The 105,925-nt window shown below is 38.0% G+C and overlaps 2 protein-coding genes across 8 annotated transcripts; both read right to left on the bottom strand.

Moving 5' to 3' along the window:
- Positions 1-11,507: 11,507 nt before the first annotated feature.
- skor1a (SKI family transcriptional corepressor 1a) lies at positions 11,508-18,966 on the bottom strand. 4 transcript variants are annotated; one of them, XM_042414245.1, is made up of 9 exons: positions 18,820-18,966; positions 15,887-17,648; positions 15,142-15,232; positions 14,971-15,033; positions 14,745-14,807; positions 13,622-13,696; positions 13,326-13,400; positions 12,626-12,691; positions 11,508-12,388 (listed from the first exon to the last, which is right to left on the bottom strand). In XM_042414245.1, exons 2-9 carry the CDS (start codon positions 17,636-17,638, stop codon positions 12,291-12,293), a joined length of 2,283 nt encoding a protein of 760 aa, XP_042270179.1. In that variant the 5' UTR covers positions 17,639-17,648; positions 18,820-18,966; the 3' UTR covers positions 11,508-12,290. The 4 variants fall into 4 exon arrangements, with proteins under 4 accessions (XP_042270179.1, XP_042270151.1, XP_042270161.1 ...); XM_042414217.1 differs by having other exon boundaries at positions 11,508-12,385; positions 18,820-18,888; XM_042414227.1 differs by lacking the exon at positions 12,626-12,691 and having other exon boundaries at positions 18,820-18,888.
- A 14,541-nt stretch (positions 18,967-33,507) lies between these two features.
- On the bottom strand, positions 33,508-97,778 carry map2k5 (mitogen-activated protein kinase kinase 5). 4 transcript variants are annotated; one of them, XM_042407744.1, is made up of 22 exons: positions 97,298-97,776; positions 96,931-96,979; positions 95,105-95,172; positions 89,940-90,009; positions 89,130-89,170; positions 86,967-87,034; positions 86,789-86,837; positions 83,292-83,356; positions 73,926-73,965; positions 73,113-73,181; positions 71,493-71,574; positions 69,966-70,027; positions 67,057-67,105; positions 66,868-66,941; positions 65,638-65,688; positions 65,454-65,525; positions 63,930-63,959; positions 59,009-59,035; positions 58,638-58,670; positions 51,591-51,652; positions 50,287-50,332; positions 33,508-35,701 (listed from the first exon to the last, which is right to left on the bottom strand). In XM_042407744.1, exons 1-22 carry the CDS (start codon positions 97,427-97,429, stop codon positions 35,591-35,593), a joined length of 1,350 nt encoding a protein of 449 aa, XP_042263678.1. In that variant the 5' UTR covers positions 97,430-97,776; the 3' UTR covers positions 33,508-35,590. The 4 variants fall into 4 exon arrangements, with proteins under 4 accessions (XP_042263678.1, XP_042263681.1, XP_042263679.1 ...); XM_042407745.1 differs by lacking the exon at positions 33,508-35,701 and adding an exon at positions 36,830-40,058; XM_042407747.1 differs by lacking the exons at positions 89,130-89,170; positions 96,931-96,979; positions 97,298-97,776.
- Positions 97,779-105,925: the final 8,147 nt, after the last annotated feature.

Genomic DNA, 105,925 nt, shown 5'->3' with positions numbered 1-105,925 from the left:
AAGCTTTGCTAATACCAAATGGTGTTTGCTCTATTTATTTAGAAGTTTAAAAAGGTGTATCACCAGAGAAAGGAGGTAATTTTTATTTAAAGATATATATAAAACAATATTTGCTTGGAACAATAATGTGTGTCTAATATGGTTTTTCCAGAAAAATAGTATAATTACCATGTTAAAATCCTTAAAATTGTATCTACTTCCTCTCCCTTTTTAAAAGGCCAGAATCTATAAATATGTAAATATATTTCATTTCAGACGTGTAACTGCTGCTCTCCTTCTCCACTGTGAAGTCCATTCTCAGTGTATGTGCACTGGAGGGTTCAAGTTTCCACATCACACTTGTATAAGGTGAATTTTGGACCAGATTTGGCTTCCAATGGCTTTTCAATGAGCACAGAGAAACTTTCCACTTTCAGCAGGTGAATGTGAAAACAGCCTTCTGGTGTCAAACTGCACGTACATCATTCAGCACAGTGAAGCTCAAACATTCAACTGTAGGAAAAAGAAGAAAAACATATTTAAGTATTAAGTATTAAACAAAAGTACCAATACAGCAGTGTAAAAATACTCCATTACAAGTAAAAGTACAGCATGAAGAATCCTACTTAATTAAAAGTACATTAGTATTATCAGCTTGATGTAGTTAAAGTATTGCAGTAAAAGTAGTGGTTCAGTCCCTCTGACTGATATATTATTATATATGACATCATTAGATTATTAATACTGAAGCATCAGTGTGTAAGCAGCATGTTACTGTTGTAGCTGCTGGAGGTGAAGCTAGTTTGAACTAGTTTATATAGCTGGTTAGCTGGTTTAATCCAGTGGTTCCCAACCTAGGGGTCAGGCCACTCCAAAGGGTCACCAGATAAATCTGAGGGGTCATGAGATGATTAATGGGAGAGGAAAGAAGAAAAAACAAAGTTCTGATACACAAATCTGTTTTCAGTTTTTGGACTTTTTCTCTAATTTTTGATTTTTGGTGAAATATTGGATCATTTGAACACTTATTGAAATGAAACTGTGTGAGAAGTTTAGAGGGAAAAATCACTGTTAACAACTCATAGACATCTGAAATGTGACCCCAACTACACACTGCTTTTTATAAGACGTCAAAAGACAAAAAGCTTGGAAACCACTGGTTTAATCTTTGACGATTGTATTTTAAAAGCTTGTTATATTGTCCATTGTGTCAAATATTTATCTGAAAAATAACTAAAGTAGTCAAATAAATGTAGTGGAGTGGAAGTGTGAAGTAGCATCAAATGGAAATACTCAACTTAAGTACAAATACTTCAAAATTGTACTGAAGTACACTACTTGAGTAAATGTATTTACTATTACTTTTATGTTCTACTACTTCTTATTACTTTCACCACTATCTAAGGTTACAATACAATCAAAAAGACAAGTTCAATGCCACAAGGTGAGCAGCAGAACAGAAAAGATACATATGGATATCCAACAAAGGATGATAAAAAAAAGAGAAAGAAAACTGAGGTTATCACATTGATGTGAAAAAAGGTCCTATAATGTACAATCATACTCTGTATTTTGTTACCATAAAATTAAGACATTTACAATATCATAAAACTTCATTAGAATAAGCTGCACAAGAAGGTGAACTTTTGAAAAATCTACACTTGTATATATAATATTTTGACAAAATCAACAGTAGAGCTGCAACAATTAGTCGATTTATTGATTAGTCAATCTACAGAAAATGAATTGCCAACTATTTTGATTATTGTTTTGTCGTTTTGAGTCGTTTTTTCAGAAAAAATACCAAAAAATGATTGGCTGTTTTCTGGTTTCTTTAGTCCTCTATGATTGTAAGCTGAATATGTTTGGGTTGTGGGTTGTTGGTCCAGTGGGAGATACCCAATGGGAGGAATGATGAGAATTTATTTGCTTGTTTCTTATGAACGAATATAATTTGTGTTGTTTTTTTTGTTTTTTTATATTAACCCACATCATGAGACTCTGTTCCTGAAATGGTTGTGGCTCCCCCTGTTGGGGTGTACTTGTTGTGCTGGTTTGGGTCGCCTATAATTAACCTGACTTGTTTCTATTAATTGTAAAATTGCCAGAATACACACTGAAGAAGGACATCTTGCCTGAAACATCCACATGGCAATATTAAAAACTCAAACTGGAGTGTCGTCCTTGTCTCTCTTTTTTATGATCAACTACATTGAGGATCCAGCACCAGGTCTGCAAGGTCTAATCGTGAGCTGAGCGAGTTTTATCTTATTTTCTATATTCCAAAAAAGGGAAACAGTGATTGAATTATAACAACCATTTTCACAATTTTCTGACCTTTTATAGACCAAACAACTGATTGATTAAACGAGAAAATAATCAACAGATTAATCAATACTGAAAATAATCCTTAGTTGCAAGTTGTTATATAGGAATTCTGCATTCATGTCTTAGAATAGAATAGAATAGAATAGAATAGAATAGAATAGAATAGAATAACAAAAATCTAAACTTGATCTTAACGTAAGGTCGTCTCACTGGCTTATTTATAGACCTTTCAATCAGATCTCACGGTCTTCATGATGGGTCGTGTTTGTGCTGCTTCCACTGATGAAGACCACAAGATGCAGTTTGAAGAAAGTGATTTAAGATTTTTAGTATTACTTCTCCAAGGTGACGGATGAACCTCAACTAGAAAAGAATAGAAGAGCTTCACATTTGGGTTCTTCTTTGTTATCAATGTTATTTCCAGACACCAAAATCATAACCATTGCATCTTGTATATCTTCAAGTCTTTAAACTTCCTGAAAAATAGTCTATGTAATAATTGTTGACCATATGTATATGGACTCATGTTGATACATTGTTCTCTCTACACAACTTTGTGTCTTAAAACACTCCCCCATCCTATTTTCCTTTGACCTATTTTTCCGTTTGCATTCATTACAAAAGTCGCTGCTATATTTGCTTGTGAAAGTACAAGAAATTCAACATTATTACTCACAAATGTAGGTCATCTCTGATTATGACAATGTGACCCAAATTCTCTACTGTCATGTCTTTCTCAAATATCAACAAACGTATTTTCATCCACCTTGGAAACGGTACTATCAGTGACACACCTTGGCTCATATACCAGTGCTGATTGAATGCCAGCAGGGCCACCTTTAAGTCAGATCTGAGCCAGATCAGTCTGCTGTGTGGGTGAACTCATTCCCCGTTGCTTCATGACCGACAGTATCCTTCCATCCACACTGACGTCTAACTAATCTAACATCATGACTCTGTGCAAGAATAAAATAAGTCTGACACATTGTGATGGTACTGACCCCATACAGTACCTGTAGTAATTCAACAGCAATGTATCGTTTCAGAAACAACGTCCTGGTTACTCTGGAAAACCCAAAGACCTCCCTGTGGACAACTTTAAGAGAAATAGTCCCGGTGAAAACATTTGAGATTGTGTTGTGTGGGTTATCAAGGGGCAACAGGGACATTGTTTCTGGAAGGATATGTTACATTTCAATGTGAGGAGCATTCACCTTACTGCAGAGGTATGTGAGAAAATATATTTATCTGTAATTTGGGTGAACTGACCCTTTATCTTTTGTATTAAGGATGCAAACAGCCCCGTTTCCAGAGTACAGTTACATTGTATGACCCTCCCAGCTCTTAATAACTGGTTCCCATTTTAAACTATGGAGATGTAATAAATAAATATTAAGTAATTCATCTACATGTGTGTAACAACAAGTTAGATGTTGTGTGATTTATCTCTTAATACATAAACCGAAACCATATTTTGCTAATTAGCTGTTTTCAGTGAAAATGTACAAATATACTAAATCCACAATCAGACAAATATTAAATAGTGAAATAGTGTCTATATACTGTTACTGTTATATATGTATATATATATATATATATATATATATATATATATATATGTGTGTGTGTGTGTGTGTGTGTGTGTGTGTGTGTGTGTATGTGTATATATATATGTGTGTGTGTGTATATATATATATATATATATATATATATATATATATATATACACATAAAAAAAATCTCCCTCTCACCGCCATCCCATGGGGGGTGGTGGTGGTGGTGTGTCTTCCCCAATCTCGGGTCCTCTACCAGAGGCCTGGGAGTTTGAGGGTTCTGCGCAGTATCTTAGCTGTTCCTAGGACTGTGCTCTTCTGGACAGAGACCTCAGATGTCGTACCCGGAATCTGCTGGAGCCACTCTCCCAGTTTGTGGGTCACAGCCACCAGTGCTCCAATTACCACTGGCACCACTGTTGCCTTTACTCCCCACATCTTTTCTAGCTCCTCTTTCAGCCCTTGGTATTTTTCGATCTTGTCGTGTATGTATATTTATATATATATATATATATATAGATGATATGTTTTCATACCATCTATTGAGTTGGATCACTGGTTAAATCCATCCTATTCAGTACACTGTCTGTTTAGAGCTGCAACGATTAGTCGAGCGATTAACTAAAAGTTAATGAGTAACTATTTTAATAATTGATTAATCATTTAGGTCCAACATACCAGCTCTACAGATGGTTATATCGGTTAAATCTATAAATTATTAATAGAAAAGGTGAGTTTAGGTGAGTTGAAGCTCTGTCATATCCTGTTCAAGACTGGGGAGTAAATCCTTTCATATCTAAACTCGTTTCATACTTGATGACTTCAGATTTCACAGTCGATCACACCTTACTAATCCAACCTCACCATCTTTTTCTTCTTACATTATTTTCATAAATAAGAAAAGAAAAGAGTTTGCACAGTTGTCTTCTGTGGCTCTGGAGGATGTGCTCCAAAGCCTGAAAACCTGAAGCCTGGGAGGATGGATTGACAAGATGCTTGTGAGTTGCATTATGGGAAGTGTAGGACTAGGATTCAGCATTTTTGGAGCTTGACCCACATGAGGAACTAGAAGTCAGGATGTCTTGGCCTCTGCTGCTATGATTTTGATCATTCTTTTATAAATTTGTCTCTTTCGAGTCCCAAAACTTTATGGAAGTGCAATACTAATACAATAATATAACTGGAGTACAAATTTAACTAAAAAATATACATTTCCCAGAATACTTGCTGTATATGCCTCATATTAAAGCACAGGTTCACAATTTTTCAAGTCTGTCTTAAAACAACAGTCAGGAGCCAAAATGAACATTGAAATAGGTTTTTCTTGCCGTCATCATTCCTCCTGGTCATACTGACCATTAGAAGATCCCTTCATTATGCACTTACAGTGCAAGTGATGGGGAATAATCCACAAGCCTCCTTCTGTGCAAAAATGTGCAAAATACGAAACTTCAGCCGTCCAAATGAATCAAATCAAGTAGACATCTTTCAACGTTACAGTCTTTTTAGTGCCAAAGTCCTTCTTTTTGTTACAGATAAACACTGTCAGAGGAAACACAAAGAGGGAATATGATGCTAAAAAGACTATAAATGTGGCAGATATCCACTTGATATGACTAACTCAGCCTCATATAAGTGTCGGATAAACTTTTAAATGCATTAAACGCATCCACTGTGTGGACACACTGTGGATTTTGGCCTCCATCACTTACATTGAAAGCACATATGAAGGGGATCTTTTAATAGCCAGCATGAACAGGAGGAATGATTACGGCGAAGAAAACCTCTTTCAGTGTTCATAAGGACACCTGAATGTTAGTTTAAGGACAAACTTGAAAAATTGTGAACCTTTCTCTATGAAGAACACTTTATGGTTTTAAAAATAAGTACTATTCATGTTTTCTGATTATAAGCCTTTTTGTCCTGTACATTTATACTTTTTCACTAAATTATTTGTTGCTTGTTTGCTTCTAGAAAAAATGTCTTTTGCATAGTAAACCTTCAAATCTGCAGAATGCAGAACAAAATCAGGGCCATACTGTAACTACCAATGAGGATGTTGTGGTCATTTCCTGTTTTCCTGGGAATTTGCAAGTACGGACTGAGGAAATTGACGTTCTACAATTAAAAAACAACACTCAAAAATTTAAATTTAACCACTTTTTGGTGAGCAAATAAAATAAAATAAAATAATGGATTCAGTATTTATCCCCAGCTCCAAAATTTTACAGTCACAGAAGTGCAGAGAGTTCTTTGAAGCAGCATTTAAACAAACATAAAGTATAATTGAACTGAATAATTCAAATAAAAAAAACCCAAATCATTAAAGACTTTCTTTTTGGTGTCAGAGGATGAGACAGTAGTGGTTATGGCTCTGAATGAAAGACATTTGTCACTTAGGGATTTAAATCAAGCAGTTTTTTAAAGTTATTTAATGACACTGTCGCCTGTATTCAAGTATTCTTAAGTACAGTAAGAAGAAAGGTCTAAATCATACCAAAAGACTGATAAAAGTTAAAGGATTGTGCACTGGTGAGCCAGAGGGTGGCGCCCTATCATTTCAAATGAAGAGGAGTCCAAAATAACATTAAGTGAATTCTCAGTTAATGCAGATCACACAGCATCTCTGCTCCTCTGTGTTTTGTCTGGAGTGGACGCCTGTAAAATCTATTTGTTCTCCAGCAATGACATCTCTGCCTATAATGGTTTAATACTTCCACACTGAACACAAATCCATTAGGCTTTATGCCCAAACCTATTATCAGAAAATGCTCGTTCCCTCCAGGTCCATACAAAGAATCTATTGACAAACTAGTTGTGCTGCTTGTTTCATTCAGAGAGAGAATCGCTGAGGTTTTATTATATCATTATGTATCGCTGCCATCTGTTGTATTGTTGATGGGACAGGTGTCCACTGACCACACGTGTTTATACAAGCAAATAATTAATCAGTCGCACAGTCACTACTGCAAATACTGTGCGACAATATGTCCAACAGGTGGATAAAACATCATTCTGCTTTTAAAATGTTTGATATTCCAGAGTGTGGTTTCAATGTTAGCTGTGTAAATGCATTCAATGTAGACGATGTGGCTTTTAAAACTAACAGTTGAAACAGATGAGAACATGAATACAATCCTCTGTGTAGTTTTATATCACAATATTGATATATGTCTACTATATTATATATTGTATACATACCATTTATGTCATGATATAATAAATCTTGAGAATTGACTGAGAGTTAATTCATGGATAAAATAATCAGACAGAAATGTATGTTTGTGGCTAATTCAGCAAATTAAATGCCAAATGACAAATCAAGATACTTCACTAGAATGATGCAAAAACCCATGTGAGACTTTGACATGTGAACCATTTCTCCAATGGTTTACTACAACCAGAGATAAGAAAGTGATTGCTATTATGGTGAAATCTCTAACAGTAGACAAATATATGTTGTCTCATGGTTTATATGTTTTTATTGTCCAAACCTGAACAATAAAAGACATACATGATGTGTAGACATACATAAAAGCTGCTTATATTGAGTTGTTGTGTGCATGTGATATCAGGTCATAAGAAATGACCTGAATGACTAGAAATTATATATAATATATGAATTAATTAATGTTTTCATGTCATAGAAGTTAAAATGGTCCATCACAGACTTCAGGAAGTTCATGTTCCAAAGAAATGACAAACTATGTACTGTGAAAGAAGAAAGTAAAACATGATTTACGCAGAAACACAATAAAAAAGCCATACAAAACATTTGTCTTAATTACCAGGCGGTCCAGACACTGGAGTTTTTATAATTTCAGGAGCTTTTCTATTTCTACTAAATAACCTCTTAGATTATGATATAAAGAACATTTGGAAAGTCATTCCCAGAGTGGACAATCAACTGCTACAATTCTCATGTGAAATAGTGAAAATGTTACAGAAAGGTTTGGCTTTTAGTGGAATATCTCTACCATTAAGCCCATTATGGAACAACTCTTTGTTCACTGCGGGTGCATGGCAGCAGCACAACATAAGTCAGGTGGGGCAAGTGATCAGAAATGGAAATATGGTCCCTTTCAATGAGTTGAAAACACATTTTGGGCTGAAAGATTCAGAGTTTTTATATTATCTGCAAATATGATCTATATGAAGTCATAACTTTCTAAGGGATTAGACACAGGAAACAAGAAAGAGCTAGGTAGCAGGAGAAGTACAGTCTCAGTAATGTAGAGGTTACTGTGCTCTGCTACCTCTGACAGCAACTTCCCAACTAAATTATAATGGGAATGTGACATGAGTTTACCCTTGACTACAACACGATGGGATGCAGCCCTTAAAAACAGTACTAAAATATCAAATTGTGTCAGATACAAGATTTTGCACTTAAAGATGATACACAGGGCTTACATTACACCCCACACATTGAAGAAAATCAGTCATACATTATCATACATTATCTAAATTGTGTTGGCATGGTTGTGAAGTAGAGGGTTCACTGATGCGCTGTCCTCGTGTCAAGCAGTTTTGGTTGGATGTTACTGAAAACCTGTTGTGCTTTCTTAATATAGATATCAAACCTTGTCTGTCAGTGATAACACTGGCCCTCCTGTCAGCCAAGCGGATCATTTTAATGAATTGGAAACAACGAACTGGTTCAGTATGGAGAGCCGGTGTAATGACTTCACGGACTTGCTATCAATAGACCAGCCTGCTCTAACTCTCCAAGACGATGCTAGTCCTGATGGACTCGATGGTCCCTGGAACTTTATTAGATTTTATCTTGAGAAAGCTTAAATAGATTCTGTATTATTAATATCGGTTGTTATATTCTGTACCCCCGCTCACCCCTCCCTTTCATTTTTTTGGTCTTTTTGTCCTTTTTTTGTATTAATGTGATCACTGTCTTTTTTCCTATTAAAAATAATAATAAAAAAATATATATAAAGGGCAATTTAAAACAAAATGTATTTCATTTTCTGTGTCATTTAACTCACATCAATACCAACATAATCAACCATTACCAGATGTAATGGGAAGATACCAACACCTCAGCTGGACACACAGAGATTTTTTCCTCCTCCACAGGTTAAATTTCACGTAATTTTCAGTGCTAAAGTCTGTTTTGATCCAACCATATGTTCTAAGGTTGGATGTATTTAAATGTCAAGAACTATAAGAACAAAATCTTTAATGAAACCAATATTTACCTTTTCTTTCAAAACGTATGCTTCCTCACACCTTATTTTTACAAAAAGTGTCTGAATGTCCTACATGAGGATTTGTCTTACAGTCTACTATTTCACCATTACTGTACCTCTGTTCACTTTTACTCATTTATTTTGTCAATACATTTTTCCCCCTTGCATATGAAATAAACTTTCGTGTTCACACAGTAAAAAAAATGAATATATATCAATGTAAAGCTGTGGTAATGTGTAATTTGTGTGTATTCATTTGTTGTTAAATGTATATCTTTATCACCACTTTTCTCATATACATGCACCAGAGAGCATTGTGGGAACATAGGGCACATTTTCAAATGATCCCCTTAAGTCCTACTTTTAAATTTTAAAGTTGCATAATGATGAAAATTATCATGAAATAATTTATCAAACCAGTAGTCAGCAGCTCTCAGGCTCTAAAGATTCACTTTGTTTCAGAAAAGTCTGAAATCACCTTGTTAAGGAGACATTTCAGTAACACTTTCTACGACGCCCATGATGCATTATAAACATAATGTGTTATAATCTGCTTTTAGCACTGTATAGTTATAGTTATAAGCACTCATATAGATATATTCGTAATGCTTTATAACAATAATCATAACACATTATAAAGCATTTTATAATGACTTACAAGGTCAAGTATCATAAATACTTCATAATTGCTGGTCACTCACTGACATTTTTTGCAAGGATCATAGTGTATTATAATTCTCATAGTTGCAATATATTATAATCATTCTCATAATGCATTATAATCACTGTTATAATTCATTATAATGTGATTATAAGTTACTCTAACTGGTCATTGGATGCTTTACGTGTAGTTATGGTATTCTTGAGGTATAAGCAGATATGATACAAGCTGGTTATAAGTTACTATAAGTGCTCATTGTTTGCTTTAAGTAAAGTGAAGAAAATGTTAAATCTATGCAAGAACAACACAAAACATTGTAAAATTAACTTATTTGTTTAACAGGTCATAACAGACAACGAGTTGAATTGAATGTGACACAGGTTTTGATGATGGACAACTGAATTATGGACATTTACATTTCACTAATGTAATATTTCCCCAAATAACTCACTTTGAAGACTCAACTGACTCAAATTATAGATAAAAACTGAAACAATGTCCACTTTATCTGTAGCTGTATATTTAACCTTTATGTAAACATTTGATCAACAAAAGTGACTCCTTATAAAAAAACTTGGTAAGTGATAAGTGATTATAATGCATTATAAAATGATTATAATGTGATTTATAATACACCATGATCCTTGCAAAACATGTCAGTGAGTGAGCAGCAATTATGACGTGTTTGACCTTATAAATTATTATAAAATGCTTTATAATGTGTTATAATTATTGTTATAAAGCATTATTAATATTTATGAGAGCTCATAACTATAATTATACAGTGCTGTAAGCAGATTATAACACATTATAAGCATGTTTATGATGTATTATAGACATGGTCGTCATAGAAAAGTGTTCCTGACGTTTCTCTCTACTTGTCACCACATATCAGCATTAATCAGTTCTTTCCTGATGCTTAACAGCTAAATAAAAATACAGCAGTTGATCATTCATTCCCACACTGGCTCACTTCTGTTCAGCTCTGCGGGCCTTGTTAGTATTCAAAGAGAGCAGGCTTTTGCCAAGGAGGGCAATTACGTTCACAGAAAATTAACATTCATTGTGTGTCAGTGACATTATGCGAGTATCTGTCTCAGTATGAAGCATCCAGGGACCGAGAGCCGTGTAATCAATATCTATTAGTCCTCCCATCAGAAGAATTAGATTTCACTATTGGATCAGCCTGCTCCCCTGACTCCACGTCAAACATTATAAGTTGACTGAACATGTCATGCGCTGATGTGGCTGCCTAATGAAAGAGATCATGTTGAACTCAAATACAATAAGAGGAAATATGATCCATCTCCTGAGGAGGTTTTTCTGAGCGGAGACCAGTAGGTGTCAGGCTCGCACCAGGAACAGAGAGGAGAAAGTGGTTTTCACATTTTTATTAATATTGACATGGGTACATACATAAATTGAAAAATGATGGGTAGATTGTGTCATAAACCAGGATTAGCTACTTTTTGGATCAGCTCTGTGTGTGTGTGTGTTTTTCTTTTTAATTACAAACCAAATTTAACTTTAAATAACAGAAAATGAAATGTGTGAATGGCAGTTTACACATATTTTATACCAAAAAAAAAAGAGCTTCAGATGACAAGAAAAAGTTTTGGTTTTTGTTTGTCGGTGACTTGATTTACAGAAGCATGTGATGATAGACAGAAAACCCAGAGACAGAGAAGATTATGGGATCAGATTTGTGTTAAAAGTTGAACACAAAGAGCTTCAGTCTAAACTGTACATGAAATCTATAAATGGCTCTTTTTTTTTTTTTTAAATTACCTCAAAGTTTTTATGACACATGACTTGGTGAAAGAAAGTCTTTTTTTTCCTTTTGTTTTTTTTTGAATGATTTCAAGGGCTGTTGAAGTAAGTGCTCATAATAATGTGCTCTATTTTAAAACATAATGATCCCTCTAAGAATTTGGTATCGGGAGGAATGGTCAAATTCAGAAATGTTGCCCATTTAAAGTGCTTAACAACATATACAGTGTTACAAAGAATCTAAACAATAAATTAAACTAAAGACAGATAAATAACAAATATATGTAAAAACTCAAGATATTCAAACAAGCAACAAAAGCTGAATAATGAGATACATTTGAACTTAATGTCACAATTATACAAGCCATTGCACATCGTCACGTGATATATATATATATGTATATATATATATATATATATGTATGTATATGGTGTTTTTTTTTCCTTTTCAGGATAGCTAAAGAGCAGACGGCTTTGATTCAGAGAGACTCCTCTGGTTGAGCTTTGCAGCTTCAGATCAACATCCTTTGATTCACAATGTCACGTTTTAAGTAAATCTTGATCTCTTTAACACAAGAGTTCAGTTTGTTGGGGGGGAGACGTCGCTGCCAAACATCTCCTCCGAGTCTCCACGTATTCACTCAAGTGCTGAAATCAATATCTATACAGTAGGGTGGTAATCCTTGGGTTACAGGTGTGAAGTGAACACACGGGAGCTCTTGTGTGTGTTTGTGTGTGTGTGTGTGTTTGAGTGTGTGTGTGTGTGTGTGTGTGTGTTTTTGGCTGTGCTGGGCACTAGGGAGGCAGCAGCGGGGGCTTGAAGGTGCAGGCTCCGGTACACTGGCGAGGGGTCAACATCTTGCAGGAGAAATGATGAAGGGCGTCATGAGCTTCTGGGGAGGAACAGGTCCAACAGTGAGAACATGCAGACCAACACTCGCACCAATTTATTGCTGAATTTAGGTGTAAGTTGCTTATTTTCCCCCAAATATTGACTATTGATCGGTATCTTAGTCACTTTGTCTACATATCGATCACACTGATGTTGAATTTTAAAAAGTAGCACTTGCATATTTATGTTTGTAGGCAACAAAATGACATTTATTCCTATTTGGACCAGATAAAATTACCTTTTAGCTTCTGCTGTATTGCATAACGAGCCTTTCTCTCTTGGTCCAACTCGCTGCACAAAGTGTCTATCAAAAATAAAGTGAATAAAAAATAAAAAATAGTCAAAAAAAGGAAAAGAAAATGTAAGCATCTGAAGTGGAGGACTGTACTGTATGCCATTCGCCCCTATGGTATTTAGAGTGACCCCTCTGTGTACTTGAACCCTGTATTTAAACTACTGTAACATTAAACCAATCCTTTAACGGGTGGCATTAGTTGCTGTCTACTGCATGTAACCGATACAGCGCGACATAATGGGCTGTCTATTCAGTTTTCCAGAGCATGATTTAGGAGAAAATAACCTTTGCAAACAAAACAATGTGGTCTCAGTTTCACCTTTTGATATCTAATAATTTACTCAACTGCAGATGAAAAAAAAATATGGCTGGAGTTTACAGGAACAAGGCTGGACACAAATTACCAATATTTCAATATGCAAGTGTCACTTTTCCTTTTTGTTTAGTTTATAGAGAGACTGGTTGGTTCGGATTGATTGATACGGCCTATAAATGTTGTTTTTTTGGCTAAATTTTTTCCCATAAACTTAAAGAGCATTGATCTACATCCGCTTTACAGTCATAATCTATGTAGGCACAAAGTAGAGAGAGAGAGAGAGAGAGAGAGAGAGAGAGAGAGAGAGAGAGAGAGAGAGAGACCAACCTCTAACAATCTGCAGCTGCTGGACCATTTCCTCTCTGTAGGACAGCTCACGCTTCATTTGATCCTGAAAATTATCTGAAGAGTACCGAAGGCCACATCAGATGGAAACTCTCTGACATTGTGGAGAATAAACTTAAAGACACATTCCTGGATTTAAAGGACAAATCCCCCCCCATCCCTCCCATCCTACCCAAAAAACAAGCTCTCCTAAAACAGCCGGGCTACAAACGCAGGGTTTTAACATCCAAACATTACAACAACCAGATCAAAATACCTTCTTTTTTTTAAAATTCTACCTTTTAAATGCTGAAATTCTCTCTCCAACTTTTTCCTCAGCTCCACTTGCTCCACAAGCTGCTTCTGCAACTCCTCTGCAAAGCCAAAAAGCCAAAAAAAAAAAGTTCAATTATTTTTAATCTGCTGCAAGCAAATGTCATTATTCACCCTAAAACATGCCCCATCTGATGCCTACAGTTCCTCTGAATAACAAACAGATAGAAAAAAAAATTAGAAATAACTTGAAATTAATCAAATTTATTCTTCAAAAATAGTAAAAAGGCATGTTTTCCTTCCTTAAAAACCCACTTTCATCTAACTCACATCAGTTAAACTCCACTTACTATGATATATTTTGAATATCTGCACATAAAGATTTATGTCAGCCCAGTAAACCGACTTCAGGTGCGTTTACATCCTTGATAACAACCATTTCACTGCTTTCCTTTCGCTCGCTGCCAGAGTAATTGCCATGCATTGCCTGGAGCTTGAGACGATAATAATGGAGTCCCAGGGTTTTTCCAAGCGTTGTAAAATAATTAGCTGCCGTGCCTCGAGGTTATGGCTCTGTTCGTTAAAATATTAATAGCCTCTAAACGATTTCCTCTTACAATAATAAGTCAAAACTCCCACATCTTGTGATTAAGTGGTTAACAACGATGGAAACACTTTAGGCCCACAAAATGTAAATTCACATTTGAATTCTGGCATGTCATCTTTAGCAGGCCGTAGGCGTGTAGCTGCATTTAAATTGCAGCAGAAATTAACGTTTAATATTAATATTATACACACATTTTTTTCTCATTTTTTAATAATTGAACAACCTGCACAAAGCATCGAGTTAAATTTAGGTTTATATGTTCAGAAATTCAACCTAATTAGCAATTAATAATATGTGTTTTTCGATTAAATTTAATTCAATGTTTACATTTTTAAATAATACATAAATATCCCTCTTAATTAATATTGGTGACCAGGCCCTGTCAGCCGTTTAGCTGCTGTATAAATACATTCTCTTGGCTGGCAGTAAATGCACCTAAATGATGATTAAAACAGACATAATTGCAAATGATAATTAATATCGCCGGCTACATTTTCGCCTCTCCTTTTGTCTCCTTTTGAACCCTGAAGATTGCCTCTTACCTTTAGCCATGTTCTCCAGATCTCTTTCATGCACGCTGATGTCGATGCGTAAAGCTCCATCGGCTGCGCAAAAAACATGAAAACACAAGACTTATCCCACAAATACAGCAGGTTATACATATTATATTGTGAAAGGAGTCGGAGGGAACACAGGAAAAGCACCTTACACTAATGGAATTAGCGGATTTGGAATTTTTAGACAATAAAATATAAAACAGAATAAAACCTTGTCTGTCCTTTTGCTCCTGATAGTTGCGTTGGATCTGTTGTTCAGACACGTGATGCAAACCTAAACATAAACAAACAACAACAATAAAAATCAGTAGAAAAGGAGAGGAGAGAAAAAAATAACCCCAATTTGCATAAAAACTATACCATAAATGGCACAAATAATTACCGTTTGATCTGCGGGGGCTGCTCGATTGTTTCGACCCAAACGACGAGGGCTCGTTGAGGAGCACGTGGCCGTCCTTTTCATGAGCGTACACCTGTAAGATGAAGCAGACAATCGCGTTTAATAACACACAGCAATTATATATCATTTCCTACAGTTCTTCACCTAATTGAGGCCTTAATTCTTTAAAGACGAGACGCCCTGCAATTTGTAATCGACCCCCTCACCCCCAAAAAGAAGTACGAAACCATGGAGAAGGATTTTTAGGTGTTTAGGGTTTAACAAACAAACAAAACACTGATGTGGAAAAAATATCTTCAAGGGCATTTGACAGGAATAAATCAAATCAAAGATAAATTGGGGTTATTAAACTCTAATTAGCCTGGTTGAAAACTGCAGAAGACGTGATACTTTATGATACATTATACGAATTAAGGTGACTTCTTTTTTTGGGGGGGTGGGAGGGGGGGTTGATGCCTTGCTAAACGGCACTTCGGCAGGGCAGTTGAAGGACAGTTTCTCCAAACACTAGGCTGCCATATTAATCCCACTTTCTTATTCATATTAAGAAGATAAGTCGATTCAAAATCTGCAGTTTTTTAAAAAAACCAGGCCAGTTGATGTTGATTATATTTTTATCGGCCTCCTCTCGTCGTTTTTAAACTCTTTTAATAGGTTTTTCTCTACTACTGCGACAATTCAACTCCCCCCACGGGGATCATTAAAGTTTCATTTAATCCAATCTTACTTCATGAAGAGGAGAGCCATTACGCATCTGTCTGTCCTCATCTGATGACCCAGTGTGCACGGAGTCCTCCGCTGATGCTGATGCTGCTCCGGGGCTGGAGGCTGGCTGCTCCTGGCTCTCCTCAGCACCCGAGGAGACCCGGTCCGGCATGGGGGAGTCATGCTGGTCCCCTCCTGGAGAGATCCGGATCAGCTCCTCGTCCTCCTGTCCCCGGTTGGACTCCACGTCCACGTCCGGATCGTCGTCGTCCACCACACTGTCTCTGTCTGGTGATACCGATCTGTAACTGGAGCTCTCGCTGACAAAATCCGGGGACAGGTAGCCGGGGCGCACTCCGTAGCTGTCCCGGTTGCCGTAGAGTTTGGCGATGGTCTCTGCGTCTTTGACGACGGGTCTGAAGGCCGAGATGTAGCTGATTTTCCTCTGGGGGGTCTCGTCGCCGGACTTGTCCTCGTCGTTCCTGTTGGTGGAGGACTGGGAGCTGGGGCAGCGCTCTCCTGCGTCCTGCTGGTGGTGTTGGTGATGGTTGTTGTCTTTGGGTGTGTTTGCGCCCCGGTCGCTTTGGTCCGATAAGTCGAGCTCGCCCTGCCGGACGCCTGGCAGCTCTGGGGGTTTGGGCGGAGAGCCCGGATAGGGCGGCAAGGGGAGGCCGCCAGCTGTAGGCCAAAACACAGGGAAAGCAGGGTAGAGGGTGTCTTTTGCACCAGGCCAAAACACACCAGGGACGTTGGTTTTGTTCGCATCAGGCACACCGTCATTCTTTTTCTGACACAGCCCATAGCCGGGGAAGCCATAGGGGTGGTGGGGGAACAGGGGCGGAGGGATTTTCTGAAGCATGCCAAAGCTCTTGCTGGGCACCGGGATGACCGGGTAGCTCCGTGCGCTGCTCGCCAAACTCAGGTTATTATTCCCCTGATCCTCGTCGCGCCGTAAAGTTTTGTGGGGGATCTCAGGGGAACTGGTTTGGACAAGGCTGGAGGAGGCCTGCGATTTCATAGACGAGGACATTCCCGACCCACTCATAGGAAGTGTCCTCTTTCTACTCCCACCGTTGAACATGGCCTTAACATCCTCCCACGCGTGGTTTATGTCCTCAGATGGTTTTTTTTCCGTCAGTTTCAGGTGGCGCCTCCACGAATTGAAGTTGGCCGCGTCCGGCTGCAAATACTTGGACTCTGGGGTGCGATGAGAGTGGAAAATGAATTTATTTGGGGAGAAATACATGTTGCAAAAGGTGCATTTGATGCACTTTGCTCTGGAGCTGTTGTATCTGGCGGGTATGAAGCTGCCCCTGCTGCCCCAGGCGCAATCATGAGACACGTCAAATGCGAAATTTTCTGGTAGCTTTGGGGGGCTATGCGCTCCCAGAAAGGACTTGCAGAGCCGCTCGGCCTCCCGTTTGGTGATCATGCCGCAGCGCCTGGAGGAGATTGGCATGGCACCGGCGCGCCGCAGGAGTTCCAGCTGGACAGGGGTACACTGCACACAGGTGATGCCCAAAGCGACCCGGCGGTTGTGTATCTCGTTGTAGCTGTAGCTTTTCAGCAGGGTGTTGGAAATCTGCGCCAGGCAGAGTCTCTCCTTACCGTCTATGACCAGACAAACGATGGGCACCCCGTACAAGGAGGTCTCACTCACTTGGTTTGGTTTGAGGGAGCTGGGGCTGGTGAAGCTCTGTGCGTCCTGCTTTAAACTGGGGGAAGAGCTGGCGTCTCGTCCCGCGTCTCGAAGCTGTCCGGGCATCGACTCCATCCCTGGAAGCCTGTCAATCAAAGAGAAAACTGGAGTGAACCGGAGGCCTGTTTGACAGCAGGCAAAAGCACAATGTTGGCAATGCAACATATTCAATCATTTAGCTTGAGAGCAGAAAAAATGCTACTAAAATACATCATGTTTAAGTAACAGAAAATAAAAATATAATATGTCACATAAACATTAAATGGAAGTGTTTGTATCCACATGAATATATGGTTATTAATAATTATTATCAATAATAATTAACAACATGTAATAATAATAATAATAATAATAATAATAATAATAATAATAATAATAATAATAATAATACATTGTTGTAGTAGTTATATTATTATTGCTGGTAGCAGCAGCAGCAGTATTTTAAAGTGTATATTAATGCAATATTGTTTTGAAAATTATTATGATTATTATGATTATAATTATTGATATTACGCTACTACTAATAGTAAGTATTTGAAAAAGGTGACTAAATATTAGGCTACTAACGTCAGTCTTTTGCAGAGGGTTTTAAATTAAAAAGTGAAATCAATGAAAAGTCTGATTAATTATTTCTCGTATCGCTCCATTCCTCCTTTTATTCGGCCTCCTCTCTCAGGTTATCCGGGTTCCTGTGTGCGCGGAGGTGGATCCGCTGCTCCTCTTATCTTCAAATCGGCTCAGCACTTATGGGGCAACTACTTAGGAGTCACATAAGATCTTTATACGCGGATAAGGACAGAAGGAAAATACAGCCTGAGCTGCGCCAATGCGCTTAGCAGAGAGGAAAAGAACAACTATAAGCTGCTTTCCTGGTAATTACACAGATCCAAGCGTGCGTCTTCGCATTGTTAATAAAAGACTAGCCCTATATATAATTAAAGCTTCTGCGTAGATTAGCCGCTGCCAGTTGCTCGAAATTAGGTTGAAGGAGGCCTATCTCACGTTCACCTGCGCATACTTACTTTTTACATCCCGTCATTGCATCACGCAGGCCTCTACCCGCAGCTGCTTTAATGATTTTAATAAAACAACCGATATGGATTATAACTATTTTAAAGCGTCTGGTGAATAAACATTTCGCAGGTATATGATAACATTTTGCATGCAAAATAAAAATTAAAAATTAAAAAAAGAAAAGAGCAACTGCAAATTCCTAATAATTTCTGGCTGAATTATGAATAATAGAAACTACATACCTTTCTCTTCTAAAAAAAAAAAAAGACGACACACTCCAGTAGGGTTCAGGGTGGAAATATAATAAATAATATGAATATAAACAGATGGAGATGCAGGGCCGGTGAGTCCAGAGAAGCTTCGATGCCAAAAGACAAGACGAGTCAGAGTAGAAACTATGAGCCTGAGTCTTTATTTCGGTTTATTTCAGCGCAGGCAGCAGCAGACAGGACACCTCCATCCTGTTGGATCCCGGGGAGGTGAATGGCGTGAAGGCGTGTAGACAGGAAGCACATGGCACCTCTCTCTCTCTCTCTCTCTCTCTCTCTCTCTCTCTCTCTCTCTTCACCCCCACCCCTCCCTCTCTCTCCCTCTCTCTCTCTCTCATGTCAGACTGGTGTGTAAAAGCTCTCTCTCTCTCTCTCTCTCTCTCTTTTAGACGTTTTGATAATTCACAATTTTGCAGCACTGACGCACAGACATGATCGGAAACAGAGAAACATCACGTCCAATTAGGCCCCTGCTGACCTCAAATGGACACCCGTTTTGGCCCTATAGGTCCCCCCCTTGTACGAATAAGTCTGTTTTTAGTCATAATTAAGAGCAGAGTGACATGGCATAGCTGTGGAAATATTTGGGAGATGGCATCAAAATAGAGCGACATTACAACTGTGATATCAACGACCCCGTCAGACCCCTTAAGGACCCTCTAGGGGGCCCTCGGACCCCACATTGGGAACCACTACTGGCCTAACTGATCGTGTGTGTTTGTGTGTGTGTGTGTATTAAGCATCAGTTATAATAATCACTCACATCCTGTATTTCCGCAGCAGGAGCGGACTGACGAATAGAAGCAGAGCGAGTGGCACTTTGGAGGGCAGCAAGAATGACAAAAGGCCCGGGCTCATTTATCAAGTTACACGGCCATCTGTTAGGCTTCCACACCGGCCACGCAAATCAATTTGAGGCCTCAGCGATAAAAGAAAAGTAAGAAAGGAAGGGAGAGGAAAAAAAGAAAAGACAAAATATGGAGAGAAAAAAAAATGACATGAATTTGGAGGCGTTTTAAAATGTTTCACGCTGTTTGCGATGAAAATGGAGTGAATCTGGGATGTGTTCCAGTCAAGCAGATTAGCTGCCGTAGAGACTTTAATTTATTATTAATAACCGGATCGATGGCTCATTGCTTAACCAAGCTAATGCCCCGTCTGTCTGGTGCAGATACAGGTGTCGATACCTGCAGTAGGTGGACAGACAGACAGACAGACAGACAGAGGAATGAGGATGTGGAGGAATGAATGGAGGCTGGCAGCAGCAAAGTCTCTTCTCTGACATTTTACATAAATACATAAATGGAAAAAAAGATGAAGAACAGTCAGGCCTCCCTGTGCTGGGGGTCCCTACACTCAAGCTCACTTGACTCCATCTTGGTTGTATTTTGGCTGAATTGATGTTACAAGTTACAGAGACCTAAATAAAAGTTATTTATCAGCCATGATTCTCATCTTCTCTGGCTTCACCACCATCTGACTGAGTGCTGTCTACATCAGTGGTTCCCAAAGTGGGGTCTGGTGACCCCCAGGGATTCTTGAGGGGTTCCAGGGGGTCCCCAGCAAAAAGGGGAATAATTTATTTTCACTATCATTTCAGCCGAAAGTAACACAATGACAGAATGACTGTATGACTATTTTGGTCATGGGTTTCATACACTCTCCGTATTAAAACATCTAGAAGCAAAAACCTTTTCAGATGAAGGGTTCTTGGTTTAATTTGTGTCAGTTCAGGGGTCCTTGACGTGAAAAAGTTTGAGAACCACTGGTCTAGACCGTGGCCAACATTAGCTTCTTGCAGATATCAGTATCAGTTGTCGTTATCTGACACTTTTAGATAAGATTCAACTTTATTGTCATTGAACAACTACAAGCATTTAACAACTGAATGCAGTTGGCATCTTACCACAAATGCAAATTAGACATGAAGTTCAGTATGACAGTAAAGGAGAAGTGTGCAGATTGAGGTAGAAATGAACCATGTGAGTGTTAGTGTACAAATATAAATATATATACAGGTTATAAATTAACCGTATGAATAGCTAATGTGTAATATATATAAATATACAGTCCTAATCAAAAGTTTGGACACACTCTCATTCAAATAAATGGGAAGGTGTGTCCAAATTTTACTGTACTGTATAAAGGTTTTATTAGATTTTTATCCAGTATCTGTTGAGTGTCGTCCATCCTTCGGCTTTCACACCACAATCTGTCAACATGATCCACATTTTTGCATGTTTGTCGCCCTTTGTGACACCACTAACCTGCAGTGGTGGACTCAGGTTGTCTGAGGGGCCGGGGCGAAAAAATATAAAGGGCACCAAAAACATTCAATGGGCCCCATCAGCAGAGAACAGTGATGTATGTTTGGTAAAAAGGCTAAATCCTGAATTAAAATTAACATTTTATAGAGTGATTTACTTTTAAACAAACATTTATTTAGCAAACATCTCTGTAATGAAATACAGGGAATATGTAACAATTTAAATGTTTTCTCAAACATATCTGTGATAAAAACATGGAACTATTCACATTTTGAGAATTAGCTGTTTTGAGCAGTCTTGTCAGCGAAGCGAGAAGCAAGATTGGTGAAATCAAGAATTCTTTTGGCCATGAGTTTGTAAATGTTAATGACCTCATTATGGTCAACTGGGACGTCCCTCTCAATGGACAACAGCAGAAGATCTGAAAGTCTCTGTTTCTGAGCTGGGTCTTGAGCAGCTTCAGTTTGGGGTAACTCAACGCTAATGTCCCTCTCTACAAGTACAAATTAATCCAAGATAAAAGGTTGTAAACACATTTTGAGTAAAGAATACTCTAATGATTTAGTTTAAACTTTTACTATACATGGTTAATTTCCAGTTTGTACCAATTATTTAGTATAGAGATAACTACGTAGGCTACATATCTGGCTAGCTAGCTGCTATCCACCTAGCATGTGTTTAGCATGCTATACAGCTTTAGACAGGCCTTAACATAAAACCAACTTAGGAAATGCAGTCTACATACATTAGTAATGCATCCTTAATAAAATTTAATCAATACACTTGTTTTAATTGCAAAAATCCTTGCCATGCGATCAACTTCACAAATTGTCGTAGTATCAAGGTTACAGCTTAGATTGCACTGACTGAGCAAACTAGTGAGTATTTCTGTACCAAAACCAACTGAATGGAATAATATCAGCTACAACAACTACATGTTTTTAAGGCTGCTTTATTTTCATAATGATCATCCCACATCAAGGATGCATTAATTTATACCATAACAGCCAGTTTACTCCATCGTTTGCTCTTTAGGAAACTTACTTTACTTTAGTATCTCATATTCTTCAAAGGAAGGGCACCTCACCATGTTTTTCTCCCATACAGTGCACCCTATAGACCCTCTAGGGCACCCATACAGAACCTACAGCTCACCCCATTACTATTGCCTCATAGGACACTGCATTACATCCTCTTCATTTAAAGGGCACATTATGTTTTCTTGTTTTTGGGGGGTACTTTACAGGGCACTATCACATTTTCTTCCACTGAGAGGGCACCATGAGGACACTTCGCTCCAGATTGTCACATATAGAGGCCCTCTATAGGGCACTTCATCCTGATTTATCCATAACTAAGACCGTCATTTCAGGACTTTGGTATGTTTTCTCCTTTGTGGGGGCACCTTAGAGGGCACTTTTGCTGTATTTCTTTGTCCTTGCGGCCCCCCTGAGTCAGTGATATCCTGTACGAAAGGTGCTATACAAATAAAGTTTGATTGATTGATTGATGAGCAGTTTACTGTATAAAACCAACATTTTTTTGACAGGAGTGGATGGTTATTGTTTAAAACGTGGCTGTCAAAGTTTCATCAGCCATCAAAGTCACAAAATCAAACATCTTCACTCAAATACTCATCAGCAAAGGAGTCAAATCACAAACTTGAGACAAATACACATCCAATAATGCCTGATAAAGGTCTGTTGTTTTTTCAGTGAACACACAGCATGCAGGAGTTACACTACACTACTTCGTTTTATATGACCCCATCCTCCTAAACACCTGCCCACCAGATGCATTAGACAGTACTGACGCCACATCCATTGTCCACTTTAAGGATAAATTTGGTGATATTCTACATTTTTCTTGTCAACAAATTGATCTAAAGCCTAATAAAGCTTATTCCTCTGTGTAGAGCTCCATTGTTTCCAAAAGCGATTTAAAACACACCAACTGTTACACTGGGTGATATTTTCCTTCATTACAAAGAACAAAGGCACCGTAGTTTATGTAACTGAATCCCACATACAGTCTTGGTACCATAAAGCACCAAATGTGTATTAATCCGCCACTGAAAATAGTCCCAAATAAATGCATTATTCTATCCTGTTTGAATGACATTTGCTAAAAATGACAGTGCCCAGTTGTTTGATGAAATCACTGAGCCCTTTTTAAAAATGAAACAATATATATGTGACTTGTTTTTTTTTTTTTTTTTAAAGATTTACATCTACTGTAGGAACTATTTGATTTGGGGCTGAGAGCGACTGGAAGGGCAGGAAAGTCAGAAAGTAACGAAAGATGGACTGATGTGCTGCTGGTGTTTTCATGTGATTTGTTGAAAATTGTTTGAAGAATATAGAATAACACAAGCATCATCCTTTAAAGAGGAAATAATTGGGTGGTAACATTAAAGGATAGCTTCACAAATTTTCAAGTCTGTCTTAAAACAATAATTAGGTTTGCAAATGAACACTGACACACGTTTTTCTTGCTGTGTTCCTCCTGTTCGTACTGGCCTTTCAATGTAAGTGATGGTGGACAAAACCCACAGTCCTCCTTCTGTGCAAAAATGCATTTAGAAAGTTTATTTGAAGCTAAAGTGAAACTGCAGCCGTCCCAATTAGTCAAATCAATATCTTTCAAAATACTTTCAATAGTCTTTTTGGTGCTAAAGTCCCTCTTTTTATTACCTTCTCCTGCACCTAAACAGGAAAACGCTGTCTGTAGAGACATGAAGAGAGAACTTTTTACTAAAAGAAACAACTGATTTGACTAACTCAGACTGCTGAAGCTTCATATTATCTGCAGATAAACTTTTAAATACATTTTTGCACAAAACGAGGACTCCATCACTTACATTGTGAGCACATTTGGACACTTTCTAATGGTCAGTATGAACAACAGGAATGATTACAACAAAGAAAACCCATTTCAATGTACATTTGGGCACCTGACTGTTGTTTTAAGACAGACTTGAACACATCCTTTAAATGTATTTGTGTGGTTGTAGGGGGGGGGGGGGGGGGGGGGGTTTGGGCAGGAGTGAGCAAAATTTCACCACGGACCCCAAAAAGTCTCACACCGGCCCTGCCTTCAAACTGATAGACAGCTGCATATTTTACATGAATCTGTAGAAAGACATATGGGGTTGTGATGTTCATGGCACCATAATTAAATAAAAATATATTTTGAGAAGAGTCAAAGAGGAGAGCCAAGAGAAACTAATGGTTAAGTGTTTATTTTGGACAGTTTGTCACCAATAAAGTGACTCAGCTGCAGATAAACTAACCAGGAAACACTTGTTTACACTCTGATGTATGAAGTGTGTATAGAGTGTGTGTATGAAGCATCATCAGCCTGTGTGCAGCCTGAGCTCGCCAGTTTTACCTCCCTGCAATATTGATGCTGAACCTGATCCTAAGCGCATCCTCTCCTCTTTCACCATCAAGAGGCTTCCCCTGCAGCCCCCGCCAATAATTACAATTTTATACTGTAATTATTCCTCTCTTTTTAATTATTTAGACCGCCGACCTGAATGCAGCCATTGTCGCTGCTTATTCCGTGAGAAACGTGAGCTGACGTGGCGGGATCAGCAGCGAGGAGTTTTTAATTAGACATTTCAGCGGTAATTTTAGGCGAGCTCTTTATTATTACTGTTGGATACAAATTACCCGGGCCTCATTGATATGCGCTCAATTGTTGAAACAAACCTTTAGCCTGAAATATTAATGCGCTTCAGGTTTAAGTCATTAGGAGTCCCAAGTCAGCAGGTGAACTGATGGATTATTTAACGCGGCGGTTGTTTGTGAGAATAACTTTTAATACGATATTTATATGATTTCCAATTTACAAAGTGAAGATTTGCTCTTTCTGACGCAGAGAATGAAGACTGACAGTACATCCATATACATGTGAAGAGACAGGATTCTTTATTTTTCTTAAAAGATGCTTTTTGGCACTTACATAACTAAATAAATTGAATTTATAAACCATATTGGGAAGGATTTATGTCCCCAATTATACCTTCCATCTTTGCTGTGGTCTACTTCTTTTATCTTTCCCTTTTTTCTGTTTATTTCCTTTAATTTATCTTTTTTTATCCTTTCTTAATCTCATCTGAAAGCATGACAATCCCCCTTAATCTCCAGTTTATCACAGTGAAACTAAACTTTACTCTTTTCACCATCTGAGTACTTTTATTGGGATACATGAGCACATTTCATTTGTTTAAACATTTGACCGAATGACTTGTAATGGGTTGTTTTTCTATATCTCAGTGCATTTACTGCACTGAAACACTGTTTCCCTTTTTATTGTTTTTGTGATTCATTCTAGTTTATTTGCCTTATGAACCACCTCTGCATGTGTCTGACAGGTTCAACACAAACAAACTTGACTATTTCACAAATAATTTAGCTGTATTATAATTAAATGAGTCAACAAACGTGACAGTTTAGAGCCTACATGGTGCTTTAAGTCTGTTTTTATCTAATATTAATATTCTTTTATTAATTGATTGCCTTATCTGAAAATTGACATCATATTCCACCCTCTTATCAAACCTGGATGCAGCCTATAATGATGGGAAACATGCAGCTGTGGGCTTTTTCATGGTTAACATGTATATAAACTGTAGGCTATGTATCCATGTAAAATTGTGCTTTAAAACACAGAGACACTTTTCTCCCTGTAACAGCACTGATGCCACCAACAATCACTGCTTTGACTCTGAAGCTGCAGCTACATCATATTTTCTTGCTTTATTTCACAAACATTTGCATTTTGTCACATAATGTAAAATCAAACCCGGCTCGATCAGGACAAGTTTAATAACAGCAGCAATTGAGGCCAAATGTTTTATAATTAACAGTTGTATCAGCACCCTATAAAACCATGACCCCTATAAATCCCATTTTAGAGACCAATCAATCCTCCTCTTGGACTAAAGGGCCTATTGATCCCTCGCTGCTCGGCTCACTTAAACGGTTTCTCCGTATCCTTTTTTGTTTCCAGTGAAAAGAGCATTTCGATTGCACTTTTTATTGGAGGAAAGATTCAGCCGAGAGGAAAGCGATGGCTCGAAAATTAAACGGTGACATTTTAATTACAGGACATTGATAAAGGGATCTGGGTAATGGCTGTGTACAGGGCGGCCACTCATTGTCCCGCCTGATGTGCTAATCAAGTCGGACTGCTCTGGAAAAAGGTCATCGGCCGACACAAAGCAGAGAGGCAGCTCGGTGGGAATTTGGGAATATGAGGGTCCCGGACTGCGCGAAATAAAGACGCATCTCCAAACAATGCGCGGTCAATATCCCGAGGAGAGACCCGCCAGATGAGATCACCGAGCATCCAAATTTTCATTCCAGACATATTATCACTATAGGTCACATGAAGCACAGCCATAGATCATCTGCTGCGACAATTTACATGGTGCAGAAAACATTTGTGGCGCGGAGCTGTCACAGCCTTGACTAATCATCATCAGCGCTGCTCCCTGCAGGCTGCGGTTTAGTTTAATCAACCGACGTGATTGGCAGGTGTGTTGCAGTCGTGTTATCATGTCAGCGTCGTAACGTAACGACTCGTTATTTACATTATGAGCTGAATCAGAATATTATGGCCTCGACGAGGATTTTGCAAACGCTGGTGTCACCAGTCAACCCCCATCCCCCCTAAAATATGCTTCAATGTACTCATTTTTCCTTGGCTCCAAAAAAGCTCCTGAGTGACAACATAGATGTTATTACCTTTAATTTAAAAAAACCCCCACTAATAATCTGTAATATTCAGTTGTAAAATATAAACTGCATCTCAAACATGGCTGGACTAACCTTGTTGGGGGCCCAGGGGCAAAAATTTGATGTGGGCCCCTATTAAAGGTTCATATTAAAAAAAAAAAAAAAAAAATCTGTTTTAAAACATTACACACATGCCCGTATGTACATTGATGGAGTTACTGTTTCCTACTGACCATTAACAGATTGTTTCCTAATATGTTTTTAATGTACGGCACCAGTCAAAAGTTTGGACACACCTTCCCATTCCCTTGAATGACACAGTGTGTCCAAACTCTCTGGTGCTGTAAGTGATCAGGATTAAAGTCCACAGTTCTTGCTCTGTGTAAAAATGGATTCTTAAGTTTATCCAAAGCTAATATGACGCTTCAGGAGACTGAGCTCAAGTGAGCTTCTTACAAAGTTACAATTGGTTTAGTGCAAAGTCACGTCTTTGTGCCAGACAGACGTCCTGCTGGTGGTGCCTGAGGAAAAAGTGCAAGGAGTCAGAGGGATTCATCCTTTCGGGAGCATGAATGTCTGTACACAATGTTATGGCAATCTATCCCATTAATAAATAGATATTTAAGTCTGGACTGACTGGCAGACTGATATAAAGAGTCGCACTGTGATGCAGTGATGAAGACCACTCCTCATTTGCAATGATTCTAAATCTAAGTTTTGCTGAGCACCAAATAAGTTGTTTTAAAAGACTGTTTCCTGCTGCAGGCTTCACAGAAACGTCTACATGCTTCACTCCCTTTGTTGGATTTTGCAGCATTTTGCTCCCATTGGATCAATGTTATTCATTCATTGGTGAAACAATGAAGCAACTGAAGAGGTTTCTAGTTAAAGAACTGATCTCGCTCCTTTTTTTGTTAAGTATTTCTTCTTCTGCAAAGGGAATCTTTGATTGTTTGATTGATAGTCTGAAAAGAAACAGGAAAAGAGATGAATGGTAACAGTAATAAAACCAAAAAATGAAAACCTCACCAGCTGCTGTGCAGACTTTAGGGTCGTCAGTTACAGATACAAAAATGTTCAGATCAGAAAGGCGCTTTACAGTACAATATAAACCGCTGAGGGAGCTTTGGGCCGATATTTCAGGTCACCTCTCTTACTGATCTGGCAGCAGGTGTCCAAGGCTGTTTTTTTTTTTTTTAAACGATATTACAGTAAATGTGACAAAGACAAAATGATTTCCTGCCTCGCTGGAGCCTCAGTGAAGAGACGCGATAGATGCTGCACTGTGTACTATAGAGTTGACGATGCACTCATCAACCTCTAATCAACTTTCTCAAAACATGAAACACTTTTCTGGAACATTGGTGGTATAATGTTCATACAGTATAGAGGCAGCTTTCTCCCACACCAGAAATTCTTGTCATGAAAAAAAAAAAAAGAAAAAGAAGCACACAAATACAAGGACGAGCAGCATTCTGGCTTATATTAGGTATTTGTTGTATTACTGCCTTTGGTGTCCCTCAGAAGAATAATTGGTGCTTACATTGCAGTGTAAAAGGGGTCAAATAGCAGGTAAAGCATCTGTGACACAGTGAAGGTAACCTCAATCACAAAATAATTTTTCTTAAGCCTGCTTTCATTTAATGATCAATAAAGCGGGGAGTGAATTTCTGCATAATCATAATATGAAAGACCAGCTCTGAAAGCGCACTGTTTGTCCTACTTTCTAAAGCTCCTGATAATACATACAACATAGCACTGACTGACTACACGCTGCTTAGGTGTGTGTCAGGGTCCTGAAACGCCTTCATGTTATGCACAATTATGCTTAATTTTTAAATCACGCCTGCTGGTTAATAGATGTGGTGCCTGCATTCAGACAGAAACATACATAAATAACACTGCACAAGGTCTCTGGTCAAAGAACAAAGTATGACTAACAGTAAGTAATACAATAAAGGTATGAAGGCTGAAAGTATGTATGGAAACCCAAAGCTGACATGGATAAAAATGAGATTTGTTAATTTAATTATCTCTGCCAGGTGTCGTGTGTGTATCTGTCCGCAGTTAATCTTGTATACTATACTGGACCCATCAGCCTAATATATTTTGTGCACATTTATAACTGTATGTTCAAGGACCTCTCATGGTTGCGGTGATTCACAATCTTTGAAAAACCCATTTTATAATGTCCTTCCTTATGAGCCTATCATAAAGCTTTCATCTTTTCAGAAGTCGTCGCCATTTTAGGATGTGCGTTACAACAGCGCAAAAGGCGTTTCCGGCAAACAAGGTTTACCTAATCTGTTGCAGGCCATGTTTTGGCCTTTGTCGTGGCTCGAAAACTGACATTAACAGAAAAGTCTGGCCTCATCTTGAACCAGAGCATCTGCAGATTAATGCCACACCTGATAAGTTATGATCCACTAAAGTTAGACATGATAAGAGATGAATAAATCCCTCTTTTTGTTATCTTCACCACTATCTTGACTGTACACACCTGGCGGATATCTGAGTGCACTCTTCTAGTTTTTTTGTGACAGCAAAAGAAAATTTTTGTGAAAATTGACATTAGTTTGTTTTGAGATCAAGACTATTTTTTGCTCAAGATAAAAGAGACTTGAGGGAAACACAGCAGTTAAATAAAAGAGCTCACTGGCCTTCTGTAAATGAATCATAGGTTGTGTTTCACACTGAGGGGATAAATTAATTAGCTTGTAAAAGGTGACGGTGCCAAAGCAGAAAATTAATCATGTATTGTGCTACACCTGAATATAGGAGTTGTCCTCAGTCAGAATATCTGTTTGAAGAACGCATAAAAGCCTTTCTTTATAAATCTGCCATTAGCAGCATGACAGCATTATTAGTTTAAATTCAATGATTTTTGGGGAATGCGGCTTTCTTTTCAGCCTGGACACTAGTGTCACGTTTTGTTCTTCATTCGTAGATTTGTGAACAACAACATTTTACTTTTCTTTACACTGCACTACGCTAAACAAACGTTATATATATAAAAAGATGGCAAGTGTCTTCAAAGTCCAACTTTCAAGAGACTTCTACTCAGTGTTGGAAAGAAATAACATTTAAATTCATTAACATTCACAGCTTTATGTAAAACAACTCTCCATGTTGTAGGCTGAAACTTCATTATATCTAAATAAATTGGAAATACCAAAGATATAAAACACACATTATACTGCAACAAGATGTGGAAGAAGCCTTATTTCATATTTAAGTTCTGAATTTTATTATTGAGGTTTTGAGTCAAGGATATAAATAAAAAAGTTCAGACTTCATTTCTAGACATCCTGAACATTATAAGAATTTCATTAATGTACTTAACATTGCCAGGCTCATCTTGGTTGTCTAAATTGTAACAATAATTAATTCATTACTACAACCTCTTTGTATTAAATTAAGAAGTTCCTCTGGAAATGACCAGATGAGTTTTGCAGCATCTCATCCTGCATGTGAAGCTGCTGAGGGGACGAAATGCATTTAGTGAAACAAGTTTACTACGTTTGCTTTTTCTCTTCTAATGAAGGAAAATAGACTGGTAAAAGGTGTGCGCAGGGTCTTTTGGAGGCAATTATGTTCACCTTCAGGAGCTAAAGGTTTGGAAGTGATTCATGTCTCAACATGTACGAGTTATAACAGACGGTTGATTAAAAATGCATCTTTCCTATTCAAGCGAATTAACCTGTAAGGAAAGAAAACTGGACGTCCTTGATGCTTTAAAAGAAAATCTATGTAAACAAAGTCTTCTTATTTGACTATATTGTGTACTCTAACCACCTTTTTACAGGTTAATGAACAAATTAATAACCAGGAATGAAGCTGATGTTAATTAAAGGTTGACCAAGATAATTATGAAATGCAAATTACAAGTGAACTTTGGATAGCAAGGTGCTTCCAGGTTTGGGTCTCCTCATGTCAAGACATCTAAATGTCAACCTATTAATGAAGAGACTGTTTGCTTTAAGCCATGAAAAGACTCGGGGTTGTGTCCTAAAGGTGTCCAGAGTCCTGTTACTGTGATTTTAAGCTGACTGTATCTACTTTAACTTCATGGTCACATTATGTGCGACCATGGATTTAATGATCTGGAAGGAGCTGCTCCTCTTTCACAAGGAAAAACAAACCAGTTTAACAATCCTAAAATGTAAGAATCTGTATGAAATCTTCTCAGGATGCTGGAGAGGAGTAGTTGTAAGATTATCAAAGAATAAGGCAGGTGTTACTGCATGAAAAGATCAAATTCAACTACGTGTTTTTCTCTCAATATTTTCAGACTTCCCCACCCCGTCTGTGACTCTCAGCCACAGGAGACGCTCGGCACTGTAGCTCAAAAAGGAAGAAATATTGCAGATGTTGGAAACTATTTTCAGGTGCGGATTTATATATATGTTTGAGGGCTGTTGAGTATTTATGGCAGCAGGATGGTGTGTGTGTGTGTGTGTGTGTGAATGACAGAGTGGCTCATTAGCGTGTTTTTAATAGTTTTTGGACAACAATAAAGGTCTATGGTACAGAAGAAACTTTGTCAGGCTTTGGATGCACAGCATACAATATTTGTTAGTATGATCAATTTCATGGAATTTGTTGACAATAAGAAAATAATGTCACCAGCCCTCATCTTTAAAGGTGACATCATATGCTTTTTGTGATTTTCTGTTATTTTTATACTGTTATGATGTTGGATGTCCATGCAAAAATGCTCCCTCCAAGTCAAAAGCCAGGGCTTAAGTCTGCTCTGAATGCTCTGTTTGCAAAGGTACCTCTATGTCCTCCTTACGATGACATCAGATTAGTTGTGCATGCCCACAAATGGCCGCCCGTTCTGTAACCTTTGTTGCCAAGATTGATTCGGTGCTCGAACGTGTACGGATGTATTTGAGAATTTCCCCTCTTGAGTAAAGAACAGGGAAAAGAAGTGAAATCCTGCTACTACCGTTTGTTTACGAAGCCTCTGGAACCACCAGAAGTTGGGCGAGACTAACCGGGAGCTAACCAATCAGAACAGAGTGGGCTCATCAGGAGAGGAGCCTTAAAGAGACGGGAGCTAAAACAGCCTGTTTCAGACAGAGGCTGAACCGAGGGGCTGCATAAAGGGCCAGTATAAGATAAATAATTAGTTTTTGAACTGTAAATCATGAAAAGATATCCCAGTAGAGCCCCAGAATATAAAAAAAAGACCTGGAAATGTGCAGAGAAATCAGTTTTCCCTTCAAAATAATCTAGAAACACACTTCAATATACTGAATAATGTTTGTGACAGAATATGTTGCACTCAGAGGTCAAGGTAAAATGTAAAGCAAACAAAAAAAGTCTCAGACTTGCCCTAAATTATAATGTTTAAATACTTTTTATTTCATTTGTGCATTATGGTTGGAATATGTGCGAACAAATAATTACAGAAAAGGCCATTATCAGCCAGTAACATCACAGCACACAGCAACAGGTGATCTCTGTTGTAAGCAGGCTGAAAGTAAAAAAACAAAACAAAAAAAAAAACAATAAATATTTCCATGAATATTGATGCTGCAGATTCATATTTAAAAATCACAGTCAATGAGTACAGAGCTCAACCATCAAAGAAACAATAAAAATTGCATGAAGAGCCTCACAGCACACCTGTTCAGAAATATGACATGTATTTTTCTTTTTGGTTTTATTTGAGTTGCTAGAATACATTAATGTTCGTATTCACTGATACATCTAAGGCCAACTTACTGTAAGCTCATGTCTTACAGATGTTTTAACAGTATGGTAGAATCTGAATTAAAGTGACACATGAATATAATGAACAATATGTGGAATAATAGAGAGTAGATATTCATCTTGAACAACTGTTGGTACTGGATCGTATTAAAATCTTTCTGCTTATCATGTCATCTTATGGTGGCACTTTGCACTAACACCCTTCCCAAAGTGAAGGTAAAAGCGTATTTATGTACATTAAATTCAAAAGGCTGTGCCTCATTTTCAGTTTTCAGAGGCAAATAATGGCACCCGTGAACTTTGTGAATATGGGAGGGATCATGACACATCGCGCCTCTGCTGATTGTGTACACTCATTAAAAAAAAACAAAAAAAACAAAAAAAAAAACAGTTCACTTCACTTTCATTAACAAACAAACAATTTGGAATGATTCAACTCACAAACTGTACCATAGCTGCTGTAACAGAGTGAAGGATAATTAAATAAAACAAACTTAGTTGAGGTTCCTGCAGCAATAATAGAGGACTAGATATGGAGAGGGATTCCATTTGAAGGTCAATTTAATGTAGTTTATGATTATATATGTCATATATTGATCATGAATAAAATTTACTGAGAAATCATCTCTCGACTTCTGAACACAACAAGCAGAGGACATTGAAAAGTTTCCCTTCCACATCGTACCCTGTTTGGTTCAATTATGCAATAAGAAGTGATAACCACCAGACTGTGGTGCTGTGTCCTAAATCCATCTGACATACTGATACATTATTACACTGCATGTTTTCATGGTTTATAGTATTCAAGAAATTATTGCACTTTATAATTTTGCACTAACGTGTGCACAGCTGGACAAGAGAAAACTAAATGTTTGTCCGAAGATTTAATATTTTTGAGTGTGAAACTTTGTTTTTGGTTTGAATTGAATTGAAAACTGATGATTTTTTTGTTTTTAAGATGTTTCTGGAGCTGCTGAACCATCGTGTTCACCAACACCACAAAAAAAAAAAAAAAAGCAAATACTTGCATCTTTGAGTATAACAAATTTTGTAAATTCAGAGATGATAATAATTAAAATAATACATTTTGAATGTATTTAGATTCAGTATGGAGTATGGACTTGGGACACAGCTTGGGTTTTCCTCACGCATGCAGTGTTTCCTCCATTTTCTGTCAGGACGAGGGTCAGTTACACACGACAGTAAATGTTTAATGTTTAAGTGGCAGAAATTCTACATACGATGCTAGAAAACCATACTGAAAAAAAAGGGTCTCACATTAGGCTTGGTTATGCAAATATATGACACATTTTGATGCAGAGTTCCGAAACTGTGAAAGACACGCTGGCGCAATGTGTAATTGTGCTACAAACAACAACAACAACAACTGTGTTCTCAGATTTAAATTACAGTCAAAAACCAGTGATTGAATTCTACCATCTGTGTGTTTCCTCATCGTTAAAAGAGGACAAAAGCACATCTAACAGGGAACTGAAGAAACTACAAATCACATGTTAAAGAAAAATCGGTGCTCTTTTACTGTTTGCCGTTACATTCTTTTTCCAGCGATGATCACACTGTACACATCGCGTTACTGTAGGCTGCTTTTACTTGGCCTTTGTGGAAGAAACGGCATTTAATTGCACTTGAGTGCTACACATTCCATCAGCTGCACATAAAGACCTTGTCAAAGCATTCGTCGTCACTTAATCCATTACGTTTGCCTCAGTCATGGGATATAATTCACCATTTGGCTCGTCAATGGTCTTTGGTGTTTAGTGCACTGCATTAATGTACTCCCTTTATAGTTTATCAACTGATCTCATTAGGCAATGCAATATAATATCGTTATTTCTGTACAGTTCATGATATAGCTTACTAAAGTAAGGATAAAACAAGTATTTAAAATGAAAAAAAAGTGTTGGTTTATAAGGGGAAGAAGAGTTATGATCTCTGTTACGTTACTAACCGTCCATACTTTCTCTTACTCTCAATGGTTTGTAAGAAAAAACAAAAAGCTAAAGAGTGTGTGTGGAGATCTGCCTGTAATAGTTGATTCAGTAGGCGTTCACCATCAGGCATGTCTGCGCAAATGGAAAGAAAAGCAACTGAGTAGAAACTGGTTTAAATGAAAAGAAAACCTCTGGTTCCTTCCGGTGAAGGTGAATGTTAGTAACATTATCAATCAAGGAAAGACTGTGGTCAATATTTCATTCCAGTCTAACACTGCAGTGCTGCTTTCAGACTCACTGGTACTTGTTGGGCTTGTTGTTCACTAACACAAACACCCCTTTAGACAAAGAGACAAGAGCTTTGAATCCATTTATTCTCCAACCTCAAGGTTTGGGAATAACTGGGAGACTAATACTCTAGTCCAGGCATTGATAATAGGTACATTTTTGGGGGAAGCCTTGCTATTACAATAACAACCTACGTTTGCTGAGGTAATAAATTATACCACTGGTAAAACAGGCACACACATGGGCAGTTACTCACAGGCAAAAACCTTAACATTCACTAGAGGGCTGTCAACAGTAAAGCACAAGACGGTTGTTTGAGATACCATCCCAGAAACAGAGCACAACTCTGTCAGCGTATTGTAGTCTTAAACTGTGAAGTTATTTATAGTCACTAATCCTTTAATTCGGGACCGTTTACCTCCGTTCATCACATCAGGATGCTCACTGCATTTCTGTTTATTCCCGGAAAAAAGCGTGGGGACGAAGCCGCGGATGGAGACCCACGCTGGGAAGAATTTGCTCTCTGCACTTTTTTGGATGCAGAGATTAATATTCAGTTCAAAGGGTGTGAGCTCTTCATCGTCACGGCGCAAAAGTGCTGTTAAATGAAGAGTTACTCACATGAAGTCTTAAACATCTAGTGATTTTTGTCCATGTACATAAAGTCCTTTGTACAGTGCATATTGACGTACTTGACCCCGAAGCGTTTGATAAGTGTTCAAGGTTCGTGGTCAAACATCACCGTCCATCTTGGGCGGACGTCAGGAGGACGTCAGATGCGTCCCTGAGCCTGCTGCGCTCGTCTCTCCTCCAAACAGCGACAAACCCACATCGACACGACCTCTGCGTTTCCATCATTAAACTGTATGATGAAGGAATGATCCTAAAAATAAGAGAGAAGAAGAAGTTTTAATGAAGAAAACATTTGACAAGTTTGAATTTTTAGGGCTGCAACTAATTGTTTTCATAATCGATTAATCTGCTAATTATTTTCTTGAGTCATCGATGAATTGTTTGGTCTATAAAATGGTAGAGAATGGTGAAAAATGTCCGTCACAATTTTCTTACGTCTTCCCGTTGAAAAAATTCTCACATTTTAGAAACTTGCATGAATGAATAAATGAAAGCTACACGTATTCTTTGAGGCACTGATGTCTAATGTATTTAGTATTGTGGAGGGTTTTAAGTAAATGTATTATTGGTGTTTTCTAAATGTTATGTTGGGTTCATCTACAAATGTAACCTGCAATATTTGGTAATGCATCTTTTTGAAAATGAAGTTTAGCCTTTGGGGCTTTAAGCATTTATTTTATGGTAATCTACTCATTTAATGTAAACATTAGATGCATTATTGGGTACATTTATGGCTGTTACTATATAGAGTGTTTTACATCTCTAGCTCCATGTATGATATTGGAGACTGTCATATAATAAATTGATGTTTGGTATCCATGCTTTCCTATTGCACTTGGAGAATGTAATTGGTTGCAGGCTTACAGTCGCTCCTTATTTAAGACGGCTTCTTGTTGTCATAAACTATTCGCCTGATGAAGATCTCACACCGAAACGTTGCAAATAAATGTATCAGCACAGATTAGACAGTCTGCAGGAGTTTGGTTGCAACTTTAGAAGCTTGACCTAGGAAATGTTATGTAACTGTGAGTCAATGACATAAACGATTAATAGATTATCGTTGACTACAGCTCCAGTAAGTTTTGGATTTAGATTTTGAAGAAATGGCGCAATAAGTGTCTCCAAAGATTTTAGTTGAATCACAAAATTCTGAATTTGCAACATGAAAAATAAACCTCTAAATAAAAATGGATTGAAAATCTTGAGACTTCTATGCAAAGACCAGGTGTTTTTTTCTTTAACACGGCCCAGCATAGCCTGAAACAATAAAGTTAGACAACAGAATTTGTATTTCCAAAAACAAGTTCAAAATTGTACTTAAATGGCAAATTTTTAAATTTATTTATTCAATCAGATGTTTCTGAGTTAGGCGCTTTAATATCTCTGTTGGCACTAATCTTTTTCCATCCACCTGACTTCAGAATAACTACGACAAACTGAAGCGGCGATAAAAATAGTCAACACAAATAATGAGCTTTCTCATAAAAGTGAGAAATTATATTCTAACAGCTATTAAAAATTGTTTATAACCGTAGTGCAATATTTTTTATTATCAGTTTTATTATTAACAGATTGAAGCTGCAAACATTTCAGCAGCTTTATGTGAAGTGTGCGGTTCAGTTTTACTTGTATAATTATTCTAAATCATTAGTCAAGAAATAATAATAAAATACAAATAAATTAAACAGGAACGTCGTTAAACACTCTTAAATATTAAAGTCAAACAGATTTGGCTTTAAGTGCAAAATGTTTCTGTGATGGCTTGTCAGGCCGTTTTAAAGAAATGTGTTTGGAGTTTATTGATCTACGTGAGTCATTACAGGTTGTAAAATGAGCTTTGTCATAAAATGTATCAGCAAAAACACAACAAAAAACTTCTGGTCAACCACCTAAAAAGATGTAATAACAAATGCTTTTGTATCTGATGTTAATTTGTCTTCTTGAGGTAGATATATCACAATATCTGTTTGATTTTCATCAGTGGTGCCGGTAATCGAGCTCAGACACGATGCTCTCTGCTGATTGGTGGCTCATCACGTTTATTAAATGCTGGTAGAGTTCACTTGTTACTGCTGCAGGACTGAAACAGAGATGTCACATGTGATATCTCAATGACAACAGTCCCAATCACCCGCCTCATCTGGGAGACTTTCCAGACCTGAGCAAGAGGTCACAGAGGTCACAGAAGGGGTCAAAGGCGAGAGGGGACGAGGTTGTAAATGAGACAAGTCAACTGAAGCTGACCATGAATTTTATTTGTGGCGTCTAGCTGGCCAATTAGTTAAACAACATTGTGTCCGGCCGGTTGAAATTAACTTGTCAACACTGATTTTAACAATATCTGCTCTTAACAGCAACCAGAGACCGTCACCGTTGTACATGGCTAATAGGAGGCTGTCTCGAACTAAAGGCCGGAGTACGCTTGAAGCGAACTATATTGTACAATGTGTCGTCAACCTCATCTACAGGTAAAAGCCCTTACAGCTGTTCGAAATGGTTGCAGGGTAAAAAATGTGAGGCGTGAGACATGATAAAATCATTCAAATGGGGATCACAACGCACACCTCATGGTGTTGCACTTGGTTATACATACGGAAACTAACAAAAGTAGCTGTGTGAAAAACGAGAGCATGAAAGTGCAAACTCTGCACAATTTTTCCACCTCTGCACACCTGGCCAGTGTAGGAAAGACTGTTCTATTGTCGGTTTTGGAGAGTTATAGAAACTGACAGTTGAAAGGTGTGAGAGGAAGGCCTTTCAGACACGGTTCGACTATCTGACAGGAAATATATGAAGCATACTGACGCCTTAAGATGCTGACTCACAAAAGAGGGATTTGAGTTTTACTGAGATGCTGCTGTAAATTCAGAATACAACGATGTCTGAAAAACAAATGAAGACTTACAGAGGAGTTTGAACAAGTGAATTAATAAGAACATTTTGTTTCACATGCTCATAAAACCACAAAAACATTCCCAAACATCTTTTACAATCATTCAAATGAGCTTTTCAGCACTGCAAGTAATGTTGTCAATATGCAAAGCTTTCAGAATACTATTAACGCCCCTCTGTAACAGTGACATAATGTAAATAGTTTGTCTCAGATGTTTGACGTGTAAAAGTGATTTCAAGGTGAGTATTGTTGTTCTCAGCTGTTTCTTCTGTGGTGGCGCAGTGTTCAACCCCCCCCCAGCAACACCCAAACTGGTGCAGACGATGTAAGATTAGAAACAAAGTGGGACAGGCTCCTGCTTGTATCGTCCTCGTCCTTTTGCAGAAACTAAATCACATGACAGGTAAATACAACATAATAAGTTAAAAGGACAACTTTGTAAGTTTGTAGCACCACAGTTGAAATCTACCAAAATCAAATTGACTTACGTGTGACGTCAATTCTTTCTTTGACTACTACAATCACCACGTGTTTAGTCTGGTGTCGTTTTATATTTTCCACACATTCCACTGTGCTCCAATCCTGCACAAACTGTGGAGAGTTGTGAAGGACTGGGGGGAGCCCCATCAATCCTGTTGTCCTTCTAATGGGCAGCTGGGGTTAACACAGTCTGAGGTTAATTACTCTCATATCAGTGTGTGCGAGTGTGTGTGTGTGTGTGTGTGTCAGTATGAGACGGGTGGAGTGGACGCTCCTGGGTGTCCCGATGTGCTGAATACTCATCTCATCAATCATTCTTCCTTGCCTCAGTAGAGAGGGAGTGATACAGAAATAAAGGAGGAAGTCCTGGGTGATGTTTTTAAAATCCAGCGCTCCACCTCTGCTCTAGAAATTAACCCTGACAGGCCGTCGACGTCTGCTGGAATTTGACCTGGATGAAGGTGCGTCGCTTTGGCTTGGCATACCACACTCACACCACACAATCACACATCCCAAGACGCCGAAGAAACAACATTAACTAACACTTTCTATATTTTTCACCTGAAGCTGTCATTCAGATTCAGCTGATCTTTCTTTTCTCTCTCTATTTATCCTTCAACTCAGTAAGTATTTCCACCTGGTTGAAAGTAGTTTTGTGAATAATGTAAAACAATGACTGAGATAAAGAAGGTGAGAAAAGAGAGAAGTACAGAAAGCCTACAGGAGAGATACCAGTTAAACCAGAAAGTGAAACAAGACAAAGTTATAGTAAACTTATCTTTTGATGAGGTTGTTTGTCAACTGCCGTTTCCAAGATGAAGAATGAACTTTCACTCTCAACTTTTAAGCCATGAACAAAAAACAAGCACACACAAAAATGGAAATTTGAACATTTGTAATTCTATGACAAATGGTCAAACTCCATCTGCCTTCAACTGTGTGATTTGATTGAAAGCTATGGAACAGTTACTAAAAGTACAAACAATTTTTTTTCCCTTGGTCCCAATTTCATTGTGCTTACATACTGAATTAAAAACAGCCACTCACATTTCAACATACACTACTGACATTTTCCAGAGCTGCACAATCACCAATACATTGCAGATATCAAGCATGTTTGATATAGACGGGACTTGATCCAGCTGCACTTCATGGCTCTGTGACCCTTCTTACTGGTTACTCTTTGTCACAGACTGGATACGTCTATGAGCTGTGAGCAGTGGAAGTTTTGGTCCTGAAGAGGAAAAAACTATTAACTATTTCACAAGAATAAAGTTAAAATTTGGAATTTTGTATAGCAGAAAAATTTGTTTATCTGCTCGTGACCCCTCTGGGTTATCCTGTGACTCCTGGGGGGCTCCTGACCTTTCGGTTTGATGGACACACAAACACACACAAAGTCGTGTTTCATCTCTTTAGAGGACATTACATTGACTTTTTTCCTGGAGACTAACCCTAAAACTAACCTTAGCCCTAAACCAAGTCTTAACCCTAAAAATTTAATCACTGACATTATGGGGACTTGCTTTTTTGTCCACAAAAGGGAGGCGATCGAGTCCTCGCAGCTTGACTGTGTAAACAGATCTACGTCCCCACAACATGGGTAATTAAAGTGCGCACACACGCATAATCGAATAATTAAATTACCTGCAACTTAAATTAAATATGGAGACTGTAAGGTAAGAGTTATAAATACAAAGTGAATAACTACTCCTTAGTTAGGTCATTGAAGGTGTTCTGACTTCCTGCTGTAGCGGTGTGTGGACAGAGGTGAGATGGGGGAAGGACTCATTTAAAAGTTACATTAATCACCGTCTGGCCACATCAAAATGGGATAATCACCTGCAACTGTGCTGCTGAAACAGAAATGGCTTAAACCCAGGGGAAATTCTACCTAACTCTTTAATTGTTTGAAGCCTTTGAAGGGTCTGTTTAATCTAAGATTAATTTATGCAGTTTTAAATAACTCTATGTATGATTAATACGCTCAGAAGAAATTAAAACGAGTTTGAGGCAATTATAACAAGAGACTGGTCATCACCTCATTAGAATAGTGTTGGAAGAAACATGGTGTGTGTGTGTGTCAGTGTGAGCGTGTGTGTGTAAGAGAGAAGGGTGAGGAGGTAGATAGAATAACTAGGTCTTTACAGATTTACATGCTAATCACTAGCTCCCTCTGGAAACTGCCTGGCACTGGCAGGTGTGTGTATGAATGGTGAAAAGTGTGTGAGCACTTTGGCCAATCTCAGTTCACAGAGAATGCAATGAAACTTCTCTTAGGAGGGTTACAATGCTGTTTCCCCTCTAAACTTAATGATCCAAGCATCTAATGCTACTTTCAAAACTATCTGCTGCTTTCAAAAATGTCTGCATAGTAAGGCAGGGCTTTTTCCAGATATTCACCAATAAATGAGCCAAAACACTAAATGTTAGCCACCGAAATGGAAAAAGGTATAAAAAAGGACGGTAAAATGTGCAAGAGCATCACTGATTTCATGGGCTAGTTTAGTCCCCAACCAAGTATATAAAAGTGAGCGCAACAATGCTCGTCCACCACAGCAGCAGCCCTGGTTTACTGTCTAGCTGGAGAGTTTCTGGCTTTGCTGTGCTTGGAGATCATACCATGTTTCTGAACTAAAAAATCCTACTGGCCGGTCACAATCATGGAGAGGTGGACAGTGGGCAGGAGAGGGTAAACATCCACAAGTGTTTTGATCTTGTTGAAGCTCACTGCCAACAGCTGAAACAAAGTGGTTGGCAATTAGCAGAAAGATGTGAGAGTCTACAACCCCCCCAAGACCAACAGCAGTTAGCTGTGACCAGGACTTTAGTTTTTCTGTATTTGGTTACTGTATACTTGGAGAAAACAGGGTCAGACTAGGACAAAAAAAACTAAACTTTTTTACACAGACCGGCCCAGGCTAATAATGCAACCGGCCCACCAGAATTTCTCCCGGGGCTCCTGATGGCCAGTCCGACTCTGGGAGAAAAAAAAGGTAAAAAGTCATATGAAATGAATAAATATCTTAAAGAGCTATTTACTGATATTCTTAGTTCTAAAAATCCATTGGAGAAACCAATACATTCCTGTATTACTGTCTAATCATCAATTCACGGGTAAACTGACCAATTAACCTTCCTAAACAATGGGACTAGCTTGCTTTAGCCACAATATTCATTGCTGTCTATTTTCATGTCATACCTGGAAAAAAAGGATGATTCACAAAGAAAGAGACTTTCTTTATGCATATGCCAATATGGATTTTTATGTGAAGAAAAAAAAGGTACAAGGTCTAAACATCAATTTGATTGTCATTTCAACTTCAGCTATTATTCAAAATGACGTGACAGTTGTGCAGCGGTGCCATACTGTAGTGTACCACTATGTGTGAATGGGGTTCATGTCAATGAAGACCCAAGGGTGAAATGTGAAAACATGTGGAAGCGGAGGTGCTGACAGGAAAGTTTAAGGACATCAGTGATTTTGACAAGAAGAACCCTGAGGAAGTGTGATGATATGTAAGCATGCATGTGAAAATCCTTTTTGCACATATAGCAATGTAAACGTAAAGGCAGCTAATCCTCAGAAATTAAAGCTTACAAAGTTAAGTTTGACATACATAATAACTAAACTTTGTACAAGACATCACACACATGAATCATTACCAAAAACTACCCATACTGTATGGATGATTAAATGTGTAATATAGTCAATATCACTCTCTTATGCCTGACAGTATTGCTGTAAAATACTGCAATAGCAATGAAAATAAAATATCATACATCACCTCTTTTTAAATAGATAAAAACCAAGTCAATAAAGACAAACACAGTATTTGTTCCAGGGTTTAGGAGGTTCATAACCTTGTAAGTAAGCTAAGTAAGTGGCTTGATCAGCTACTTTTATTTATCCAAAATGAATACAATAAATTAGATAATCTGCCTTATCTCATGCATGTGTGTCTCAACATTAGTGAGTCACTAAGTCAGTCAGTCAGTGATATTAAAGGACGGGTTCACAATTATTCAAGTCTGTCTTAAAACAACAGTCAGGAGCCCAAATGAACATTGAAACAGGTTTTTCTTGCTGTAATCATTCCTCCTGTTCATACTGACCAGTAGAAGATCCCTTCATAATGCACTTACAATGTAAGTGATGGGGGCCAAAATACGCAGTCCTCCTTCTGTGCAAAAATGTATTTAAAAGTTTATTTGAAGCTAATATGAAGCTTCAGCCGTCCAAATTAGTCAACTCAAGTAGATATCTTTCAACGTAACGGTGATTTTAGTGCCAAAGTCCCTGTGTTTGTTACTATTAAATCCTTTAAGTCCTTTTTAATTGGCTTATTCAGTAGTTTGTCCCAAAAAAACTGACAAACAAAAAAAAAGAGGACCACAGAAAGACAGACAAGCACATAAAAAAAATTTCTGTAGTTTCAAAAAACTGCATTTAAAATCAAATAGTTTACTGGCTCATCAGAGACATTCAGGCTCTTATGGCTGTGGACAAATGCATATCGTCTTATATCATTAAATTGGAATGAATGGAATATTCAATTAAGAAGCAACCCAAGAAACTGTGGGTGGCATTGGATCGAATTACTGCACGTTGACATGTTCTTATGGGAGATGTAGCATAGATAACTAGTAACCAGTCAGAGTTTATTTGCTGGTAATAAGAACCAGAGTTTACAACAGTGTTTGATACTATTGTCGTAGTAGTGAAAACTTGATGCTACCAAGCTTCTGCCTGTATGTATGTGTGTGTGTGTGTGTGTGTGTGTGTGTGTGTGTGTGTGTGTGTGTGTGTGTGTGTATCTGTATTTGTGTGTGTGTTAGTCTGTAACTAGATTCGGGGACAGTCAGAGGCAGGAGGGGTTCCTTTGTGAAGAACCGAGGGGCTCATCTGGTGTGTCTGGGGTTGAAAAGGGGCTAGGAAATTTGTCTCAGTGTGTATGTCTGCCTATGAATAGTAAAGCAGAATAGGGGGGCTGCATTGACAAGGGTGCTAAAAGGCTGCGTGAAGGCTGCCGGCTAGGGAATGAGGGACGATGAGGGAGAGAGGGGGGGAGGGAGAAATGAAATGTCCATCAAATCACAATCAAAGAATATAAGGGTGTGGGATGATCAGTCTTGTTTTTCTTCCCCTCATAGACACAAATGAACAAAAGCAAAAATAAGCAAACTGATTCTCAAAATAATGCTGCACCATTTATATTTTGTGATGCATATCGAATAATATAAAGCTAAATGTAATGTGCCCTTTTTTGTCCTAAAGCCTAATAAATGAGCCAATAGGTGCAGCACACATACTAGGTGGAGGTGGCCTTGTATTGACGGAGCAGGAAGAGGAGAAAGCAGCCTGTTTAGAACCAAAACCAAGAAACATCAGCTGCGGGTATTTAGTGATGACCCGTTTTGTCTAACGTCCTGGGAACGGGCCAATGGAAAGTCTCCTCAACTGACCAACGTCATTAGCTTATGATGACCGGATAGAGTGTCCACAATGAAAAATGCATTAGTAGTATAAGTAGAGAAAAAGACACTCACTTTCCTCTCTGATGGCTCATCATGTGATTCTTTACATAAGAGGGGACTCTTAGTGGCTAACTTAATGACAAATAGATTATGAGTCATGGTGTAAAACATCTGGGCTCAGATAACCTCAACACTTCCATCTCCATCTCCATTTCCAGTGTTGGTTTCATGGTTTCAATGTACAGTACGAGCTACTAATTTACAGTGGAAACAGCTCATTAAATTGACATACTGTATATCACTAACTTCACAGTGGGAACATAGTAATAGGTAATTTCTTAAGCTAAAAACTAAACATCATAAAAACCAGTAACTTGATAGCTCACTTAAATGAGACAGTAATGACTAAATATGTGTCAATCAATCAAATCAATTCAACTATGGGATTTAGTAAACAGGAAAACTACTTTTCATTTGTTGTATCGTCTGTGCAGCTGACTTTGGCGAAAAGGACACGGAGAATTTTTAGTTTGTTTAATTTAATTTTGCCTCAGTTTAACACTTAATAGACAATGGTACAAAACTGTTTGAAAACCAGTTTGATTCTGGGAGTATTAGAGGAGCAGTGTTTTGTGAGATGTTCAGAGCAACAATGAAGCAATCATTTTAGAATTCATGAATTAACACCTCGCCAAAATTATCAAATTTGAAATGTTTTATCAAGCCCCTAAGAAAGTGATTATTCCTAAGGTCTCTAATGTTAACGTTGGCTTCAATAAACATGTTTAGACCATCATACTGCAACCACCTGACAGGCCACTGGGGCTGTTTTAACATAGGTACATGGTGACATGATAGTGCTATTACACTGACACTGAAAATCCCCTGCCATAGTGCACCACTGTGAAGCCTTATTTGGGTAAAATTACAATAAATTCAATTGGATAAAATCTTAATAATACAACTAATAATAATGAACAAAGCATCTAATACAAGTAGTTGTAACGCAATGTGAAAAGCTTCGGGAACAAAGCCCATCAAGAGCAGGCACGCAAACAAACAGCAGCCCTTTAAAGAACGTCTAATAGGATAAAATCCGAGTGACAATAATGACATCAATAAAAGCTATACCAGTGATTAGAGAAGCTACATGCTGAAACCTGATGAGCAAACTAGAGCTGCTAGATGAGATTGTATGGTCATAAAATAACATTATTTGCTCAGCGTCTGCACCTATTGTGTGATTTCCTGCATTTACCTTCCAGGAGAAATGAGTTGCAAAGATAAAAACTGAGAGCAAATGGTGGCACTTTCTGTACAGCAGAGAGAGAGGAGAGAAAGGGGGAGATGTGGCTGGGTGCATTAACATACAGATAGAATAGGTAAAGAGTTTTAATGTACTCAGGAGGCTGGGGGAATGGAGAAGTAGAGTGAGAGGTGGGGAGGAAAGAGGGAATAAGGAGGAGGAGGAGGAGGAGGAGAGAAAGACAATCAGCAGACTGGTACCACAAAGGCAGGGATCCATGACCTTATATCTCAGTTCATCATAGGCAGAGGAGAAAATGAAAGGCCTACAGGAGGACTAAAATATAGGTAAAGGAAAGACGAAAGGGATGGAGGGATAGTGGGAGTCAAAAAAAGACAAAGAGAGATGTGTGAAAATGTTAAAGAAGAGCACCGGTGTGACAATGAATATGAAGGAAGTGGGGCAAAGTAGGAATGTGAAAGAGGGAGAGAAAAAAAACACTGACAGGAGCAGTGCTGTGAACTACGATGATCCGTAGCATTTAAAAAACCAGAGAAGGAAAAAACAAGCGTATAATTGAAAGGGAAGCAACATATAGTGATGTAGGAATAGTAAAGTCATTATAACACTGATGCTTGGCAACAAAGACGGAAATGAAAACACAGCCTGAAACCCAAACAAACTTCTAAAGAGAGGATCTTTTTTTTGTTAAATTAAGCAACAGAAATGCTTTCTTGTTGTTTAAGACGGTTTGTGTGCTTGATGCTGCAACACATGCATCACAGAGCCGTTCATTTCTCCAGCTGTTTCAACCTGCTATGTCCTGTTCAAGAGTCTAGAAAACAACACTGCTCACATGTTAAGTATCGTTTTTGTACTGAATCTTGGGCCTTTAATTCATTCTTGAGGTTCAAGTCCCAATCAAATCCACCTTCAGCTGGCACAACAAATTGTCATTCTTTCTTTTTTTTATTTGTACCATAAAAACACAACAGTCAAGTCCAGTCAAGTCAATTTTATTCATAGCCCAATATCACAAATCACAAATTTGCCTCAAGGAACTTTTAAGAGAAAACAAAATAAGGACTCTACTCATTACCTTTATATAAAATCCCTTTTAGGGTGCTACTATTCATGAGCAAAGATCCATTGAATACTAATAAATAGAGTAGCAACAGTTTGCTTGCACACACAAACGTTTTGTGTTCTGTCTACTTTGATGGGTGTTTAAACGACTTCTTTGCGAGTTACTCAACTTATAAGACTTTATTTTAACTGAAAGTTTAACTATTGTCTGTTTTAGGGGATATCAGAAAGTTCTACATGTTTTCACTTATTCTGCTTTGCCTCAGCTTGTAGGCTACTCACAATGAAATTTGCAGACAGACACAATTGGTATTGAACCTTATCAGAACAATCTTCTTGATAGTTGACATTAAGCCATGGAGATATTCTGAATTGTTAAATTGCTGTTACAGAACATTATATACTGTACAATTATGTATATTGTAGTGTAGTGAAGCACTGGATAATTGGGTTTACAGAGTTTACTGGATCATTGTGTTCATATATCTGGGGGAATAAATTGCCTATTCATTGGTGAAGGTCTGATAAATATTGGTAACTGATATTCAGTGTAACCCTTGTCCTTGCATTTTTATGTTGGAATGAAGATCTGGTGGTGAAAACATGTCATGGAGGACACAAGAAACTGCACTGTGAAAAAGCTCATAATTAATTGTCAACTATTCATATTCTTCCTCACAGAATGAATACAAAAGCAGTCCACAAGAAGTGTGGATTCAGAAATCAGCCAAACTAAGAGGAAATAGGTAGATTCTTGTATCAAACTAAATACAATATCCACTCCTGGAATGATTATATAGATAGACTTTGACAACATATCGTTTGGAGTAGGTGTCAATCATCACAAACAATAGAAGTTGTGTCCAAATAAAGGTGAAGATGGCATAAAGACAAGCTGAACTTCCCCAAAATAAGGAGTGCATGTTCTCAAGAGAACCATTTATGTCTTGAGGCACTAATTCCCAATGAGTGTCTAGCCAACATTTCCCTTTAGTCCTCCTTATTGGTGGGAGACTGACAACATGCAATCTGTTAGCAGCTCTGCATTTACACCCTCCAACCCTCCGTCCCCACAACACAAACCTTCACCCCTCGTCTCTCTGTGGACCTAACTGTCGCTGTCCTTGGTCCTAACACAGACACCAGAGTGTGTTGCAACTCTTAAAAGGCAGTTTGTGCAAACTGCTGTAGCCTTGTGTGCTAATGTCAGAGCAGAGAGGCATATGGTGATGTTCATAAACCAGTCAGACATGATGACAGGGAGAGATGGAACTTAATGTCTATAAAGGAGTACAAGGTAGACACTACTAGGAAGTCTGCTACCTTATTTATAAAACTCAATTTTATTGTAATAGAATCACAGTGTCTTACAACATACAAGTCTAACTCATTAACTTAGCGGGACTGTTATTAATTAGACAGAATAAAATCACAGTTACCTTATTCATGTTGAGCCTGAGCCCAAGTGACAGGCAGTGAAAATTAACATTAAGAAACTATTTAACAGACACCTCAAAGCACACACAATGGTACAAACTACTTTATATTAAGCCAGGTAGAAATTATACCATGATTATTAGACGTTTAGATGATTTTTTTAAGTTTAATCTTTACATTAGTAATAGTGTACATGTTTTACTGGCACCTCAGTAAAACCTGTAACAATGGTATTTTTTGCAATTCAGACACTATTAACCCTAACTGTATGCGTAAAGATACTTGGGCCTCTTTTCCCGACAATGATCAATCTTAGAGGTTAAGAGCGCTTTCTAAGAGTGTTTCTATGAACGCTCTTAAATTTCTACACTCATTACCCAAAGCAGTACTTTAGCATGTGTGCAAGCACAAGCTGTTAAGAGCTTGTCAGCTGTCCGTGGTGCTGAAGATGATGCTGAACACATTTTAAATAACTTGGTGTATTTAGCTGTCTGTAAGCCGTGCTATATATCAAAAATACGTAAATCACAAAGCATAAGGGTAAATGACACAAAGAAATGTTTTATATAAATGTGATCTTTGATTGATTTACCGGCTGCTCAAAGCAGATGTTACTTCAAAGCTCATATTTAACCTAGAACAAAGTAGTGGCGGTTCCTGAGTTTCATCAATATGTACATCATCTATTGTGATTGTCATCATTTCTGTATTGGGCCTACAGGAAAATAAGCACAAGGCAAACAACATATGCACCTAAAGTAAAAAAGAAAAGAGAAGATATGGAAGCTGAAAATATGCCATCAGGAAAGTTGCATTTCAGTTCGAGATAAATATATTAGACAAGAAGATTGAGAGAAGGACACTGACAACAGAAACTGGTAGCTCAATTGTTGAATTGATATGTGTGTGTTAGTTTAGATTTATTTCTTATTTCCTGATTTAAACATTATCACTCATTTAGTACAGTACAGCTATTTGATCCCTGTATGTTTGGTAAATGTGCAAAAGCTTGAAGATGAGATTCTCTCAATAAAATACAATATAACGTTAACATGAGAATCCCTAAATGCACTCTTCTTCTTTACTTTTGTTCTTTCATGTACAAAGAAATAATCAGGATTAAGCTATACAATTTAAAATTTTAAACTGATTTATCTACATACAGTTTTTAGAATCTCTGAATGTTACTTCATTTGTGCATGGTATGAGCAATTATATGAACTTTTGACCTGAAAATGTTTAAAAAACACAGGCTGGGATTGGCTCCACCAGCCGTTGATCCTGAAGAGTACATATTGCACAGGAAATGGATGGATGGATTGTCAGACTATGTGAGTTAAATATTTCCCATCCAATTATTTGAGTGAGGACATACAGTACCAGTCAAAGGTTTAAACACACCTTCCCATTCCCTTGAATTAGACAGTGTCCAGACTTTCGACTGGTACTGTACATACACCATGTCAAAAGCTATTCAACATAGCCTGAAAGAGTAGTAATAATGCAGAAAAAAAAATCATGGAAAAATGACAAAAAGGGAAAAGTAATTTATATTAAATTGTAAAACTGACCTAGTGCTTTACATTTTTTAATGAAATAAAAAAAAACTGAGACTGAACTGTCTCTTTCTGTGTCTCCAATTTGCAGGTGAGGCATGATGTTAAAATGAATGATGAAGTCTACATGTTGTTTGGCATACTTTCTTACCAGTACATGCACAAAGACAGGCAGGCAGACACACACACACACTTAAAATAATTTCCTTTTGTCCGTTGCTCAAATTTTCATTAGGCTATAAAATTTAATTTTTGTAAACTAGAATTATTTGACTCTTTTGCAGCTGCTAGACCTGATTCATTCAGGTTGGGTCCAATGCGGTGAATTGAACAAATTATTGAAAAAAATTATTGAAGTAGGTCTCAATCCTACCTCAAGGTTTCACACTGACCTCTCTCTGACATCTTTCATTACTATCAAAAAGTTCATTACTGTTGTTTCTACAGAGCAATGCCAACTTTAAGGGTCCTTGACCCAAAACACCTCAATCATTGCGAAAAATACAATTATATTCCAAAGGCTACAGAGATTATAAAATTATGTTTAATAGAATTTTTTTATTGGAATACATGAATATGATCACCCTCTGTGCAGAGTTATTCAAAAGTTATATTTTGTGGGGTTAAATCTGCGTAATTCAAGGCTTTGTTTAACTTACCATGAGGTTATTAGGGGCAGGTCTCTCTTTGGGTTGCCGTCTCATACTGAAAGAAAGAGATACAAGCAGTCTATATCCAGGCACTATTCAAGCTGTTTGTAAGATGTTTTTGTTTCATTTCTATGGCATAATTTCCATTCATAAATGAACATTACTTTTTAATATTACTTTATAAATGCATGAGATTTTACTACATGTACTGCGTTGTCCTTATGTGTACTGTGTTGTCCTTTTATGTGCACTTGATGTTCTGCATGCACCAGCGAAAGACAAATTTCCATTATTGTCTGCATTAACGGACAATAAAGTTTTCTTGAATCTTGTATTCAAGATGATGCTTGAAACAAAACCTTTCATATCACAGAAACTGAAAGAGAAGGGTTGATACACAGTAAACACTATAGTTTAACAATACAGTACATTAATTTTAAACAGAATAATTGAATCAATATTTCTAATATTTCTTAATTATAAGACCACTGAACTGCAGCACTTACCACATCAGTGTGTGTATTTCTGTGAGTGTCCTTCATTTTATGTATACGTACACTATCTGACAAAACGACCTACATAGTGGACTTTGAGGGATGAGTGCAGCAACTGGTTTATGTATCACAATGAATGGGCCATAACCCTCTAAGAATAGCCAGGGAGAGGCCAGTGCCAGCTCTGCACCAAGGCAGGGCTCAGCACCCGTAAATCAGTGTGTCCTGAGACAGGTGCCCTGCTTGAGTAAATAAGGAAGGCATGGGGGGTAAACAACAGCTGGCATAGCCTGCTAGTGAGTACACACACACACACACACACACACACACACACACACTTTTGCATGTGGTTTGGGTGTGTATATGTACATGTTTGTGCAACTGTAAAGGTTACAGTGGGCTAATGAATCAGGGGCAAACACAGGGTAAACATTGTCTTTGTCCTGTTGCATTAGATAAATAAGTGATTGACATTTTATTCAATATCAGCAGCACTGAACCTCATAGCTAAAACCATTACAACCACAAAGCATTAACTCAAAAGTAAATGCACTTAAATGTAATTGTATACTATAATACCTTTTATTCATCTACAATAATTTGGTTCATCTACGTCAAATGCAGCTTGTGTGTTTTTTTTTTTTTCAGTCTTGTTCTGTGGGGCTCAGATGGTTCACTGTGCCAACATAATAAACTAGTACAAAGTAGAATCACAAACAAATGCACTACACAGTTGACATAATTGAAGACAGACAAAATTCCATTTAAAATATGATGGATAAATCCAAAGTGCATTAACATTGACAGCAACTGCCTTACCACTGAGTGATGAAGTGAACAAACTTCTCACTGAACTGGCTGACAGGAAGAACTGGAGGATCCTGAGAAAGGAAAGAAAATCATTAAGACAAAAAGAAACATTTTATTCTTGGGTGACGATAACTTGGTGCACGAACTTAGCAATCTTGAAACTTAACTGTACATGCTTCAAATGTCAAAATTTTAAGTCTTTTTCTTATTTTTCTCTTGGAAACCTACCAAGAGGACAGGTCAAATCTAGGTATTGAGAGGACTACAAACAGATGAAGGAAGGGTTATAATGAAACTAGTTAAGCTTAAAACTAGGTTTAGAGTTTTGGTGCAACAGAATTGTCAAATAAAACATGATGTAATATAGGTTTAGAGTTTAATCCAGGCTAATTGATTATTTTTTATCCACAAGGGGCGGAATAACATAAAACAAGTTGACCAATACAAAGCCACCACCAAGTCGTTATGGTAAATGTGTTAGCCACCGACTGCCAGCAGAAAACAGAGCAACAGCAACGTGATAATAATATGTATAAATAATATAGAAATAAGAGTGGCAAAGTGGGAGAAGTTGCTGGTTCTGACAAAATGTTAATGCAAAATGCTTCTACAAGGTTTAGTGCTTTAGAAAAGACAAGGTCACAAAGATGTAGTGGTTGAAGAAGATCAAGTGCAACATATATTTATATCTCATGGAATAATTACTCAACATTCAACAATATGTTCAAAGAGTAAATTACGATGAAGAGTCTGGATTCAGTGAGGTTCAGAGTTCAGTACCTTTCCTGTATGCACACTTTAGTATCTGACCTCAAGGATACATGCTGCACTCTTCATCCTTTGTATTGACAGTCAAGTTAATGTACAAAATCTGCTGGGTGACACAACATTTGTCTCCTTGGGTCAACAAATTCAGCAACTTAAAAGATGAAAGTGCAAATATAAGAGAAACTGTAGTATATTAGAGCTGTCATTGTTTAGATTTTCTATCATCACGTTGGTACCCTGCCTGATGCTGAACATGACAAACATGAAAATAGCAATTTGTAACCGCCATAAATGTCACAAATATTCTGTAATTGTTATTATTGTAGGTACCAACTTTTGGACATTAAAAATAACTGTCAAAAAAGTTGTTCATGGAAAGGATCCTCTATATGACTGAGCCAAGTTACAAGTTTCACTGAAAAGAGCAAATCAAGGTCTTCTGGCCAAGGTGAAAAACTCTTCAAGCTAAAACTAGACTAAAATGTCGTCTTTGGCTAACAAGAGACTAAAATTGACTTAAAAAGTAAAAGGAGGATGAAGTGGACAAAAACTCATATGGACATTTGATTTTAGGGCTAAGACTGCATTTGAAAATAGCTGCCGAAGTTAATCAAGAAGTAAACAATACTACAGTATATGTGTGTGTCAGAGTTGCTACGTCTTGTCAATGCAGGTTCTATGACCTGTGTCATGTAGAGCGACTGTGCAACACTGACCCTCCATCACGGCCCCTCACCTCATTACTCCATCCATTTCCTTACTCTTGCTCCTACTCTGGAGCAAGAGTAACCCAGACTACTCTGGGTTCTTTACCTACCTTTGACTGCCGGTATGAAAAGCTCTTAACATTCAAACTGAGATTCAACAACGGCGAGCACTAAATAACAATAACTCACTAAATAATTCTGTATTAAAACAACATTTGTGTTTCTCTCGTGTTTTCTTTGTCCTAATAAGCTATAGCAGAGAACAAAATACAAATGTGTACAAAAAGCAAAAGTCAAAAGAAATTTCCTCTTTCTAGTTTTGAAAAAATCTTTCCAGTTTTTAAATCAGTAAAAAAAAAAAAGACATGCTTTGATGACAGGGAATAAAGTATATATTACAAATTTTAAAAAGAATAACTGTACTTAAAATGAATGATATAATTATTAGTGAATGAGTAGTAAAAAGTATTATGTTATAAAGTAGTACGTACTTATAAAAGCTTTTTGTTTATAATATACAGTGTTCAAATATCTTCTTATATATCTCTGTTAAAATATGCAAGCTAATGAAATGAGACAACTGTCATTAAGTCATCATCATCAACATCTCCAGATTACTAAAGTATACAGTATATCTCCTCAAATTTGACATTGATTGCTGCATTTTAATGTACTATATGCCAACAAACTAGCATGTGCATAATATGATACAGGATTTGTTTTTAGTACTGGTAGTACTATCCGAAAACATCAAAAGTAAATCGACCAATAGGTAAAAAGTGGGTGTAAATGCTAAGTTTATATACACAGTAGTGATGTCCAGAGATATGGAAGAAGATCTAAAAAAAAAAAATTCACAAACTACTCAGATATGCAAAAAAATGACAAAACCTGGGTCCAGAACCAGGGGTTTATTCAAATGCAGGGGAATTACACCTCTTTATATTTGAAACCCTGCTGTGCCATTAAAAACACCTCTGGGCAGTGTTCGCCATTCCTTAATGCTCTGATCGGCAGGCTCCCGCAAAGCATGATGCATGAACCCATTTAAATTAACAAAGAAATAGGTTCCTTCTAATCTCACTGCACTTCAGAGTGCTGCCGCTGCTTGGATGAGCAATATATCATAGTGCATGCGTGTGCACACACACACACACACACACACACACACACACGCACAAACAAATGCCCTTGAGCACTGCACACCACAAGCCTGAGTGTACACTCTGTTTAGAGTGAGAGTACCAAATAATTTTCAACCACTGTACTATAGTATACACATACACATACACACACACACACACACACACACACACACTCTCTCTCTCACTCACTCACTCTCACACACATACACACACACACACACACACACACACACACACACACACACACACGCACAGAAAAACAGGATCAATTGGACCTCCAGTTTGTGCAAAGTGTTGACTACACAACTAATTTAAGTGTTGTGTAGGCTAAATCTGATAGGAAATCTCTCTCTGCACTTTCCCCACATATTTGCATGCACATGCACCTTTTGCAGACACAAACAGAAATACACACATTTATGCATGTATTCATGTCTCCAGCTGAGAGGAACACCGCTGCAGCTTTGATGTGGCAGCAGGCAATGGCACAAAAGACAAGCAGGCTGATGAAAGTGGCTAGTCTGTGTGAATTATTCCTCCAGTTGTCAATGTGCCGCACTATGAGACAGAACACAAACTACAAGGGTACAAGGGTACGAGTAAATATACATGTCATTGCAATGAAGCAATTATTAGGCAAAATTAGATCAGTAATTACAGGCTTGAAAATAAAGTGGGAGTTCTTTATTAGTGGAGCCACTTGCTATTCAACAAACAGAGGAGAGAGGCACATTAATGAGGGTGGACAGCGGTCAGATGGAGAACAACTACAGAGAACTTCTCATTCAAGAATTAGACTGAAAAAGGTGCACGTTTCTCTTCATTTACACTAATACAAACTAACATTTAAAAAGATGCGCAGGATAATTCCTTACACAGTAGTGTAGTTGGACCTAAATGCAATTAAATGGATGATAGTCAAAATAACTGAAATTAAATATACATCAATGAACATGAGGTACCTAATAAGCAGTGGAGCCACTTTTTGGCCTCAATATACAGTACCAGTCAAAAGTGTGTGTGTCCAAACATACTGTACATAGAAGTCCTGAATACTGGACCATTCTTTAAAAAGTAAAGAGTGAAAATGGAGCAATGCAGAGTGTATCAGGTCTTGTAATATGGCCTAATATTTCATGGCCATAATATATCTATGGGGTTATGGCATCCTTTGGTTTTCTCACAAGTATCCATGCAAATGAACAAAATCCAAATTTACTCCTCATCATTAAGGGCTCCAGGTTTTGTTCTCCTTACACACAAGATTCTCTGTTTGTGGTCTGGTTGTTTATAAAACCCGTTTTTTTAAATAGGCATCCAGTAAATATAGTGTTTATTAGGTCCACAATGTAGCTTTTCTTAATTTTTAGAGGTATTTATTCAATTGTTTTAAATAATTTTACCAATGAAAGGATCTCTATGTAAACTGCTCTGTGTTTTTCTGGGTTGATGATGTTGCTGTTGAATTTTGCTAGAAGAAATCTTATTCGTGAATCTTTGTCAGACTCCTGTTTACCTTTGTAGCCACTTCTGTATTTGAGATTTACTCAGGGCAAATAATAATTATTTGTGTATCTGTTTATTTGTCCAACCCCTTATGTTCATCTCCGTATTTATTTGGTCTTAACTATTTGCCTTCCATGGTAATGCCTTTCTGTTTGTTTGTGTGGGACAGAAAAAATGAAAATGAGAGGAGATGGCACGTGAGCGAGAGGCGGACTGCCACACTCCACCCCCTAACACACAAATACCTCTAGCTACAATAATATTAATGATCCACTCACAGGAGCACATTTCTCATTCAGCCGTTGAAGCAACTTTCAAATCCCCAGTGAATAAGTCATACACAATATCAATGCATCACAACCAAAGGAAATAAAATGTATTTGGATCACTTCTACAGTGTTTACTAATGGGCAATATCTAAAAATGTCAGTGAGTAAGTTATAATTTATCACACCTGCCATGATGTTGAAGTCAGCTGTGTCGAGCCCAATTAAAAATACCTAAGCATTAAATTAACTACTCTATGGAATTGATGTTAGCACACTCAAATGTTGCAATCGGGTATTCTTAAAGGACCAGTGTGTAGGATTTAGTGGCATCTAGTGGTGAGGTTGCATACTGCAACCAACTAAATACCCTTCCCCTCCACTCCCCCTCCCCCTTCAAGCCCCTTACTTTTTTCCCACCTGCATTCCTCCAAGACCCGCCCTACTCTGCCTCTGATTGGCTAGTACTTGTTGCCTTCGTGGGTTAGATTGGTTAGGTTTAGTGATGAGGAGTTGAGATGGTTAGGGTAAAAATATCAGGGTCAGAGCCAGTCAGAGGCAGAGTAGGGGCAGGTCTTCACAGAAAACTGGTGGGAAAAAAATAAACGCCTTCCAAGCATGTAGGAGAACCTATGGTGGCTGCGAAACTTGCGAAAAAGGCGAAAGGCCCTCTCTAGAGCCAGTGTTTGGTTTGTCCGTTCTGGGCTACTGTAGAAACATGGCAGTGCAACATGGTGGACTCCATGGAAGGGGATCCACTCCCTCTGTAGATATAAAGGGCTCATTCTAAGGTAACAGCGATTCTTATTTTCATGGGATTATACACTAATTAAAACATTCTTATGAATATCATATTCCATTTCTGCCAAGTCTGTTCAACCAGATGCCACTAAATTCTACACACTGCACCTTTAAAAAGGAAAAATAAAAAGGCAGCTGCTGGGGGGATATCACATGTAAATGGTAGCGGAGGTAGTGAATGAACCACAATCTTTGTTTCACTTCAGTAACAAAAATAAAATAAAATTCCGGCTCTATGGTGTCGTTAAATCCTACAAGTTGTTGTAAGTTCTCAACCAGAAACAAACTGGGAACACTTTAAGATACTGCACTTCTCTCGGTATTCTACTGCTCATTGACGCATACACTCTTCCTCACTGTAGTGCAGTCCTCAGCCTTTACACTCTATCAGAGCAACTTCATCTTTCCAAAGAGTGCTTATCCTCTTGCCTCTTCCTCTGAAGCACTGCATAAGCTGGGACAGTAAGGCGGCGCTGGCTCGCCATGGATAACAGAGTGTTCTCTCGCCTCAAGGGGAGACGGCAAAGGGCACAGGAAAAATAGTTTGAGTGATGCCTCCGTCTAGCTGACTAATGAACAGTTCAGCTGGGGTCAATCCATTACAACCAAAAGCATTTAATTATTAATTACGGCCAATCTATAGGCAGTTAAGGACAAGTGACACTGTATGTTTAATGTGCGATATGGCTTGTGAGGGTTTGGGGGGCTGGTTTAGGCTAGAGGGGTGTTGTGACATTTTTACTATTAGTGTACGTCAGCAAAGAACTGAGGCAAAAAAGAAAGGAGGGGAAGGTCTCCAGTTATGATTAGTGCTTCTGATGAAAATACAGGCACACATTCATGCACACAGACATAATAAAACAGTGAGAGCATTAGGAAGGAAAGAGAAACCTCTTCAGATTAGGCTCAGATTGAGCAGCAATGCGTGGTAGCCTGTTTTGAAGTATTTCAACTGATGAACTGTGTTTGTGTTTTAAGAGATGGCTGGCACACAAGAGCAATTCAGAATCAGATGTTACCGATGGTAGGTTATGAATAGTGTGATGAATACACCAGATTTTACTTAAACCTATTTCCATCATACACTGCTGTAATGTGCCATTGCTCTGAGACAATCCAGTTTTTTTTTTTAAATAAGAAGATTCATCCAAGACTGGGTTGTTTACAGTGTTAAAATCTCAGCCAATTACAAGCGTGGAATTGTGAAATGAAGGAAAGATAGATGAAGGGGCGATAACTAAAAAAGACCTTGGTCAAACATAATCATTTTGTAAACAAAGTTAAAGGGCATCTGCTTTCACAGAGTGGATAGACATGTTACTTAAAATAAATCTTTGTGTGTGTGCTGTTTTGTCTGTTCATTTTTGTTTATATTTTGTTTTTATGTGCGTTTTTTTTGTTTTGGTATTGTCTGACTGTTGCTTTTGTACACATGTCGGTTTACATGTGTGTGTATTGTGAGGTAAACAAACAAACAATAAAACAGATGTTACCTATTAGATGGGTAAACGCTTGCTGTGGTCTTCAGTGCTCATGTATCATTATCAGTCTCTTTGGTTTTGTGCATTTTATATTGAAACATGCGGTACAGTCAGTAGTTTTGGTTACACATTTTTGTCTGCTTCGTAGTATACAGAACTGTGGCTGTGCTGTGTGTGTGTGTGTAACTCATGACAGGTCCAACCTCTACAGTAATGTGCGTGTGCATATGTGTATTGCCTGAGGCAGTTGCATAGGGTGAAGGGTTGAGTGAGTGGGGAGCAAAGCCGCCTGAGTGGTTTGCTTCATTAGGAAACAAAATATAAGCTTTCCGGGCCATTAGGACTGACTTTAGATGCAAAAGCACATAAGACGACGACTCACCTCATCAACGATGCATTGCAGTAACTGGAGAGGCTGGAAGAAGAGAGACACAGTGCGATGAAAAAAAACATGTTAGTGCACATGGAATTTCTTGGCAATAAGGAAAATCAATAGTGTGATAAAAAAAAAGTATCTACTTAGATTAATCAAACGCAGCGAGCTCAGACAAAGCCATCCTTCAGCTCCTGAATGTTTTTATTATTCCATAATGGCACCTAATGTAATACCAGCAGTTTAAGCATGATCTAATATTTCATTGCAAAAATGCAATTTGAGTGAATTTTCGAGTGAGAGAGCCAGCCAACAGTAACAGAATATAGTGTGAGGGACCTCTATTTTCTTTTCTCCTATTCTAATGCAATAAAACCTACCATTAGAGATCCTTGGTTTTTCTGAATCTGTAAGGCAAGACATAGAAGAAGAGAAGAGGCAATATGTAATTAGCATGTCATAATCAAGACGATGCACTTGGACACATTATGATCACTAGGAGAAAATTATTGCTTTCCTGGTGGCAATTTGCGTTAACACCATTTACATAATGAAAACACACAAATGTTAATGGCTTCGCTCTCATTTGTGGAGAATGGGGGTAAAAGATCCACTAATGCTCATTTTCAGAGTAGCACTTTATTCCTGCCCTCCAGGTTATCTAGATGTGCTGGGTTACAAACAGTATGAGCGAGCCTTGTAATAAGCATGCTCTATGTCTCTCTTTCAAAGGTGCAACACTGACAATAAACTCTTATTTTTGGGAAATGCAAATTTGTTAATTTGATTAGAGTGAAGAGCAGATTTCCAGAGGCGTGCAAAAAAATAATCCCCAAAAAGTAGTGTTTATCATTTAAATCAAGGGAAACAAAATATAGGAGAAAAAAATATATTTTAATTACTACATGCACAGTCTACTGCAATCACAATCAGAGGGATTAACGGGGTAAAATGTGTAAGGTAAAGTCCAACAGGAACAATTCACTTAGTAGATCTAGACACTGCCTCTGAGATAATACCTTAAAATTTATGACACCGCAGTGATACTGTGGTAATGAAAGCGTTTAGTTCAATTCAAAACCCTTGTGGTTACCTTCATCAGGACAAACTAGACCACATATATCCAGTTTTAATTTCCATAATCACAAATTGGTAACCTAACATCATACAGACTGACTGATAAAAGGTCCAAGATCTAGGCTTAGCTAAATGTTTAATAGTGTTTGGTAAATAAATTGCTCATTTCTTCAAGTCTTCAGGATTGTTTTGACAGTGCATTAGAGCACTTATTGATTCACTCAATTAAATACAGGTTTTCACACTCTGTAAATACCAAGAGACTCCTAAACTGCCTCTATATCCAGTTTTGCCTGATTCAGACACATTAAAGGCAACTATGGAAAAGTAATTTGTTCAGAAATAATTACTTGGACCAAATTGCGTGCTGCTCCAGGGGTTGAAATTGGATAGTGGGAGACTAACTTATTCAAGCATAATTGAGCACTTATTCTTCTTGTACTAGGTGGCTTAACCACATATCAAAAAGTGAGGTTTAGCAATCCTTCACTATCTTTCCCCCTTAACATTGTCTCTAAACTCTGGGCTGATTATCTGATAGGCATATCATTATCTGCATGTTTGTCCTGAGGGTAAACATTGTTTAATAGGATATTTATACTTAAACAAGACTTCCCATAGAGGGATTTCTTCAAAATGATCATCCCATACCTGATCTACGGGTAACAAACAATTGTTTAACAGCAGTGTTGTTTTTTCATTGGTGACAGGAATCAGGAAGGACACCACCTCCTTCACAGACTGTTACGAGCCACTCAAGTGGTTCTGTGATGATTTGTGAATCACATCAAGCTTTTTTGGTCATTTGAAAATATCACAGTGGGTTCAGTCGGAAAAAAAGAAGTCACAAATCAATTTTTAGATGTTAAATTATTTCTGTCCCTATTAAGAGCAACTCAATAAATGCTTCTAAAAAGATCAGTTGGCTTTTTTTTTCCTTCTTAAGGATTTCAAAGATATTTCTTCAAGGGTAAGGAATCAGAAAACTCTCACAAGAGGCTCCCAGTTTGATCAAAACCATCAATTTCAACAAAGGTTGACAAGCATGTTTTGGTTGTGGGAAGGGCAGTCCTTCTCTGTCACCATGGAGATATAATAAAAAAAAAAGAAGAGGGAAATGGTGAGGAGTCATTTTCTCTGTTTTCTTTATTGTTAGGTCAACAACAAATAAGTCGCTCTATTAGCCTGAGATGAGCTACACTGAAATTATAAACGGTTAAAAATCATCTAACGGCTGCAGCTCTTCTCTGATCTCCTTTCATCCTTACCCAGAAGCTTCAGTACTGCTCCCTGCATGGTAAATTCAGACTTACATCACATGTGCTTTGTGACCGAGAAAGCTCTATCAAGTCAAAATATAATGTATCATTCATCACATGCAGTTACATAAAAGGTTTGTGCAGATGTTGTGCTTTGTTCAAAAAGGCTTGAATGCCAATAATTAGTGTGATAATAAATAGTGTAGATTTACATTCTCAAGATTGAGAAGGGAGGGTCAATATTTTCTTCACATCATTTGTAAAGTCATCTAAAGCTAAAAGGGAAGCCTAATATATTGAAATTTTAACCTGTTTCTAAAAGGAGGACTCATGATGGAGATCAAGTAAAGTGAGAAAACAGACTTTGAGATGACTTTTGTCGTTGAAAAATTACGGCAAACATTGTTTACATCACACATACAGTATGTAAGTACCACGGTACCATTTTCTTTCCATTTCATTTGAGAGGAAAAAACAACGTAACAAAGGGAGGGCGTCTAAACAGTTTGATGGATGCCGTGGTGTGTAATGGAAGCTCCTGAAACATACACACTAAAAAAAACTAACATGATATTTCATCCTGAAATCTATTCAAATTTGAGAAAATATGACAAAATGAAGAGAAACGAAAAACAACCATAGAGCAAACAAAAAGACAACAAATCAATCAGAAGTAATAGTGCTGGCGGCTGTATACACATCAGGTCTGGTGTCTTCAAAGACTTTCAGAGCGAGCCGTGCAAAAACTCCATTAACTCCTGACAAAGAATGCAAATGAATCCCGACATGTGGTGAAGTGGAATTAAAGAGACCATCTCTAATCATGACAAACACGAGGTGATGACTCCACTCCGCGTGCATACATACACACCAAAGAATGAATGCAAGATAATGCATCAACTAAAACAAAATCCACAAATGAAAGCAACTGGCGAGCACCCACACTTTACCAGAATGTAAAGGGTGTAAATGGTGCTAAAATTGGCTTTTAAATCATGAACGCCTCAAAGCCTAAATCAACTTTAACAACTCATCCTGTGTCTTACGCTAGTCTGCAGTGGACACAGATACCACTGATTTTCTTCCGGTCTTTCATCTCCTCCAACTTCAGTCCTCAGTCTGTACTAAAATGTTCTATGTGAAGTGTAGCAGGGGGTTTTGCACAGACAGCTGTGCCAGCGTCTGTAAAAATGACAGCTTAGGCCCGAGGACTTTGGCTGGCTGCGCCTGACGAGCTGGATCTGAGCGCTCTCGCCACACCGCTCTGCTACAGCCTGCAGGTGAACTGTCTGCAGTACCATATGGAGCTAGGGGAAAATTAACACTGAGATGAGGAAAACTGCTAGATAGAGGCCTAAACTATATCTATAAACTGAATAATATTAATAATATTTTGTCCACTTCGTAGACAAGGGTAGACTAAACTACCTCTATCTGCAAAAATACACTAACAATTAACATCTTAATGATAGCATTAAATTAAGGAATAAAAAGCACTCTAATATCAGGCATGCCCTGGGCTGTAGTTATACACACACTCATACATGTACATGGATAACCACAGTGTTAATAATGTGCTAATAATTTTAAGACTTTTATAAACACAAGCTGGCTCCACTGCACAAAGATTTGCATTTGCTTTTCATCAGGGGTTAAGAATCAAGAATCAATGATCCACATCAGGAAATACCAAAGAGCTACATCAGTTTCTCTCAGCACACATTAACAGGATACCATCTTCAAAAAGGTGGTTTTGCACGACTGACAGGTAAATGCAATACCTATAAGACCAAAGATTTTAAATTCTCATAAGACCCACAACTTGCAGCTTTGACTAGCAGTTAATAAATTGGCTCTCACTTCCTCAGAAAGAACAATTGACATACTAGAAGAAAGCAGTCACTTAAACAATCCCTGGGCAGATAGTGCGGCAGTTACATCACACTTGGCTTCTTTAATCAACCATAATTATCTTTCATCTGACTTTCCTGACGCAGGACACTGTCAGGACATCAATAAGTTTCTTTGTTAGTAAAAAAAAAAAAAAGTGAGAAGTTGCATCTAGGAGTCAACATGAGGAAATGGTACTTAAAACAACAAAGTTTCTGTTGTAAAATTAAGGTTTACAAAGCATTTTTTTTTTTTCTACATGTGCACAATGTAGTTTAAAGAACATACTTAATTTGGATAAAATCTGTCCCATTACATTTCATGAGGGCAGCCAGCAGGTAAACTGAGGTAACCAGATTCAGATTGCTCAACTAGGGATTAGTGGGATAAACCCATCTTAAAGGGCTAATTAAGACTTGATGAGATTGGGAAGTCACTTCTGTGGTCGGCAATTACATTTGAGCAGGATTTTAACTTAATGTAATGAGGGAGAAAAAAAAAATACACCCACATACTGTAGTAGATACATGTAAAGTTATATTTCACTACTGAACAACACATCTAGAAAATATAGTTGTCAGAAAATTATTTTTCCAGGTCAGCAAACGACTTGGTCTCATTCAGGACCTTGAATCAAAATTAGTGTTTTTCATAACTGTCAGAAAAAAACAATGAGAATGCCGTAATTTATTAAAATTATGTGATAAAATTCAAGATTTGGAATAATCAGGAATCCTCACTATATGAATAGTTTATATTTGATAAATCTTTAAAATATAAAAAAAACATTATCTTGTTTAAAAATTTAAAAAAAGGCATAATACAAATATCCATGAGAAAATAAGAAATATCAGTACTATTTGCAGCAAAAACACTGTAGTTTAACCACCAAGAAGATTGCTACTGTAAACTAAAGGTGGTGTTTGCAACAGGAAATGATCAGAGCAAAAATCTGTTTAAACAAATCATCTCCTTTCAAAGTATTAAAAGAGAAATAGATAGGAAATGAAGAAAACAAGCCTTATACACAAATTATACATAATTATATATAAATACAACATTGAAAATAACTTACCTGTGGATAGGGGAACATGCCTAGCGCCAACTGTGTAAAAAAGAAGATAATAAGTGTTACAGGATATTCTTCAAACATTTGAAAAGGATGAGTCAGTAAAAACATGTACACACTAATGCAATCTATCAAACATCCCTCCAAAATGCTTATAGTTATTTGTGCACCTTAATAATGGGCAACTTTGGTAACTTTATATTTACGCTGTACCCACAGCCCAGTGTGTGTGTGTGTGTGTGTGTGTGTATATATACAGTTACACCACAATATAATGCAGTACATGTTGACAACACAAGAAACTACAACCCTTTGTCAGAGACCTGAGTTAAGAAATATTATAAACTTCACAAAGGTATAATTTCTTGTATGGCAGCTGGATTTGATTGCATTTGACTACACAGGTGTTCATGATATTTTGTCCACCCACTGTATATACTGTATGTACACATGTCATTAATCTGCACATGCCTCTTCATTGCCAGTGTCTTAATGCCATGAAATAAATGTGTAGACACAGAAAGGAAATGATGCTAAAGTCGCTGAAGTGTGCAGAACTTGAGACTTTCAGTCTTTGAGGTAAGCTTAGTGCCCACCTGCTGATAACACTTCCTCATCAAACAACATCAGCTATTAGTTAATAACCCCCCCACGATTACCACCTGCTGAGAACAAAATAGAGGGATAAAGAGGAGGAGAACAGGATTGTGGGATGGTTGTATGTAATGTGTGTATGTTTGTTATTTTGGTTGGGGGGGTGGGGGGGTGGGTGACAGCTCTCCTTGACATTTGGTAATTCACTTGGGGTGGGCATTTTTCATCTTGGTCAAGGGCAGCTTATTGGCAACATTACGTTATTAAAACGTCAAAACGCTCACAGTCTTTCCTTGAACATAAATAGACCAACTAGTAGGCTAAAGATCAATCCAAATTGAGTGGGACTGCAAGCCAATTCATTTAGCTTAATGCAGACCTCTACGGATAAAAAATAAAGAGAACAGTGCCATGGGGTCCACTGCAATAAAACTCCATCTTTATCACACAGAGATCATGTCAATAATTTTGACATGGCTTTTTTCCTGTGAACTCATCCATTATTGTTATAATTGTAATGACATTAAACATTATTGACAAACAAAGCTGAGGCAGAAGCCCAAATCATTTGTTATGCTATGGAGGGAGAGCTGTGGACAGAAACAGATGGAGAATCAATAGTGTCAGTGGGAGGACAAGAGACAAGGGAAGTGTAATACTGAAATTAAAATGTTATTTGAAAACGCGGGGTGTCAGTCAAGCACTCGATCAAGACTCTGGGGAGAGATGAATACTGATGTGTACCCACATGGACACACAAACACACGTGCATCTTATGCAGCTCAGTCAATGAGCAACAGTCTAAAATAATCTGTAAGATTTCAATTATGAGATGTTAAATAATGTAAATTGACCACTTTTGCACAAATGTTATGCTTCCTTCATCAGTTTTTCAACTATACTACATTGTCATATACTGTATATAAGCTGTCATACCTCCATGAAAGAGATTCCCACACTCCAGACATCTGCATGGATACCATACTGTTCCCCTGATATCCTTTCCGGCTGTGGAGCAAAAACATCAAAAACCATAAAAGGACAAAGTTACAAGATCTGAGCCAAATTTGATCTTCACTTGAAAAACTTCTGTGACATGAGACTTTTTGGGGTCACTCACCGCCATGTATGCGTTAGTTCCCACATACGTTTTGGCAATTGAATTCACCAACTGCAATTAAAAGTCATTAACAGTGGATTAGTAACTTATCATGCTGCATATTAATATAGATGTAGACTATTCAACTGACAGTAATGAGTAATGTCATAACCTTTAAAAGTCATTACTACACTGTCCTATATTAGGGAATAAAAAAAATAGGAGCTGGACCTAACTCACATTACCTAAATCTACTGACATATCAGGCTGATATTTTGGGCTGTTCTCAACCCTCGCAAAAGGGAACAGGAGTGAGACAAGGAGACATTAGTGAGTCTGTGTGTGGATACAACGACACATGCCATCAATGACAGGACTGTGATAATGAGTGTCTATTCCCTTACGGCTGTTTTTTTTTTTTTTCTTTTTTTTTTTGGAGCATGCCCTACAGATAGTGAGAGAGGGGGGAGAGAGAGATTGTATGTGTGAAAGAGAGATAAACAGAAAGATAGAGCTAAAAAGACAGAGGACAAGTCAATGCTGTTAGTGTTACACATACAGGGTGTAAAAATTCACCTTGGAACTTCCAAGGAAGTGGAGGTTAATTTACCATAGAAGGAATGGTGTGTGTGTGTGTGTGTGTGTGTGTGTGTGTGTGTGTGTGTGTGTGTGTGTGTGTTGAAAGAGGGAGACAGATCCTCGGGGTTGATGTTTTGGGGAGCGCTGAAGGTCTGTCCCTGATGATTACATTACAAAACACACACAAACTGCCACACTCGCCTAAGACACATACACACAGAAACACATATGCAGACACACACACACGCACACACAAACACAATGACGAGGCTATTGTCTGCCACCCACGCTCTCCCCACATCTTGTGAATACATATCAATGAGGCTTTGCTGATGTGTGTGTGTGTGTGTGTGTGTGTGTGTGTGTGTGGGTCATAATTATAACAAGAGATTTTTTTGGAGGCTGCAGAACAATGGAGGTGGGGGGAGAAGTTAATGTGAGAGGAAGACCCTTGGGATAATGCTGATGTTTTGAGTTGAAAATGAATCCAGAATGATTGACAGGTTGACCATATGCACACACACACGAACACACACACACAGATTGAACAGGACTATGGTGATACAGCTATAGACAATTGTCTTTCTTTTTCTGTCTTCCATCCTTTCTTTCTCTCTCTCTCTCTCTCTCTCTCTCTCTCTCTCCAACGCTCACACAAACAAATCAGCATACCTGTGTGCTGACACCAAAGTCACAGAGCTTGACTTGTCCTCGGGTGTTCACCAGCATATTGGAAGGCTTGACATCTGCGGAGACAAACTGCTTGATAGAACTGCAACATCAGCACTCTGCGGCTTGTCTTTATCAACTCTGCTCTTTTCTTTTTTAATAAACACACAACCCGCACACTACCTTACTCACCTCTGTGAAGTATCTTCAGGCTCCACAGATACGTCAGGCCTTTGACTACCTAGAGAAGCAGACGGCAGAAAAAAAAATATATTCAATTCAAAATCATTCAACAATTCAACCAGCACATTTAGCTGATTAATTAATTCACTTTTATGACTACCTCCACTCCACATGCTTTACAGGATAGTACAATTATACCTGTGAATATCAACAACCCTGACCTTAATATAGAATTTACACTAATAGACTTAGTCTGTGATTCCAATGCTCAATCCTAAAGCAGCTACTTTGACAGTTTATGTGACTGTGACATTGCAGTCAGAGTTTAACTTCGTGTCTACATGGACAATTTTCTCAGTCACCTTTTTTGTTCATTCTGAAAGGCCCTTTACATCTATGTGGCATACATATTCTGGGATGTTGGACAAAGTCTTATCAATTCACAACGATAAAAATAAACGTCTGGCTGTCATGGCACAGGTCACTGAGGTGGTCAGCTTGTGCGGTTAGACAAGATTCACCCTGAAATGCTGAAATCTCTGTATATTGCTGGACTGTCACGGTTGACATATGTCTCTAATGCTGCACTGATGTTGCCTTTGGATTGTCCATCAGCAGATCTGCTGCCATGGAATCTTATTGTGAAATGCTCGATACTGGAAAGGAGACTCTGGTCAGTTGTTTAAACCTGAGATTTAGAAGGAAACATGTTTTTTACAGTCTGACAGAAAATTGAGAGTCATAGGAATTTGGCACCCTCCTCTGCATGATTTTTTTTGCTTTAATGCTGAAGATTGTTGCTCAAAGATTTTCAGAGGTGCTGTTAGAGTGAGAGCTGTGTCAGTTAAATGAGTGCGATGTCTGAAAGAGGGATCAGCAACACCAATTTATGAGACCATATTTATTCCTTCCTGAATTCCTCTACTGCCAGAATTCAAAGAATTCAGGCATCTTTGAGTCTTAATAATGGGGCAAAGGATCCTAAAATTGACTGCATATTAGGTGTGTCAGCTGCAGCTGCAGACTTTGTATAAGACTGTGATGGCAAAGAGAGAGCTGAGCTCTAAATTAAAGCTTTCAATTTACTGGTCAATCTTCGTTTCAATCCTCAGCTATGGTAACAAGCTTTGGGTAGTGACTTGAAGAATGGTAAATGGTAAATGGACTGCGCCTTTCTACCTTAACAGACAAAAGGCTTTACAATTTTTGCCTCTCATTCACCCATTCACACACACACTCACACACCAATGGCGGGTGAAATGCCATGCAAGGCACTGGCCTGACCATCAGCAGCAACTTGGGGTTCAGTGTGGTTCAATCCCCATAAAAGCCAGGGATCGAACCACCAACCCTGCAGTTAGTGGACGACACACTCCTGTGCCACATCTGCCCCAGCAGAGAGATTACAGAGAGAAGCAACTGAGAAAATGTTTCTCCACTGGATGGTTAGTCTTTCTCTAGAGGATCGAATGAGGAGCTAAGCAATTAGGGAGGACCTCAGTATTGAGATGTTGCTCCTACATATTGAAAAGTCCACTGAGGATGTTTTGGCAACTGGTAAGAGAGGAAAGGCACATGTTTATCACCTGTGTGCAGCCCTCACAGGGGTCCATCCTCCTGTTAGTTGAACTCATAGCTCTGTCTGTCTGGCTAGAGTCTTCCAGTGCACCCAGAGACTTTGTAAAATTAGCTAAAGTGAGAACATTAACTATGCAAGACTGCAAAAAAGTATAACAAAATCATCATATTCAAAGTATTATACATTTCCTAAAGAGTAATACTGTTTTGTGGTGACTTTTTCATTTATGGGGTGTGAGAGCTGACTCTAGCCCCTGGGCTATTGTTGTCCATCTCTAACTACTGGCTTATACTAGAAAAGAACTGGTTTCGTTCATGTGTGTTTATACAGCCACTTACAGCCACTCTCGAAGGTGTAGTGAAAAGCTGGTTGTCATAGAGAGGGGGGAGATGGGATATAGTTTAAATAGGCTATAAGGATAATAGCACCTATTTTCAGACAGTCTCACCTGGAGGTGGATACTGATGCGCTCAGTTGTACACAGCCCAATTCAAAGGACAGGAAAGTAAGTAAGTAAAGACGTATTTATATAGTACTTGGGGGAAAGGGGTTTCTGAAGCTATTTGACCATCTGACAAGCAGTTCTTATGGAGTATACTGGCAGCGTAATCCACAGCAACTTCAGAGACAAATTAAGAAAGCAAAAAAGCTCTGGAGTCCTGCTGCCTCAAAAGGTTGTGAAACTGGCATGTGCAGCTTCACTCACACCCTCTTGGGTGCTTTTCCTTCTGTGATAATTAACAACTGTGACAGTGGAAAGAAGGGAAAGCTGTGAATTAGAATCAACACTGACTAAATAGCTGTCATCGTTTGATTACGGATAAAGTTAAAGGGGGGGAGACAGAATAGAGGAAAGGAGACAGAAGAAGGGTAATGAGTGTGGAAAGGAGACATGCATTTATCAACATCAAGGCCGTTTCCATAAAAATGCTGGTTTTAACTGAGAGTAGAAAAGGAGAGAGGGGAGGATATGGGGAAAACAGCACTGACTTTGTCCACCACTTCACCAAATAGAGGCTAATTGAAATATTCACACCTGTGGTTTTCTTTTCTTCTATCCCATCAATAAAATTACTCAATTTTTTCCTCAGACCGGTCCTGTATTCGACAAACGAATAACAGGTCACACTAAAAACTGTGACTACCAGGCACACATGGACGATTAAATCGACCATTACATCATGAGATATGTAGCTATGGGGTACTTCAGTCGACTCAAATAAATAACACTTAAATAACTGTTTCTAAAAACTCAAAAACACATATTGATTAAAATGCTTTTCACTCAGTAATGACAAACTACTAATTGGAAGATTTTGTGTATTTCATTTAAACTTACTGCCACTGCAATCCTACCCAGCACGTGCTCTGGAATCCTTTTGTACACGTCAAGAGAACCACCTGCAAGAGACCAAACGTTCTTTCACTAAAACGGTTACATAGCAAATGACTGTATAAATTATGAACACGTTTCTTAAGAGTATTTTTAGCACAATACAGAGACAAATTCATGGCCACACATGTTGAGACACTTCATACTTATCCAAACAACTGACTGAAATATATTGCAATGTTGCTTGCAATTTAGTCTGGCTTTAATCAGCTTTTTATTAGGTCAACTAGCGTTTCTTATGATACTTTTTTAGCATAAACTGGCACCTTTGCCAAGAAAGAACTGTTGTTGATCCACTTACACTAGAAATTCATGTTCCTTCATCCTGCCACTGCGCATGTGCAGAAACACAGTTCTGTTACAGAGCTTCAGTAAGTTGTGCACATCCTCTTGACTTTGAACTGCTATAAATTTCTCAAGGAACTTCAGCATAAAGTCAAGAGGTTGTAATATGTAGTACAACAAACTATTGAAGTTCTGTAAATGGACACGTGCACAGTGGCGGGGGACTATCTTATCACTATTTTTTTACTTTGGAGCCGTTTCTACACAGAAGAATTCAATATATAAGATTTTGATACATGCACAACACTTCTAAGTATGATGAGTTCATTGTTGGTTTGGCTCTGTGCATGAGATTTCTTGGTGATAAGAAAAATACAGAAAATCACCAGCCAAATCCTTGAACACATCAAAAATGTTCACAGAAACAGTCAAAGATAACCAAAACAGAGAAGAAAAGGATCTTTTCAAAATGTTCCAGATTAGTTTGGACATTCTCAGAATAGCGGACCAGTGCTCTCAATATCTAAGGTGATTTAAACACAGAGGACACATCCCAAGTATGTTTCAAGATATACTTGAAAGTTTAAGTGACTCTACACATTTATATTCAATATATTTACTGCTTGTTACAATAGCACTTTCTGACACTTATTGTATTTGTTTAACATTTCTTTGTAATAACAATAAAACAAGATTTGAGATGACAAATGTATTAATGTTTCCTTATCTTGCCCAATTTTCAGAGCATAGTCATTTATTGTTTCCAAATAATCAAGTACAACTGGAAATTTCTGATCAGGGAAAAGTTCCATAAAGTAAAGAGTGCTCAGAGGTTAGACAGACTTTGCTGACAAGTTAGCAAATGTGTGAAACAGGGGAATCACTGCATTAACACGCACTTGGACAAACACACACACACACTTACAAACATAGAAAGTCCCCCATCTCACACCAATCTACACACACACACACACACATACAAACACATCTACAAATGCACTTAAGTCAACGTTTATCACGCCCTTGTAGCTTTTAGCACACAGGCATGCTAAACAGCTCACAGTGATAAGACATTCTTTTGGTCTACAGAAGTGAAAATGGATACACGGTAGAGAGACAGAGGACAGTTCCCCTAAGTCACCTCTACACAGATGTGACAAGCAAAGAAAAAATATAAGATCCACTCACCGTCCATAAATTCTGTGCATATGGATATCCTGTTCTCTACAAAAAAGGCACTGAAGAAAGTGATGATGTAGGGTGAGTCGCACTGCAATCAAGAGAAGAGACAATTTCATAATTAAAGAGCATATCAAAATATTTATGCTGAGTTGATGGTAAATAAGTAGAGGTAAATACTAGCTGAGCATAATCTTTCATAAATCTTTCATAAATCTTTCAAGTCAACAACGCCAGCGTCCTCGGCTGACATTACTGTCTTTCAGAGACTGTCACGGGCTAAATTTTAAAACTACAGTGAAGACATAATGCATCCATTGGTATCAAAAATGTCATGATAGCTTGTGGGGAAGTGGGCTAAATAGTGCTCCAAAGTTATATCTGAATGAAAATGGGTTCTATGGGTACCCACGAGTCTCCCCTTTACAGACATGTCCGCTTTATGTGAATCCCATGCAGCTCTGGGCAAAAACCTTGGTGTTTTTTGCATGCAGTATAAATGTGTTATTTTCATCTATTCTAAAAATGGTTTTAATATTTCTGCACACTGGGATCCCTAAACAGTCTAGGAATTGCATAAATCCGTATAACTGGAAAGCTGAGACTCTTGTGTATTCAATGAGCCCAACTGTATGATGACGTTAGTCCCCACAGTAGCCATTTCATTGTAGTGAGACCATTTTTTGAAACTTGACCTCACTGTATAAAATGACCTATTGTGACCTCTAGGATAATCACAGCCACATGAAACTTCATAACCACAAACTAGAGACCTTGAGCATTCAGAGGATGTATGGCTTTTCTAGGTATATTGACAATAAGGGGGTTTATGAGCAATTTCCAGAACAGAAGTGCACGCCATCCAATTGCTGTTAAAATGCAATTCTTACAGAAATCTCCAAATGTCAAAGCTTTTGATACCGAATCACAGCATGAATTTTTCTATGGTGTTCCTGATGGTGGTATTTTGGAGGGATTTTTGACCATTTTTATCAATTCTCGATTGGTCAAAAATGGTCAAATCTGTGTAACAAATGGTAACCCAAAAATTGCTGCAACAACTTATGAGACATAAATGAGCATGGGAATGGCCATCATATACTTCCATCATAATGTTCTAACCCCTTATACACTCTAAACTTCCAAAACAATGTTTATTACAGATTTATGACAAGAAAAACTCGTCACACGGTGCTGAACTGCATCTCAAATTAATCTTCAGGTTCCCAGCTTTCAGATGATGTATACCACTTCTATGTGGCATATACTGTTGACCTGCTATCTCCCCCTAAATATCACCTGTCCCTCCCTAAAACAGACAAAAATGTGTCTATGGTAGAAGGGGGGAGTTTCCATGGTCAGATAGTTTGGGCGGGTAAATTTTCTAGGCTTAACAGTAATCCCTCCCTTTGTGCATGGAAAAAAAACTCACATGCCTGTTCCATGTGTGTGCTGTATGTGTCCATGTGTCACTGATCCCTGGCTTATACTGTGAGACCAGAGGCGATAGATTGGCACCGCATTACTTAGACTCATTGTTAATTAACACTGCACATGTGATCGGACACTCAGTGAAGAAAAGAAAAGAAAAAAAAGGTAAACAGGAACAAGAAATGAGTCAAAGCTGACCTTGTAGAGAATTTCTAACTCCGACATGATCTGCTTCTGTAGTTCTACCGTGATGTCTAGGGGAATGACCTGTAATGAGACACAAGAATAAAAGATACAACCAATAACAACAACAACTCAAACAGGTCCTGTCATGGACATCTAACAAAAAGAATAAACCTTCACCTTTGTAATGATACCCATTTAGATATCTGTACTAATCATCAACACAACGAGGGAGTCAGTACTATCATAAACATGGTGTAAAGGTTTATTCAGTGGTGTAAATAGCATTTTACAAATGAATTTGAGATTTTATACATCTTTTATTTCATCAAAGCCACAATGCAGAGAGTGAACTGGTGAAATCAAGCTCTAGCCTTTGTTTGAAATGTAATCCAGCTGTCTCTTAACACTCCATGGTACATGGTTGCCAGTCCCTGGTCTACACTAAAAATCCAAGTGTGTTTTAGATGTTCATAAACCAGGGTTTTTGAATTCTCTTGTATTGCCTATATTGTCAAATTTACTGTGATCTTTTACCAATTTGTCAGATAATCACTTCAAATTTGTTCAAAAGTCTGTTACTGCGTCTAAAGCAAAGTTACAATTCAAATGTTCTGCTGATATTGCAGCGGTGTCTGTAAAATATATCCATTTTTAAACTTAAAATAAACTGAAATCTTTCATTTGCTAAATGGTGTAACTCTCATTATGCCAACTACATAGTCAAAGGCACCATAGTCGACGGTCATGTCAGAAGAAAAGAAGAAAATGGTATCAACTTCAAGAAAAAGATTTTGGTGTGAGAAGATGTCACAAAGCAGGTCTCACCTTCACAGCTAAAACCCGCTTGCCAAGAAGATGGTATGCTCTAGAAGGACAAAAAAAGAAGACAACATGAAACAATATTATACAAAAATATCTTTTAAATGGTCACCTGAGCGCCTGTGTTTTGATTTTCAAGTTTGCTTCCATGTGAGAAGCTCCGATCTCAATGTGTATTTTCAACAGTAGAACACAACAAAAATGTGGGGAGATACAGATTAACGACACAAGAACTGGCACATATGAACTGTTAAAAAAGTTCAGGTGATGGGAAATGAAAGGATATAAATGACAAAGCAATACAATAAAAATTCCCTGTCTGTGATTTTCAGTGCAACAGTGGAGTCTACATAGGATGAAAAAATGCTTCTGTCATTTCTCTTTAAGGTCAGAGGTCACCACCCAAAACCAGATCCAGTCAGCCCCATTGCTACTTGTTCCAGACAGAGTTTTGAGTTGCAAGTACAAGAGCAGCCACAGACCGTCCCCGTAATGATTTAATTATCAAACTCCTTAATGCCAAACGTCGGCTTTAGTTACAGCCCTTGAAGGTTAGTTTACGGCACCAGTGACAATAGCTCAGGACCTCTGAACATACAATCCTCAAGGACGAATTCTGTCCAACAGCTGTCAGGTGATGAGGATGAGGTGGGAGCAGCGTACGTCACCCGGTTTGCTTGGAAGCCAACTTAGTACATGTGATACCTGGCTACTCACCTGTCAGCGGGTCTTCCAGAGAGAATGTATATGGCGCAAGGTGTGATTAATGTGTCTTAGATTGGAGTATCACATTGCTCTTCGGCCAGACACCTCTAAACTAGCCCGGGCCTTTAATTAATGACACCTATTAGTGCCATGTCAGGTATTTACCCACGGTTAGAACAAACACTGGTTCCTGACTATAACTATGCCGTGCTGTACACTAGCTGCACTTCTTAAGAGATAAGGGACTCATAACTGATGAAGTCAAAAATAAACCACATATTTTGGGGGATCTTTTAAGAAATAATTGACTTTTGTGGGACATTTGCACTTTTAACTTTCTTGATAGTTCCAAGTAGTCACACACATTCAACTGCTAACTCATTTCATAGTTTGTGGCAAGTTCTCAGTAAATAACTATGTTTCAATATTTACTTTTTCCTATTACTATTTTAATCTTCACAATTGTGGAAATAGAAATGCTGGCTGCCTGTATCATGTGTCTGAGCCATGTCAGCAGTCAGGTTGATACAACCGAAAGTTGACACAAAAAATAAACAAAAAACAAATATAGAATGGCCAACGATACAGAATCATTTTTTTAGATTTAAGTTTATGAGAATGAAGCATTCTTCTGACTTTTGTAGAGAGTCTCTTTTTGCCCCAAGAGTATTTTTGATCTTAAGTGTCATGTTTCCTGGAAAAGAGCTCTTTGCACTAAGGCTGATGGCCTTGTTTCCATTTTGATGTATCAGTCTTGCTTTAAGCTACAATCAATATCAGTTAAGCATGACTGCTGCCTCTTAATTAAAATGAAGATGTTAATTGAGGCAAGATCACAGGGGTAGACATGTTAAATACTGACTGGGCAGGTTGTGTGTGTAAAGCATCCTGAAAAGAGATTAAACCAAGTCTTCACCATGCTAAACAACTTGTAGCTCTCAATATGAAGTCCAGAAATCCTGAATGACATACTCAACCTGTGGCTGAATGCACCTAACTATTACTTTAAACACATGAGGAGAGCAGCTCGGTGTTTGTGGGACACTCTATGCACAAGTACTGTCAGTGTGTGTACACTTTTTTACAGGCTCACATCTGTTTAATAACGTAAGAGTAAGAATTTCTTTGGCATATTGGTTCATTTAGTTGAGGTCCAAAGACATTTTGAAAAATGTGTAATCTTTTTCACAGAGTGGTTTCTTAAATATGATTCACATAAGCCTGAAGGGAAATGTTTCCATAATCTATATTTAAAGGACAATAGGCCCAACATAAATGGAATATATTTATGATTAATAGTTTTATCAAAACATTACCCTGTAATAATTAAATGATGAAAACACTGTATGTCTATGCTATGTATATCAAATAGAAAACGCAGAGTTTAAAATAAGTGTTAGAAGGGCATACTTAAGAGATAGAAATATGGTGTGACTACTGTTTGGTTAAAGCTTTATTCCCAGACTGTCCTTGACCACCTCAGGGCCGAGCATCCCTGTATGAGTTACAGTGACAGGCTTGTGACAGCGGCAGAGATGGGGACAAGGTTACATAGCCACCCCCCCGCTACTTCTCCCTGATCTGACCCCAGTAAACGTGCCCCATTGCCTGGATCTTATTTACACTCCAGCTCACTCTGTAATAAAAGCTCCATCATGCAGTATTCATAGGGCCTCTCTCTATGTCTATGAAGTTGAGGCTGTAGGTTAGCGATACTGGCCTCCTGGATCAGGGCTAACGTGGTACTTTTTACACTGCCACGTGGATGACGGTGCTACCTTTCTCTCTCCCTGACACTATCACCTGATACGGCTATAATAGCTATCTTGATTGACACAGAGAGACAGAAACCTAAATACAGAGACAGACATGCACATACAGTATAAAAAAACTTTCATGGGACTTCAGGAGAGTTGAGAGTGGGAAACCACCTCTTGATATTGCTGGAAAACCAGTTGAACATGTTCAAGGGTTTCAATTTCTTGGCATAATGTCTGCAAATCTTTAATGGGAAAGCCAATGTTCATAAAATTGTAAAGATGGCTCTTCAGAGATTATATTTTTTGCGGAAGATCAGGAAACTTGGCGTTTCAAGAAAAGATATGGTCCAATTTTACACATCTGTTTTAGAAAGTGTGCTTAATTTCTTTGTCATAGTTTGGTTTGGTAGTCTGACTACTGCAGAAACAAATGCATGTTAGGATGAGTGGCTTTGTAGCACTATTTTCACTGTCATGGGCAAAAATATTTAAGTTAATTTTTATTCTTAGAAGGTGTCTTGTGACATTCACTCATTGTCAGACCAGTTACATATGCCATATTGGGCCACCCACAGGACAACAAAGTAATATCTTTGACAGTTGGTTGACGTCACCATCAATAGGCAACAAAGGTAAGAGCTGCTGCAATTTTACCTCTTGCAATACTGAAAGGTAATTAGTGTTACTGCTACATTTAATTTTACATTTGCTGTTTTCAAATGTTTAGGGATGACAATGTTGGTCTGTATGTCTGTCAATCTGTCCACCACTTTGTTCCAGACTAAATAATTCAACAACTTTTGATGGATTGCAATTGCAGGTCCACAGAGGTGTTGATTGCCATTGTGTACAGAAGATGAATCCTAATTACTTTGGTTATTCCAAGGGCCCCTAATACCTGCAAAACGAATTACATTTTAATCAGCCTCAGCTGTACCTTGTGTTTATTGCTAATTAGCAAATGTTAGCATGCTAATATGGTAAACATTATACCAGCATGTTGGCGTTATCTCAAAGCACCACTGTGCCCAGGTACAGCCTCACAGAGCTGCTAACATGGCTGAAGACTCTTAATTCTTGTTTGTGTATTTGGTAGGTTTTCTAATTTTAAAATGGACTTGTTGGATCATTGTGTCACACAAATCTCCAGCGGATAAATACTTATTTAACAATTGAACTAATAATTCACCCAAATATTCAGTACCAAAGTCTTAGTCAGCCTAATTTGCTTTCTTCTGTTTATTTTATTTTGACCTCTGCATATACACATTCTTGATATATAAATTTTTTTTATTAAATAACTAATTAAATGAACTAATACTAACAGCCAACACAAGTGTGTGGGGGTGTGAAAATATGCTCACCAATACATAAAATATATATAAGGTATACAATATCAAATATGTTTGAATTTCTCTCTCAACCCTTTTTTTTTTTTTTTTTTACATTCTTCACACAACTACTTCTATCACTTTTGTTTATACAACACCTTCAATGTCCTTGAGCGGAGATTGTCCTAAAGTGTACGCTGTTGTCTTCGTTGTTCAATGATCAAATCTTACCCTTCCCTGAACATCATTGTTGTCGTTGTTCTTCTCACTCTTTACTTTTCCTCTACTTCTTATTCCTCATTCCATACATTTTTTGGACCTTTTCAATTGCTGGATACTTAATGCTAGAAAACCATTCAAATGTCAAACTATTCAGCTCATTCAGCAGATGTGTGCTATTAATTTTCTGTTTTCTAGCATATTCCAGTGATTTTACATTAATTTTTAAACATCAAAATTTATAATGGCAGTCTATAGGAGGAACTGTTGAACTGAGTTGGAATCTTTGTCACTTTGAGACTCAACTGCTTGGACATCCCTTATCCTACAGACCCTACTCAAATTTTAAAACGTTCACTTTGAATTTTCAAAGTTTTATTCTGTGTTGTGATACCTTTTGTACTTTTTCAGCAATTTAAGTCTAAGGGCTTTTACAGCAGTCTTCAGATGTCACCAGTCTATCATGTGAACAGGCACAGGGGAGAGCAAAGATTTCCCATCGGAGTGACTCGGACATGCTGCTACCTAGCGTAGCTACTTCTCTTCCCCCCAGCATCTCCCGAGCAGCCGGGAAGTCAGGGTGGCTGGGTGACTGTCCGAAGGAAGCATAGCTCTAAGCAGAAGTCACAGTTCACCACCAACCAGTTCATGTTACTAACAGGTTGTTCATGTTTCTAACAGATTCTCCCCACTCAGCGACACACCCGCTAAGAAACCAACTCTGATTATTGGCAGCTAATGTGTAACATTAGTCTGGGTAGATTTTCAATACTATTCAGTTTCCAGCAACGCAATCTAAATCAGCTTTAGGCAATCACACTTTGTGACATCTTACGAACTAGTATGTTTAAAGTATAATGAAGTCTTCATCTCTATCACGTTGTCAGTGCGAAATACACATTTTCTTCTGTTTGGATGTCACAGTTTACAGATAAAATCAAATGTAAGCAGACAGCTAAAAGCCAATCACAAGTGGTCACTCAGGATGCGTTTGAGAGGCACTGTGATGAAGGTGTGAACTAAATCCTGTTAACTGGTTTTAGACACAATTTTAAAGTATCTGAACACAAGATACTAGGTAACCACCAATTAGCCAAAGAGGTTTGGTCTTTCAACATGAAGTCTAATCAATGTGGTAACAAAACAAAATCAATGGAGAAAATGGGCTGAGGCTAAAGGAAAAGCCATGGGCGTCTAAGTAGATGTCACCACAGTCACAGCCACACAAATGTGCTTGTTTTAATTGCACTGTTAGATCCATGAGCCACAAAAAATACCCTGTGTGTCCTTGTTATTGTATTTATAAGCCATAGAGTCAGTTAGATTGTTGGACAAGATGGACCTCTAAGAGAGTGTGTAATAAAAAACAAAGGCCGACATTGATGGATGGTCAGGTCAGCGTGAGGCTATGGAGAGCTGAGGTGTTGGTAACATCCAATTGAGTCTAAATGGCTCTGGGTCATAAATGGGCTAAGAGGTTAAAAGGTGGGGAGCCTTTGGTAGTGCTTTTCACACGTGATAAGCCTAATATGGACCAAAGGGTAGAAGCTGAAGAGAACTGAGTATTGGTTTCTAAGCAATCAAGAAACCTGTCCAGTTCCACAGCATGCATGTATGTATACTGCAAGATCACGGCTCATTTGCTGCATCACACAGCAAAATTTGTTTGTTAGGTCTGTGCAATATAGCGAAAATACTAATTATCTATAGCTTTAATTATATGGCATTAAAAATGTTTTTTTTTTATTTGTTTTTAAATCGCAACAATAATATAAAAAAAACCTGATCAAAACCAATGTGCATGTGTTTCCATGATATTGAAAATATGCATCTGGCTAATTTTTTATCTTATCAAAATTATCATGAATATATTGTAAATATCTGCCTGCTGAAATGAAAATCAGCTGGTGCAGATTAACGTTAATTACTAAAGAAAATAAAGGACAACATGAGTCGGCGGCACCTGATTGGCATATTCGGGCTACTGCACCATGAATACTTATTTTGTCTGTAAGACGTGTTCAGTATGTGCTACAGGCATCAGGAGATACAACGCTATGTGGCGCGTAGCAATGCAGCACCCCAGCAGCAGCTTCAGTCCTATATATTAATCTAACTGTTAGTGTTTCCTATCATCAGTTTAGTGATGTCACCACATTCAAAGATCCCAGCCATTTGGTGAGTACAATTTTATCATAACTAATAGAGGTGATGGCCAGAGCAATGAAAATAAAAGTTGTAATAAAGCATAGTTTTCTTTAGGCAAACACTGGCTGACTTTTTGGTTTCTCCAGCTAATTTCTGAAAATGTGATTTCTGTAATAATATTGTGAATGAAAGCTTAGGAGTAGCTGCATAAAGTAATATAAAAAAATCTGCATGTACTGAAAGAATCATGGTCAATCATAGTTGATCATAATCACCTAAAATAAATACTAGCAACAGAATAAAAACATTGGCAAAGAAAAATCCCTTCTCTTTCTAAGAAAATAACATATTACCATAGACTCTTTAGGCCTGAAGCCTAAAGAGGTGTATAGTAGCTCAGTAGCTCTGATAACGCTAACTTAAGCACGCTAAGTCATAGAGACTTTTAAATACGTTGGAGACAATTGTTTGTACAGACACAACACCCAAAGGTTGGGGTCAGCAGTGATTGAGATGGACAGCAGATTATAGTGATCCTTCAAACCAAGTGATCCTCCCATTTTCATCTCTTCATGCGCCTGATTGGATAACTGCAGCTTCCTGTCTAAACCCTTTAAGAAAATCCTACCATGATAAAGCTCTTGTGAACACAGACTGGATAATTGATATGATGTAATTATCAACGTTTTTTTTTTGTCTCAGAGTAGGTTAACTTACTCCTTACCTAGAACACAAAAGTTTTAATAAATTGACTGGAACCAAAATGCGTACAATACTACATAGAAGTCAGGAGGTAGTCATTCTCCAACTCTAACTACTTGACTAATACTTGTCAATATAACATTAAAAGCAACACAAAGGGAAGAGCAGCATTAAATATTTGGAGCTTTTTTCTGATTGTGACAAAATAATTAAAATGAAAGAGATAGGGAAGTAATTAACAGTTATTAATGAAATTTCTAGGAGCTGGTGTTAAGGCCACAAACACAATTAACTCCTATTTAGTTACAAATTCACAATTTCCTGTAGCTCTAATAACCAGCAAAGTTTTATAAAGGCAAGAAGGCCTAGAACTGTGAAGCCTTTTCTGTGTGATATACAAAAGACTTCTAATAGATAAAAATATCCACTTATTTTTCATGGCTACACCTGATTATCAAAGTTGTACTCTCTATGGACATGAGTGAATGGAATACATGCAGAATATTAATAGCTCTATATCTACTGAGCTTTGTATTATATTGTAACATTTTTCACATATTGAGTTTTGACTGAGCGTAGCTACATAAAAAATATCAATACTAAGTAGTATACTCTTGTTGTATTTGTGCTTCTCTGTGTCTCTCTCTCTCTCTCCCCCTCCATCTTTCTCTCTCAACCCAACTGGTCAAGCCAGATGGCCGCCCACCTAGAGCCCGGCTCTGCTCGAGGTTTCTTCCTGTTAAAAGGGGAGTTTTTCCTTGCTGCTGTCGCCAAATGCTTGCTCATGGGGGGAATCTTGGGTCTCTGTAAACTAGAGTACGGTTTAGACCTGCTCTATGTGAAAAGTGCCCTGAGATATGTTGTGATTTGGCACTATGTGAATAAAATTGACTAACTTGACTAAGAACAACAGAATACAGTGAAACACATGGCAACTTTTTGCTAGTCTTTTGGCCGAGGATGCATTTTTCACTGAGAAGCTTCTAGTTAGGTCCATGGACAGTGTCATCTGCCTAAATTTAGCATTTTTAAAAGAGCTATATGTTGCTGTCTATACAGTATGAGGTCTCTCTGCATGAGCCAACCTCTTTCTGATACAACAAGGGGCTTAAACAAACTGGTAAAATGGTGTTGAACCACTGCACCTTAAATTAAAGAGTCAGCTGACATGATTGTGGTATCTAGTAAGGATGTTTTTAACACACATAATAAAGCGGGAAGGGACGCTCTATTCAAGGACATGCAAACAAGCTCCATCTCCAAGCTGGAGAAAAGGATGTTTGGGCTGCTCTGCTTGCCCGGATATTTCTGACCTGAAAAAGCACCAACAAACTAATGAATGTTTTGATTTTAATTAAATCCTACATGAGATTTATCTGGAAACAATGGTTTAGCTCTCAATTAAAAATGACATTAAATAAAACAATCCACAACTCCAAAATAACAAACACCAAGGTAGATTTTTTTTTTAATCTGTTTTTTTTCTATTCTCTCCTCCCAACCATAACAATTTCAGCACCAAAGCATATGGATTTTCTGCTGGGCTAAATTGACTGAGAAGTTGTTGGGCTTGCAATATTGGCCTTGCCCAGTGCAGTGTAACCATTTCTAGTGCCAAACTGATCAGCAATCTCTTTCTCCTACAACTATGAGAGATTGGCTCTTAATGAAACTATCTCAAAGCCATAAAACAGTAAAAAGGTGGTTGGAAAGAAAAAAAAGAGAAAATAAAAAGACTTGTCTTGTGGACTTGCCAGATGGGGAAATTTACTGGGTTTGCTGGGGAATATGTGAGGCAGACCACTCTGTCAAGTCAAGGTTAGTCTGAGCAGTGATCAATACTTCAATCTCAATAAAACAGCTCAATAGTAGTGGATTGATGAGAAGGAGGAAACAGAGGGTGGGGAAAAGAAGGATAGAGGCGACGACACAAATGCCAACCTTGTCATAATGTTAGCAGGGCAGTAATACATCTGTCTAGCCAGTGAGGATGGAACTCCTCTTTTGTGGCAGGTAATGTGCTGTACTATAGACCGATTAAGTCAATTGCTGTCATACCTTACAGCCTCAAATCAATATCATATATGTTTGCAACCTTCAAAGCAGAATAAATAAATGAAGACACAAACCAGCTTGATAGATGTCACACGAAACAGTGAGAGATAAATGGACAGATGAAGGAACGGGTAGGGGTGGGGGGGGTGTTGAAGAATGGCGAACCCTACACATAACACTACTGTAGAGTGATGTCTGCAATTTAGTCATAAAAACTGAGCAGAAAAAACATGAAAAGTTAAGAAGTATATCACGCTCATCAGTCTAAAACTGGCCACTTATTGAGACGTTGTTCCTTAATACTTGCACTGTATAGCGGCTTCAGCATCACTGAATTCATCATCCCCACCATCTCACTTGCTTCAGCAGATATCTTTTCAGTGTCACTATCTGTTATTGTGCTGTGGCCTTGTAACGTTGGTGCCTCAATGTGAGAACCGGCAAACACTTACTTGTAAACTGTGCCTCCGTTTCCATGGCCAAGCTGCTCTTGATAGTTGATATCTTGGGCATTTATCTGCAGAGCATCAAACGCACGCACACACAAACACACACACACAGACAGGTGTACAGTAATGGTACTTAGATGTTATAACATGAGAAGACATGCAACCATGGAGATGATACTGTATGTGTAACTACATGAGTGAGAGAGTGAAAGAAAGAGAGAGAAAGAGAGCTGCATTTTCACTGGAGGCTACAAACACTCGAAGTTCAGCAACATATGAAGGGAAAACAGAGAGGCAGAAGGAGGAGGAGAGGAGATCAATACAACGTTTGCTATCCAATTTATTAAAAGGACATTGTGCTTGGGTGAGTGAGGGAGTGACTGATGTAGAGTTTATTGACGATTTGTTTGCCGTCGTCTTTCCAGTCCACTTTGATAAGAAAGTGTCAGATGGGGGTAAAATAACAGAACCCGTGCTAACATGGCTGTTCTGGGCAAAAGTTTCTTCTACTCTTCCAGCCGTCCTCTCAGCAGTCCAAAATTAAGTCCCTCTGTAAACTACTGTGAACAGAATGCTCAAACAATACTGTAGTTATAGTAGTTAGACCATGTTAAAATATCTCAAGTAAAGATCTCAGATAATGAGACGGAGAACACGGCTCATTTTCCTAAAGGGGGAATTTTTTTTCAACTGCATAACGTCTCGTTCAGAATATATCCTGCTCAGAACTCTTCAATAACTAAATGTTAGGATTACTTATCAAAAATGTTTGTTTATATTATGTGTTTCAGTTTTAAAAAATAAATATCAGCTGATATATCATTATTATATTTTTTTAAACCTTCAAGTATCAAAATCAGCATCATCCTTAAAATCTGTCGGGCTCTAATTCGAAGCAACTTCCTTAACCTCATGTATGTGAGGAAAAATCTGTAACTAAACTGGACAGTCACGATACATTATTTTCACAAATAATTATGTAGTGTATTATACTATGTTGCAGCAGTTACTAGCAATTACATGTTCGAATCTCCTCTGTTAATATCATAACTTAGAAAAGATTAACATGCTAAGTCCTGTGTGTGTGTATATATATATATATATATATATATATATATATATTACATTTAAATATATTTGTTGCATTATTTAAATATTTTTAAAAAACTACATTCGCATCAACATATTCATTGCTGAGACACAAAACCTTAATTTTAAGTTATTTTTAATAATATTTTATATTATTAACAATATTAAATAGGTCGTAATGATATGGAAATGTGGAAACTTTCTCATTTAAGAGAATGTGAAGGTATGTACTGTACATCTGTAGCCCACATGGCCAGAATTTACACTGCCCTAATATTAAACTATATGATTATTAAATAATGAAATATAATACTATCATTTATTTTTGCCTCATCCCATGCAGCTGAAAAAATTAAGAGCATTTATTTAATATGTGTATGAATGTAGAGCCCTGAAAATAAGTCTGTTTTAATATGTACTGTGGCAGATATGGTATCAATGTGGGGCCGCCAAAACTAATTCTGTTCAGACAAAAAGAGGCAGGCATCCCAACACACATGCAGGTGTCCGTGCAGACAAAACTCCCCCGCCCCCTTTTCACTTGATAACATGGTGAGGGGAGGTAAAGAGAATGAGAAGAGATGGAGGAACAGGGAGTGAACAGCTCTATTAGTTCACTGTGTTACAGCAGAAACCTGAGAGGCCGCTGGCTTAATTGTCTCTCTGACACGTTAGCCACTCTGACCGTGTGTGTCTGAATGTGTGTGTGTTTTCAAAAGAGAGCAAGAAACGAGACTATAGCAGGCTCGTTCAAAAGATCCCACAGACCCCCCAGTGTGCCGCAGCCAAGAGACAATAACCAAATATACACACTGTATAACTTGCCCAGTTGGCATCACAAAAAAATGAATAGAGGAGCCAACCACTAGTGACAATGGGCGTCATGCAAGAAGCATTCATACAAACAGATTCATTCTTAAAATGCACATAGTGTGATTTAAGAACATTTACGGATTTCATCAGTTTTCTTGTACTTAGAATTTCTCTTTAGGTATGAACTAAATTTACAAGTGGTTCAGACCTGTACGAGTCATGAATCGATCATCTCTGCCTCTCTTCACTGGGGAGAAAACACTTGTTTGACTTACAATTATAATGTTCTAATCTGAATTAATTTTGAGTTTAAATTTGATACTGAAATTAACAAAAAATATATTAAAAAAATATATATAAGTAAAACAAACGTAAAATGTACATTCTGTTTACCATATTTTCATCATCATGGCTGCGAATTTAATGAAATTTCTTTTAGATTTTATGATTTTTATTTACATATTTTGGCGCAGCAACTTCTACAATTTCAGTAGTTGCTAGGAAACTTCTCTCAGCTGCCTCTGTGTCTCTGCAGGTCTCTGTCCAGTAATGTTTTGTGTTGCAACATCACCTGCATGCAGCACCCGGACAGCGAGCACACACTAGTTATCTTGTAGTTCATCTTCAAAAAAGGCAGCAGTTGCAAGCATATTTTGATTTAGTGACTAAATAAATAATAACCTTTGTAAGATGAATGTGAAGTATACTGTATTATGAACTTTCTACGCCGTAACTCAGAGACTAACGTTAGCAGAGCGGAGCAGCGAACTCCAGCAGTAACAAATGAGACCAGATGACCAACGCATACTGCAGCACTTAAACAACGTAAACTCTGAGGTGAAGAAAATAACTTGACGCTCTGTCTGTTTCACCCCAACAACCCTGTGCCCACTCATTAATTAATGCAGTTAACTTTTTCAAATAAAAAGGCTGCGGACCATTTATCTTAATTGCCAGTTATGTTTCATATTGTATTTCAGTGGACTAAGGAGACCAGTGAATGGTTTGGCACACAGAATAATGGAAAAAAAGACTGAAAAAAGATGTTCTTTAGCATCTAACTTCACGTCAAAGCGTTCCCTCTTTATTTCTGTCACAGTGCAGACCTGTTCTGATAACATGTTAGCAATTTGTATTTTATAACTGTTTTGGGCCTCCTACTGTCACTCCTAAATATGTTATGTGTTTGTCTTCTGATTTCTGAAAGCAGGACTTGAAGTTGCGAAGTGTTTTTACTTTTTGGGAACTTTTTGTGAATGAAACTCACCCACAAACAGAGTGGAACATGGAGCCTTATATGTCAATTTTAGGGGGCGTGGATTATGCTAATCATCACATCTCAAAACACGCACATCCTCGTGAACAGGTGGCATTCATCAGGCTGAAATGAGCAACTTATGACAAGTTCATGCAGTTAAGACAGTTCGGACTTGTAACTCTTATATAAACAAACCTCACAGAGAAAAGTTTTAGGATAAATAAACAAAAATGCTCTTGCACGAGGCCCATCGTTCTCTAGTCAGTGGAAACGAGGTGTGATAGCAGGAGCAGTGAGATAACAGCGGTTGAATTCTCCTTAAACTAAAACATAAGCTCACCTGTCCATTTGTCAAGATCCTCTTCAGCTCAGCAGATGATTTCTTTAAGCTGGAGGAGGAAAAACAGCAAAGCAGCACTGAAGTAAGTATAACAGACCTGTTTCTACTCATCTATCAACTAACCACTGAAGTTTATTCCAGGTAGTGTAACATGCTCCACATGCCCCAGCATGCTCACCTGTTGCTGGCCATAGGGTCTGGGACAGCATGAGTGCAGTCATTGGCTGGGTTAGGTCTTGTATTAACCTGAAGGTTTGCAAACACATACACGCAAGCCGGGGACACACGCACACGCACGCACACACACACACACACACACATACACACACACTTAATGGTCAAGGCCAAAAGACAGGCAGACAGACAGACATATGGCCAGACCCCCCAATGAACAAGAACAAAACACAGGCTCTCAGTTCAGCTTCGAGGTTAATTGGCTTTCGTGGGAGAGAAGAGAGGCGGGCAAAAAGAAAGAAAGAGGTGTCCACATACGGGGAAACGGCTGACAGGCAGCAAAAGGAATATGAGGGGAGACTTAAAAATATATTTGCATGCTGTGACAACCCCTCCTGCTCCTACTCTGCTTGGCCTGGTTGTGTTCTCTTCGCCTTTCAGGAAGTGGCAGCAGAGTGAAGTTTGCCAGTGGGGTGAGGTTCACCTGGGTTGCTGGTCTGGAGGGCCTACTTAGCTGGATGGCTCAGTCTGTTTCACTCTCTCTCTCAGCTCTCATGTGTGCTCCTGGTTTTTGTTTGTTTGATTTGTCATTTCTTTCAGCATTTAACCAGCATTATTTTCCCCTCCCACATGGACTTTCCTTACGTCACCAATTTTTTTTACTGATTTTGTGACATTTCATTTATTTATTTTGGTAAATACTTTGATTTAATAAACAGTCTTTTTTTGACTGTGTGTTCTCCCTCCTGTTTTTGTCTGAACCGTGAGCCAGTTCATGACAAAATGAACTTTGAAAACTTTGGTTTTCGGTTAAAACCAAGCCTGAGTTTGGTCAAACGGGGACTCATCCAATCAATTACTGAAAGGACTTTGGTAAGATTGGGTCTGAATTTCTTGTTCTGTATGCTACATTTGGTCAGCTCTGATGTTCATTGTTCAGGAAAACATATATACACATAAACATACATATATACACTGGTTGTTTGTGTCATTTGTGGTTATGTTGGGATTTTTTTGACAGTTTTGCACTCAGTCCAGTGTGGTGTAGCAAATATAGAAATATAGCTTAATACTAGTGAAAGTGAGACGGGAAAAGGGGGTTGTTAAGGACTGAAGGAAAATAAACATTAAAAATGTCATGCCTCACTAGGGACATTGCTCTTTACATCTATTCATCTGCATCTATGTTTACTCCAAAGACCTCTAAACTCAACCCAGATATCGAATAAAAAAGAAGAGACAAGACCCTGCGAAGGGGATACTAAAAATAACTAATTTAATTGAGGTCAAAAGGCCGGTGCGTTGGGTCCACTAAAGCACAGGGATTCTCTCTTTAATTAGTGCCCAGGAAGACCTAATTTAAACAGCGCAAAAGACTCCCCTCAGCCAATTACTTTTATATTAAAACAGGAGAAAAGAGGGGAAAGATTACCAAAAGACTAAAGGTTTTTGGAAAACATCATCTTCTCAAAACAGACCCTTGACCTTAAAAAAAAAAACTGACAGTTCAGTAGTTGTTACCAAAGCTCCTCAGAGGATAGATGAAATAAAACACATTTTATTATTGAAATAGAGATGGATATAATAATTATCTGGAGAAATGGAGGAGGTGTCAAGTCATTTAACCCATGGTAATTAGCAATGAGTTTCAATAGCAACATATGCCCAACATAAAATGGGAAGGTCTGGGGAAGGCCATTTGTAAATGGGAGAGAGGGGCTTGTAATGACAATTTCATGGTTGAACAATGACATCTTCTTACCGCCCGACTTAGTTTGGTCTAACCAATACTGATGGTCTTCCTATAATATGGTATGGACAGGATCATAATACTCTGGAGGTTAATCAGGGTTTTCCATATAACACCTTGCTCTTAGATGACTATCTCTGCATTAGAGAAAAGAATGCAGAATAGGGAAGGAGATAGGGGAGGAGAAAGAAAAGCCCCGCTGCAGCCACAGCCAGCCATCTCCATACATAAACATAGACGAGGGGAGCAAGAGAATGAGTGAAAAGGAGAGCCTTGACTGCAATTGACATTTCAATAAGTGGAACACAGCGTTACCAATCCATTCGCTTCATACCCACCCACCCCAACCCCCCCAACCCCCCCCCCCCCCAACCCCGCTCTGTGTAAGGCAGCTGAAACAATTATTGAGATAGGTACCTTCAGGCCATGTATGTTCCGGATCCCTGGAGTCTTGCCAGCTGAAACAGTAATTGACTAGATTGTAGAACACATCACTGGGCCATTTACAAATGTGCTGAAAAGGAATCAGTTCTTTATAAAGAAGAAGAAGAAAAAAAAAAATGAAATGGAAATATGAGGGTTACTCCGAAATTAGTTGGAAGACAAGAGAGTGATTGAGATGTTGGACTCTTGAGACGGCTGGTGGTAGGTAGGAAGAGAAAACAGAGTCACAGGGAGAAAAGAGAATGAGAAAGAAAGATGGAGAGGAAGGAAGAAAGACATATATAAAAAGAAGGAGAGAGCCAGAGTAAGAGAGAGAGGCTCAATACAATTTTTTGTCACTTTGCCCTTGGGGCCTGTTTGAGATTATATATATCTTAAGAGTGGTGAGAAAACTAAGTGTAGATATAGAAAAGGTACGTATTGAGAAGGCAATCACACTGCAAAATAAATTTAGGAAGAAATGACACCAATGCTGAACACAAGCTTAAGGTTTCAATGTCCTTGAAGTGAAAAAAAATGTTGATTTACACATGCAACAATAATAGAGTGAGCCACTGAATTTTAATGTTGTCCAGAGGCAACTTCAAGTCACGTAATACTCCTAGTTTCTTATTGTCAAGTGATTCACCCAAATCTCAGTGAAATAGTTGCTGATTTCTGGGAAAGTGTGAATATTTTTACATTTTTAGAATGCTTGTGACCAATTGTCAACACATTAATTACAAAAATGGAGAGCCTTTCAGCGTTTACAACTATGATAAATTGTGATATGTCACTTCGTACCTCGTGGAAAAATTTGTAGAGGGTCTGGCAGCAGTCCATTCATGCGTTGTTCATTCATTGTGTTGCAGTACTAAAGGGGAAAAGAAAGTCACAAATTGTTGAGTGGTTTGAAGTGATAATTACAGAATCTGGAACCTGCAAAAATATAATTAGGAAAGGCAGCTTTTTCACAAATAGAGGCCTAATTGAAATCAGTAAAATAATGTTAAAGAATGAATAAAAAAAACAAACAGTCCATCATAATAACATATAACTAAATTTGCAATATTACACATAAAAAACTAGGTGCTTATTTAAATGACATCAGAATTAATCTACAGATCCCAAAAATGTGAGCACGCTGTGTTGAAATCTGTTGCCGACGAGGACCAATGCCCTGTGGGCTTGTTCTGAAGGAGTGTAGCATTAACCCTTTTCTCCTTCAGGTCAACAGCTCACCAAACACTCATATCCTACAGGACTAACACGTGCACACACACACACTCTGGAGCCTCTCAGATGCTTGCCAAGGCAATGCAATAATTGATGTTTCAGTTAACCAAACCATCTGTTAAACTGTGTGTGTGTGTGTGTGTGTGTGTGTGTGTGTGTGTGTGTGTGTGTGTGTGTGTGTGTGAGAGAGAGAGAGAGAGAGTCAGCCTATATGTGTGTGAATGAGTCTCTGTGTCTCCTCCCTTTCGGGGGCTTCGACAAAAATCAACAAATATTAAAATCAAGACCTTACCGCAGACACAGTTGGACATTTGCAAAGATGTACATATTTGTGTAGTTCACGTGTACATGTGTTCATTGTGTCTTTTCATTTACAATCCAGTGTGAACTACCAAGTCATCATGGAGATATGTAAATTTGCTCTCTCATTGTGGTGGAAGGAGGGAGGGAGGACGATAGGACCGGCTTGGATGGGAATGGATCAGAATGGCTACCCAAGTGGCACAGCTGTTATTAAAAGGCCTATTTATCACTGTCAGATCCCTCCTCGCTCCTAGCCCTCTGCTTTTGCCCTCCAGCGTTCTCACTAGGCCACATCTGAACAATGGGCCTAATACCAAAAACATGTTGTGTGTGTTGGGGAGGGTGGGGGGGGGGGGGGGGGGTCGGGCTTCACGTACCTTTAATTTTCCGCTCAGCTAGCTTATTGATTAAGGCTGCAATTACCACGTAATCTGTAGTAGGTGTGTTATTAAAAGACATTCTCCATTGTTGGCCAATAACTAAACAGTGTCTGATCCCAAATACCATCGCTCAGCCTTAAGGGACAAGTGGGAGAGCGAGAGCAGAGACTGGGTCTCATCATCATTAGCAGACTAAGGGGAAATGGGAGTAAGAATGGTGGAATTAGAGCCATTACCTCCAGGGGGAGCTGAGCGAGGAACGGATGAGGTCACATGTTTTTTTTAGCACCTGACACAGGCCAGTCTTTAACTTTGAACAGGGGCGTCTGTCTTTCAAGGTGTCGAACAATGATTAGAGATGCCTGGAAGACTAGTGGGTCTCACAGGAGCATGTAGCAATCAATGTTCTCCGTGATGGGGGATACTTCTCACAATAAATGCCCTCTGCAGACTGATGTTAATTAAGTACTGAATTTGAGCATTAATTTTGCTCAGCAATAAGGTGTATGAATTTTTCGCAGGGCAACGCCAAAGGAGATACCTTGAATTTGGAAAAAAAAAAACTGTGTAATGATCGCATAGTTAAAAGTCTGGTAAAACATTTGTTAACTGATTATCACAAACAAACACACACAGAACCACACACACACACACACACACACACACACACACACACACACACACACACAAGACGGCCATGAGAGACTCTAATGATTTATGCCACCTTTCACCTAACATTCTGGTTTCCCTTAATTCCTATTAATTTTACATAATGGCTGTCTGCTCACCTGGAATTAACAACACTGAAGCAAAAATCCACCAGGGTCTCTGCGGAGGCCAAATGGCAACCACAGCAAACAACCACAACAACAAAAAAAATCCTCTAAACACAAATGCAAATGAATGCTGAGATGCATAACCCTTGCAGGAGACATTTAAAAGAACTCGGCTAGTGTAAATTGTATTTTAGTGAGCCCAGTATTTTCCAGGTGATCAGCAGCTTTTAGTACACATGGCTGTCCCATGAGGAGAAGAAAACCATTACGGCGCTCCTGGATTTGTTTGCCAAAAATTCATTGTACAAATGGCTTTTGAAATCTGTGGACGAAGCAGTGCGGTGTTGTGGAGGCGAACAGAATATTTGTGTTGGGTGGACGTGAGGTGCAGAGTGAGGTAAATTAATATGCTATTAGGATGTCACATCATCTGAATAAAGAACAAGTGTTGGGACAGTAAGTAATTAAATAAAAATATAGAATGTCACCCGTGATTCAAAGCACTGTTTAAGCCTTTTGTTTCCAGTTTCAAAGTAAATGTTTATTGGTACATATTAAACTTAAGTTAATACAGGTAGTATTAACTGATATATTTATATAAAACCTTTTATAAAATTGTCATCACATACTAATAATTTGGCTGTTTGGGTCACTGTTTCCTGTAATTATATTGAGAAAAATAAGAAAATAATCTCCTCATAGCATTGCTGCTGCTTAGTTTAACTTTAAAATGACATAATATCATATTTATATCTAACACAACTAATACATCAGATGCTTTATGCTTTTGGATGTCTTACAAAAGCTGATTATTTACTGTGTCCCATGAACCCTTAAACAAAAAAAGCTAAAGCCAACCTTTAACAGATAAATAATGACAAACTTAACTCCTCTAAATTGCTCCAACATTAAGAATGAAGGTAGGGTAATGTCCACAACTTTAGTCTTAATCTTCTCAAGACTGCACGTCCCTTCACCAAGAAAACATTCTGGCTTTTTACTTGCTTTTATGTGCTTGATACAACCAGCTTGTATTATCAACCTTCCTCAAGACTGCAACATACTGTATGTTGTTGGATATACAGTAGTTGGAAATGCAGCATGTTCAACTTACCACTGTATGTGAAAGTAGAAATAACATGATAGAAGTTTTTAACCGGCGGCTTTTCACTCATACATTTTTTTGAAAATAATTGCTTTTCAACCATTTCAAGAAGTATACTGGCAACAACTGCTGATATTTAGTCAACTGTTAATCCAATTACCATTTTGATAAAAGTACTAGAGCTGCTTAGACGATTAACCGATGGACAGAAAATTAATCGAAAACTTGTCAACATTCTCGAGTTTCAGCTTCTCAAATCTGAATATTTTCTGGTTTCTTAAGTCTTCTATATCAGTAAACTACATATATGGACTGTTGGTTGGGACAAAATAAGATATTTAAGGACATCACTTTGGGCTTTGGGAAACAGTGATTGATATTCAGTACAATTTTTAATATGATGAAAAAAAAATTTCATATCGTGATAAATGCAATATTCCGACTTGTTGATGTAATGACATCATACCATTGAGCACAGCGACAACAAGCATGGCTGAAAGCGAAAGTAACATTGCTTCCAGCTTCACGGTGGAGGAGTTAGTTCCAAAAAGGGGAGCAACTTTAGTAGCGTGGAAGTGGTTTCATTACAAAAGATCAGCTGCACATCAACACATTAATATTAAAGAAGTGCAAGAAGACTGTAACAACAAAAAGGGGAAATACAACAAACTTGTTTCACTACCTCAAGCAGAGGTACCAAGTGGAGTACAAGGATTTGGATTTTTGTCATATCATCAAGAATATCATTATAGCAGAAATACCCTGAAATATCATGATATTATTTCAGGGCCATATCGTCCACCCCTACATTCAATACATAATAACGGTAGTAACACAGGGAGACCCCAGAAAACTTATGGACACTCAAAAGCCACTCACACAAAAGGAAAATTGCAAAATACTTTTATGCAAATCAACCATTTATGTGAATCTTAAAGCAGGCTGAGGTCAATACTTTTTCCATCCTTGTTTCACAATGCTCATCTACACAACAGCTGTCTCTTTTTCCATAATCACCCTGCTACCCTATGCTACTTAATGATTAAAAAGCAACCAGAAGTGAATGCATGATAAAAATGGACAAAAAACAAGGAGTGTAAATTGTGCCTGTGGCTCTAGCGGCATCATTGTGAGCTGATGGGGGGTAAAAGACATCCACAGATGAAAGTAGATTTTGAACAATTCTGCAGCCCAGGGGGGCCGCTCTTTAATGAGGCAAAACTTTAAGTACTGAATAATAAATAATAAAAATTGACAGTTCATTTAGCTTTCAGTGTACCTCGTAGAGCAACCCATTACACATCATTACTCTTACTGTCCGTGGAATGAACAGTAAATATGGTGGAATACGAAAATATACTGCACTAGGTGGGGATGCTGCATGGGTAGTGGAAGTGTGTATGCGTGTGTGCGTGCATGTGTGTGCATGTGTGTAGCCACAAACTACCAACAAGACGGTTGTTAGGTTGAGTTATAAAGAACTGGATGGGGCTTTCTGTATAAAAGTATATTGGTTACTGAATAGCAGGTAAATACACAGACAGTGTCAAGGTGGAGGCACGAAGTGGAAGTTAGTATTTGTCAATCCTGTGGTTTAGTTGTAGTCATCAACATCTGCCTGTTTTTAGAAATTTTACTGCCAAACCAATAGTGCCTCCTACTACTACAAGTTTAGTAGTATTAGTCATAACAGGAAAAATTTCTTTAAAGAAAAACAAACAAAAAAAACACAGTATCTGATAGATCTGAGGGCCTTGCGGTAGCCTTTTTGAACGCTACTGAATAAGGGATCTTCTTACTCTGATATTAGCCACTGCAACAAAAAAAAACAAACATGTATTCTGTTCTTATTCCCTTAATTTGGATTGGAAAAGTTCCCCAAAAACACATTTAATGAAGTCTAAGAAAGAATGAAGTCTGAAAAAAAGCAACAGAGGAGGAGGAGGAAGGCTCTGTCTTTTAGAGCGATCAGACCTGCAACAGATGTCTTATTGTGGACAGAAACAGTTTTCATAAGAATTACTTTCTAATGAAATGATGAAATAGCCCCTAGAAAACTGACATAATATAAACATATAGCTGACACTTTTTTGGTTATGCAATCTATGATATTGGTGTGTGACATGGTGAAAAAAAAAAAAATAAATAATTTATTCATCATGTACTCACATATGACAACATGGCTTTGAGTTCTTCATCACTTCTTACAGTGATTCTGTCCCCCACCTCATCTTCATCTAAAAGAAAACACAGAAGCATGTTAAAATTTGAATTGTAAATCATTTTAAAAATAACCAGACATAAACAGCTTTCAACACCACAGGCAACACTCGTAACAGAACACATCCTATGTTATAATGACAAGTTCATTTTGAGTTCAGACTGCCCAACTGTACTTGTTAAAATGTATATTATGCAGAATTTTCTCAGAAAACAATGTATGGACTCCTACAAAAGTATTCCCTCTCAATCATCACTTATGACCCACTAGAAGTGTGTGGTGGTGTATGTATCTACAGAGACTCTGCCCTTTGCCTGTATTTTCTTATTATTTTGCTGTGTTCATGGCGCTTCAGGCCATCAACCTCTGGGCAGTGGGTATGTAGCCCCCAGCCAATAACAGCACGCAGGGTGTGAGGTTGGGACTTGTAGCATAGCGACCACGTTACATCGCTGTCTCCGTCTCTCTCCTCTGCTCTGTGAGAGGCCACAGTGGACAGAATGAAGCTTTACATTCACACAAAATCCGGCAATGCAGCATCTTCCCGCAGGGTAGTGCAGAGGTGTGGGCGTAATTATTTGTGCTTTAGAAGGTACGATTTAGTTATCTGATTCACGGCTTTGTTCTCACCAGCGCTGCTCCCTCTCTTCTCTTCCTCACTCCTCTCTCTCTCTCTCTCTCTCTCAAAGTGGACAACTTTGAATGCTGTGTTTACAAACACCAGCTGACAAATCCTGCATAGTATACCTTTAATGTCATTTAATAGAATGAGTATTCACAGCAAACTGTAACACAAAATGTTAACTGCATTTAATATTCTATCAAAGAGTAATACCTTAAAGGAGAGCTGTTGACAAAAAGTTTCATGCATGTCATTCAATATTAAGAAAATTGTCATGTGAAGTCACTTCTTTTGAAACAGTACACATCACTTTGAGGAACACAATGACAGAAAACAAAGCAACACTGTTGCAAAATTGTGGGTGACATAACTACAAAGAGTTTGTAAGTTTATGGGTTTCCAAAACATGTTTGGAAAGACACGATAATGAAATGATATCATTTGAAATGACAAAAAAGTTGTTGCTTTTGTCAGCGTTTCATGACTAATCCTGAAACAAAGCTGTACACACGCATGCTCACATGCCTTATCCATCAACTTGTTTACAATACAATTACTGACTCAGACGATAATCAGCACAAGTTACAAGTTATTCAGTATAAATGCTGTTGAATAGACTATTTTAGTAATAACAACTGCGCAATTAAAAAGTTATTGCACATTTTCAACAGAACAACGTGCAAAAGGATAAAATACATAGTTTCCTATTTCTTATTAGGATACATGTCAGTATGAAATATGGCATCATTCATATTATTTTGATATGTATCAATGAGCAGATTGCACTTGATTGAATTCAGCTATGTTCTGTCTTCTCCATACAGCCATATTTACTTTGATGAGACAGATAATACCTACTTACAGTGCAAAAATGACTAGACTTATGAATAAAAGGGTTCCTATAGTTGTGAGAAACAATATTATCCAAATGACATTAAGTTGGTAAACTATAAGACTATGGTTTTGTTGTAATAACAAGTTGTTACTTGCAAGCAACCCTTTAGAAACTTCACAGTACTAATAACTATGAGATTACCAGGACCTGCTATTGTGATTGTATAATGAACATGTGTCAACAACTTAGAGAATTAAGGATGTGGTTGCAGAGCAGCTATGTCAGCAGTAAGTCAGTACAAGGTGGGACATACTTACATTCAAAGGCAGTGACGGTGGCTTCAGGCATAACATCTCTGATAGCGACCTAAAATGTTTAGAAGAGTTCCTTAAGGTTGGACAACAGTGACAATCACAAAGTATATAGTACAAAACTGTAGACAGAAGCACAGAAATAGTTACAGTTATGATCAAGACAGACGTGTAAATTATTAGATCACAACTATTAAAATGTAAGGTGGGGTCACAGCATTGTAACATTTACCTGTTCAGTATAACACATTTAGGCTGACACATGCTCAGTCAGACATCCAAACTCATGAATTCAGTCTGCATGTATGGTGTTTTACTGAAAAGCTACCATGAAGGGGAATCAAGAGTGAAAGTTAGCTTTATGAGGACTCACCAGCAAGTCATTGAAGTTCAGAAGAGATGGACAGTCGACGGACGAGTCCATGTCACCCGCCGGCGTTTTTATACGAATCACTATTCCCTCGGTGTCCATAATGCAGAGGTTATTCAAGTAGAGTATGAGCATAAAGAAGGAAAAATACGCTTCATAACAACACTTGGTTGGCTTGTCTAAGCTAACGAGCTAATTTCCTGCAGTGGTTCGCTAACACATGCTAGCATCCTGTTCAGTATACACACTAAGTGATGGAGAGATTTAAATAACGGTAACCGTTAAAAGCTCAGTCACTGCCGAAGCCGAAGTCACGTCATAACCGTATGAGAGGTTTAGCTTTTACAGTAAACTCGTATTTGTATCCTCTCTGAGACAACGTTTTAGACTGCGTTATCTGAGATATTTAGCCATGCAGCTAGTTTAGAGGAAACCACAACTGCTCGCGTTATTTTGTTTTCCCACCCGCATTCTGTGAAGACCCGCCCCTACTCTGCCTCTGATTGGCTCTGACCTTGACTTTTTATTCCAAATCTGACCAATCGCATTCATCATGACTAAAGCTAACCAATCTTAACTAAGAAAGGCAATGAAATTAGCCAATCAAAAGCAGAGTAGGGCGGGTCTTCACGGAATGCGGGTAGGGGGGAGGAAAAAATAAGGCCAACTGCTCCAAAAACAGCATTTCCGAATCAACATCCGGTTAGTACGTTTCAAATTAAAAGACCTCCATTCCTGTAACCGCTCAAAACATGGCTGCTTTTACTGTGAAGTGAAGTAAGTAACACACGGTGGTGTGAAATAACCAATTACATTTAGTTAAGTAAAGTTTTTACTTAACTTGAGTATGTTCATTTGATGCTACTCTATACTTCCACTTCACTACATTTCAGAGGGAAATATTGTACTTTCTACTCCACAACATTTATTTGACAGCTTTAGTTACTTTTCAGATGGAGATTTGACGCAATTACCTTGCGAGGCAGCCGAATTTGCGAGATCAAAAGATCAGCGAGAATCCATCTTGTCAAGCTTCAAGTTATGCACTTGTGTCCGTACCAGATGGTTCATCCAATCACCTGCCAAGTATTTTTTGAAAATGCCATGGAGGACCTCTCAGATGGTTTTGTGTAACAGACCAGCTGGCACGTCAGGTTATTGACACAATGATATAACAAGCTTTAAAATACAACACATTGTAAAAGATGAAACTAGTGGTTTCCAACCTTTTTGTCTTTTGACGTCTTACAAAAAGCAGTGTGTAGTCGGGGTCACATTTCAGATGCCTATGAGTTGTTAACAGCTCCACCAAATAGTCATTTTTCCCTCTAAACTTCTCACATGGTTTCATTTCAATGAATGAATCAAATGATCCAATATTTCACCAAAAATTGGAGAAAAAGTCCAAAAATTGAAAACAAATTTGTGTATCAGAACTTTGTTTTTTCTTCTTTCCTCTCCCATTAATCATCTCATGACCCCTCAGATTTATCTAGTGACCCTTTGGAGGGACCAGATCTCTAGGTTGGGAACTATTGGACTAAACTAGCTAACTGTATATAAACTATTTCAAACTAGCTCCACCTCCAGCAGCTCAACAGTAACATGCTGCTTACACACTGACACTTCAGTATTAATAATCTAATGATGTCATATATAATAATATATCAGTCAGAGGGACCAAACCACTACTTTTACTGCAATACTTTAACTACATCAAGTTGATAATACTAATGTACTTTTACTTAAGTAGGCTTCTTCATGCAGGACCTTTACTTGTAATGAAGTATTTATACATTGCTGTATTGGTACTCTTACTTAAGTAAAGAGTCTGTCTTCCACCACTGGTAACACAAAAATTGTATTACTGACTGTGCAGTAAAAATGATGACATACTTGACATGTTAAATGTAAGCTGCCACCATTGCAACATATTTTCATAATATGTTGAAGCACATTTTAAAATTTCTGTCTGAAATCTTTGTCTTAATGATTGTGCTTGTGATTCCCTTACAATAGGAGAAATGACCCAGACTTACCAAGATGTCAGCAAGGACTTACATTGCAACTGTTATAAAAGGTTTTTGTAATCTAGGACTTTGACAAAAAAAACCAACAACATCCTATAGAACTGAATGACCGACTTGACCATTACCAACATTTTAAAAGTTTTTTTACAACTTCACCTTGTTGGAATGTGAATATAGTGTGGATAATATGATTTAAAATAATTTAAATACTTTTTTTGTGTGTCATTGTAGTCACTATTCACTACTGACAAAACCAAGATGTCATGCTAGTTATAAATGTGCTGTGAACTAGAAGAGTTGGACTGAAAAGCTTTGTAGAGAAAAGTGCATGAAGGTAACACTGGGTACAACTTAACCTTTTATACTGAATGGGAATTATTACATGCTCCATCATAAGAGATTGTTGCCACCTTGGAAAGCTTTTGTTGACTTGACATTGATGTGAGATCAAGTTTGATAAGAGAGTACAATACTGAGTGTACAATAACATTCAGAGGGTATAATAAGTGTGTATCTAATGATTAAATATCCTTTTAAAATCTGACCTTAGATCACAATTATAAAAGTTTAATTGGATATCATATGAATGATCCTCACTTTCACAGAGATACAAAATAATGACAAGGCTCCATATCCGTATTGACAATCAGCCTAAGAAAAACTCTTTTTAGAAAGTAGGAGGTGTGCAGAGGAGTATGCACCCTCATGGCCATGGCTTTCCAAGTATTGAAATAGGTTTTTACCTCTTTCACTCTACATTAACACAGCATTAGTATTCAAAAGTTTCCACTCAGCATGAGTCATAATTGTAACTGAATGGTTGAATTTAAAACAAAGGGGCACTTAAAACCGTTAGTGATTACAGCCTTATGATTGAGGAGCTGAATCAGTCTTTCTGCCCGCTCACCAAACAGCTCTGATTGCAGTTCCGAGAACAAGACATTGATCTCTGACCAAAGTGAAGTCTCTTTTTCTGTTAATTTACAGCGCTTTGCTAACAGAGCAGATACCCGAGTCTGTTGACTGGGTTTCTGCGTAACGATAAGAACTTGTTAAAGCTTGTTCTATCTCCCCATGGCTCTGGCTCAGACCCGGCTGGACATGTGGTGCTTGAAAACAATATCAATGACGCGTGTTCTGTGCGCAGCCATTGAGTAGGTTGGGTTTCACTGGCTGTCACCGCTAGCTAAAACAAAAGTCTCCACCTCTAAGTGGCCTAAGGATGAACTTCTGTATCAGTGGTTACCATCTTGTTTAAAAGGTAAGAGAAGCATTGAAAAGGGAAGGTCATCTATCTACGTATCTACGTATCTACATGTCTAAGTATCTATCTACCTAAGTATCTATCTATCTATCTAAGTATCTATCTATCTAAGTCAAAGAAGTAATACCACAGTGTAACAATACTGTTACTAGTAAAACTCCTGCATTTTGAATATTATTTTAAGTAAAAGTACAGAAATATTCTCAGTAAAATATACCTAATATATCAAAAGTAAGAGTATTCATTATGTAGAATCACTCCTGTCAAAGGTTATATTGTAATTTACATTATGGGATTATTATTGATGAATTTAATAAGCAGCTGGTTGAGGTGTACTACTTTATATCCTGTTTAATTTCTAAAATATATCATATTTTATTTGTTAATCATATGATTTGCATATTAGATCTATCTAAGTACTTGTTTGTCCATCTATTGCCAACTTTCTCAAACACACACACACACACACTGTACACACAGAGGTTAGAAGTTCATCGCATCGACCCACTTTGAATTTTCATCACTTACACCTGTACCAACAGCTGGGTTACAGACCCATTGATTTCCATGTAATGCCTGAAATTATTACTTTGCTTAATTGTTACAGGAGTGTAAATGGGAAAACAAAGCCAGGCTATCAAGCGTCCTGATTAATGCCTCCACCAGCACTGCCCTCTGATGAAAAGCAGAGGATCTATATGGCACTTTGTCAAACATGCTCTCCCAGGACTTGACGTTAGGTCCTTCTGCTTTAGGGGAAACTGAGATGAAGCCCAGTCAGCAATCCATATTATCAGAAATCAAACTCCTGACTTGGCTGGGAGGAGAAAGTGGTAAAGGAAGGCCAGCATTCACTGTCTTGTAATTAAAAGCCATTTTATCAGACCTCCTTTGTTGCCCTGTACCTCTTTTTCTTACTATTGACAAGCTGCTTAGCGCAAAGTGAGCTCAGTTTGACTCTAAATATATGAGGCACACTTATTTAACTTTCTCAGCAAAGAGGGAAAAGCAAGTAAACAAGACACAAACTAAATTGTCCAACAAGATTGCCCATTACTTATTTACTAATAGTTTAATTTTCATTAATGGATGTTTTTTTGTGTGTGTAACAATGTGTACAAATGCAGCCTGTTATTGCTTCTTCTTCCTCTTTCCTCTGATGATGATTATTATTATTTCATTAGTCTGTGTCAAATGTATTGGTTGGTTTGTTGTGTTTATTGATTAATGAGCCAAAGTCAGCACTGTCTTCTTTCACTGTAATGCTGATATAGGAGATCTTGAAATACTGTTTGTCTGCTGGTAAAGCATTGATCGTCTTCGCAGATATTGACTTTTACTAGGTTACCTTCTATCTATATGCCCCTTAACATTAATAGTAATTATTCAAAATAGAAATGTGTGTGCTAGGGGTTTTATGGCTTTATTTACCTTGCTAGAGCCAACAGTAATGAGGATATCACTGGCTATGGCCTCAAAACGGAGCTAGACCTGCTGTGAGTTGAGCAAACAAAAAAACAAAAAAACATGTCCCACCATCTGTCCAGGGCCGTGTCCCAACTCAGGTATCCAGATGCGAACCCTCCAGCTGAAATAGAGATGTGTCTCCTCAGCCTTGAAGCCTGAAGCCTGTTGTTTATTGATGCTGCCAGAGTCCCTGCTCAGATCGATACCATCTCCCTCAGATGGGCCTTCAACACGCAGACTCCAAATTGAGGTCAGGATATGTAGAGGGTTATGGCACTTCAGCCGATATGAATTGCCGGAGAGGCTGCGATCATTTGTTACATCTTCCTTTAAAGTTCATCTTCAAGTTGACCTGTGATGAAGCATGGGGAGTTTGTGAGTCACTAGTGTGAGAGTTATGAGGAAAAGCACAGATATACGGACAAGCCGCTTGAAGGAATGGATTGTGTGACTACCTCTCAGCTCTCGGAGCAGCATGTTTTCTCTACCGTTTCCCGTGTTTCAGATTCACCTCTGAGGTCCCCTTTATGGCTGCATGTTGTTTCTGTTGTTTCTAATAAAGAGGAAATATTGGTGCCTTCCTGACCTGCTCATAGGGGCCATAGAAAAATTTATGGGGTGTGTCTTCTTCATAGAGGCTGCTTTTGAACTGAGCCTGACATAAATAACACATCACCAGTTCACCAGAGCTCTATTGGCTCTTCTTTCATGCTGTGGTCAAGTGACTTTATTGAATGCAAGATGTGATTACATGGTGTTGTTTTTCCACATGATACAGTGGGAACAAAATGCTTGAAGTCTTAAAATATTTCATTTGCTTGAAATGTTTCACTTTGGCATAATATTTTTGTTATGAACATGCATTATACAACTTGTAATTTCAGCTCAGGGAACTGATTGCTAACAAGACTAGGTCAAAACCCAGTATATGGCTGAAACACAAGAGGGTGGATACAGAAAGTGATCGACCATCGGTGTAACTTCATCACTCAGTCACTCGGTCAGGGACAGACATTTGTGTTTATAGGGCTTGCCCCAGCTGTTGCGGTCCAGCCAAAAATGTTCCAACCAAATGTTGGACTATACTGATTACTCGCATGATGCATCAATTTTCCCCAAACCAACTTATGTGGAAATCAAGGAGCAAGTTAGTGAAAATGTGTTTTTTTTTCCCTGTTTTATATTCTAATGCACCTAAATCAGTTTTTAAGACATTATTTAGGAACTTTAAAATTCTCAGACTCAAAAAAGAACAACACTAAAACTAGTCATCCCTGGCTTCACAGCTGATTTACCCATGATGACAGTGAAGTGTGTATCTATATATAATTATATCACAATGTATCAAAATCAAATACATTGATCTGTTAGCATACAGTATACAGCAATATTTGAATATTGTTACTGATTTTAATGTTATATAGATCATTTCAACTACTTCAGACTGTTGGGTACTTTTGTCTTTAGCAATATATATAACATGTTATTATATTATATAATATAACATGTTTCATATGTACAATCTGAATCTGCAACTATTAACTAGTAATTATAGTTGTCAGATAAATGTGGAGTAAAAAGTAGAAGTGTAAAGTAACATAAAATGGAAATACTGATGTAAAGGACAAGTACCTCAAAACTGTATTTAACTACAGCACTTGCATAAATATGTTTAGTTACATTCCACTAATGCATATATACAATAGTTGTTTTTTTGCCAGAGTTGCCTCGCAGACTGTAAGTAATTTTACCTGCTTTAAATTATGTATTACTGTAAATTAGTCAAAAAGGCAAAACAAAAGGTGGTAAATGCACAGTCCAGTGGAAATTAATGTAAATAAACAGTAAGTAAAGCAAACAGAACAGAATAGTAATGACAGCATGTAATTGTACACAGCACGTGTGCATGCATATGTGCATGTGGGCAAAATAAGCGACCTCTCTCTAACCACACATTGCTTTGGTGCAGAGTGTCAGGTGGCCTGTTTGTCAGCTGAAATATTCATCAAACAGATCAACGGAAAGTCTGGCTGCCTTTTCAACTGACAACTGCATGTCAATAATTGATAAGGAATGAGGTAAATGACTTAGTGGGTGTTTGGAGGGTCCTTCTCTCTCTGTAAGTGATGCCTCTGACCTTTGGTGTGTAAAAGAACTCATCATGGTCAGTGCTCACATGTCATATAGCCCAACACAATGAGCAGTGAAAGTAACAAAGAAAAAAATGATATAATTAAAGAAATAAGTAAAAAAAAAAAAGGTTGGCACGCTGATTAATTACTCATACTTTCCTGTGTGTTTGTTCTCTGTAAACCTTTGTTTTTAATGTTTTTAAACTGCATTACTTAACAAAATTATTACTTCAAAAAAGCAACAACAAAATGTTTGACTTGAAGCTGCATTATCAAAACAATTGATAATATTGTGTGAAGACATTTCACACTGTTTTTACCCATAAAATGTCTATTTAATTATCTATCAGCTCCAAAATTCAATTTAAATATCAGTAAAGTCATATGTTAAAGTACATGACCTGCTCTGTATTAGCATGCTAACAACCAAACAAGTTTAAACAGTATCTATTTAAAATCTTTTCTATGCTTTAATTACATTTTAATGATTAATAAATCAAGATAACATTAAATATTGCAAATATTGTGTTTGCATCAGCACATTCAGCGTCCTAAATCTTGGCAATATTTCCTCTAAATTTCCATAAACCAAAAAGCATCAATTATCCTTAAGTCTCCTTTAAATAGACACTTCCTGTCAGCTCTACTGGCTGTGACCTCTGACCTCACTGGAGGGAAAAATGTCTCCTATTAAAAGTCAATACAATTTCATATTATTATGTTATTTTGATCAGTAGATGAGGATTATTTACAGGTTTTGGTTAATCGAGTAGGTCATTAGCACGTACGCACATTTGGTCTAATTTATGGCTGACAACATACTTGATACTGTGGTGAGTCAGTGGAAAGTCGTGGTGGGGTTGGTGTGTGCTGGTCCTTCCTGTCAGATGAGATTCTCCCGACTGCCAACACACTCAAATATTTAACCCTCTGCCTGTTCTGCTCACAACAACCAGTAGTGTCTGAACAGCGGTTTTATGCTCCCAATTACCTCTGTTGCATCTGCGGTAGATAGAGTATCTAAACTTTAAGTGATGCACTAATATGGGGGTTACTTAGCAAATATTTGTTGTTGGTATACTAAAAAATGAAAAAATATTATAGTTGTAACAATAAAAAATAACAGCTCAGGCAGCTGAAACTGCTGATTGGTTAATTCATATTAATAATAATATTTGACTCTAACTAGAAGAAGAAAAGGCCGCACTAGCATATTGAGAGTAGCAAACACACTTGTGCATGTCTGCTGTGAACATTTTGGAGTATTTTAATTAGCTTGATAGTTTCATGATTCACACAGCCCTTATGAGAAGCCTTTGTGATATAACTTACAAACTAAAAGTAAGATAAATCAGTTATTTTTTATGTTTTTTTTTTCATTTTATGAAGTTTGATACCTCCAAAGCTGGCTTTAATAAACTACTATCATTCTGTTGTTATGAGATCATGGTTTGTGCGTCCAGTGAGGGGATTAACAGCTGCTTGGAGTCAAGAGTGCAGATTTGTGCTTCATTTATTACACAACGCAAGAGAGAGCAGGCAACTTCTGCACTTGCCAGGTTAATTTGCAGTTTTGGAACTTCTGAGCAGGCCAATTCAAGCCACCAGGGTCTGTTGTCCTGTCAGTGTGTTTAGATGGCACGCAGTACAGATTCTAAACTGCTGAGCAAACAATTTTGCTCTGGACAGTCAGCTGTCCCATTTTGAGATTAATGGTGTGATTGGAAATTATTTTGTG

Source organism: Thunnus maccoyii, chromosome 1 (assembly GCF_910596095.1).
Source record: "Thunnus maccoyii chromosome 1, fThuMac1.1, whole genome shotgun sequence".
NCBI lineage: Eukaryota > Metazoa > Chordata > Actinopteri > Scombriformes > Scombridae > Thunnus > Thunnus maccoyii.
The sequence above is the reverse complement of the archived record's forward strand: the minus strand, read 5'-3'. Positions and strand labels throughout refer to the sequence as shown.

Bases quoted from the DNA above. Each gene is read 5' to 3' on its own strand.
- skor1a (XM_042414245.1), bottom strand. From the start codon at position 17,638: ATGGAGTCGATGCCCGGACAGCTTCGAGACGCGGGACGAGACGCCAGC. The intron at 15,233-15,886 runs GTAAGATTGGAT...TTCATCTTACAG, and splicing joins ATGGCTCTCCTCTTCATGAA to GTGTACGCTCATGAAAAGGA. The intron at 13,401-13,621 runs GTAGAATTTTAA...GGTACTCTTCAG, and splicing joins AGAATTTCAGCATTTAAAAG to ATAATTTTCAGGATCAAATG.
- map2k5 (XM_042407744.1), bottom strand. From the start codon at position 97,429: ATGCTCATACTCTACTTGAATAACCTCTGCATTATGGACACCGAGGGA. The intron at 73,966-83,291 runs GTAAGTGTTTGC...TTGTCCTTCTAG, and splicing joins AACGGAGGCACAGTTTACAA to AGCATACCATCTTCTTGGCA. The intron at 59,036-63,929 runs GTAAGTTATTTT...CTTGCCTTACAG, and splicing joins GCATGTTCCCCTATCCACAG to ATTCAGAAAAACCAAGGATC.